The sequence below is a fragment of the Oncorhynchus nerka genome, linkage group LG13, assembly GCF_034236695.1.
Source record: "Oncorhynchus nerka isolate Pitt River linkage group LG13, Oner_Uvic_2.0, whole genome shotgun sequence".
Classification (NCBI taxonomy): domain Eukaryota; kingdom Metazoa; phylum Chordata; class Actinopteri; order Salmoniformes; family Salmonidae; genus Oncorhynchus; species Oncorhynchus nerka.
In genome coordinates, this window is record NC_088408.1 from 39,778,176 (window position 1) to 39,922,354 (window position 144,179).

The 144,179-nt window shown below is 42.4% G+C and overlaps 5 protein-coding genes and 1 long non-coding RNA gene across 8 annotated transcripts in view; 3 read left to right on the forward strand and 3 right to left on the reverse strand.

Moving 5' to 3' along the window:
• Positions 1-246: 246 nt before the first annotated feature.
• Positions 247-106,046, forward strand: LOC115140421 (zinc finger protein 239-like). Of its 3 annotated transcripts, XR_010465571.1 has the most exons (4): positions 247-339; positions 89,878-90,222; positions 96,811-96,914; positions 103,623-106,046. XR_010465571.1 is itself a non-coding variant. In XM_065026427.1 (3 exons), exons 1-3 carry the CDS (start codon positions 268-270, stop codon positions 103,800-103,802), a joined length of 597 nt encoding a protein of 198 aa, XP_064882499.1. In that variant the 5' UTR covers positions 247-267; the 3' UTR covers positions 103,803-106,046. The 3 variants fall into 3 exon arrangements, 2 of the variants coding, with proteins under 2 accessions (XP_064882499.1, XP_064882498.1); XM_065026427.1 differs by lacking the exon at positions 96,811-96,914; XM_065026426.1 differs by lacking the exons at positions 247-339; positions 89,878-90,222; positions 96,811-96,914 and adding an exon at positions 98,828-99,281.
• LOC115139526 (zinc finger protein 883-like) lies at positions 24,150-35,716 on the reverse strand. The gene is made up of 2 exons (XM_029677022.2): positions 35,161-35,716; positions 24,150-27,807 (listed from the first exon to the last, which is right to left on the reverse strand). The coding sequence occupies exons 1-2, from the start codon at positions 35,462-35,464 to the stop codon at positions 26,273-26,275; spliced, it is 1,839 nt and encodes a 612-aa protein (XP_029532882.2). The 5' UTR covers positions 35,465-35,716; the 3' UTR covers positions 24,150-26,272.
• LOC135574695 (zinc finger protein 664-like) lies at positions 40,311-53,086 on the forward strand (the record flags this gene model as incomplete). The annotated part of the gene is made up of 2 exons (XM_065026428.1): positions 40,311-40,647; positions 51,235-53,086. Coding segments are annotated over 2 exons (1,311 nt in total), but the record flags the coding sequence as incomplete, so codon positions are not given.
• On the reverse strand, positions 68,174-72,847 carry LOC115139524 (proline-, glutamic acid- and leucine-rich protein 1-like). Its single transcript, XM_065026076.1, has 2 exons — positions 72,253-72,847; positions 68,174-68,277 (listed from the first exon to the last, which is right to left on the reverse strand). The coding sequence occupies exons 1-2, from the start codon at positions 72,569-72,571 to the stop codon at positions 68,174-68,176; spliced, it is 423 nt and encodes a 140-aa protein (XP_064882148.1). The 5' UTR covers positions 72,572-72,847.
• A 20,706-nt stretch (positions 106,047-126,752) lies between the features above and the next one.
• Positions 126,753-133,605, reverse strand: LOC135574696 (uncharacterized). The gene is made up of 2 exons (XR_010465572.1): positions 133,193-133,605; positions 126,753-131,259 (listed from the first exon to the last, which is right to left on the reverse strand). It is a non-coding gene; the product is annotated as an uncharacterized LOC135574696 (long non-coding RNA).
• A 202-nt stretch (positions 133,606-133,807) lies between these two features.
• Positions 133,808-144,179, forward strand: part of LOC115139528 (zinc finger protein 664-like) — a 13,741-nt gene continuing 3,369 nt past the window's right edge. Inside the window, exons 1-2 of the mRNA XM_029677025.2 lie at positions 133,808-134,216; positions 142,320-144,179. The exon at positions 142,320-144,179 is cut by the window's right edge and continues 3,369 nt beyond it. Of these exons, the coding sequence (XP_029532885.2) occupies positions 133,820-134,216; positions 142,320-143,251 (1,329 nt within the window). The 5' untranslated portion in view covers positions 133,808-133,819 and the 3' untranslated portion in view covers positions 143,252-144,179. The remainder of the gene's footprint in view (positions 134,217-142,319) is intronic.

A 144,179-nucleotide genomic window follows, 5' to 3' on the forward strand; every position in this document is an offset into this window, starting at 1 on the left:
GGGGAGCTTGGCAGGAAGTGAGAGGGAGGGGGTGGGGGGGGCTAAGAGAGTGGCGGGAGGGGAGGGTAATTTGTCCTCCCGGTTTGCCTCAGCCCCTTGCATTTTAGTGGATGACTCCAGTGAGGGGTCGGTGGGCTGTTTGCTAGAGGGATCCCAACTCCTGTTTGAGGAGATGGGGTCCCCTACATGCAGCCCGAGGCAAACAGGGAGGGGGGGATGGTGGGTGGGGAGGGAGGACCCAACACACTGCCTGGGTCATGGGTTGGGATGGAGGACGGGGGGGGCGTCAGGAGTGGAGAGGACGTCCCCGCCGGTGGAGATGGACCAGGGGAGCATTGGGTGAGTCTCCTGTTTTTTCTTTGGTTTTTGGGGTTTTATTTGTTGTTAATAATTAAATGAATAGTTCTGTTTCTTTTTTTAGTCTAAATGTTAGGGGGAATAAGGAATAATGTTAAAAGGAGGGCGTTTTTTTTTGTTATTTAGAGGGTGTGGGGTTTGATTTCTGTTTTTTACAGGAGGTTCACCTGAGGGATGGTGGGGATGTGTGTAGATTTAAGAGGGAGTGGGATAAGGGGGAATCTTTTTGGGGCATAGGAGGGGTGCACTCAACAGGAGTAGGGATTTTGTGTGGGCATAGAGAGGTTAAAATAGAGAACACTTTTGTAATAATGCAGGGTAGAGTTTTGGGGATAGATGTTAAGTTTAGAGAAGCTAGATATAGGTTAATTGGGGTGTATGGGCCACAGGTGGCGGCAGACAGGAGGGAGATGGTGGACTGTCTGGCGCCCCTGTGTGTTACAAACAGGCACTTGGTGATAGGAGGAGACTTTAATATAGATTTATGGGTAGGCGGTGATAGCAGTGCAGGTGCCATCTCTGGGCTAATGGCTTGCCATGGTCTGGTTGATGGTGGCCTGCACACTACTCCGGCAATGGTCGGTCCTACATGGCGCAACTCCAGGGGGGTTGCGCGGAGGCTCGACTACATTTTTGTATCCAGGTCTTTGGGTCAGTTGTCTGGGCGGCTGTTGCCTGTTTTCTTCACGGATCACGACGGGGTGTTCCTGCAGGTGGGGTCGCCAGTCTGCCTCTTCGGTAGGGGGTACTGGAAGTTAGATCGGGATATACTGGAGGAGCAGGCTTTCGTTGACGCATTTTTTTGTTTCTTTCGGAGGCTTGACGGCCTCCGGTCCATGTGCGAGGGGGTGTTAGAGTGGTGGGATTTAGTTAAGGGGAGGATAAGGGCTTTTATAATAGGATATTGTAGAAGGAAAAAAAGGGAGGAAAGGAGGGAGGTGGATCGTATCCAAAGGTTAATTGAACTCGAGTACGAGGCAGGCAACCTCGGCGGGTCGATTGACTGGGAGAGATTCGCAGCCCTAAAGGCGCAGCTCAGGGAGCTGCAGGAGCAGAAGGCTCGAGCTTTCCTGGAGCGTGCGCATAGTGGCTTTCTAGAACATAATGAGACTTGTTCCACTATGTTCTTTAAGTCGGTTAGGGCCAGGCAGAGTAGGAAGGTAATGCATGGAGTTAGGGAAGAAAATGGTAGTATAGTAAGTAAACCAGAGGGCCTGGGATGGATGGGCTGCCGGCTGAGTTTTACCTCAAGTTTTGGGGTATACTTGGACCAGTGGTTCTCGAAGTCTTGAAGGCCATCCTTGAGACGGGGGTCCCGGGGGGATCAATGGCTGTTGGTGTGCTGTCACTTCTTTATAAGAAGGGGGAAGCAACTGACCTTGGCAACTGGCGGCCATTGACCATGCTGTGCGTAGATTACAAGATTCTTGCAAAGGTTTTAGCAGACCGGTTGCAAGACAGCCCTTCCCTACGTCGTCCACGAGGATCAGACGTGCGGGTAGAGGGCCGCTCTATAAGATGGAACCTACAGTTGATCAGGGATTCAATCGCTTGGGTTGAAGATAGAGGGCTGCCTTTAATGGTAGCAGCGCTAGATCAGGCGAAAGCTTTTGATCGCGTGAATAGATCTTTTCTATTCAGGGTGTTCGGTAGATTAGGATTTGGGGAGAAGTTTATAGGATGGATTCGTACATTATATGTCGGAGCGGGGTGTCGAGTTAGTGTAAATAGTCACTTAGGTGACGTTTTTGACCTCTCGTCTGGGGTCAGGCAGGGATGCCCACTCTCGGCTCTCCTCTTCGTTCTGTACATGGAGCCTCTGGGGGCTGCCATTAGGGCAGACACAGGGGTGGAAGGCTTGTTGATCCCTGGAAGTGGTGGGCTGCGTGTTAAGATGACGCAGTACGCCGACGACACTTCCTTGCTGTTGTGCAAGGACTCGTGCCTGACAAGGTCCCTTGCCATCTTTGGGGATTTCACCCGAGCGTCGGGAGCAGTTCTGAACCATGCAAAGTCTTCCGTCAAGTTTTTCGGAAGATGGCGCGGTAGAACGGATGTGCCTGGGGGGTTCTCTCTCTGTGAAGGGGCCCTGAGGATTCTCTGGGTTCATTTTGAGACCTCCGGCTCAGCGACGCTAAACTGGAACATGCGTATCGCAGTGGTACAGAGGAAGCTAGCAATGTGGAAGGCTAGGTATGTCTTTTATGGGCAAAGTCCTGGTCCTAAAGGTGGATGTGTTGCCGTCTCTTTTGTATTTGGCGTACATCTACCCATTGCCGGCTTGTCTGAGGAGGCCTCTAGTGAGGCTTGTGTTTCAGTTTATGTGGAGTGGCAGGTGCGAGTGGGTCGCCAGGGCACGCATGATCTGTCCCATCGGGTAGGGAGGTAGGGGGGGTACCACATTTCCCCCTCAAGCTGGACGCCATTTTTGTTTCTTTCTTGTTGACGGAGCTTGCTTGTCCGGTTATACACCCGTCCGGTTACCTCCTGCGGGTGTTCTTCTCGTATCAGGCGAGAAGCGTAATGGTGTGGTCTAACGCGGGTCCTCGGGCGGAACAGCTGCCGTGGCACTTTGGCCATGCGGCCAAGTGGCTGCGTGCGCACCCCGAGGTTGAAGTTGCCCGAGTAGGTTTAGACCACAGGCACCTGTACGAGGAGGTCAGGCAGGCAGGGAGTCCTGCGCCCGTAGCGGGCATCTCGTCAGTGGTCTGGGAGGGAGTGCAGGCGCGGGGCCTGGACAACAGGCTCAAGGACCTGAATTGGTTGAGCCTTCATAAGCGTTTGCCGGTACTTTCCATCTTGTACCGGTATAGTTTGGTGCGATCCCCCACCTGTCCAAGATCCTCTTGTGGCAGGGAGGAGACTGTGCGCCATGCCTTCTGGGACTGTGCCTTTGCCGGAGTAGTATGGGCTAGGGCACGGGTGATGCTAGGTGTGGTTAGGAGTGATTTTGTTTTGACATGGGCTAGGCTAGAGAGAGGCGTAGGGAGAGCAAAGGGAACGGATAGGGACAGGTTTCTGCTCTGGCTTCTCATGAGTCTCTTTAAAAAGGGACTGTGGGAAGCCAGGCAGAATTTAGTCAAGACAGGGAGAGACTGGGGGTGGAAGGGATAGTGAGAAGGGTGGAAGGTGATTTGAGGGGGAGGATGAAGAGGGAGGAGAGGAAGTGGGGGAAGCATGCGGCACGGGAGAGGTGGAAAGGGGGTTTAGGGCTGGGAGTGTTAGAGTGAGTTTTGGTAAGGGGATAGATTAGGGAAGGGGAGATAGGGAAAGGGTTAGGTATTGGTTAGGTATGACGGGGAGGGACGATGCTCCCCTGAGGTTTGTTTTTGTTTGATGTTTTTGTAAATAGAATTAATTAAGAATGAATGAGAATTATGATTTTGTAATAGTATGAATGGTATTGATTGTAATAAATTATTTTAACCACCTTTTTGGTTTCCCTCCTGTCTTTAAGTTTGGTGTGGGTGTTTCTTTTGTTTGCTTCTTCTTGGGCAGATATAGTGTCAATCATGGTGGGTGTCTTTTATGTCCCAGTTGTTGTTACTAGTCAACTTTCAGTGGATACCCCCATAGTGTCTTTCAGAACCCCTCCTAAAACCCCACCTGTTTAGTTGTGGCTGTTGTCAGTGACTCTTTGTTAATTCCCTCTTCTATTTAAGTGACATTTCTGGTTTTCTTGATGGGGAACGTAACAACAAACAATGGAGTAAAACAAGCTTATATTTTGGGATGGATATTTCATCCAATTCTTAATATTTTAATCAATGGTATTTCTTTAGAATGCTAATTTAGTCTTTCAGTTATTGTTTTTTATCCTCATGTTTGTATAGTAAATATTTGTTTATTTTCATTTTTTTCCCCATTTTTCCTGTGAAACCATTGTTTCATCCATGTCTGAAATGTGCTGTATAAATAAAGCTTGATTTGATCATATTGTAAAACAAATTAACCCAATGACTGACATATCAACAGACTCTTGGTATGAAAAACAGTATCAATCCCACTTTTCAAGCCTGCTGAAGGAGTGGTAAACACCCCTGGCTCTACCAGGGGCTTGCGGTGGTCTCCCACAGCTCTGCTGATGTCATGTTTTGTGGCCATGCTGTTCCATTTTTTGACTGCCCCTGCAACCCAGAAACACAGTTATATTATATAAAACACTCAAAGTAATGGATATGGAGCATCTATGGCCTCAGTTACACCTGGCACCTAAATGTGACTTCTGTCATCCGATCATTCCAAGCTGTATTAGGTTCAGATCTACCAGGATGGGCCTTTGACAGTCTGGACGCAGTCAGGCCTCCGAATGCATAAGCAATGTAAAGAGATCGGGTGAATGAGTGGGGAAAAGTACATTTGACACAAATGACCATAATATCAAATGTATGTGTCTGAGGGGAAAATAACTCATACAGTCAAAAGGGGTGAGAAATTACACCAATATCAGTGGACAACTTGCACTAATGTAAATAAACATAGATGATCAAACATATTCCCTTTTGCTTACATGATGAACCGCTAAGGGAACACATATTTACCATCTAAACCGTGTGACCTCTCACCTCTCTGGCTGTCATGCAGCGAAGGAAGAAGCGTGACCGAGAGCTCCCGATAAATCTTTAACAAACGTATCCTAAAACTTGAACTTCACCCATACTGATTACTACACTGTAGTACACTGCCAAGTGTGGGGATATGTCTACGAGACAACAACAACATACTGATTACTACACTGTAGCCAAGTGTGGTGATATGCCTACCAGACAAAAACAACATACTGATTACTACACTGTAGCCAATTGTGGGGATATGTCTATGAGACAAAAACAACATACTGATTACTACACTGTAACCAAGTGTGGTGATATGCCTACGAGACAAAAACAAGGCAAGGGAGGCCAAGAAACGACGAAGAAAGAACCTCTGACCATGGCCTCCTTGGAAACGCAAGATGGCAACATGACATCTCAGGAAGAAGCTAGGCTAGCTCACATCCTCAAAGTGATCAAAGAAGGAAATTACTCCCTCACAACACAATTTAACTTGAAAACGGCTGAGTTCAGCTGCTCCATCTCAGCACAGTTGGCTGAGTCACAGCGGCTCCATCTCAGCACAGTTTGCTGAGTCACAGCTGCTCCATCTCAGCACAGTTGGCTGAGTCACAGCTGCCCCATCTCAGCACAGTTGGCTGAGTCACAGCTGCTCCATCTCAGCACAGTTGGCTGAGTCACAGCTGCTCCATCTCAGCACAGTTGGCTAAGTTCAGCTGCTCCATCTCAGCACAGTTGGCTGAGTTCAGCTGCTCCATCTCAGCACATTTGGCTTGTAGACATAGCTTACTGACAGATCAATGAGGTCAGATCCCAATACCAATGTAAATATAGCTTACTGACAGATCAATGAGGTAAGTTCCCAATACCCATGTAGACATAGCTTAGTGACAGATCAATGAGGTTAGATCCCAATACCCATGTAAACATAGCTTACTGACAGATCAATGAGGTTAGATCCCATGTAAACATAGCTTACTGACAGATCAATGAGGTCAGATCCCAATACCCATGTAAACATAGCTTACTGACAAATCAATGAGGTCAGATCCCAATACCCATGTAAACATAGCTTACTGACAGATCAATGAGGTCAGATCCCAATACCCATGTAAACATAGCTTACTGACAGATCAATGAGGTCAGATCCCAATACCCATGTAAACATAGCTTACTGACAGATCAATGAGGTCAGATCCCAATACCCATGTAAACATAGCTTACTGACAGATCAATGAGGTCAGATCCCAATACCCATGTAAACATAGCTTACTGACAGATCAATGAGGTCAGATCCCAATACCCATGTAAACATAGCTTACTGACAGATCAATGAGGTCAGATCCCAATACCCATGTAAACATAGCTTACTGACAGATCAATGAGGTCAGATCCCAATACCCATGTAAACATAGCTTACTGACAAATCAATGAGGTCAGATCCCAATACCCATGTAAACATAGCTTACTGACAGATCAATGAGGTCAGATCCCAATACCCATGTAAACATAGCTTACTGACAGATCAATGAGGTCAGATCTCAATACCCATGTAAACATAGCTCGGTCAAGGGTCCTGATATTACTCCTGTGTTCTGCTATCCTTGTTTCTCCGGTCAAGGGTCCTGATATTACTCCTGTGTTCTGCTATCCTTGTTTCTCTGGTCAAGGGTCCTGATATTACTCCTGTGTTCTGCTATCCATGTTTCTCTGGTCAAGGGTCCTGATATTACTCCTGTGATCTGCTATCCTTGTTTCTCTGGTCAAGGGTCCTGCTATTACTCCTGTGTGCTGCTATCCTTGTTTACAGAGCTCATTTTGTTTTTCCTACACAGCAAAGACCACAAATACACTTGATCAGGTGGATCACATTTACTGTGGAACATGTAACGATGCCCTTAATCTTAATGGTCTGGCTTGTAATAGGATGATTTAACTCGGTACATTTGTTTGTAAAGTTACACTGGGTACATTGGCCACGTCCGGCATATTATCTAGGAAGGTACTACGTGGCGCCGGTGGAAGATCAGACCTCACCACCATTTGACTGATGTTGGGGGCGTGTCTGAAGACTACCCTCTGGGGTTCTTTAAACGTCTTCTCCAGTTGTGGATCAGTGATCAAGATGTACCAGTGTTTTTTAAAACTTCTTATGGCTGCAATCCTGTTAACGGGATCGATATGACAACAGCCAGTGAAAGTGCAGGGCGCCAAATTCAAAACAACAGTAATCTCATAATTAAAATTCCTCAAACATACATGTATTTTATACCGTTTTAAACGTAATCTTGTTGTTAATCCCACCACGTGTCTGATTTTGAATAGGCTTTACAGCGAAAGCACCACAAACGATTATGTTAGGTCACCACCAACTCACAGAGAAACACAGCCATTTTTCCAGCCAAAGAGAGGAGTCACAAAAACCATGAATAGAGATAAATTAATCACTAACCTTTGATGATCTTCATCAGATGACACACTTAGGACTTAATGTTACACAATACATATATGTTTTGTTTGATAAAGTTCATATTCACATAAAAACATCTCAGTATACATTGGCGCGTTACGTTCACTAGTTCCAGAAACATCCGGTGATATTGCAGAGACACATCATTTTACAGAAATACTCATTATAAATGTCGATGAAAATACAATTGTTAGACATGGAAATATAGATATACAGTGGGGCAAAAAGTATTTAGTCAGCCACCAATTGTGCAAGTTCTCCCACTTAGAAAGATGAGAGAGGCCTGTAATTTTCATCATAGGTACACTTCAACTATGACAGACAAAATTTGAAAACAAATCCAGAAAGTCACATTGTAGGATTTTTTATGAATTTATTTGCAAATTATGGTGGAAAATAAGTATTTGGTCACCTACAAACAAGCAAGATTTCTGGCTCTCACAGACATGTAACTTCTTCTTAAAGAGGCTCCTCTGTCCTCCACTCGTTACCTGTATTAATGGCACCTGTTTGAACTTGTTATCAGTATAAAATACACCTGTCCCACAACCTCAAACAGTCACACTCCAAACTCCACTATGGCCAAGACCAAAGAGCTGTCAAAGGACACCAGAAACAAAATTGTAGACCTACACCAGGCTGGGAAGACTGAATCTGCAATAGGTAAGCAGCTCGGTTTGAAGAAATCAACTGTGGGAGCAATTATTAGGAAATGGAAGACATACAAGACCACTGATAATCTCCCTCGATCTGGGGCTCCACGCAAGATCTCACCCCGTGGGGTCAAAATGATCACAAGAACGGTGAGCAAAAATCCCAGAACCACACGGGGGGACCTAGTGAATGACCTGCAGAGAGCTGGGAGCAAAGTAACAAAGCCTACCATCAGCAAGGGCATTGAAGATGAAACGTGGCTGGGTCTTTCAGTATGATCGCAAACACACCGCCCGGGCAACGAAGGAGTGGCTTCGTAAGAAGCATTTCAAGGTCCTGGAGTGGCCTAGCCAGTCTCCAGATCTCAACCCCATAGAAATTTTTTGGAGGGAGTTGAAAGTCCGTGTTTCCCAGCAACAGCCCCAAAACATCACTGCTATAGAGGAGATCTGCATGGAGAAATGGGCCAAAATACCAGCAACAGTGTGTGAAAACCTTGTGAAGACTTACAGAAAACATTTGACCTCTGTCATTGCCAACAAAGGGTATATAACAAAGTATTGAGATAAACTTTTGTTATTGACCAAATACTTATTTTCCACCATAATTTGCAAATAAATTCATAAAAAATCACTACAATGTGATTTTCTGGAGAAAAAAATAATAATTTTGTCTGTCATAGTTGAAGTGTACCTATGATGAAAATTACAGGCCTCTCTCATATTTTTAAGTGGGAGAACTTGCACAATTGGTGGCTGACTAAATACTTTTTTGCCCCACTGTACTTCTCCTTAATGCAACCGCTGTGTCAGATTACAAAAAAACTTTACGGAAAAAGCAAACCATTCAATAATCTGAGAACAGCGCTCAGAAAACAAATAAAATTATCCGCCATGTTGGAGTCAACAAAAATCAGAAATAACATTATAAATATTCTCTTACCACTGATGATCTTCATCAGAATCCACTCCCAGGAATCCTAGTTCCACAATAAATGTTTGATTTGTTCGATAATGTCCATTATTTATGTCCAAGTAGCTACTTTTGTTAGGGCGTTAGGTACACAAATCCAAACGCTCGAGCAGGTCCAGCATAACGTCGGACAAAAACTTCAAAAAGTTATATTACAGGTCGTAGAATCAATCTTTAGGATGTTTTTATCATAAATCTTCAATAACGTTCCAACCGGAGAATTCCATTGTCTGTAGAGAAGCAATGGAACGCAGGTCGCTACCATGTGAAATGCGCATGACCAGGACCTGGCTCTCTGCCAGACACCTGACTCATTCAGCTCTCATTCAGCCCCACATCCCAGTTGAAGCCTCATTCAAGTTTCTAAAGACGGTTGACATCTAGTGGAAGCCCTAGGAAGTGCAACTTGATCCATGTCCCACTGTGTATTCAATAGGGGCTGGGTTGAAAATCGATCAACCTCAGATTTTCCACTTCCTGTTTTGATTTCTTCTCAGGTTTTTGCCTGCCATATGAGTTCTGTTATATTCACAGACATCATTCAAACAGTTTTAGAGTGTTTTCTATCCAATACTAATACAAATATGCATATATTAGCAACTGAGACTGAGGTGTAGGCCATTTACTCTGGGCACCTTTCATCCAAGCTACTCAATACTGCCCCTGCAGCCATAAGAAGTTTAATGATGTGGTCTAACTGTTTACCAAGTGGGGAGCACTGAAGGAAGCATTGAACGTGTTGTTCTGGAGGGAGGGGAGGTTTGGGGAGTACTGAAGGAAGCATTGAACGAGTTGGTCTGGAGGGAGGGGAGGTTTGGGGAGTACTGAAGGAAGCATTGAACGTGTTCGTCTGGAGGGAGGGGAGGTTTGGGGAGTACTGAAGGAAGCATTGAACGTGTTGGTCTGGAGGGAAGGGAGGTTTGGGGAGTACTGAAGGAAGCATTGAACGTGTTCGTCTGGAGGGAGGGGAGGTTTGGGGAGTACTGAAGGAAGCATTGAATGAGTTGGTCTGGAGGGAGGGGAGGTTTGGGGAGTACTGAAGGAAGCATTGAACGTGTTGGTCTGGAGGGAAGGGAGGTTTGGGGAGTACTGAAGGAAGCATTGAACGTGTTCGTCTGGAGGGAGGGGAGGTTTGGGGAGTACTGAAGGAAGCATTGAACGTGTTGTTCTGGAGGGAGGGAGGTTTGGGGAGTACTGAAGGAAGCATTGAACGAGTTGGTCTGGAGGGAGGGGAGGTTTGGGGAGTACTGAAGGAAGCATTGAACGTGTTGGTCTGGAGGGAAGGGAGGTTTGGGGAGTACTGAAGGAAGCATTGAACGTGTTCGTCTGGAGGGAGGGGAGGTTTGGGGAGTACTGAAGGAAGCATTGAACGTGTTGGTCTGGAGGGTGGGGAGGTTTGGGGAGTACTGAAGGAAGCATTGAACGTGTTGTTCTGGAGGGAGGGGAGGTTTGGGGAGTACTGAAGGAAGCATTGAACGTGTTCGTCTGGAGGGAGGGGAGGTTTGGGGAGTACTGAAGGAAGCATTGAACGTGTTGGTCTGGAGAGAAGGGAGGTTTGGGGAGTACTGAAGGAAGCATTGAACGTGTTCGTCTGGAGGGAGGGGAGGTTTGGGGAGTACTGAAGGAAGCATTGAACGTGTTGGTCTGGAGGGTGGGGAGGTTTGGGGAGTACTGAAGGAAGCATTGAACGTGTTGGTCTGGAGGGTGGGGAGGTTTGGGGAGTACTGAAGGAAGCATTGAACGTGTTCGTCTGGAGGGAGGGGAGGTTTGGGGAGTACTGAAGGAAGCATTGAACGTGTTGGTCTGGAGGGTGGGGAGGTTTGGGGAGTACTGAAGGAAGCATTGAACGTGTTGGTCTGGAGGGAGGGGAGGTTCAAGCTGTCATCCTGGGTCATATTTTTATAATGATCACTTGCGTCATGCAGCCATTCCTCTGGGTAACCCCGCTGTCTGAAACGCTCATCCAGACAATCAGTGTGTTTGTCATAGTCACTCTGTGTACATGACTGTATTGGCTGATGGAGAGGCTATTTTCTAGGGGTGTAGGGTGGAAGCTGTCTCCACATAACGGAATTCCTGCCCGTCGGCTTCCTGTATAGGTCTGTGCTAAAGCCACTCCCCTCCCTCTTAATCAAAATGTCCAGGTAACTTGTTTCATGCGCATCAAAGGTGAGGGTGAATTTCAGATGTTCACTGCTTGTATTGATGAAGGAGTGGAATCAATGAAGTTCCTCTGCTGTGCCCTGGAATAGAAGGAAAACGTCATCAATGAAGACTTTTTCAGAGCCTGATGAGCTGCTAGAATGGATTGTTAGGGCTGACAATCTCATTCTTCTCAAACAACCCCACACACAGATTGACATTATTAGATGCTATATTTTTAACTACAATGATCATAATGACCTGAGTGCCTACTTGTCTTGTCTGTGTTTCTTTTACACCTGCCACGTAAAAGAGACAGAGGAATGCACAATGGTCAATGCTATCTGGGATCCTTGGGACATCCCTACCCTAAACCCTACCTTAACCATTTTAAATGTAAACTTTAATGGGTTAGGGACGTCCCAAGGATGTATCTACTTGAAAATATATGACCTAAGTGATTGATAGTTGGTATTCAGCAGTCATAAAGCCTAATTTACTTTAATGAACTACTAAAATAGTGATTTGGTCAGACAGCAGCTCTACACTTTATGGACTGACTGATCCATTCAACCTTCCATCCCTCCTCAGCCTTCCTCTCCTCTGAAGACCCAGTGAGGGTGGAGCTCAGTCAGAGAGCGGTTGAGGGACTGGTTAGGAAGTACACTTCTACAGTCAGAGTTGAGGTCACACATGGTTTAGATCGTAAATATTTATGTCCTCTTAGCGGTTCATCACGTCATCATGTAAGCAAAAGGGAATTGTCCACTGATATTTAATTTCTCAACCCTCCTGGCTGTATGAAAGTTAATTTCACCTCAGGCACACACATTTATTCTTTGTTATTACCCGAGCCACTGCCTCTTCACCCGCTATCATTCAGAAGGCGAGGTCAGTACAGGTGCATCAAAGCTGGGACCGAAAGACTGAAAAACTATCTCAAGACCATCAGACTGTTAAATAGCCATCACTAGCACAGAGAGGCTGCAGCCTACAAATAGACTTGAAATCATTGGCCATTTAATAAATGGAACACTAGTCACTTTAATAATGTCCCTTTAATAATGTTTACATATCATTTCTCATCTCATATGTGTAAACTGTCTCAGTCTATGCTGCTCTGACATTGTTTATGCATATATTTATATATTCTTATTCCTTTACTTAGATTTGTGTGTATTAGGTATTTGTTGTGAAATTGTTAGATATTGCTGCACTGTTGGAGCTAGAAACACACGCATTTCTCTACACCTGCAATAACATCTGCTGAACACCTGTATGTGACCAATAACATTTGTGTAAAATGTATTTTTCCCCACTCATTCACCCCATCTCTTTACATTGCTGATGCATATTCGGTGTCCTGACTATGTCAAAGGCCAATCCTGATAGACCTGAGTGAACAGATGACAGAAGTCACATTTAGGTGCCAGGTGTAACTGAGGCCATGGATGCTCCATATCCATAATGTTGAGTGTTTTATATAATATGACTAAATGTGTTTCTTTCTGTGTTGCAGGGGCAGTCAAGAAATGGAACATCAAGGCCACAGAACATGACATAATCAGAGCTGTGGGAGACCACGCTGTGGAGGTGGGTGAGTGCTATGGTCCTATGGTTTCTCTCGACTCACCCGGCTCCAGGATAGATTTTGACTCTTCAAACATACCAGAGTCGCTATATGCGATCCCTGACTCTGCTTCTGGTACGCAAGCTATTTTAATTAGTTCCCCGCATCCAGTGCAGGCGGGAGGGATTGTTAATTGCGCTACCGAACTGCCCCTAATCAAAACGAAACAAAACGGCCTAAACCCAGCCGTCAGAAAACACAGAAAATTTAACTTTTTTCAATGTGTCAATCACTCTCGAGTCATCTGGGACCCACGAGCTAAGCCCAAGGGACTACTAGGGGGGCACTTGAACATTCGTAGTGTCATTCCAAAAAGTGATCAAATTCAACATCTACTCACAGACTCCAACCTTGACTTTCTCTGCCTCTCAGAGACATGGCTCCATAAACACTCTCCATATGCTGCTTTGATTGTGCCTGGCTACAATGTTTTCAGGAGAGACAGGATTGAAGGAAGAGGAGGGGGTGTGATGATTTACATTAAAGAACATATCCGATGTAAACAAATTGAGTGGTCATGTGATAATGAACTAGAATGTATCGGCCTGAACGTTACACTGTCTCCCCAAATGTCTTTGTGTTTTTTGATCAGTTTAATACCATGCTTAGGGAATGTGATTTTGGGAAAGAGGTCATCTTAATGGGAGATTTTAACATTAATTATGAAGACAAGTGTTGTAGGAAAACCCTCAAACGGATCACTAATACCTTTGACCTTACACAGCTAGTTAAAGGGCCAACCAGGGTGATTTGTTGCTCTAAAACACAGATTGATTTGGTGTTCAGTAATAAACCAGAGAGAGTGACTAAATCATTCAATATGGTTACTGGGCTGTCTGATCATAATCTGACACTTATAGCCAGAAAGCTGTCTAAGAGCAGGTTTAACCTCTCTGCTGTTAGAAAGCCGGATCAACTCAGAATACCTAAGAGTGAATTAAACTATTTTGAAAAAGCAATTAACGGAATAAACTGGAATGATCTCTTGTCCTATACAGACGTGGAAGCTGATAGTCAGGTTTTTCTATCCACAATCCAGACTACAATAAATGGCTTCCTAAAGAAAATCAAATCCAAACCTGGCCAAAAGAGCACTCTTCCTTGGCTAAATGGAGAAATCTGGAAATTGATGAAAGAACGAGATTATGCTCTAAAAATAGCCCTAAAATCTAAATTAGAGCATGACAGACGTAGGTTTACCATGTTGAGAAATAAGGTGATAAAAGAAATCAGACAGGCCAAGGCAAACTTTTTTATTAACATAACTGGTGAAGCAAAGGGAAATTCTAAATTGATATGGGAGAATCTAAAAAAGTTAACAGGGAAAGACCATAGTAACACTGCAAAAAGACTAGAAATCATGGTGAATAACAATCTAACACAGGATGCAGTTGAAATAGCAACAGCCTTCAATTCCTACTTTATTGACTCTGTCAGGTTACGGACACAGAACCCCTCCACTGATTTCTTGGGCTCAGTGCTAGTGAATGACACTCAACCGGTCTTCATCATAAGGGAGGTTTCTGAGTCAAAGGTGAACAAGGTGATTAGCTCACTAAAGAACTCTAAAGCCAAAGATGTGTTTGGGATGGACTCTACCTTTCTTAAAAACTACAAAGAGTCACTCATTGGCCCCATTACTAAGGTCACCAACACATCTATTGGCCTCGGTGTGTTTCCAAGGGTATGGAAGTCGGTCATAATAACGGCCATCTTTAAATCAGGCGACCCTGCTGACGTGAGTAACTACAGGCCCATTAGTATACTACCTGTGGTGTCAAAGGTTGTTGAAAAGTGTGTAGCAGAACAACTGATTGCCCACCTCAACAACAGCCCCTTCACATTACACTCCATGCAGTTTGGCTTCAGAGCGAAACACTCCACAGAAACGGCCAACTGCTTTCTTCTGGAAAATGTGAAGTCCAAGATGGACAAAGGGGGTGCTGTTGGGGCTGTGTTTCTGGACCTAAGGAAGGCTTTTGATACTGTTAACCATGAGATTCTCATCACAAAATTGTCCAAGTTCAACTTTTCCCCTGATGCCTTGAGATGGATGAAATCATACCTTGAAGGCAGAACTCAGTGTGTCAGAGTGAGCAATGAGCTGTCGCCCACTCGTAGATATGATGTGGGCGTGCCCCAAGGGTCAATACTGGGGCCCCTCCTGTTCAGCCTGTACATTAATGATCTGCCTTCTGTCTGTACTGGGTCTGAAGTTCAAATGTATGCAGATGATACAGTGATATATGTGCATGCAAAGAGCAAACAACAAGCTGCACAAGAACTCACTACTGTAATGGTCCAGGTTACAAAGTGGCTCAGTGACTCGTGTTTGCATCTCAATGTGAAAAAACTGTTTGCATGTTCTTCACAAAGAGGGCAACAGATGCTACTGAGCCAGATGTCTATGTGTCAGGGGAGAAGCTCCAGGTGGTATCCGATTTTAAGTACCTTGGCATCATACTTGATTCCAACCTCTCTTTTAAAAAGCATGTGAAAAAGGTAATTCAAATAACTAAATTCAATCTAGCTAATTTTCGATTTATACGAAATTGTTTGACTACAGAGGTAGCAAAACTGTACTTCAAATCTATGATACTCCCCCACTTAACATACTGCTTGACTAGTTGGGCCCAAGCTTGCTGTACAACATTAAAACCTATTCAGTCTGTCTACAAACAGGCTCTCAAAGTGCTTGATAGGAAGCCCAATAGCCATCATCATTGTCACATCCTTAGAAAGCATGAGCTCTTGAGTTGGGAAAATCTTGTGCAATACACTGACGCATGTCTTGTATTCAAGATCCTTAATGGCCTGGCTCCCCCTCCACTCAATATTTTTGTTAAACAGAAAACCCAGACATATGGCAGCAGATCCACAAGGTCTGCCATGAGAGGTGACTGTATAGTTCCCCTAAGGAAAAGCACCTTTAGTAAATCTGCATTCTCTGTGAGAGCTTCCCATGTCTGGAATACACTGCCATCAGACACACATAACTGCACCACATATCACACTTTCACAAAATGCTTAAGACCTGGCTAAAGGTCAATCAGATTTGTGAACATGGTCCCTAGCTGTGTGTTGCCGCTTTCCATGTTGTCTGTTGTCTGTAGCTTGTGAGGTGTGGAAACACTTTGTTGCTTTTATGAATTTTGTCTTGCTGCTTTTTGTTCTATGCTGCTCTGTCTGTATGCTATGTCTTGCTTGTCCTATGTTGCTATGTCTTGCTTGTTCTATGGTGCTATTGTCTATATTGTAATTGTTTTTAATAACCTGCCCAGGGACTGCGGTTGAAAATTAGCCGGCTGGCTAAAACCGGCACTTTTACTGAAACGTTGATTAATGTGCACTGTCCCTGTAAAAATAAAATAAACTAAAAACTAAAAAAAAACACCTCAAGCCCCTGGTCGAGCCGGGGTGGTGTTTACCACTCCACCACGCCTTCAGCAGGCTTGAAAAGTGGGATTGATCTGGTTGATCCATTTGTTTGTTTCAGTTTCCAGTAGTTGAATCCTTTGATGTATGGTTGATTTCAACATTTTTCATTTTCAACAAATGAACTGGGTTGGTTGAAAAGTGATACTAAAGGTACATAGCATGCACTATTTTGACATAGTGGGAGATATGTTTTTCATACCAACATATTTGTTCATTGGATGACAAAGGTACCGTTTACAGGGAAATTATTCCCTCACACTGTAATTTTTGGGGAAAGGGGCTGGACGGAATCAAAGCAAAGAAAGCCCCCTCTCCTACCTTACCTGCCTACCCAACTTAGCACTAACCAAAATACAGGGGGTGATCCGACCAAGTCTTACCTAGTGTCGGGTCTTTATCATTAACTGAAGAAATATAGTTTTTATCAAAGATTCTCTGTAATTAGTTATTACGCGATCAACTGATTAATCACGTAACTAATTAACTAGGAAGTCGGGGCACCAAGGAATATAATATTCAGATTACAAAGTTATTTCCTAAAATAACATTTCAGATATTTTCTGATCAAAGTCTTCGAATTAATGAATTATTTACTTTACCTCACGTTAGTCTCATTCCAAACGTCATATATTGTTGGTTATCTGCACAAACCCAGTCTTCACTATGAGTCATCCATACATCAATTGTCTTAAATCATTTATTTATTACTAAGTAATTCACAGAAATGCATAAACAAACAAGGCAAATGTAATGAAAGGAGAATTTGCCCTAGTGGCTAAACCGGCATGGCGGCTTGTTAGACAAAAGGGGAAGTGGGGGTCGACTAAGAAGTCACTACAGTTAATGATTATAACAATTGAAATGCTAATCCTTTACACATGAACACTCATTCGGGAACGATTGCAATCAATATATATATATTTACGCTCAGTGTGTCGTCTTGATCGCTGGTGAAAAGTTTGTGTCTTTTGTAGAATTTCCATCTCTCTCTCTCTCTCGGTTGTGGTTAAAGGGGATAGTTCAAAGTGACATTCATTCATTTGTTATAGAATGGATGTTTAGGTGGTTGTCGTTCCTCGCGTTCAATGATACCGAAATCCTAGCTGCAGACTAGTAATCAATATCAAAGACTTGTTCTTATTCTGTCGGTGTGGATAGTCTAAGAGTTTACAACAAAAACGGAGAAAAAAATACTCAGAACATTAAAGAGGCTCTCTCTCTCTCAGCAACAACTAACACAGTACAAACCAACATATGATATAACCCTCAGCTCTCTACTGAGCAACAGAACACTGGCTTATATAGCTGGAAGGAGTGTAATGAGATACAGCTGTATCCTCACGGGGGGGCGGGGTCAGCTCCAATTAGCAATAAGGGGAATTTCAGGAAGCCATGTTGAAACACACACATACCACAACACAGAAACTATGGAACTTAACAGCACATTTCAGGCATGGATGCAACAATGGCTTCACAGAAGAAGAAAAAAAATAGAAAAATATATATATATATTTACCCCAACATACATAAGAGGATAAAAAACAGAAGATTAACAACTGAAAGACTACTGAACATTCTAAGGAAAATGCCATTGATTAAAATATTAACAATTGGATGCAATATCCAACCTAAAATATAAGCTTGTTTTACTACATTGTTTGTTATTACATTCACCAACAAGAAAACCAGAAATGTCACTTAAATAGAAAAGGGAACTAACAAAGAGTCAGTGACAAAAACCAAAATGAAACTGGTAGGGGTTTAGGAGGGGTTCTGAAAGACACTACGGGGGTATCCACTGAAAGTTGACTAGTAAAAACAACTGGGACCTAAAAGACACCCACCATGAGACCCACTAAATCTGCCGAAGAAGAGTCAAACAAAAGAAAAACCCACACCAAACTTAAAGACAAGAAGCAAACCAAAAAGGTGGTTAAAATAATTTATTTACAATCAATACCATTCACACTTTACAAAATCATATCTCTCATTCATTCTTAATTACTTACTTATATTTACAAAACCAAATCACCAAACACCAAACAAAAACAAACCTCAGGGGAGCATCGTCCCTCCCCGTCATACCTAACCAATACCTAACCCTTTCCCTATCTCCCCTTCCCTAATCTATCCCCTTACCAAACTCACTCTAACACTCCCAGCCCTAAACCCCCTTTCCACCTCTCCCGTGCCGCATGCTTCCCCCACTTCCTCTCCTCCCTCTTCATCCTCCCCTCAAATCACCTTCCACCCTTCTCACTATCCCTTCCACCCCCAATCTCTCCCTGTCTTGACAAAATTCTTCCTGGCTTCCCACAGTCCCTTTTAAAGAGACTCATGAGAAGCCAGAGCAGAAACCTGTCCCTATCCGTTCCCTTTGCTCTCCCTACGCCTCTCTCTAGCCTAGCCCATGTCAAAACAAAATCACTCCTAACCACACCTAGCATCACCCGTGCCCTAGCCCAGATTAGTCCGGCAAAGGCACAGTCCCAAAAGACATGGCGCACAGTCTCCTCCCTGCCACAAGAAGATCTTGGACAGGTGGGGGATTGCACCAAACTATACCGGTACAAGATGGAACGTACCGGCAAGCGCTTATGAAGGCTCAACCAATTCAGGTCCTTGAGCCCGTTGTCCAGGCCCCGCGCCTGCACTCCCTCCCAGACCACTGACGAGATGCCCGCTACAGGCGCAGGACTCCCTGCCTGCCTGACCTCCTCGTACAGGTGCCTGTGGTCTAAACCTACTCGGGCAACTTCAACCTCGGGGTGCGCACGCAGCCACTTGGCCGCATGGCCAAAGTGCCACGGCAGCTGTTCCGCCCGAGGACCCGCGTTAGACCACACCATTACGCTTCTCGCCTGGTACGAGAAGAACACCCGCAGGAGGTAACCGGACGGGTGTATCACTGGCTGAGCAAGCTCCGCTAACAAGAAAGAAACAAAAATTGAGTCCAGCTTGAGGGGGAAATGTGGTACCCCCCTACCTCCCTCCCGATGGGACAGATCATGCGTGCCCTGGCGACCCACTCGCACCTGCCACTCCACATAAACTGAAACACAAGCCTCACTAGAGGCCTCCTCAGACAAGCCGGCAATGGGTAGATGTATGCCAAATACAAAAGAGACGGCAACACATCCACCTTTAGGACCAGGACTTTGCCCATAAAAGACAAATACCTAGCCTTCCACATTGCTAGCTTCCTCTGTACCACTGCGATACGCATGTTCCAGTTTAGCGTCGCTGAGCCGGAGGTCTCAAAATGAACCCGAGAATCCTCTGGGCCCCTACACAGAGAGATAACCCCCCAGGCACATCCGTTCTACCGCGCCATCTTCCGAAAAACTTGACGGAAGACTTTGCATGGTTCAGAACTGCTCCCGACGCTCGGGTAAAATCCCCAAAGATGGCAAGGGACCTTGTCAGGCACGAGTCCTTGCACAACAGCAAGGAAGTGTCGTCGGCGTACTGCGTCATCTTAACACGCAGCCCACCACTTCCAGGGATCAACAAGCCTTCCACCCCTGTGTCTGCCCTAATGGCAGCCCCCAGAGGCTCCATGTACAGTATGAAGAGGAGAGCCGAGAGTGGGCATCCCTGCCTGACCCCAGACGAGAGGTCAAAAACGTCACCTAAGTGACTATTTACACTAACTCGACACCCCGCTCCGACATATAAAGTACGGATCCATCCTATAAACTTCTCCCCAAATCCTAATCTACCTAACACCCTGAATAGAAAAGATCTATTCACGCGATCAAAAGCTTTCGCCTGATCTAGCGCTGCTACCATTAAAGGCAGCCCTCTATCTTCGACCCAAGCGATGGAATCCCTGATCAACTGTAGGTTCCATCTTATAGAGCGGCCCTCTACCCCGCACGTCTGATCCTCGTGGACGACGTAGGGAAGGGCTGTGCGCAACCGGTCTGCTAAAACCTTTGCAAGAATCTTGTAATCTACGCACAGCATGGTCAATGGCCGCCAGTTGCCAAGGTCAGTTGCTTCCCCTTCTTATAAAGAAGTGACAGCACACCAACAGCCATTGATCCCCCGGGACCCCCGTCTCAAGGATGGCCTTCAAGACTTCGAGAACCACTGGTCCAAGTATACCCCAAAACTTGAGGTAAAACTCAGCCGGCAGCCCATCCATCCCAGGCACCTTCCCTTTTCCCATCCTCCTAAGAGCGCTCTCAACCTCTTCTAGTGAGATCTGGGCCTCCATCACGTCTCTAATGTCCTCTGGCAACCGCCGGGACAAGTGTTCTAAAAACACATTTCCCTGCTCTACATCTATTTCCCTTTCCTTAAATAAACCTTGGAAATGATCAGTTGTCACCCTGACCATTTCCTCTGGTTTACTTACTATACTACCATTTTCTTCCCTAACTCCATGCATTACCTTCCTACTCTGCCTGGCCCTAACCGACTTAAAGAACATCGCGGAACAAGTCTCATTATGTTCTAGAAAGCCACTATGCGCACGCTCCAGGAAAGCTCGAGCCTTCTGCTCCTGCAGCTCCCTGAGCTGCGCCTTTAGGGCTGCGAATCTCTCCCAGTCAATCGACCCGCCGAGGTTGCCTGCCTCGTACTCGAGTTCAATTAACCTTTGGATACGATCCACCTCCCTCCTTTCCTCCCTTTTTTTCCTTCTACAATATCCTATTATAAAAGCCCTTATCCTCCCTTAACTAAATCCCACCACTCTAACACCCCCTCGCACATAGACCGGAGGCCGTCAAGCCTCCGAAAGAAACAAAAAATGCGTCAACGAAAGCCTGCTCCTCCAGTATATCCCGATCTAACTTCCAGTACCCCCTACCGAAGAGGCAGACTGGCGACCCCACCTGCAGGAACACCCCGTCGTGATCCGTGAAGAAAACAGGCAACAGCCGCCCAGACAACTGACCCAAAGACCTGGATACAAAAATGTAGTCGAGCCTCCGCGCAACCCCCTGGAGTTGCGCCATGTAGGACCGACCATTGCCGGAGTAGTGTGCAGGCCACCATCAACCAGACCATGGCAAGCCATTAGCCCAGAGATGGCACCTGCACTGCTATCACCGCCTACCCCTAAATCTATATTAAAGTCTCCTCCTATCACCAAGTGCCTGTTTGTAACACACAGGGGCGCCAGACAGTCCACCATCTCCCTCCTGTCTGCCGCCACCTGTGGCCCATACACCCCAATTAACCTATATCTAGCTTCTCTAAACTTAACATCTATCCCCAAAACTCTACCCTGCATTATTACAAAAGTGTTCTCTATTTTAACCTCTCTATGCCCACACAAAATCCCTACTCCTGTTGAGTGCACCCCTCCTATGCCCCAAAAAGATTCCCCCTTATCCCACTCCCTCTTAAATCTACACACATCCCCACCATCCCTCAGGTGAACCTCCTGTAAAAAACAGAAATCAAACCCCACACCCTCTAAATAACAAAAACCGCCCTCCTTTTAACATTATTCCTTATCCCCTAACATTTAGACTAAAAAAAGAAACAGAACTATTCATTTAATTATTAACAACAAATAAAACCCCAAAAACCAAAGAAAAACAGGAGACTCACCCAATGCTCCCCTGGTCCATCTCCACCGGCGGGGACGTCCTCTCCACTCCTGACGCCCCCCGTCCTCCATCCCAACCCATGACCCAGGCAGTGTGTTGGGTCCTCCCTCCCCACCCACCATCCCCCTCCCTGTTTGCCTCGGGCTGCATGTAGGGGACCCCATCTCCTCAAAGAGGAGTTGGGATCCTTCTAGCAAACAGCCCACCGACCCCTCACTGGAGTCATCCACTAAAATGCAAGGGGCTGAGGCAAACAGGGAGGACAAATTACCCTCCCCTCCCCGCCACTCTCTTAGCCCCCCTCCCCCTCCACACCCCCTCCCTCTCACTACCTGCCAAACTTCCCTCTTCTTCCCCTTCTTCTTTGGTGTAGGAGGTAGCGGGGAGACACAACGTCCCATCCCCGCTAACCCCCCATCAATTCCCTTGTCTCGTCCTCGAGGAAGCCTGGCAGGCTGTCCCCCACTCCTTCCCCCATCTCCCCTCCCACCCCCTCCCCTCCCACCTCCACACCTCCCTCCGTCCCCATCACCTCTTCCACTCCTTCTCGCACCACTGTCCCCTTCTCCCTCTTCTCTGCTCCTTCCCGTTCTTCCGCCTTCTTTTTCTTCTCTCCTTCTTTTTCCTTCGGTCCATCTTCTCTCCTCTTTCTTTTCGCCTCTTCATTCTTCCCTTCTTCGTCCTTCTCCGTCCTTTCCCCTGTGCCATCCGTACAATCCGCATGCGTCCTCTCTTTCCTCCCCCCATCCCCCGCTCCCCCCCCAGCTGCAGACGCGTATGACCTGTGACGAGCCGGGCAATCACGCCACAGGTGTGCTCTTGAGCCACACCCGTGGCAAGCCTTGGGCTCGTCACACTCCCTGGCCTCGTGCTCTTCCGACCCACAAAACCGACATTTCTTGTTACTGCACGAGGCCAGGGTATGGCCGTAGGCCATACAACGCCTGCAGAACGGGGGCTGACGTGCATAGTATAGGGTTCCCCTGTCAGCCCCCAGGGAGAACATTGCCGGAGGATGGAGGTAGCCATCCACACTCTTCGGGGACTCCCTGAGTAACGCCTGGAAACCTCTCTTTCCGTTCCAGAAACCCAGGGAGTCCCTGAGGTACCTCGCTGAGGAGACATTGTCCATATATCTCCCCAGAAAGGCCCTCACCTCTTCATCCTTCACATGCGGATTGTACATGGTTACGGTGACCACCCTGAAGTTGTTCTTCGCCAGGCTGGTCACCGCATAATGGCACAGGGGTCCCGTTTTCTCCGCTTCCTTTGCCATCTTCATTACTTCGTCATGTTTTTCTTCTTTGTGAAACGTCACATCGAAAGCCTTCTCATTCGGGTTCCCTTGAAGGCAGAGCACTTCCTTCACCTCTATCCTGAGGCATCCCATCAAAATGGTCCTTCCAAATGTCTCTCTACTCCACGGTTCCATCTCCTTTTCAGTCCAGGCAAATCGTAAGGTATTTGCCATACCAATCCCCGGAACCGATCTTGTTTGCTTGTATTGATTCATTTAAAAAAATAAGCTCTCTTCAGAAAGAAGCTTCAACCTGAAATGAAAACATCTTTGACCAAAAAGGTGGAGCAAACAAAAGGTGTTGACTCTCCACATCTATCAAGACAACTGGAGCACTGGGCCAGACACTCTTAAATAGCATCTGGACCAGCTCAGCTGAAACACCTTCCCACCAACGAGATGGACAAGCCAGCACAGGTGTAACACATACTGACTAACGAGCTATACGTGCTAATGAGCTATACATGCTAAAGTCCAACCTCAAAACATAAATGGAAAAACCAAACACCTTCCCCCTTAAGACAACAAATATATCCTATATTTTCGCCACTAGCTTCTAGAACTCTCATCTTCCTAAAACTCACTACGTTCTAGAACTCTTGTCCCCTTGAAACGAGCCCAAAGAAAACTCCTCTCCAATACAGAAAAACGTGCAATAAATTGTGATCCATGGCACTGGCTAAACGCAAAACTTGTTGACTGCCCAACCTTAAGACAACCAGCGACCAACTCCTGCAATATCCGTAGTAACTTTCCACCTCACAGAGGAGCTTCTCTCTCTTTTCAGGGTTCACTCGATAGGCATGTTGTTGGATCAGGGCCCAGTCCCTAATGTCATGCTCTAGTACATTTGGGTTGGCACATCTGAGAATGAACCCTGATATTCTAAAAGCAGGGCAACCATGTCAATATAATTGTACCCCAAAATTGTCAGTTGGTTGCATAAATAATTATGATTACTAAATGTTACATGAATTGGAAATATCAAAAACAAATGTACAGACCTTTGTTAATATGTATTGGCAATAATTCACTTAATGGTGAGGCATGGAATAATAAAACATGTATCTTTTGTCAGGCTGATTATAGACCAATTTATTATACTGCGTCCATGTGTATAGGCTGCAAATACGTTGAAATTAATGTCACAGTTTAAAGGTGTCCAAATCAATAGTCCAAATGCAGAAACAGTTTGTGATTAATTGAAATCCTAAACATAAAATGTACTATCTACACAAACATCTGCCACAATAATCATATTACTTGTATTTTTTTTAAACAAGCACCTTATAAACTGCACAATAAACTGCACAACACCAAAAATGTTGTTGTTTTGACAAGTAGCAATAAATCACTGATATCGATTAGGGGGGAAATCAGGTTGTATGTGCTGTTGAAACTAACACAACTAAAAAAAACACATGGAAATGGTAGATATCTTTTACCTCACTGGTTAGAGGACAACCTGCAGAAGACAGTCAGCTACATTTTGGAGTGATGCATTTAAATGTAGGGGTCGCTAAACAAAGGAATGCAACACTTATTTGTCATCACTCATCGATATCATGCTGAAATAAATCGTCGAGAGGAGGGAGATATGGTTGCAAGTCCTGGTTGCAAAAACAGCTCAAAAACCACACAGAGTCTGGGAATAATGTGTACATCACTGGTTAGAGGAACATTTGTAGAAAACAGCTAGCTACATTTGAGTGTTGCATTTGATTCAAGTGGGTCACCAACATGGTAAATGTAACAACTTTTTAAAGGGACGTTTTGTTAAATCAAACGTTTAGGGTTCTACATTGTGAAATTAATTAAAATAATTCTACCACAATGTTAAAAACATTCTACATTGTGACATTATTTCATTGATTCCATGAAACAACTCCTTCATGTATGTATTTTCTGATGTTTGATCAGAGATCTTTTATCAGACTATCTCAGCTAGAAGGTTTGTCTCCTGTGTATGTTCTCTGGTGTGTCTTCAGATAGTCAGATGTACCAAAACTCTTCCCACGTAGATCACAGCTAAAAGATTGCTCTCCTGTGTGTGTTCATCTTTTCCTCGATTCCCTTTCCCTCGATCATGTGCCTTTTACTGAGGAGTGGCTTCTGTCTGGCCACTCTACCATAAAGGCCTGATTGGTGGAGTGCTGCAGAGATGGTTGTCCTTCTCCCCCGATTGCTCAGTTTGGCCGGGCGGCCAGCTCTAGGAAGAGTCTTGGTGGTTCCAAACTTCTTCCATTTAAGAATGATGGCAGCTACTGGAGACCTTCAATGCTGCAGACCTTTTTTGGTACCCTTCCCCAGATCTGTGCCTCGACACAATCCTGTCTCTGAGCTCTACGGACAATTTCTTCGACCTCTATTTCTTCGACCTCATGGCTTGGAGTTTGCTCTGACGTGCATTGCCAACTGTCTGACCTTATATAGACGGGTATAATCATAAACAATATGATTTCATGTGGCACAAAACAAAAACACAAATTCTCTGTCAAAAATATAAGTAGGAATACAGCCTTTCTCATGTGATTTCAGGATCGCTGACTGGGAAAATGTCCTTCCACACAGAGAGAGAGCAGTGGTTGGACTTTTATTGTGTGTGTCCTCTTATGCTCCTTCGGGCTCCTTAACCAGGTAAAACTCTTTCCACACTGGGAACATTGGAAAGGCTTTTCTCCTGTGTGTATTCGCACATGAGCTTTTAGGTCCCCTACTCGTGAAATCAGTTTTTAACGCTGGGAGCAGTGGTAAGGCTTTTCTCCTGTGTGTGTCCACTCATGCTCCTTAAGGCTCCCTAACTGAATAAAACTCATTCCACAGTGGGAACAGTGAAAAGTCTGGTCCCTGTCCTACCAAAGACAGGGTATTTAGTTAAATACTAAAAAGAGAACGGAATTAAACCTCCATAAAATAAAACTGTCTTCCTGCGAGGCTAGATTCCTCAAAAACCTGAAGTCAGTTTTCAGAACATACCATAATTTTCATAACTTGGCGGCTGCCCTAATAATAATAATAATAATGTAGAACATTAAATATAACATTGCTTTCATGTTTATAGGCTGAGCAGAGCTCTATAATAGGGAATGGGTGACACCTAGTCAGTTGTACAAATGAATGCATTCAACTGAAACGTGTCTTCCGCATTTAACCCAACCACTCTAAATCAGAGAGGTGCGGGGGGCTGCCTTATTAGACATCCACATCTTCGGTGCCTCGCTTTTCTTCTGTGTGTATTCTCTCATGCCTTTTCAGGGTAGCGAACACGGTAAAACTCTTTCTACACTGGGAACATTGGAAAGGCTTTTCTCCTGTGTGTGTCCTCTCGTGAGCTTTTAGGTCCCCTACTCTGGAAAATGTATTTTTACACTGGGAGCAGCGGTAAGGCTTTTCTCCTGTGTGTATTCTCTCATGCTCTTTTAGGTGCCCTCTCTGAGTAAAACTGTTTCCACAATGTGAACATTGGAATGGCTTTTCTCCTGTGTGTATTCTCTCATGCCTTTTTAGGTTACTTAACACGATAAAACTCTTTCCACACTGGGAACATTGGAAAGGCTTTTCTCCTGTGTGTGTCCACTCATGCTCCTTCAGGCTCCTTGACTGAATAAATCTCATTCCACAGTGGGAACAGTGATGAGGCTTTTCTCCTGTGTGTATTCTCTCATGCCTTTTCAGGTTAGCTAACACGGTAAAACGCTTTCTACACTGGAAACAATGGAAAGGTTCTTGTCCTGTGTGTGTCCATTCATGAGCTTTTAGGTCCCCTGATCGGGAAAATCTCTTTTCACATTGTAAGCAGTGGTAAGGCTTTTCTCCTGTATGTATTCTCTCATGCCTTTTCAGGTTAGCTAACAGGGTAAAAATCTTTCGACACTGGGAACACTGGAAAGGCTTTTCTTCTGAGTGTGTCCACTCATGTGCCTTCAGGCTCGCTAACTGAATAAAACTCATTCCACAGTGGGAACAGTGAAAAGGATTTTCTCCTGTGTGTATTTTCTCATGCCTTTTCAGATTAGCTAACAGGGTAAAACTCTTTCCACACTGGGAACATTGAAAAGGCTTTTCTCCTGTGTGTGTCCTCTCGTGAGCTTTTAGGTCCCCTGATCGGGAAAATCTCTTTTCACATAAGAAGCAGTGGTAAGGCTTTAATCCTGTGTGTGTACTTTCATGAGCTTTTAGGTCCCCTACTCGTGAAAATCTATTTTTACACTGGGAGCAGTGGTAAGGCTTTTCTCCTGTGTGTATTCTCTCATGCTCTTGTAGGTGCCCTCTCTGAGTAAAACGCTTTCCACAATGGGAACATTGAAATGGCTTTTCTCCTTTGTGTATTCTCTCATGCCTTTTCAGGTTATTTAACACAGTAAAACACTTTCCACACTGGGAACAGTGATGACGCTTTTCTCCTGTGTGCATCCCCTCATGCTCCTTCAGGCTTCCTAACTGAATAAAACTCTTTCCAATGTTCCCAGTGTGGAAAGGCTTTTCTCCTGTGTGTGTCCTCTCATGAGCTTTTAAGTCCCCTAATCCGGAAAAACTCTTTTCACATTGTAAGCAGTGGTATGGCTTTTCTCCTGTGTGTGTCCTCTCATGGCGTTTTAGGTTCCCTAAACAGCGAAAACTCTTTTCACAGTGGGAGCAGTTGTGTTGTCTCGCTGGTTTGGGCGTCTCTGGGTCTGGTTCTTCTGAAGGACTCTTCCTGCTGTCATAGTGAGAGTCTGGTATCTCTCCTGCCAAAGACAAACAGTATCTAGTTAAACAGAGACCTGAATGAAACCTACACATGATAAAGCTGTCTTCCTATGAGGTTTAACCTAGAATAGATACCTCAATAAAAGAGCAGAACTGGTCATCACAGAGTGGCTGTAGTGCTTGGTAGGCTGGGTAAATCAATTTGAATTCAAAACATTTTGACAGCGTCCCTTTTGATAAAAAAAAGAAGCTTTCCTTACATTGTTTGACTATGGGAGAAGTGGTAAGAAAGTGGTTTTCGTAACTGAATGTAAAAACATTCATGAGATATACAGTACCAGACAAAAGTTTGGACACACCTACTCATTCAAGGGTTATTCTTATTTTTTATTTCTACATTGTAGAAAATAGTGAAAACACATATGGAATCATGTAGTAACCAAAAAAGTGGTAAACTACTCAAAATACACTGCTCAAAAAAATAAAGGGAACACTAAAAGAACACATCCTAGATCTGAATGAATGAAATATTCTTATTAAATACTTTTTTCTTTACATAGTTGAATGTGCTGACAACAAAATCACACCACAATTATCAATGGAAATCAAATTTATCAACCCATGGAGGTCTGGATTTGAAGTCACACTCAAAATTAAAGTGGAAAACCACACTACAGGCTGATCCAACTTTGATGTAATGTCCTTCAAACAAGTCAAAATGAGGCTCAGTAGTGTGTGTAACCTCCCTACAACGCCTGGGCATGCTCCTGATGAGGTGGCGGATGGTCTCCTGAGGGATCTCCTCCCAGACCTGGACTAAAGCATCCGACAGTCTGTGGTGCAGTGTGGCGTTGGTGGATGGAGCGAGACATGATGTCCCAGATGTGCTCAATTGGATTCAGGTCTGGGGAACGGGCGGGCCAGTCCATAGCATCAATGCCTTCCTCTTGCAGGAACTGCTGACACACTCCAGCCACATGAGGTCTAGCATTGTCTTGCATTAGGAGGAACCCAGGGCCAACCGCACCAGCATATGGTCTCACAAGGGGTCTGAGGATCTCATCTCGGTACCTAATGGCAGTCAGGCTACCTCCGGCGAGCACATGGAGGGCTGTGCGGCCCCCCAAAGAAATGCCACCCCACACCATGACTGACCCACCGCCAAACCGGTCATGCTGGAGGATGTTGCAGGCAGCAGAACGTTCTCCATGGCGTCTCCAGACTGTCACGTCTGTCACATGTACTCAGTGTGAACCTGCTTTCATCTGTGAAGAGCACAGGGCGCAAGTGGCGAATTTGCCAATCTTGGTGTTCTCTGGCAAATGCCAAACGTCCTGCACGGTGTTGGGCTGTAAGCACAACCCCCACCTGTGGACGTCGGGCCCTCATACCACCCTCATGGAGTCTGTTTCTGACTGTTTGAGCAGACACATGCACATTTGTGGCCTGCTGGAGGTCATTTTGCAGGGCTCTGGCAGTGCTCCTCCTGCTCCTCCTTGCACAAAGGCGGAGGTAGCGGTCCTGCTGCTGGGTTGTTGCCCTCCTACGGCCTCCTCCACATCTCCTGATGTAAATCAAATCAAATCAAATTTTATTTGTCACATACACATGGTTAGCAGATGTTAATGCGAGTGTAGCGAAATGCTTGTGCTTCTAGTTCCGACAATGCAGTGATAACCAACAAGTAATCTAACAATTCCAAAACTACTGTCTTATACACAGTGTAAGGGGATAAGGAATATGTACATAAGGATATATGAATGAGTGATGGTACAGAGCAGCATACAGTAGATGGTATCGAGTACAGTATATACATATGAGATGAGTATGTAGACAAAGTAAACAAAGTGGCATAGTTAAAGTGGCTAGTGACATAAGAATGCAGTCGATGATCTAGAGTACAGTATATACATATGCATATGAGATGAATAATGTAGGGTAAGTAACATTATATAAGGTAGCATTGTTTAAAGTGGCTAGTGATATATTTACATCATTTCCCATCAATTCCCATTATTAAAGTGGCTGGAGTTGGGTCAGTGTCAATGACAGTGTGTTGGCAGCAGCCACTCAATGTTAGTGGTGGCTGTTTAACAGTCTGATGGCCTTGAGATAGAAGCTGTTTTTCAGTCTCTCGGTCCCAGCTTTGATGCACCTGTACTGACCTCACCTTCTGGATGATAGCGGGGTGAACAGGCAGTGGTTCGGGTGGTTGATGTCCTTGATGATCTTTATGGCCTTCCTGTAACATCGGGTGGTGTAGGTGTCCTGGAGGGCAGGTAGTTTGCCCCCGGTGATGCGTTGTGCAGACCTCACTACCCTCTGGAGAGCCTTACGGTTGAGGGCGGAGCAGTTGCCGTACCAGGCGGTGATACAGCCCGCCAGGATGCTCTCGATTGTGCATCTGTAGAAGTTTGTGAGTGCTTTTGGTGACAAGCCGAATTTCTTCAGCCTCCTGAGGTTGAAGAGGCGCTGCTGCGCCTTCTTCACGACGCTGTCAGTGTGAGTGGACCAATTCAGTTTGTCTGTGATGTGTATGCCGAGGAACTTAAAACTTGCTACCCTCTCCACTACTGATCCATCGATGTGGATAGGGGGTGTTCCCTCTGCTGTTTCCTGAAGTCCACAATCATCTCCTTAGTTTTGTTGACGTTGAGTGTGAGGTTATTTTCCTGACACCACACTCCGAGGGCCCTCACCTCCTCCCTGTAGGCCGTCTCGTCGTTGTTGGTAATCAAGCCTACCACTGTTGTGTCGTCCGCAAACTTGATGATTGAGTTGGAGGCGTGCATGGCCACGCAGTCGTGGGTGAACAGGGAGTACAGGAGAGGGCTCAGAACGCACCCTTGTGGGGCCCCGTGTTGAGGATCAGCGGGGAGGAGATGTTGTTGCCTACCCTCACCACCTGTGGGCGGCCCGTCAGGAAGTCCAGCACCCAGTTGCACAGGGCGGGGTCGAGACCCAGGGTCTCGAGCTTGATGACGAGCTTGGAGGGTACTATGGTATTGAATGCCGAGCTGTAGTCGATGAACAGCATTCTCACATAGGTATTCCTCTTGTCCAGGTGGGTTAGGGCAGTGTGCAGTGTGGTTGAGATTGCATCGTCTGTGGACCTATTTGGGCGGTAAGCAAATTGGAGTGGGTCTAGGGTGTCAGGTAGGGTGGAGGTGATATGGTCCTTGACTAGTCTCTCAAAGCACTTCATGATGACGGAAGTGAGTGCTACGGGCGGTAGTCGTTTAGCTCAGTTACCTTAGCTTTCTTGGGAACAGGAACAATGGTGGCCCTCTTGAAGCATGTGGGAACAGCAGACTGGTATAGGGATTGATTGAATATGTCCGTAAACACACCGGCCAGCTGGTCTGCGCATGCTCTGAGGGCGCGGCTGGGGATGCCGTCTGGGCCTGCAGCCTTGCGAGGGTTAACACGTTTAAATGTCTTACTCACCTCGGCTGCAGTGAAGGAGAGACCGCATGTTTTCGTTGCAGGCCGTGTCAGTGGCACTGTATTGTCCTCAAAGCGGGCAAAAAAGTTATTTAGTCTGCCTGGGAGCAAGACATCCTGGTCCGTGACTGGGCTGGGTTTCTTCTTGTAGTCCGTGATTGACTGTAGACCCTGCCACATGCCTCTTGTGTCTGAGCCATTGAATTGAGATTCCACTTTGTCTCTGTACTGACGCTTAGCTTGTTTAATAGCCTTGCGGAGGGAATAGCTGCATTGTTTATATTCGGACATATTACCAGACACCTTGCCCTGATTAAAAGCAGTGGTTCGCGCTTTCAGTTTCACGCGAATGCTGCCATCAATCCACGGTTTCTGGTTTGGGAATGTTTTTATCGTTGCTATGGGAACAACATCTTCGACGCACGTTCTAATGAACTCGCACACCGAATCAACGTATTCGTCAATATTTCCATCTGACGCAATACGAAACATGTCCCAGTCCACGTGATGGAAGCAGTCTTGGAGTGTGGAGTCAGCTTGGTCTGACCAGCGTTGGACAGACCTCAGCGTGGGAGCCTCTTGTTTTAGTTTCTGCCTGTATGCAGGGATCAGCAAAATGGAGTCGTGGTCAGCTTTTCCGAAAGGGGGGCGGGGCAGGGCCTTATATGCGCTGCGGAAGTTAGAGTAACAATGATCCAAGGTTTTACCACCCCTGGTTGCGCAATCGATATGCTGGTAAAATTTAGGGAGTCTTGTTTTCAGATTAGCTTTGTTAAAATCCCCAGCTACAATGAATGCAGCCTCCGGATAAATGGTTTCCAGTTTGCAAAGAGTTAAATAAAGTTTGTTCAGAGCCATCGATGTGTCTGCTTGGGGGGGGGTATATACGGCTGTGATTATAATCGAGGAGAATTCTCTTGGAAGATAATGCGGTCTACATTTGATTGTGAGGAATTCTAAATCAGGTGAACAGAAGGATTTGAGTTCCTGTATGTTTCCTTCATCACACCATGTCTCGTTAGTCATGAGGCATACGCCTCATGGTAGTGCCTCCATGCTCTGGATACTACGCTGACAGACACAGCAAACCTTCTTGCCACAGCTCGCATTGATGTGCCATCCTGGATGAGCTGCACTACCTGAGCCACTTGTGTGGGTTGTAGACTCCGTCTCATGCTACCACTAGACTGAAAGCACCGCCAGCATTCACAAGTGACCAAACCATCAGCCAGGAAGCATAGGAACTGAGAAGTGGTCTGTGGTCGCCACCTGCAGAACCACTCCTTTATTGGGGGTGTCTTGCTAATTGCCTATCATTTCCACCTGTTGTCTATTCCATTTGCACAACAGCATGTGAAATTTATTGTCAATCATTGATGCTTCCTAAGTGGACAGTTTGATTTCACAGAAGTGTGATTGACTTGGAGTTACATTGTGTTGTTTAAGTGTTCCCTTTATTTTTTTGAGCAGTGTATATGGAATGCTTTTCCAACAGTCTTAAAGGAGTTCCCACATATGCTGAGCACTCGTTGGCTGCTTTTTCTTCACTCTGCGGTCCAATTCAACCCAAACCATCTCAATTGGGTTGAGGTCGGGTGATTGTGGCGGCCAGGTCATCTGATGCAACACTCCATCACTATCCTTTTTGGTCAAATAGCCCTTACACAGCCTGGAGGTGTGTTGGGTCATTGTCCTGTAGAAAAACACATGATAGTCCCACTAAGCGCAAAGCAGATGGGATGGCATATCGTTGCAGAATGCTGTGGTAGCCAGACAGGTGTGTGCCTTTCCAATAAATTGAATTTACCACAGGTGGACTCCAATCAAGTTGTAGAAACATCTCAACGATGATCAATGGAAACATGCACCTGAGCTCAATTTCGAGTCTCATAGTAAATGGTCTGAATACTTATAATAATAATAAATAAGAATAAAATAAAATAATAATAACATTTTCTTTTAATTAAATGTGTAATTTTTTCTAAAAACCTTTTTTCATTATGGGGCATTGCTTGTAGATTGATGAGGATATTTATTTATTGTAGAATAAGGCTGTAACGTAACAAAATGTGGAAAGACTTCAGTGACATAAATAAGGGATTAAAGACATCCAAAAAAAGTATATATATAGCATTTTATTTATTTATGTATAGACAGGAGTAATGTGTGGGGCAAAAAAAAGTATTTAGTCAAACACCAATTGTGCAAGTTCTCCCACTTAAAAAGATGAGAGAGGCCTGTAATTTTCATCATAGATACACTTCAACTATGACAGACAAAATGAAAAAAAATGTTTTTTTATACAAAGGGTATATAACAAAGTATTGAGATAAACTTTTGTTATTGACCAAATACTTATTTTCCACCATAACTTCCACCATAATTTGCAAATAAATTAATTAAAAATCCTACAATGTGATTTTCTGGAATTCTTTTTCTCATTTTGTCTGTCATAGTTGAAGTGTACCTATGATGAAAATTACAGGCCTCTCTCATCTTTTTAAGTGGGAGAACTTGCACAATTGATGGCTGACTAAATACTTTTTTGCCCCACTGTATATCATTTTTACATCATTGAGCAAATGTATTTACCTCTCTGCCATTTCTCTCATGTTCTATTAGGCCCACCGCTATGCCAATTCTCTCCTGTTCAATTAGACCCACCACTATGTCATTTCTCTCCTGTTCTATTGGACCCACCACTATGTCATTTCTCTCCTGTTCTATTGGACCCACCACTATGTAATTTCTCTCCTGTTCTATTAGACCCACCACTATGTAATTTCTCTCCTGTTCTATTGGACCCACCACTATGTCATTTCTCTCTTGTATTATTGGTTTTCATATCAACTTTATTTCGTTGTCCAGAAACAAAAGGCACAATTCTAGTTGTTGCAGCTTTAGACTCCCCCTCATAAAATAGATTTTCATCTGTCAGACATGAACCTCTACCAGGTGGACTGTATAGAACGGTGTGTTCATCTCTGTCAGATATGAACCTCTATCAGGTGGACTGTATAGAACGGTGTGTTCATCTCTGTCAGATATGAACCTCTATCAGGTGGACTGTATAGAACGGTGTGTTCATCTCTGTCAGATATGAACCTCTACCAGGTGGACTGTATAGAACAGTGTGTTCATCTCTGTCAGATATGAACCTCTACCAGGTGGACTGTATAGAACGGTGTGTTCATCTCTGTCAGATATGAACCTCTACCAGGTGGACTGTATAGAACGGTTTGTTCATCTCTGTCAGATATGAACCTCTATCAGGTGGACTGTATAGAACGGTGTGTTCATCTCTGTCAGATATGAACCTCTACCAGGTGGACTGTATAGAACGGTGTGTTCATCTCTGTCAGATATGAACCTCTATCAGGTGGACTGTATAGAATGGCGTGTTCTAATAAAACACTATAGGATTTGTCTCCAGATGGTTATGCATATTCATGACATGAGGCTAGTAGCTTAGCATCTCTCTCCATTGAATACAGGCAGTTGACTTCAACAACTCTCATAGAATATCGTTTTTTAAATGATTACAATAATTATTAGTATACACCAATCCAAAAAAAGGTGTGAGCTAGAGAACCAGCAGTGCCGCTTTGTGGACAACGACTCCCTTTGTTAGGGCGAAGAGACATCTTGTCAGTATATCCATAATCTTTGGTGTAGCCAACTCAACTCTCGCATGGCACTATTGGGCAGCAACGTGTGTAGTAAAAAAATCACTACATGAAAACCACTTCAAGCCATGCCCCCCAGTCTGCGGTCAGCAGATAGAATATTCTCAAATATATATGTTAAGTCAAACAAGGGGTAGCTTGCTCTCTACATAGTCTGATTCTAGACATAACAGTCATAATTCTAGGGCCCTCCGTTGAAGAGGTATTGACGAGCCAACTCCGAATATCCAAAGTTAAAAACTAATTTAAGGCGATACTTACTGGTGTTACTCAGATCTCTGATTTCCACCTCTTCATCTTTCAATGTGACAGTAATCTCTCCTTCCTTCTTCACTCCAAAAACTGCATCCTCCTCTTCTTTTACTGTAACATCCTCTTCCTCTTTCACTCTGAACGATTCTTCCTCTTCTTTCACGGTAACAGCCTCACCCTCTACTTCTTGTTTTACTGTGACATCCTCCTCTTCCTTCTCTTCTTTCACGACAATGTTCAGCCCCAGAACTTCTTTCTCCGTCCAGCAGACCTCCTCTTCTTTAACAGGAGGGGAGTAGTTTAGGGAGCTCATGTTCGGGGATGTTAGCTAGCTAGCTATCATTAGCGACTAGGCTAGTGCTAACTTAACCAGCCAGCTACTATAGCTGACTAATAAAAACGTAATATTAAATAGGTTAACAAGTAAATAAGTCAGAAGCGTGTCTAAAACACAGAAGCTAATATACACTGAAAGCGTCTAAATAGCTTGAATCTTTCGGCTATGTTGGCTAGCAAGCTACCGAGGTGGTTGACGAGCTGTTTATGAAGAACCGTCCACTAGATTATACGTCACCCTAGCAGCATTACCTGAAAGACGCACATCGCCGTCTGCTGACTGGAGTAGGAAACATATTTTATTGTCAGACAAAGATGTTTTGAAAGGGATTTAATTAAAGAATACTATTATATTAAGACGTCAAAGACAGGAATGTGTTGATTGATTAGTGCAAATATTTTTTTTTTACTACAGCACATTTAAGACAGTTTCATTAAGTTAAACTAAATCTAAATAAGTAGCTAGCTACTTGTAGGTCTATACTGCTCCTACATGGTGTAACAATACATCATGTAGATGTATATAATGGACAGACTAGGTCTATACTGCTCCTACATGGTGTAACAATACATCATGAAGATGTATATAATGGACAGACCAGGTCTATACTGCTCCTACATGGTGTAACAATACATCATGTAGATGTATATAATGAACAGACTAGGTATATACTGCTCCTACATGGTGTAACAATACATCATGTAGATGTACACTACCGTTCAAAAGTTTGGGGTCACTTGGAAATGTCCTTGCTTTTGAAAGAAAATCAAAAATGTTGACCATTAAAATAACATCACATTGATCAGAAATACAGTGTAGACATTGTTAATGGTGTAAATGAATATTGTAGCTGAAAACGACTGATTTTTTATGGAATATCTACATAGGCATACAGAGGCCCATTATCAGCAACCATCACTCCTGTGTTCCAATGGCACATTGTGTTATCTTATCCAAGTTTATCATTTTAAAAGGCTAATTGATCATTAGAAAACAATTTTGCAATTATGGTAGAGCCACTGAAAACTGTTGTGCTGATTTAACAAAGCTTTTGTAAACAGTTTTGTTGCATAACAATCAGGCAGTAGAACAACAATGATCATCACCCTCTTGACCAATCTTCCCTCCCCTTAACATTTGGTTTGATTCTGACCCTGTCAGTGTGCCATGTTGACCTAGGGTTTGATTCAGACACTGACAGTGTACCAGGTGGATATTGGGTTTGATTCAGAGCCTGCCAGTGTAACAAGTGGACATTGGGTTTGATTCAGAGCCTGCCAGTGTACCAGGTGGACATTGGGTTTGATTCAGACCCTTCCAGCATGGGCAGAAATGTATTCCAAGGTAAGTAACTTAGAACCACAGACGTTTCATGCATGACTAAAAACTCCTAAGTATTAGATTTACTGCCATGGTCTAGTATGTCACTGCATCAGACACCATTCACAATGCTGGCTGAGGTACGAGTAAAAATGACATTATTTCCTAATTGTAAAAAATGGCAAGGCCATTGTTGAGGAAGCAGGGGAAGTGTCGTGAGTAACAGAACTGCCTGAGATGTGGGAAGGGAAGCTGCTCACTGATTGGCTGTAGAGAAAAGGGTCCCTCCAAAAATCTGTCACTATTCCAACTGACATGTCAAATTCTCCCCCAAATCTACCACTAATAGGCCAAGCTTCCACAGACCCAGTCTTGTATTGGCAAACAGAACACATAATTTGACATTCAAATATGTCATTTTAAATAGCTCAATTCAATCCAGCTGGGCATTTTTAACACACACATTTGTTCCTGCTGTAGATGTTATGCCTTTGTACAGATCTAGGATCAGTTCTCCTTCACAATGCATACACAGTACTGGTCAATTGTTTGGACACACCTCCAAATTCAATGTTTTTTCTTTATTTTAACTATTGTCTACATTGTAGAATAATAGTGAAGACAACACAACTATTAAATAACACACATGGAATCATGTAGTAACCAAAAAAGTGTTAAACAAATCAAAACATACGTTATATTTGAGATTCTTCAAAGTATTCACCATGTGCCTTGATTACAGCTTTGCACCCTCTTGGCATTGGATGTTGGAGTTATTACATAAAACCAATCAGAATTCAGAATAATGCCAAAGTCAGGTGTGATGTAATATGGAGGACCAGCCTATTCCCTATGATGTAAACCACAACAGAAATAACTTAAAATGTAGAACTTAAAATTAAACCAATCGTTTGCACTCATGACTCGAGTGATTCAAGTAAATCAAAGTTTTGGAAAAACATAACGCCATCTAACCAAATATCAAAGAATGTTAGCAATATGCAGTTATCTTAGCCAGCCAGCTAACATTAGCGATTTTGCCAATGAGCTATGGTCAGTGAGCTGGAAGTACCTTAGACCCGTCTGAACCCAACTAACAAAATCCAACTAAAACATGACTGCAGATCAAAAGAGCAGAGATATACAGAATGATGTCAGGGAAAATCCCTAACTCCCAAAATAGATAGATTCCAGATGTCAGTTAGCAGCAGTAAGCCAAGGTGGAAAAGTTACAAAACGTCAGTAGTCTACTTCACAGAGAACATGCTGAAGAGTAGTTATGGGGAAACAAAGCTTCCTGAAGCATTGGCGCTTTCAGGCTGTTGTGTCAAAAATAGGTTAATTACTCAAGGCTTTGAGCAACACAGAATTTATAACAGCCACATTTTTATGTCCCACACCATAGCGCGTGCGCAGCGTAGCCTTTATGTCATCTACTAAACCACTGACTGTGTCCGAGAGCATCAAATCCATGCTGCATTGTGGGTAAACCGTTACTGGCTGACTGTTTTATAAATAATAATGAGTAGTTATTTATGATGCAAGGTTATTTGTAGATCAGTCAGTCCGCAGTCACCTGCACTGTCGCCTGCAATGTTGAACAAGCCCATTACCAAACCAATCAGGTGGTTGTTTAACGAAATGAATCGGGTTGATTTCCTTTGGCATTTTGAGCCCACGGCAAGAAGGCACCAGCGCCTACCCTGTTAACGGGTTCCCACTAGATAACACAACCACACAGTTCATGAAAAGCATGAGGTGTGGTTAATGTTTGCAAACTTGAGCTAGATATGGACCTAGTGTGACCTTCCTGGTCCAGTCCCTCAAGTCAGTGAGTCAACACAGGAAGGAGCAACGGATGGATAGTTCATTTATTTCCAAAGCTGCAATGATGGGACACACACAGTATGGATGAATGATCAGTAGTGACGGGATATAAATAGCACTCCCACAACAATTCTCCATAAATCTGCCCTATAATATACTAACAAAAAAACTATTGAAATGTCTATCAAAGTCATTGTGATCGTATAGTGGATTTAACAATTCCTAATCATTCTTAATTTACTATAATAAAAATGAATACATTGTTTCCATGTGTTTAATACTCACTGCATCAGAATAAACTATCATCCATTTTAGTATTAAAATATATCAAAATAACCTGAAATATGACTCAATGTCAAAAGAAGAAGAAGTATAATACACCTCAACTAACAAAACCGGGATAATAAACTGGCTGGTGTTCATGAGTTTATAAAACATAGACTTTATACATTTGTCATACATTACCTGTATTGACGGGACACACTGTGTGGATGAATGATCAGCAGTCGACAGGGTAAAAATAGCACTCCTAAAGAAGATGCATTTTCCAGTTAGCTACCAACTTGAAAGAGGTAACTTTAGCATAAAACCCACATGGAAAACGGAGATTTGGCAAATAACATATAAAGAGAGGCTTATTTGATGCCAAACCAACAACAGTAGTAACTAAAACATAAATTGTTAATGTATGATGTAAAAGGTGGATTTTATGATGTAATGTCAACTTTTTACATTTCTATCCCTGGACCATTCAATTTTCAATTTAGCCACAGCAATTCTCCATAAACCTGCTGTGGATTACCCAGAAACCCATACCTTTATCACTGAGGTGGAACGTTTAAATTCCTCGGCGTACACATCACAGACAAACTTAAATGGTCCACCAACACAGACAGCGTGGTGAAAAAGGCGCAACAGCACCTCTTTAACCTCAGGAGGCTGAAGAAATTTGGCTTGTCAAGTAAAACCCTGACAAACTTTTACAGATGCACAGTCGAGAGCATCCTGTCGCGCTGTATTACCACCTAGTATGGAAACTGACCCGCCCTCAACTGCAAGGCTCGCATCACCGGGGGCAAACTGCCTGCCCTCCAAGACACCTACAGCACCTGATGTCACAGAAAGGCCGAAAAGATCATCAAGGACAACCACCCGAGCCACTGCCTGTTCAACGCTGGGACTGAGAGACTGAAAATCAGCTTCTATCTATCTCACTAGCTCAGAGAGGCTGCTGGCTACATTGAGACTCAAATCACTGGCCACTTTAAAAAATTGATCACTAGTCACTTTAAACAATGACACTTTAATCATGTTAAGATATCTTACATTACTCATATCACATGTATATACTGTATTATATACCATCTACGGCACCTTGCCTATGCCTTGCCATCGCTCATCCATATATTTATATGTAATACAGTTGCCTATGCCCTCTTGAAGCATGTGGGAACAACAGACTGGGATAGGGATTGATTGAATATGTCCGTAAACACACCAGCCAGCTGTTCTGCGCATGCTCTGAGGGCGCGGCTCCTCTAAAGAAGAGGAGGTCTGCTGGACGGAGAATGAAGCTCTCGTCAAAGAGGTAGGAGGAGAGGCTGTTACAATACAAAAAGTAGATGCTGAGGCTGTTACAGTGAAATAAGAAGAGAAAGACGTTTCAGTGAAATAAGAGGAAGACGCGTTCAGAGTGAAAGAGGAGAAGGAAGAGGAGGCTGTTACAATACAAAAACAAGTAGACAGTGAGGGTGTTACCGGGAAAGAAGAAAAATACGTTACAGTAAAAGAAGAGGAAGAGGCGTTCAGAGTGAAAGAGAAGGAGGATGTTACAGTAAAAGAAGAGGCAGAGAAAGAGGAAGTTGCAGTTTTTGGAGTGAAAGAGGAGGAGGGGGAGATTACTGTCACATCGAAAAAGGAAGCGGAGGAAACTGGATATCTGGGCCCGGTTTCCCAAACTCATCTTAAGGCATCCAATGGTTCTAACGATGAACGTGCCCTGGTTTACACTCGTAAGTACTGTCTTAACTACAGAGGCACAAGCTCTGCAGTTGTTGAACTGATGTGTGGTGTTAAAGGGGAAATATGCAATTGCTACATCAATATTTAAATGTTTTATTATTTATTTATAGCCATTGATTCTTGAAGAATATAACACATGCCTCATGAGCTTAGTTCAACTGTTGTACCCCATCAGAACCCCAAATAACCTGTTTTACTCCAATGTTTAGAAACAATGTAAACCAACACTGTATAGCCTCAACATGGTTAAAACTATAATGTTGGTATCATGGACGGTCAGTCCTTGTATCCATGTCTATGAATTTGAGACTAGTTACATTTCTCCAGCCCCATCCATCTTATTAGCAAAACAGTGGTGCAATTACAGCTTTGTTATTGCTTGTACTGCATATTGGTTGATTGATTGTTGTGTGGCTTTTTTAAAGGGGCAACTTAGTTTTTAAACATAAACAAAATGGCAGCCCAGAGACCTGAGCTGTGTTAGAATATATATATATATATATATATTTTTTTTTTTAAATTTTATTAACAACAAATCAATACATAAAGCACATGAGGGAACACAAGCATACATAGATTACAAACAATGTTAGAATACTCATACTAACTGTGCTATTTGTGACGTGAATTGAGTATATAGTATGCTTATTGGTCATAGTATGATGAAGTTAGTATGCCAAAAGTTCCCGGATGTCGTACTACATTCGCCAAGAATTGGGTGTGGTTGAACTATTTTCAGATTTGAACAAAATGGCGGAAAATGCGCATCCCAAAGTTCGACGAGAGAATTGAACTGATTTTTAACTAATTATGACAAATATTAAGAAAAGGTTGAGCAATGTAATGACTTTTCAAATAAGTCACCTTACACATTGTTAGTTACGCTATCCTTAAAACCGCATAGCATATCTTCACAGCCGTATGTACCAGTTTGTCAACTAGCTACCTAATGTTAGTTGGCTACTAATACATCAAACTTGCCAGTATATTTACTATATTCTAACTAACTATCCAACATTTATTGACTTGATTATTAACGTCATTCTTAGCCAATGGACATTGTTAATTTGGGTGCGTTCATAAATTCGCTCTGGTTCTCCACTCTAATTTCAGAGCAGTCTTGTCTGAGTACCAGAGCGCAGAATAACTGATGAATTTACTGACGCTCAACACCCGTTGAATATGGCCGGTGTCATTAAACGTCTGCAAAAAAGCTCAAATTAAGTTGTTGCCAGCAGCACAGTTAGTCACCAACGTTCTGGATAACATGAAACCGCCTAACCAGCTCTGCTAGGGAAAGTAAAATGGTCAGAGTAAGGTTTTCTCTCATTTGTGCTAGCAAGCTATCCAACGTTAGCCAGTTAGCTTGGGTGCTTTACTGTCGTTGTGAGGTCAGAATGCTTGGATTGACCCTACTTCTCAGCCATATAGTATTAGTTTACAAACAGTGGCGTTATACGAGCTCATGTTTTGGTTTCTGATGGGGTAATACAGTTGAAACATTTGAGGCATTTATAAGTTATACTTTTCAAGAATCAATGGTTATATTGTAAATGGGTCGTTAACTGCCAGTGAAGATTCCCTCTTAGCAAGGTGTTGCTGAAATAATGTTAGCCGCTAATCGCTAGCTAGCTTGCTAAACATATTAAGAGTCAAACGTAGCTAGCTAATACTGCCTGGTGCCAGTGCTTTTGTAGGCCTAGATAAGCATGTTTGTGCAGCAGTATCTTATCAGAGAGGTATGAATATGTTGGCTAGCTAGCCGGCTACATGAAGTAAGAAAAAATGTAAAGTAACATCTAATTAGTGTCACCTGGAAACACTGACCAACACTTTGGTTCCTACCATGTCTTCTTCTCTGAGGTTTGTCAGACTACACTCATCAGGTGTATTGCTGCCCCTAAAACACCTACTGTACAGGGTTGTAAAATATACCCCCAAAACACCTACTGTACAGGGTTGTAAAATAAACACCTACTGTACGGGGTTGTACAATATACCCCCAAAACACCTACTGTACGGGGTTGTAAAATATACCCCCAAAACACCTACTGTACACAGGTTTGTAAAATATACCACCAAAACACCTACTGTACGGGGTTGTAAAAAATACCCCCAAAACAATCATACTAATTACAAAAAATAAAAATTAACAGTTTGACTAGTGCAATTTCTCACTTGCGCTATAAACACAACAAAGTCCACCTTCACTATTAGTGTGTTGGGATCCTTCTCCTGCATGGCTTCACTGCAGACTGTGGGACATCCACTACCTTCTCCTCTCCTCACCCCTTCAGCTATTTTCACTGCCTCCACATAGGACACCTTCTGTATGGGCCTGATCCTAGCTACTGTGACCTCCTTCATCCATACAGGGCACGCCGGGAACTTGGGAGTGTGATTCCCACAATTACAACATGCTTCATCTGACATTTATTCCTTTGACAAACACTTGCCACATGTCCAAACATTTTTACAATTGTAACACTGCAGCGGCTTCTGTATATCTTACTTACCAATGTTTTACATAAGATGGGAGAACCACTTCACCAAACCACAGTAAAACCTTCTATCATTTGTTTTAATCAACGTGCGTATACCTGAAATGTTACCCCTAAACCACACAAAGCTTTCCCCTTTTGCGCTATTGACACACAATCAGCATCATACCGCTCCTGGTCACTCGAAACGATTCCACTTTACCCAATTCATCCTTCACCATCTTTGAGACCGCGAACGGGTCACCCAAAAAACATCCTTGCTGATGATTCCCACTTCAACCATAAACTGCAGTTCATGACCAACTTTAACCCTTTTCACTCCACTGTTCTTCACCATCGTCCACTCATTCTCAACTGTACAGAGTCAATGTGTGGGGGTACCGGTTAGTTGAGGTAATATGTACATATAGGTAGAGATAAAGTGACTGCATAGATAATAACAACAGAGCATAGCAGCGGTGTAAAAAGGTGGGGAGGGGCAGTGCAAATAGTCTGGGTAGCCATTTGATTAGATGTTCAGGAGTCTTATGGCTTGGGGAAAGAAGCTGTTTAGAAGCCGCTTGCCGTGCTGTAGCAGGGAGAACAGTCTATGACTAGGGTGGCTGGAGTCTTTGACAATTTTTAGGGCCTTCCTCTGACACAGCCTGGTATAGAGGTCATGGATGGCAGGAAGCTTGGCCCCAGTGATGTACTGGGCCATTCGCACTACCCTCTGTAGTGCCTTGTGGTCAGAGGCCGAGCAGTTGCCATACAAGGCAGTGATGCAACCAGTCGGGATGCTATCGATGGTGCAGCTGTAGAACCTTTTGAGTATCTGAGGACCCATGCCACATCTTTTCAGTCTCCTGAGGGGAAATACGTTTAATCGTGCCCTTTTCACAACTGTCTTGGTATGCTTAGACCATGTTAGTTTGTTGGTGATGTGCTGACCTGCTCAACTACAGCCCCGTTGATGAGAATGGGGGCGTGCTCGGTCCTCTTTTTCCTGTAGTCCACAATCATCTCCTTAGTCTTGATCACGTTTCCTTGCACCACACGGCCAGGTCTCTGACCTCCCTATAGGCTGTCTCGTCGTTGATCAGGCCTACCACTGTTGTCATCGGCAAACTTAATGATGATGTTGGAGTTGTGCCTGGTTGTGCAGTCATGAGTGAACACGGAGTACTGGACGGGACTGAGCACGCATCCTTTAGGGGCCCCTGTGTTGCGGATCAGCATGGCGGATGTGTTGTTACATACACTTACAACATGGGGGCGGCCCATCAGGAAGTACAGGATCCAGTTGCAGAGGGAGGTGTTTAGTCCCAGGTTCCTTAGTTTATTGATGAGCTTTGAGGGCACGATGGTGTTGAATGCTTAGCTGTAGTCAATGTATAGCATTCTGACATAGGTGTTCCTTTTGTCCAGGTGGGAAAGGGCAGTGTGGAGTGCAATAGAGATTGCATCATCTGTGGATCTGTTAGGGCGGTATGCAAATTGAAGTGGGTCTAGGGTTTCTGGGATAATGTTGTTGATGTGATCCGTGGCCAGCCTTTCAAAGCACTTCATGGCTACAAACGTGAGTGCTACAGGTCGGTAGTCATTTAGGCAGGTTACCTTAGTGTTCTTGGGCACAGGGACTATGGTGGTCTGCTTAAAACATGTTGGTATTACAGACTCGGACAGGGAGAGGTTGAAAATATCTATAGACTCTTGCCGGTTGGTCAGCACATGCTCACAGTAAACATCCTGGTAATCCGTCTGGCACTGCGGCCCTGTGAATGTTGACCTGTTTAAAGGTCTTACTCACATCGGCTGCGTAGAGCGTGATCACACAGTCTTCCGGAACAGCTGGTGCTCTCATGCACGTGTCAGTGTTATTTGCCGTAGTTTAGCTCGTCTGCTAGGCTTGTGTCACTGGACATCTATCGGCTGTGCTTCCCTTTGTAGTCTGTAATGGTTTGCAAGCCCTGCCACATCCGACGAGCGTCAGAGCCTTTGTAGTACTATTCAATCTTATTGACACTTTGCCTGTTAGATGGTTCGTCGGAGGGCATAGCGGGATTTCTTATAAGCTTCCGGGTTAGAGTCCCGCTCCTTTAAAGCAGCAGCTCTAGCCTTTAGCTCAGTGCGGATGTTGCCTGTAATCCATGGCTTCTGGTTGGGGTATGTACGTACGGTCACTGTGGGGACAACGTCATCGATGCACTGATTGATGAAGCCAATGACCTTTGTGGTGTACTCCTGAATGCTATCGGAGGAATCCTGGAACATATTCCAGGCTGTGCTAGCAAAACAGTTCTGTAGCTTAGCATCTGCTTCATCTGACCACTTTCTTATTGATCGAGTCACTGGTGCTTCTTGCTTTAATTTGAGCTTGGAATCAGGAGGATGGATAGATTTGCCAAATGGGGTGCGGGGTAGAGCTTTGTATGTGTCTCTGTGTGTGGAGTAAAGGTGGTCCAGAGTTGTTTTCCCTCTGGTTGCTCATTTAACATGCTGATAGAAATTTGGTAAGACGGATTTAAGTTTCCCTGCATTAAAGTCCCCGGCTACTAGGAATACTGCCTCTGGGGGAGCTTTTCCTGTTTGTTTATGGCGGAATACAGCTCAGCGGTCTTAGTGCCAGCCTCAGTCTGTGGTGGTATGTAAAACAGCTACGAAAAATACAAATAAACTCTCTAGGTAGATAGTGTGGTCTACAGCTTATCATGAGGTACTCTACCTCAGGCGAGCAATACCTCGAGACTTCCTTAGATATCGTGCACTAGCTGTTATTTACAAAAATATATAGTCCACCTCCCCTTGTCTTACTAGACGCCGCTGTTCTATCCTGCTGGTACAGCGTATAATATACAGCGTGACATCGGTCACCAAGATGGCATAGCAGTCAGACGTCCGGCGCGGCTCGGACCGGAACATACCGGACCTGTACATACTGTACTACCAACATTATCTGCCCGAGGAAGTTATCCAGCTGGCTCCTCCGTCGCGATGTTACCTGAAAGCCCATCTGTGGCCCGCTAATCGTTAGCTGTCTTATCGGCTGCTATCTGAATAGATCTATCGGACAATTATTTTATTTTTTTCTTGGGCCTCTATAACTATATCTATTTTTTTGCGAATTGGATTGATCCCCTCTACCACACGGAACCCCACTAATCCTACCGACGGAAACGCACGAGGTGGCTAAAAACAGACCTCCATCCTATGCTAGCTTGCTACCGTTGACCCGGCTAGCTGTCTGAATCGCTGTGACCGCAACCAACCTCACTACTCACTGGACCCTTTTGATCACTCGACTAAGCATGCCTCTCCTTAATGTCAATATGCCTTGTCCATTGCTGTTCTGGTTAGTGTTTATTGGCTTATTTCACTGTAGAGCCTCTGGTAGCCTTGGTTTCATGCATGTTAACATTAGAAGCCTCCTCCCTAAGTTTGTTTTATTCACTGCTTTAGCACACTCTGCCAACCCGGATGTTTTAGCTGTGTCTGAATCCTGGCTTAGGAAGACCACCAAAAATTCTGAAATGTTCATCCCTAACTACAACATTTTCAGACAAGATAGAACTGCCAAAGGGGGAGGTGTTGCAATCTACTGCAAAGATAGACTGCAGAGTTCTGTCTGACTATCCAGGTCTGTACCCAAAAAATTTGAACTTCTACTATTAAAAATCCACCTCACTAAAAACAAGTCTCTCACCGTTGCCGCCTGCTATAGACCACCCTCTGCCCCCAGCTGTGCTCTGGACACCATATGTGAACTGATTGCCCCCCATCTATCTTCAGAGCTCGTGCTGCTAGGCGACCTAAACTGGAACATGCTTAAACATTAACACTCCAGCCATCCTACAATCTAAGCTTGATGCCCTCAATCTCACACAAATTATCAATGAACCTACCAGGTACCTACCTAAAGCCATAAACACGGGCACCCTCATAGATATCATCCTAACCAACTTGCCCTCTAAATACACTTCTGCTGTCTTCAACCAAGATCTTAGCGATCACTGCCTCATTGCCTGCATCCGTAATGGGTCAGCGGTCAAACGATCTCCACTCATCACTGTCAAACGCTCCCTGAAACACTTCAGCGAGCAGTTCTTTCTAATCGACCTGGCCGGGGTATCCTGGAAGGATATTGATCTCATCCCGTCAGTAGAGGATGCCTGGTTATTTTTTAAATGCCTTCCTAACCATCTTAAATAAGCATGCCCCATTCAAGAAATTTAGAACCAGGAACAGATATAGCCCTTGGTTCACCCCAGACCTGACTGCCCTTAACCAACAAAAAAACATCCTATGGCGTTCTGCATTAGCATCAAACAGCCCCCGTGATAAGCAGCTATTCAGGGAAGCTAGAAACCAATATACACAGGCAGTTAGAAAAGCCAAGGCTAGCTTTTTCAAGCAGAAATTTGCTTCCTGCAACACTAACTCAAAAAAGTTCTGGGTCACTGTAAAGTCCATGGAGAATAAGAACACCTCCTCCCAGCTGCCCATTGCACTGAAGATAGGAAACACTGTCACCACTGATAAATCCACTATAATTGAGAACTTCAATAAGCATTTTTCTACGGCTGGCCATGCTTTCCACCTGGCTACCCCTACCCTGGTCAACAGTAATGCACCCCCACAGCAACTCGCCCAATCCTTCCCCATTTCTCCTTCTCCCAAATCCAGTCAGCTGATGTTCTGAAAGAGCTGCAAAATCTGGACCCCGACAAATCAGCCGAGCTAGACAATCTGGACCCTTTCTTTCTAAAAAATTATCTGCCGAAATTGTTGCCACCCCTATTACTAGCCTGTTCAACCTCTCTTTCGTGTCGTCTGAGATTCCCAGAGATTGGAAAGCAGCTGCGGTCATCCCCTCTCTTCAAAGGGGGGGGGGTGGGGGGGGGGACACTCTTGACCCAAACTGCTACAGAGCTACATCTATCCTACCCTGCTTTTCTAAGGACTTCGAAAGCCAAGTCAACAAACAGATTACCGACCATTTCGAATATCACCATACCCTCTCTGCTATGCAATCTGGTTTCAGAGCTGGTCATGGGTGCACCTCAGCCACGCTCAAGGTCCTAAACGATATCTTAACCGCCATCGATAAGAAACATTACTGTGCAGCCGTATTCATTGATCTGGCCAAGGCTTTCGACTCTGTCAATCACCACATCCTCATTGGCAGACTTGACAGCCTTGGTTTCTCAAATGATTGCCTCGCCTGGTTCACCAACTCCTTCTCTGATAGAGTTCAGTGTGTCAAATCGGAGGTTCTGTTGTCTGGACCTCTGGCAGTCTCTATGGGGGTTCCACAGGGTTCAATTCTTGGACCGACTCTCTTCTCTGTAAACATCAATGATGTCGCTCTTGCTATTGGTGAGTCTCTGATCCACCTCTACGCAGACGACACCATTCGGTATACTTCTGGCCCTTCTTTGGACACTGTGTTAACAACCCTCCAGGCAAGCTTCAATGCCATACAACTCTCCTTCCGTGGCCTCCAATTGCTCTTAAGTACAAGTAAAACTAAATGCATGCTCTTCAACCGATCGCTGTCTGCACTTGCCCGCCTGTCCAACATCACTACTCTGGGCGGCTCTGACTTAGAATACGTGGACAACTACAAATACCTAGGTGTCTGGTTAGACTGTAAACTCTTCTTCCAGACCCACATCAAACATCTCCAATCCAAAGTTAAATCTAGAATTGGCTTCCTATTTCACAACAAAGCATCCTTCACTCATGCTGCCAAACATACCCTTATAAAACTGACCATCCTACCAATTCTCGACTTTGGCGATGTCATTTACAAAATAGCCTCCAATACCTACTCAACAAATTGGATGCAGTCTATCACAGTTCCATCCGTTTTGTCACCAAAGCCCCTTATACTACCCACCATTGCGACCTGTATGCTCTCGTTGGCTGGCCCTCGCTTCATACTCGTCGCCAAACCCACTGACTCCATGTCACCTACAAGACCCTGCTAGGTAAAGTCCCCCCTTATCTCAGCTCGCTGGTCACCATAGCATCACCCACCTGTAGCACGCACTCCAGCAGGTATATCTCTCTGGTCACCCCCAAAACCAATTCTTTCTTTGGCCGCCTCTCCTTCCAGTTATCTGCTTCCAATGACTGGAACGAACAACAAAAATCTCTGAAACTGGAAAAACTTATCTCCCTCACTAGCTTTAAGCACCAGCTGTCAGAGCAGCTCACATATTGCTGCACCTGTACATAGCCCATCTATAATTTAGCCCAAGCAACTACCTCTTTCCCTACTGTATTTATTTTATTTATTTATTTATTTTGCTCCTTTGCACCCCATTATTTTTATTTCTACCTTGCACATTCTTCCACTGCAAATCTACCATTCCAGTGTTTTACTCGCTATATTGTATTTACTTTGCCACCATGGCCTTTTTCTGCCTTTACCTCCCTTATCTCACCTCATTTGCTCACATCGTATGTAGACTTGTTTCTACTGTATTATTACTCCATGTGTAACTCTGTGTTGTTGTATGGGTCAAACTGCTTTGCTTTATCTTGGCCAGGTCGCAATTGTAAATGAGAACTTGTTCTCAACTTGCCTACCTGGTTAAATAAAGGTGAAATAAAATAAATAAATAAAAAATAACCAGTCAGCTGTATGTTGATAATGTTGTTGTTTAGCCACGACTCCGTGAATCATAAGATATTACAGTTTTGAATGTTCCTTTGGTAGTTTAGTCTTCCGCGTAGGTCATCAATTTTACTTTCCAAAGATTGCACGTTTGCTAGCAGAATGGAAGGAAGTGGGGGTTTATCGATCACCTACAAATTCTCAGAACGCAGCCTGCCCTTTGGCCCCTGTTTCTCCCACTTCTCTTCACGCAATTAACGGGGATCTGGGCCTGTCCCCGGGAAAGCAGTATATCGTTCACGTCGGGCTCGTCGGACTTATTAAAGGAAAAAAATGATTCTGCCAGTCCGTGGTGAGTAATCGCAGTTTTAATGTCCTGAAGAGACGCTACCGTCATAAGAGACGGTAGCGACAACATTATGTACAAAATAAGTTTAAAAAATAAGTTCCAAACAACGCAAAGAAACTATCAAAAAACCACAATGGGTTGGGAATACGTAAAACGTCAGCCTTGCTCTCCGTCTTAAAGATAGTTATACCATGCTCCACATTGGATCCAACCTCAACAAATTGATGTTTATAATGTTTGTTGTCTACTTGATTTCCAGTAAGGTCTCGTTAGTCTGTTAGGACACAGAGATTCTTAGCTCATAATGTGTAGAGAACTGTTCCTTGATGTATAAGCTATTGTACAACACACAGAGCTAATTTCCTTTATTCAGGACATTTAGAATGACAACACATTACAGAGTAGCCTAGTGGGATTATTCACAAAATTATCTGGTGATCAGGTTATGAAATGTCATGACAAAGACATTTTAGTTTCCACGTTTCACCAAAAATATTACATGATTTATAGTCCTAGGTCTATGTTGTTAGGTGAAGTTATGGGCCAATTTGGCATACACAACGTGTACAAACACTCATTGTCAGGCTAATGGTAAAGCTATCCAAAGAGCATTTTACTTGTTGAAGTATAAAGCAGTTGATTTGCGGCAATAACACAAACATTATGTTAAGCAGGAGATTCAAACGAGCCTTACAATTATAATCCAAAGTTGTAATATTCAGAACACATAGTGGAAAAACTAAAACCTTCGTACAAAACTGGCGGTTTCCACATTAGCAGGGAGGAGTTTCTACAACCAAATTGCCTGCGCATTGTCCTCCTGACACAATTTTTGCAAACACAGAAAGGGGCCCATATTGGGGGCCAATAGTTGTCTGGCACACTGCTTAGGATTTCACAACTTTATTATAACTGAACAGTCATCGATGTTACTATTAATGTGAAAACAAGACAAAATATGACTTGTTGCTAACTTGACTGTCTTAATTGTCAAATAATTTAATAGACGTCAATTATTGTACAACTTCATGGGTACGCTCTGGGCATCACCTTTCATCTCAAATAAACAATGGATTTCTGCTGTTGTGGGCCTTTAACCATCTGTCTGACTTTGTTGTTCACTCAGGAGAGAGACAGGACTATCGTGGATCATCTGGGGAGCCTCAACAACCTCATGATGCTGAAGAGGCAGAGAAGAGTCTCTCCAGATCAGAACACCTCAAGAAACACCAGCAGAGACCCACAGGAAAGAAATCTAATTACTGCTCTGACTGTGGGAAATGTTGCAAATATTCATCAGACCTTAAAATACACCAACGAGTACACACAGGAGAGAAATCTCACCACTGTTCAGATTGTGGGAAAAGCTTTTCAACATCACAGATTTTGAAGCTGCACCAGAGAACACACACAGGAGAGAAATCTCATATCTGTGATCAATGTGGGAAGAGTTTTACTCAGTCAGGCTCCCTGAAATCACACCGGAAACTACACACAGGAGAGAAACCTTATAGCTGTATTCAATGTGGGAAGAGTTTTACTACATCTAGCAATCTGACTATACACCAGAGAACACACACAAGAGAGAAATCTTATAGCTGTAATCAATGTGGGAAGAGTTTTAATACATCTAGCCATCTGACTACACACCAGCGAGTACACACAGGAGAGAAGCTTCACCACTGCTCAAATTGTGGGAAAAGCTTTTCAACATCACAGTCTTTGAAGCTACACCAGAGAACACACACAGGAGAGAAATCTCGTAGCTGTGATCAATGTGGAAAGAGTTTTACTCAGTCAGTCTCCCTGAAATCACACCAGAAACTACACACCGGAGAGAACCCTTATAGCTGTATTCAATGTGGGAAGAGTTTTACTACATCTAGCAATCTGACTATATGCCAGAGAACACATACAGGAGAGAGATCCTTTAGTTGTAATCAATGTGGGAAGAGTTTTGTTCAGTCTAGCGATCTGACAGTACACCAGAGAACACACACAGGAGAGACATATTTTAGCTGTGATCAGTGTGACAAGAGATACTCTGATAAAAGATCTCTGATCAAACATCAGAAAATACATGAAGGAGTTGTTTCATGATATCAATTAAATAATTTCACAATGTAGAATGTTTTTAACATTGTAGTAGGTGTATTTTAAGGAATCTCACAATGTAGAACCCTAAATGTTTGCCCCATTCAATTGATTTCAGCATGATTTTGATATTAGCCTCTGGAAAAATCCAAGGTCTGAATTGAATGAGTACTATTTATGTGATTTATCAAAAAGTGACTAACACAAAAAGAGCTGTGTTTCAATTACGGTACCATGTTGGTGACCCACTTGAATCAAAATGTAACTAGCTGTTTACCACGTTGGTGACCCACTGGAATCAAAATGCACACTTCAAAATGTAGCTAGCTGTTTTCTACAAATTGTCCTCTAACCAGTGATGTACACATTATTCCCAGATTATGTGTGGTTTTTGAGCTGTTAGTTTTTACATCTCCCTCCTCTCGCACAATTGATTTCAACATGATATCGATGAGTGATGAATAAGTGTTGTGTTCCTTTGGTTCGCGACCCCTAAATTTAAATGCATCACTCCAAAATGTAGCTGACTGTCTTGTTTTATGATTCCATGCATCACCATTAAGTGAATTGTTGCCAAAGAGGTGTACATTTGGTTTTGATATTTCATATTTACAATTCATGTAACATTTAGTAATCATAAATATTTATGCAACCAACTGATCATTTTCGGGTATAATTATATTGACATTGTTGCCCTGCTTTTATAGTATCAGGGTTAATTCCGAGTGAACCATTATGACACACCCCTCACTACTGTCATTGGTTACACTAATTGCACTGTTTGTCTACATAACCTGGTTCAAGTATTCATGACATTACCCTGAGGAAGGCACAGTGATGCCCGAAACGTTGGTAAATACCCATTAAATTGCTGGGAGTTTATATATGGAGTGTGCGACTTTCTTTATTTTGATAGTTTATTCACTGTTAGTCAGCACCTCCACACAAACTATTTTTCTGGGTGTGAGCCAGCTCATGTTTTTAAAGGCTAGGTAACAACACATCTGCCACGCTGATCCTCAACTCAGGGGTGCTCAGCCCCCTCCTGTACTCCCTGTTCACTCATGACTGCACGGCCAGGCACAACTCCAACACCATCATTAAGTTTTCCGATGCCATAACAGTGATAGGCCTGATCACTAACAACGACGAGACAGCTTATAGGGAGGAGGTCAGAGACCTGTCCGTGTGGTGCCAGGAAAACAACCACTCCCTCAAAGTGATCAAGACAAAGGAGATGATTGTGGACTACAGGAAAAGGAAGACCGAGCACGCCCCCATTCTCATCAACGGGTAGAGAGCGTCAAGTTCCTTGGTGTCCACTTTACTAACAAACTATCACACCAAGACAGTCGTGAAGAGGAGACAACGCCTATTCCCCCTCAGGAGACAGAAAAGATTTAGTATGGGTCCTCAGATCCTCAAAAGGTTCTATAGCTGCACCATTGAGAGCATCCTGACTGGTTGCATCCCTGCCTGGTATGGAACTGCTCTGCCTCCGACCGCAAGGCACTACAGAGGGGAGTGCGTACAGCCCAGTACATCACTGGGGCCAAGCTTCCTGCCATCCAGGACCTCTATACCAGGCACTGTCAGAGGAAGTCCCCTTTGTTACCGGTACCGGTACCCCCTGTATATAGTCTAGCTATTGTTATTTAACTTCTACTCTTTAATTACTTGTTCCTTTTATTTCTTATTTTAATTTGTACCAGCATTGCTGGTTAGGGGCTTGTAAGTCAGCATTTCACTGTAAGGTCTACACCTGTTGTATTCGGTGCATGTGACAAATAACATTTGTTAGACCAGACTCATAGTTCAGAATGAATGACTGACTGCCCAGTTCACCGTCTCACCTCATACTGTATTGGAGCAGCAGCAGCTGCTGACTGCCAGGTTCAACTTCAGTTCACTAGGTTTGGATTATTTCCTCAACTATATTCTTTACCATATATTGTATATCGTTTCGAAAAAGCCAACATGGCTTTACACTCTGTTAGCAATTGGATATGTAGATGGGTGAGCCGGTCAAGGATCGATTCAGACTAAGTGGTAAATTTTATGACAAGTAAACAGTTTATTCAGAGTGAAAATATGTATTACAACGTAATTACGGCTCTTCCGTTAGTTCGTGTGGAACGGCAGGCAGAGAGAGCGTAAACAGTCAGCACAGCTCTTATATACGTCACAGAAAGTAGGTTGACCCTAGGAAGATCGGATCTCCGGATTGGTTCAGCTGGTTGTAGTCTGTAGTCTTCCGCCATTGGCTCAGTTGTCTGTCCGTCATCGTAGGATCTTCTTCGGGCACACAGTGTTCGGTTAAAAATAAAAGGAGATTATGTGTGTAATGTGGGAGCTATCCTGTAGGGGACCCCACAGGCTTTACTGTGAGTTGTAGCCATGTAATTAGCAGTAAGTTAGTCACCTGCATACGAAATAGCAATTCCTTACAAAACCCTCTCTTCACGTCTCACCAGAGACGTGACACAACCTAACTGGATCCAGACACAAAGAGAAACTTTTCCCATAAGGACTATGAAATAAGGCACGGTATTAAACAGAAATAGATATTTATGTATTACCATCATGTTCTCCATTCAATCCCACTATGTACTAAGTTGGCTACCAGCCACCTAGGAACTTACAACCCTCATTTAACAGAGCGGAGAACAGCTCAAAATAAAAGTAAAAATTATTGTCCACATTAGCCAACTTTTTCCAGCAGGAAAAAGTTTCTGATACCCTCTCTTCACATCTCCTAAGAGATGTGATATAGTCCAGATACATTACTCCAAGCAAAAACGAAGACATAATCCAAAAAGGAAAAATATCCTAAACTAGGTATGTCTATCCGGAAATGGCCCACAAAGAAAAATAATTTCCCCCTCTTCCCATCCCAGATGGGACACGACATACAATGGAGAAGCTTAATCAATAAAAGCAACTGGATCCCCCTTTTTACTCCTGCTAGGGTGTCACTCAATTATCCTTTATTTCAGCAGTCATAGCATTTCATGAAAATAATAAACAGTTTATTACTAATTACAAGTGATATATGCCTTTGTTTCCCCCTTGTCACCCACTAGGGTGTCACTTATCAAAAACAGGATAAAACTTTATTGTTATTGACATGTAAGATGTAGGATAAAACTTTGGTCATGGAAAACAGAGTAAAGAATTATTAGAAACCATCTGGTCCTCTCAGCTACTTCTATCCTGTACCAGGTGGGCTCCATGCCACCCAGGGACTCCAAACCATGTGTCATCATCAGTCAGTCCCATCCTCCCCTGAAAGCATGCGTCCGTATCAGCATCGCCAACTGGAGCATCAAGCAAAGGCATATGCCTGAAGCCCTCACCACATCTGTAACAGACTTGTCAAAACACAGCATGATGCAAGCAGCACATCACATCAATAACAAATAATACAAGAATTAGGGTCAGAAATCCAGTAACCATCCTACCAGTGCACTTACCAAACCAGGCCAAGAGAACAGACTCCTCCACCCCCCCCCGTGGACCTCATCTTAGCAGATAGTGCATCAACCCCGCCTTAGATTGTGAAGTTTAAAAACTATCATCTGGACTGGTATTAGGAATATACGTGCAACATTGTTTACCGAACATCTTGCAGACGTCCCCCTGACTGGCAAGAAGCATATCCAAGGCAAGTCTATTCTGTCTGGAAACCCCAAATGTGGCCTCAAGCTGTTCAGACATACTAGTGAGTGCATCACGGGAGTAATTCACAAAACGCTGTTGATCATAGTAGATATAATTAATCCATGCAGTCTGTCCAGCATCCACCATGGCTGGACCCATAGTAGGTAGTAAGTGCCAGAGTCCATCATTCCTACCCAAGGCCTGAAACTCATGAGGAATCCCCACTGGCACTCCCAACAGGTTAGTGTATGTCAACTACATCCTCTGTCCATGGAGCACTACTACATTTGTCTCCCATGGGATGGAATGTTTTCAGGTCCCCTGGTTACAGAACTCAGCAGCTGTTCAGCAACAACATCAACAATGGTCAGTGGAATTATCAAACTGGTCAGACCACACGTACCTTGCCATTCTCCTCTAAGAATGGGTCTCAGCCCTCTTTTGGCTTCACTCATCCACCATACATCAGCCAGACCACTAGTTTGGTTTAGGCCTGTAACTGGCCAAGTGGAATTAATGGTTTATGTTACTCCTGCAATCAGCTTCAGGCAATCTCCCATAATCAATGCCATTACCTGTACCCGTGATGCACTCGTAATTGCCCCCATATGCCTCAACACCCCAAGAGGCCCGATGAGGAGGTACTGCAGGAAACACAAGGCTCAAAGAGGAACAGAGGGTTGAATTGGGCTTAACCTGGTAAAAACTTCTCAAAATACACAACCACCCCTCTCCTTCTCCTACAGCAAATGGGTGTAGCCAGAACAGGTCTAGCATAACTTCAAATAATACAGTCCTTTCCTCTCAGGGTTTTAGCTGTGTACCTCATATAAGACAGCCACAAATTGTCCCTACTATCAAAACCAGTCTCAGTTTCTAATTGATCAATAGCCGAATAGTCTCTAACATTAATTACCTGAATGGTATTTTTTAACACAGTGGTGGTAGAGGAGTGTGTCCGGTTACCTCTGGTCTTGGCAGTACCTTGATAGAAAACACACCCATCATGTCTGTCCTCGTCCTTTGTAGTCCGAGGGTGTGAGTTCCTGCATCAGAGAGCTTAATAGTTTTGATGGTTAGTAGGATTTCATCACCTTTACAAAGTTCAACATTGCTCCCAGATTTCCCCATATCATGGAAAACCTATCCACCCTTGTGGGATCCTCCATGCTATAAGGATACCCTCTTCTCCAATCCCAGAACTGTCCGAAGTCGGTTACCGTGTAATCTCTATTCTAACTTCTTATCTACCCAGATCTAGGGATCTCTTATGCTTATTTTGGAACAAAATACACATCACTTAGCCAGAGCCAGACACATCTTCACCTCTATGAACAAAAACAGGGGTGATAGGACAGGTAGGGTTACTTCATTCGAGAGTTGGCCCCCGGAATTCTGTTAATTCCAGTTCTTCTCCCGAACTCTGTTTATTGTCCGACAGTGAAAAAATGTCTTACCCTTCCGCCGTGCGATATGAATCTGGGTAGCTCTTTCAGCTAGCTGTCACCAGGGGTCTTCTATGGTCCCCAAGCCTCTGGGACTGGATTGAGTGACTTCACCTGTAGTTCACCTGTAATGCATACAATCCTGGACATACAGGCTTGGTTAACAAACAATTTCTCATATGTTTTATCTGATTATATCTTTAACTTCTATTCCCAATTGTTAGCTTACATTTTTTTTATTTTTTAGTTTCCTATCCAATAAGCCCCATCCTATCCTAGACCACAATTTACCCATCCCCCTTTTGATACCTGACTCTGCCCAGGTATCAACCTTACCTACTCTAAATACTGACTTAGGTAAGATTAGTATATTATCCTTATGTCTGACATCATGAAGGAGCCCCTTTTAGTTTTCCACATGTCCAATTCTCCCTTGGGCGTCAATCCAGTACCAATTCCCTGTCAAGTTTCTTATCTACTTAAGAACTATCTGCGCTACTTATATATTTTCTTAAATATATATTTACCAATTTAAACCTTTTCTCTCATATTTCTCAAATACCACTAAGCTTCTAACTGTTTGACTTTATCCAAAATCATGTCTATGAGTGTCAATCTCTAAAGTCCTTACATTTCCTTAATTAACCTAACAATAATCCTAAATCATCACAGATGTCCTATATACCTGTTAAATTTAATACTATTTTTTTTTTTAAACCCCTAATGGTAAAAAAAAAATTCAAAACAAATTGCTTATCATATCAAAATCCTTCCTTCAAGGACTCTCAGTATTCTATCTGACAATAACATGAATTTAATATATGTTGCAGAGTGCAGAATTCCTTGTCTACAGTGATTTATCACCCCTAAGAACTGAAACTTATTTTTCTATGTAATTCCCTGCCCTATTGGCTTAATATATATCCTATCCTAACCTCCTAACCTAAACTCCTTTATAATGAATTTACCTTAAAACTAGTACTCAATATGACCACATTCATTATACCAATGACTCTCCCCCAAGGCTGATCAGACCTTAGAAGACAGTGATGATAAGGTCCATGAGTCAACCCACCCTTTTATAGTCAAGTTCTATACTACACTAGACATATTAAAGAACCCTTTATCCTTAAAATCCAAATTCACTTGTGTAATTTAAAACTCATAAAATAAAAACTCATAATGTTCCATATTTGAGCGTGTCTCTTTAAAATACCTTTGCACCAAAACAAATAGTCCTAACAAATGTTTTATGTGTATATATTTGCAAACCTTAATGATTAATCAAAACTTCCAGGCCTTTCCAATTTGGTCGTTTATGGCCTCATTCTCCCCAATATTATAATCCCTGATATTTAATAAAAATAACGTATTTTCCCTTGGCTCCTTCAACTCACATTTACATCTCAATAAAACAAAACACCATCTGCGTGTTCCTCAAGGAAAAACAACTTGCCCCTGTTACGTATCAAGGGAAATGTTCAAATAACCAAATTCAACCTCGCTAGTTTACCGAAACATGTACAATTATGTTTTACCATAGAGGTTGCTTTTCACCATTAATACCCTGACACCGTTCCACATAATGGAAACAGTGCTCAAATTCACTGGTGCTATTCAAACGATCAAACCAAAAATCAACAACCATCAGAATCCACCATCACGATGTTTTATGACTCAGACATCCAATCCCTCTCTCTCACGGCCCAATTACAGTCCAAATAAACGCCACAAATCAATGATACCCACCCAGCGAATCAGCTGCTAGTTTTTAGCATCTTTCCTGACGATTTACATACTCCTTTTAAAGGACACTAACCATTTTCTCTGTCACCCCCAGTCAAGACATCATTTCCGTGGCGACGGAAACCTCGCTAGTGATGTCATCAACAAGCGCTCAATCTTGACTCATTTCGCAACGATTTTCAACTCATTGTAAATAATGGTTGGCTGTCTGCAACAACAGTATTTCGGGTTCGATAAACCAAACCTAATTTATCACATCTGTTGAATCCTGATTTAGAGTTTACAACATCAATCAACATCTCTCAATTCGCTAATCTTATAAAAACATTTCGATGGACACAAATCTATCGTAATTGTTCCCTCGTTATTATTCAGAATTAATTTGATTTAAGTTACTGTCTCGTCTTTGAATTAGCATTTTAATTACGACTCTTTTCCCAATGTATTATTCCCAACAAATCATTTAGTGAACAGACATCGCCTTGCATCAAAATCTCCGTTCTTATATTAAGTTGAATGAATTAGTCTTTCAATTTGAACCAAACAAACTATTTAAAACGTTCAGTTTATATCTTATACCAATACTAGTGACTATAACTTTCTCTGCAAAACAATTAGTTTAATTAAAACCAAAAACTCAGACATATATAACTGCTCTTTACACCTCAACTGGGAACCGAACCCCGGCCTCCCACGTGGCAGGCGAGAACTCCACCACTGAGATTCTCCGCAAATAGACCCAATTTTCAGTTATCTGCATTTGTTACTCCGGCATCTGAACAACAGAAAATAGCACTAATTTAAACGCCCAAAGTTTTCCCTCAATTAGGATTCTCATTAATCTCGCTCCCTTCGTATCTGACCCTTCTTTCTTAAATACGTGAATTTTGTTCTTTTCTGCCTCTTTCTCTCTTAACCCACATTCCATTGTTTTCAGCTGAACTGCGGATGGCGGTTCCCCTCCTAAATGACCTTCCTGTGTCCATTTTAGCTTTAATCCCTCCCAAACTTTCTTCATGTGCTTCCATTGTTTCTTTCCCCTGATCTATATTCTATTTTTTGTTCTAGGAACTCATTAAACCTCAGCTTTGGAGTATTGAGGGTCGCCATTGTGAATTTTTAATCGTGATTTTATTTAATTCAATCGGAATTTAATCGTAGTTTTAATCGAATTCTCTCCTTCTATCTGAATATAGTTAGCATATACTTCGCCCGACGTTGATTAATACCCACGATGTACTCGAAGAGACACTGCTGCACGTGCTCTGTCTTATCTCTGAGCTTCTCCTTTGTATGTTTTAGTTCGAGAAAAACGCATGGGTCGGTATGGGATTTGTGGAGCGCACAACCAAGGGATCTATTCAACTATTTAGTCTCAATATTTAAATATTATATTCAGATATTATTTCAATTACACATCAGTCATTTTGTTCCTGATTATACATTTAAATTTGAGCGATTCTATAGCAATCTCTTTAGGCAATATCAACAGGAATGAAAAAAGCGAAAATCAGTGTTTTAGCCCGGCGGCTGTCAATCAAGTTTGCACGGTCATTCGACTACTGAGATGGCCTTGTCTATCAGCACGTGTGCATAATAGCCCAGTTACGTATCCCAACCTAGCGGTTTACTCCGCAACAAACGTTTCTCTCAATTTAATTTCCCCGGTCTCAAAATCTCTAGTCAACTCTGGTTATATTATGTTATTGTTTGATGTGCAATGGTCACATCATTCCCGATCTCTGTCTAGTGGAACGCCAAACTCACACATCCTACATCCACTCGACTACACCTCTCACATAACCTGTTAAATAGTAGACAGCTTTTCAACAGGGCATTTTTCATGCAGATTCATTCAATCCAACCACACCTCAACAAGACCTATTCGTTATCAATAGGACATTTTACTTGCAGATTCGGTTCATCTATCATTTAACTATAACCACACCTCCACAAGACCTATTCGATAGTACACAACGTATCAATAGGACATTTTACATGCAGATTCGGTTCATCTATCACCACATTCATTCGTATGAAATTCTCATTGAATTTCCAACATTCATAATCGTGTCCGTTACATGTTAAAACACAGCCTCTGCTTTCCCTCACCTCTATACACAACCCAATATATATATAATTAGGACAGTTTTCTATGCAGATTTCAGAACAAACAGGGTCCCGAAGGAATTTAACATATTGGTCAATCACAATTCACTCATTCCTATTAAAATAACTCAGTACAGGCCAATTAATAAAATTCTATAACAACTGTCAGAACACAGAAGTCATAGGTACATATTAACAGTTACAAATAGACAAAACATACAATTACTGGTTATATCTCTGACCTCTTATTAAATCGACCCCTATCAGACCGAGCTAAGCGGATTTACTGGATAGAATTCAACTCTAGAATCCAATTCTATCCCCTACTGATCCCTATCGAATTTAACCCCTATCAGAATTAATTAATACACGTTATCTCTCTGACCCCTGAAAGCCGACCCCTATCGGCGAATCTCTTATCAGTCTAGCCTCGACCGGTTCCCGGGACAAAATTTCCATTTCTCCCCCTCGGCGTTAGGTTTCTGACTGATCTCTATTCCCGATCCCTATCGCACTAACCCCTATCAGCATTGATGCGCATGTCCAACCCCTATCGGAACTGAATTTATATATGTCCGATCCCTATTGGAACTTTTTAGGCCTTTAATTGATCTCTCATCATTGAAAGCTATCAGACTGTGACTGATATCTCATCAGTGATTCAGATCACACCAGCCGTCGCTGGCTTGTTACTACATATCTTCACTACACTGTTCTTTTCGACTCGTCAGCAAATTATAAATTTACACAAGAATTCATACTTACTCGGAAATACTGATCAAAATTTAGGCAGACTATACGACAATATGCAAAGTTTGATTTAACAGGTTTTGCTTACCTTATTTATGGTGCACCTTTAGATCAGTTTCCCGAGTTGAGTAGAATTGTTGTCCACCCCCCGAGAATCAAATCACCCGTCCTTCTCGGATCTTCCTCTCCACGCGCTCACCCCTCTCTCACATCCAATCTGCTCGCTTCGACTGGACCGTTAGTTAACCATCCTCTGCTACCATTTCTGTTAGCAATTGGATATGTAGATGGGTGAGCCGGTCAAGGATCGATTCAGACTAAGTGGTAAATTTTATGACGAGTAAACAGTTTATTCAGAGTGAAAATATGTATTACAACGTAATTACGGCTCTTCCGTTAGTTCGTGTGGAACGGCAGGCAGAGAGAGCGTAAACAGTCAGCACAGCTCTTATATACGTCACAGAAAGTAGGTTGACCCTAGGAAGATCGGATCTCCGGATTGGTTCAGCTGGTTGTAGTCTGTAGTCTTCCGCCATTGGCTCAGTTGTCTGTCCGTCATCGTAGGATCTTCTTCGGGCACACAGTGTTCGGTTAAAAATAAAAGGAGATTATGTGTGTAATGTGGGAGCTATCCTGTAGGGGACCCCACAGGCTTTACTGTGAGTTGTAGCCATGTAATTAGCAGTAAGTTAGTCACCTGCATACGAAATAGCAATTCCTTACAACTCTCATTAACGTAAATTTCCAATCTAGAGAAGTTCTCACTTTTGTGATAATGAACTAGCTGACGTTAGCTTCGTTGACGTTAACTAACTAACTAAGGACGGTGACCTGTCCAGACGAGATGTTACAACGAACTGAATCGTCAAAGGAGGTCTTCCTCTTTATATAGCCTGCTACAGCATGCAATACTATTAACTCACAAGGGGGCATAACGTTACATGTACAATACTATCCCATTTTGGAAATGTTACATGTATGCCCCCTTGTGGAGGGAAATTAACCTAAAGTGGACACACTCCAATCAGTTTCTGAGACAATTGCCCGTAATCGATTATACACACATACAATTCATCATATTTTCATATATTCACAGAATCCATATAAAATGTAAGAAATTCTTAGGTACTCACAACAACCATGCAACCCCCCGGTCAATATCATCCCGCTCTCAATACCACCCCGTGATATCCTATGATGGGCAGTGAAGGAACCCCAAGATAAAGTTATATCAAAGGTTATTATCCAAATGTCAATCATCTGATTAAGCATAGATCTCTGTGAGGAACTATAGATCTCTAGGAGGAACACAACTCTCATATCACAGTCACACAATGCTATTCCCAAACATACCTAGTCAATTAGTTTTTTTTCAACAATATTTTAACCTGCAGGAATATTTCCACATTTCTTTGTGGTCTCCCTGAGATCCCAATTTAGAGGGATCTCTCGTGCACCATTTACCCAGGTTGTCAGGAGCGGTCACCAAGTGAAGATTCACATTCCTGTCGCCAAATGTGGTGGTTAATTTCTTAAATATCAAATGAGGAGAGACAAACTTACCACACAAGTCAGAGTTATTCTTAAACTAAATCTTTAATCACTTAATAATGGAGCAGGTCAAGACAACACACAAATATAAAGTGAATCAATTGAGTCCTCTACGATAATATGATAGCTGGTCGACGAATCACCCCTAGATGATTCGTTGAGTGCCACGATACAAAGGTCTTTTATAGCCAAGATACACCCCTTTCAACCTACATGACGAACAACAGATGTATAGAACGGGTCACAAGATTAAGATTTGTATGAAAGATACTTATTATTCTCAGAAGACAATATCTGCTGTAAAAACAGTATTCTTTGTGTAGAGACCAGGGTCTGGCTCTGAGGTTGTCTCTCCCTGGTACCATATAGAACAGAAACATTAACTCATGCCCTGGAATGCGGTCTCTTTAGGTTTTATCACCCAAAATATATTGTAAATCTCCGGTCAGTGTTTTCTCCCAGAGGCCCATCATTAGTAGAACACACAGACACAATAGTTATAAGAACCCTCTATTCTGTTGCATAAAACAACCATTTGAGGCAATAAAAGTATTATAACATAATCTTGCAGTTTTGCACTCAGTGTCCACGGAAAGTTGACTAGTAACAACAACTGGGACCTAAAAGACACCCACCATGAGACCCACTAAATCTGCCCAAGAGGAAAACAAAAGAAAAACCTACAAACTAAAAAACAAGAAACAAACCAAAACGGTAGTGCAACTAAAGTTGTTGACTCGCCACATCTATCAAGACAACTGGAGCACAGGGCCAGACACTCTTATTAAATAGAACCTGGAACAGCTCAGGTGAAACACCTTCCCACTAATGAGATGGACAAGCCAGCACAGGTGTAACACATACTGATTAACGAGGTGACACCAATCAGTGCGTCCTACGAGCTAATGAGATATACGTGCTAAAATCCAAACCTCAAAACCAAAGACTGTAACACCATAAGAGAATGCTTACAACCAACAGAAAACAACTTCCATTTCACATTATAATCAACTACAATGCTTCAACTTCACCAATATAAACATGGTGTCACCTGACTGTCAATAATTAAAAACAAGAAAAAAAATGTTTTCCCCTCTAGCTTCTAGAACTCTCGTCTTCCTAAAACTCACTAGCTTCTAGAACTCTCGTCCCCTTGGAACGAGCCCAAACATAACTCATCTCCAATACGGAAAATCTAAATAAATTGTGATCCATGGCAACTCACTGGCTAAATGCAGAACACAAAACATTTTGACTGCCCACCCTTGAGACAATCAGCAACCAAGTTGTCCTTACCACGGACATGTCTGATTTCAAGGGGAAACTCCTGCAATATCTGTAGTTACTTTCCACCTCACTGCGGAGCTTCTCTCTCTTTTCAGGGTTCACTCGAAAGGCATGTTGTTGGATCGGGGCCCAGTCCCCAATGGCATGCTCTTTTACATTTGGGTTGGCACATCTGAGAATGAACCCTGATATTCTAAAAGCAGGGCAACAATGTCAATATAATTTGTCCCCAAAAATTGTCAGTTGGTTGCATAAATAATCATGATTACTAAATATTACATGAATTGTAAATATAAAATATCAACACCAAATGTACACCCCTTTGTTCATATGTATTGGCAATAATTCACTTAGGATATGCCCCCCCCCCTTTTTTCACCTAAAATGACATACCAAAATGTAATTGTCTGAAGCTCATGCCCTAAAGGAAGGATATGCATATTCGTGGTACTATTTGAAAGGAAATACTTTGAAAGTTGTGGAAATGTGAAAGGAATGTAGGAGAATATAACAGAAAAGATCTGGTTAAAGATAATACAAAGAATCAAACAACCGTTTTTTGTAAAGAATTTTGTACCATCATCTTTGAAATGCAAGAGAAAGGCCATAATGTATTATTCCAGCCCAGGTGCCGTTTAGATTTTGTCCACTAGATGGCAGCAGTGTATGTGCAACGTTTTAGACTGATCCAATGAACCATTGCATCTCTGTAAAAATGTATCAAGACTGCTAAAATGTGCCTAATATGTTTTTTAATATGTTTTCATGTTCAAAATTATACACTCTCCTCAAACAATAGCATGGTATTCTTTCACAGTAATCGCTACTGTAAATTGGACATTGCTGTTAGATTAACAATAATTTAAGCTTTCTGCCAATATCAGATATATCCATGTCCTGGGAAATGTTCATGTAACTTACAACCGTATGCTAATTGCATTAGCCTACGTTAGCTCAACCGTCCCATGGTTTGGTGCAGCATGGAATAATAAAAACCTGTATCTTTTGTCAGGCTGGATGTTTGAAATATGAGTAGGTGATTTGAGACATGCTTCTTCAGTAGTGGCAGGTAGCCTAGTGGTTAGAGCGTTGGGCCAGTAACCGAAAGGTTGCTGGATCTGAATCCCGGAGCTGACAATGTAAAAATCTGTCGTTCTGAGCAAGGCAGGTAACTTGCCGTGGACGTTGATTAAGGCAACCCCCCGCACCTTTCTGATTCAGAGGGGTTGGGTTAAATGCGGAAGATACATTCAGTTGAACAACTAACTTCCTTGAAGACAATTAGCGTCACATTTTGTCAAGAAATACTGGAGTGATGTAAGATTGTTAATAAAATGGACTATTGGCCAATTTATTATTCTGCGTCCATGTGTATAGGCTGCAAGTACGTTGAAATTAAGTTGTTTTAAAGTCATTGACAAAATCACATAATTTCAACTAAAACCTAACGTATATTGGTCAAGATTTTGCTATTTTGGTGGTATAGCCCCAATGTCAAAACACAGTTTTAACGTGTCCAAATCAATAACAAATATGCAGAAACAGGTTGTGATATATTGAAAACCTAAACATAACATGTACAATATCAACAAACATCTGCAACAATAATCATATTACTTGTATTTTTTAAACAAGCACCTTATAAACTGCACAAACACCAGAAACACTGTTGTTTTGACGAGTAGCAATAAATCCCTGATTTCGATTAGGGGGGAAATCAGGTTGTATGTGCTGTTGAAACTAACACAGCTAAAAAAAACAAATGAAAATGGGAGATATCTGTTACCTCACTGGTTAGAGGACAACCTGCAGAAGACAGTCAGCTACATTTCGGAGAAATGGAACACTTATTTGTCATCACTCATCAAACTAACAGCTCAAAAACCACACGGAATCTGGGAATAATGTGTCCATCACTGGTTAGAAGACAACTTGTAGAAAACAGCTAGCTTACATATTGATTCAAGTAGGTCGCCAACGCGGTAAGTGCAACACAACTCTTTTTTTGTTAGTCACTTTTTGTTAGACCACATAAATAGTACTCTTCCATTTCAGAGCCTGGATTTTTCCAGAGGCTAATATCCATATCACACTGAAATCAATTGAACAGGGGGCAAACATTTAGGGTTCTACATTGTGACATTAAAATACTCCTACTACAATGTTAAAACATTCTACATTTTGAGATTTTATTTAATTGATATCTTGAAACAACTCCTTCATGTATGTTTTTTCTGATGTTTGATCAGAGATCTTTTGCTAGAGTATCTCTTGTCGCATTGATCACAGCTATAAGGTTTCTCTCCTGTGTGTGTTCTCTGGTGTATAGTCAGACTGCTAGAAGTAACAAAACTCTTCCCACATTGATCACATCTATAAGGTTTCTCTCCTGTGTGTGTTCTCTGGTGTGATTCTAAACATCCTGAAGAAACAAAACGCTTTCCACAGTCAGAGCAGCTAAATAGATTCTCTCCTGTGTGTGTTCTCTGGTGTTTAGTTAGACTGCTACATGTAAGATATCTCTTCCCACATTGAGCACAGCTATAAGGTTTCTCTCCTGTGTGGATTCTTTGATGAATTGTAATGCCTGCTGAGGAGGTGAATCTCTTCCCACAGTCAGAGCAGCAGTGAGATTTTTTCCCTGTGGGTCTCTGCTGGTGCTTCTTGAGGAGTTCAGATCTGGAGAGACCTTTCTCTGCCTCATCAGCATCATGAAGTTGTTGAGGCTCCCCAGAGGATCCAAGATAGTCACGTCTCTTTCCTGTGTGAACAGAGTCAGGCAGATGGTTAAAGGCCCACAACAGTGGAAATCCATAGTAAAAGGTGATGCCAACAGCGTAGCCATGTTATACAACAATTGACATCTGTAATGAATGTTAAAATTATTTGACAATTGCCTTAAGACAGTCAAGTGAGAAAGTTCTAGTTTGTCTTGTTTTCACATTAGTAGTAACATCGATGATTGTAGGCTAGAAATAAGTTATTCAAGTTGTTGAAATCCTAAGCACTGTGCCAGACGACTTTTGGTCTCCAATATCGGCCCCTTTCTGTGTTTGCTAAAATTGCAGCACGAGGGCGATGCGCACACAATTTGATTGCAGAAACACCTCCCTCCTGATGAGGAAACTGCTAGTTATGGATGTAGTATATCTGCCTGGAGCAAAAATGGTGAGCGAAGATTTTAAATTTTCACAATGTATTCTGAATATTACAGCGCACTATCAGCGCAAGATCAGGAGTGCTACTCAAGGAAACTCACATTAAGCTCTGTGTCTATTCACTAATTCACTCATAAGCCTTTAAGTCCCCTGATCTGGAAAATCTCTTTTCACATTGGAAGCCATACCACATTGGTGGTATGGCTTTTCTCCTGTGTGTGTCCTCTCATGGCGTTTTAGGTTCCCTAACCAGCGAAAACTCTTTTCACAATGGGAGCAGTGGTGTTGTCTCACTTGTTTTGGGTGTCTCTGGGTCTGGTTTCCCTGAGGGACTCTTCCTGCTGTCATAGTGAGAGTCTGGTCTCTCTCCTGCCAAAGACAAACAGTATCTAGTTAAACAGAGACCTGAATTAAACCTCCACATGATAAAACTCTCTTCCTATGAGGTGTAATCTAGACTATATCCCTCAATAAAAGAGCAGAACTGGTCATCACAGAAAAAAATAAAATAATAATAATGTAAAAAAAAAAAAAAAAAAGTTTGGACATGTAAGAGTATAGCTTCCGTCCCCTCGCCCGACCAGGGCTCGAACCAGGGACCCTCTGCACACATCAGCAACATTTACCCATGAAGCATCGTTACCCATCGCTCCACAAAAGCCGCTGCCCTTTCAGAGCAAGGGGAACCACTACTTCAAGGTCTCAGAGGAAGTGACGTCACCGATTGAAACCCTTTTAGCACGCACCACCGCAAACTAGCTAGCCATATCACATCGATTACACTCACCCCCCTTTTGACCTCCCCCTTTTCCGTAGCAACCAGTGATCCGGGTCAACAGCATCAATGTAACAGTATAGCGAGTGAAGTCACCGATTGAAACGCTATTAGCGCGCACCACCGCTAACTAGCTAGCCATTTCACATCAGTTACAGACATACCTGCTCATTCAAGGGTTTTTATTTATTTTTACTATTTTCTACATTGTAGAATAATAGTGAAGACATGACAACTATGAAATAACACATATGGAATCATGTAGTAACCAAAAAAGTGGTAAACAAATCTAAATATATTTGTAGCCACCGTGTAGCCACCCTTTGTCTTGATGACAGCTTTGCACACTCTTGGTATTCTCTCAACCAGCTTCACCTGGAATTACATTTACATTTACATTACATTTAAGTCATTTAGCAGACGCTCTTATCCAGAGCGACTTACAAATTGGTGCATTCACCTTATGACTTCCAGTGGAGCAGCCACTTTACAATAGTGCATCTAAATCTTTTAAGGGGGGTGAGAGTGATTACTTTATCCTGGAATGCTTTTCAAACCGTCTTGACGGAGTTCCCACATATGCTGAGCGTTGGCTGCTTTTCCTTCACTCTGCGGTCCAATTCATCCCAAACAATCACACAGTTGATTTCTTCAAACCAAGCTGCTTACCTATTGCAGATTCAGAATTCCCAGCCTGGTGCAGGTCTACAATTTTGTTTATGGTGTCCTTTGACTGCTCTTTGGTCTTGGCCATAGTGGAGTTTGGAGTGTGACTGTTTGAGGTTGTGGACAGGTGTCTTTTATACTGATAACAAGTTCAAACAGGTGCCATTAATACAGGTAACGAGTGGAGGACAGAGGAGCCTCTTAAAAAATAAATTACAGGTCTGTGAGAGCCAGAAATCTTGCTTGTTTGTAGGTGACCAAATACTTATTTTCCACCGTAATATGCAAATAAATTCATTAAAATTCCTAAATGTGATTTTCTGGATTTTTTTTCTCATTTTGTCTGTCATAGTTGAAGTGTACCTATGATGGAAATTAGAGGCCTCTCTCATCTTTTTAAGTGGGAGAACTTGCACAATTGGTGGCTGACTAAATACTTTTTTGCCCCACTGTACACATGGTTAGCAGATGTTAATGCGAGTGTAGCGAAATGCTTCAGAATGCTGTGGTAGCCAGACAGGTGTGTGCTTTTCCAAATCATGTCCAATCAACTGAATTTACCACAGGTGGACTCCAATCAAGTTGTAGAAACATCTCAAGGATGATTAATGGAAACAGGATGCACCTGGACTCAATTTCGAGTCTCATAGCAAAGGGTCTGAATACTTAGGTAAATAATGTATTTGATTTTTCTTTAAACCTAACCTTTTTCTAAAAACCTATTTTTGCTTCGTTATTATGGGGTATTGTGATGTCATTATGGGGTATTATGTGTAGATTGATGAGGATTTGTATTTATTTAATCCATTGTAGAATAAGGCTGTAACGTAACAAAATGTGGAAAGACTTTAGTGACATAAATAAGGGGTTAAAAACATTTTTTTTTCTCTCTCAGATAGAGGACAGACACTTCAGAACAAACTTCCTTTAGATTTTTTGGGGGAAACAATGTTACTATGGTTACTGTTGTTCCATGTGAATGTTATCCAATGTGTTACTATAGTTACTGTTGTTGCATGTTGTGAGTGTTATCCAATGTGTTACTATGGTTACTGTTGTTCCATGTTGTGAATGTTATCTAATGTGTTACTATAGTTACTGTCGTTGCATGTTGTGAGTGTTATCCAATGTGTTACTATGGTTACTGTTGTTCCATGTTATGAATGTTATCTAATGTGTTACTATGGGTTACAGCAGTATGGACTAATAATTGTGTCTTACAATTCAAAATCAGAAAGACAAATTATCCTTGGAGGGTGTTTCTACAGGACTATACTGGGGAAGCCCTTCATGTTGGAGGGTGTTTCTACAGTACAATACTGGGGAAGCCCTTCATGTTGGAGGGTGTTTCTACAGTACAATACTGGGGAAGCCCTTCACGTTGGAGGGTGTTTCTAAAGTACTATACTGGGGAAGCCCTTCCTGTTGGAGGGTGTTTCTACAGTACAATACTGGGGAAGCCCTTCATGTTGGAGGGTGTTTCTACAGTACTATACTGGGGAAGTCCTTCATGTTGGAGGGTGTTTCTACAGTACTACACTTTTTCTAAAGAGACTCACTTATATCTTCACCACACAACCCTCCCCTTCTTCTTGTCTCAACATTTTAAATTATACTCAAGAGACATTATCTTCACACCAATTTGAGATGCTTGTCACGGACAGCCGCAACTCAGTAATCAACGAGGCCTATATTGCCACACACACTACCCAAATAGGCATAAGCCTACAAGCTTGTGATTTGAAACCATACACAGCTATTTTTTTAAAGAAGCTAATGATCCCTGATTCCTCTGTGGCAACGTCACACTTTCTGGTAAAGGATTTTCTTTCTTTCTGTATAGACAGGAGTTATTATATAATTTGGGCAAATTTATCTCAATTTATTTACCTGTTGGACCCACCCACTATGCCATTTCTCTCCTGTTCTATTGGACCCATCACTCTGTCATTTCTCTACTGTTCTATTGGAGACCCACCACTATGTCATTTCTCTCCTGTTCTATTGGACCCACCACTATGTCATTTCTCTCCTGTTCTATTGGACCCACCACTGTGTCATTTCTCTCCTGTTCTATTGGACCCATCACTGTGCCATTTCTCTCCTGTTCTATTGGACCCACCACTATGCCATTTCTCTCCTGTTCTATTGGACCCATCACTGTGCCATTTCTCTCCTGTTCTATTGGACCCACCACTGTGTCATTTCTCTCCTGTTCTATTGGACCCACCACTATGCCATTTCTCTCCTGTTCTATTGGTTTTCATATCAACTTTATTTCGTTGTCCAGAAGCCAAAGGCACAATCCTAGTTGGTGCAGCTTTAGACTCCCCCTCTTTCTAAGTTCCTAAAAGAGATTTTCATCTGTCAGATATGAACCTCTATCAGGTGGACTGTATAGAACGGTGTGTTCATCTCTGTCAGATATGAACCTCTATCAGGTGGACTGTATAGAACGGTGTGTTCATGTCTGTGGATTACAATGGATGACAATAATAAGAAGTATACCCAAAGAAAGGGGAGGCGGGAGCTAGAGAATCCGCAGCGCCGCTTTGTGGACAACGACTCCCCTTGTTTGGGCGGAGAGACATCTTGTTATTATATCCATAATCTTTGGTGTAGCCAACCCAACTCTCACATGGCACTATTGGGGAGCACGGTGTGCCGTAAAACCTCAGTACATGCTGTGCCCCCCAGTCTGCGGTCAGCAGATAGACCCTTCTTAAATATATATGTTAAGTCACTTTTTGGAAACAGAACGGAAAAAACAAGGTAGTAGCTTGCTCTCTGCGTCGTCTGATTCTAGACATATCGGTCCTCATCCTAGGGCCCTTCATTGAAGAGGTATTGACGAGCCAACTCCGAATATCCAAAGTTAAATACCGATTTAAGGCCGTACTTACTGGTGTTAATCAGATATCCTATCTCCTCCTCTTCATCTTCATCTTTCAATGTGATAGTAATCTCCCCTTCCTTCTTCACTCCAAAAACTGTATCCTCCTCTTTCTCTTCCTCCTCTTCTTTGACTATAACATCCTCCTCTTTCACTCTGAACGAGTCTTTCGCTTCTTCTTTCACTGTAACAGCCTCACCCTCTACTTGTTTTTGTATTTTGACATCCTCTTCCTCCTCTTTCACCACAACGTTCAGCCACAGACCCTCTTCCTCCGTCCAGCAGACTTCCTCTTCTTTAACAGGAGGGGAGAAGTTTAGGGAGCTCATGTTCGGAGATGTTAGCTAGCTAGCTATCATTAGTGACCATGCTAGTGCTAACTTACACAGCCAGCTACTATAGCTGACTAATAAAAAATTACGTAATATTAAATTAAATAGGTTAACAAGTAGATACGACAGAAGTGTGTCTAAAACATATTAGCTAATATACGCCGAAGGCGTATAAACAGCTGGAATCTTTCGGCTAGCAATCTGTTGGCTAGCAAGCTACCGAGGTGGTTGAAGAGCTGTTTATGAAGAACCGTCCCCTAGATTAAACGTCACGCTAGCAGCATCACATATCGCCGTCTGCTGACTGGAGTGGGAAACGCAGTTGAGGATCATATTTTATTTTCAGACAAAGATGATTTTAAATTAGTTTAATTAAAAATACCATTATATTGAGACATGCAAAGACAGGAATGTGTTGATTGATTAGTGCGAATAAAACATGTTTACCACAGCATATTTAAGGCAGTTTCATTAAGTCAAATTAGCAGCTAGCTACTGTAGATCTATTCTAATCCTACAAGGTGTAACAATAACTCATGTAGATGTATATAATGAACAGACTAGGTCTATACTGCTCCTACATGGTGTAACAATACATCATGTAGATGTATATAATGAACAGACTAGGTATATACTGCTCCTACATGGTGTAACAATACATCATGTAGATGTATATAATTAACATACTAGGTCTGGTGTGGGGCTTTAAGGCGATGCTGTTAGTGTGACGTATAATCTAGTGGACGGAACGCTTCTTTCAACAACTGCAACAGTTAGTCATTCACCTCAGTAGCTTACTAGACAAAATAGCCGAACCAATTAATCTCTTTAGACGCTTTAGTGTATATTAGCCACTGTGTTTTAAACCCACTTCTGTCGTCTAGTTAGTTATCCGTTTTAATGCAATATTTACGGTGTTGTTCTTAGTCATCTAGCGGGCTTGTTAAGTTAGCATTAGCCTAGCTAGCTAACATCTCCGACCATGACCTCACTAAGTTACTCTCCTCCTGCTAAAGAAGATGAGGTCTGTTGGACGGAGAAAGAGGGAATGTGGCTGAACGTTCTCGTGAAAGAGGAAGAGGTGGATGTCACAATACAAAAACAAGTAGAGGGTGAGGCTGTTATAGTGAACGAAGAAGAGAAAGACGTTTCAGTTAAACAAGAGGAAGACGCGTTCAGAGTGAAAGAGGAGGATGTTACTGTTAAAGAAGAGGAAGAGAAAGAGGAGGAGGGGAAGATGAGTCACATTGGAAGAAGACGAGGATGAAACTGGATATCTGGGCTCGGTTTCCTAATGGCATGTTAAGGCATCCAATGGTTCTAACGATAAACGGGCCCTGATTAACACTAGTAAGTACTGTCTTAAAAACAGAGGCACGAACTCTGCCGTTTTTGAACTGATGTGTGGTGTTACAGGGGAAATATGCAATAGCTACATCCATATTTAGACTTTTTAAAAATGATTTATAGCCATTAATTCTTGAAGAATATAACACATGCCTCATGAGCATAGTTCAACTCTTTACCCCATCAGAACCCCAAATAGGCTTTTTTTTACCCCAATGTTTAGAAACAATTTAAATGATAAACAAACACTGTAAACACTCAACATGGTTAAAACTATGTTGATATCATGGATGGTCAGTCCTTGCATCCATAGGTACGTCTATGAATTTGAGAGTAGTTACATTTCTCCAGCCCCATCATCTTATTACCAAAACAGTGGTGGAATGACAGCTTTGTTATTGTATGAACTGCAGATTGGTTGATAGATGTGCGGCTATTTTATAGGGGTAAACTAGGATTTAAATAGCAAAAAATTGTCAGCCCTGAGACTTGGTTGAGGAATGGGGACTGGAGAAATGTAACCACTCTCAAATTCATAGAGAAAGCTATTGTAGCAACCGTAACTCAAAACCTAGCGACCTCGTTAAGAAGTTCAGACATCTTGGCGTAACAGTTATAAGGTGTTGGCTTGACAGTTGCTGGACCCAGGTTTCAGTCCAGCTCAGGGCTACCCCTTGAATTGCCTTCACTATAAATACAAGGGCTGGCCATCCATAAGGTCAAAATGATCATTTTAACCAGGTTTTGAGGCTATACAGTGATTTTTTACAAACAGTGGTGTTATACATGCATATGTTTTGGTTTCTGGTGGGGTAATACATTTGAAACATTTCAGGCATATAAAAGTTATATTCTTCAAGAATCAATGGGTATGTAGTAATTGGGTCTTTCTATAACTGCCAGTGTAGATTTCCTGTGGGGGTAAAATTGTTAGAGCTGTTTATAAGTCATTAGCAGTGTTAGAATACTCATACTAACCGTACTATTTGTGACGGGAATTGAGTATATAGTATGCTTATTGGTCATAGCATGATGTAGGTCGTGTGCCATAAGTTCCCGGATGTCGTACTAAATTCGCCACAATATGACGTATTTTAGGGCCCACAATGCAATTCTTCCATAAATGGGTGTTGCTTCACATAGTTTTCAGATTTCAAGAAAATGACGGAAAATATGAGGTCCAACGAGAGCCTATACAAATTCATCGCTTTAACTAATTATGACAAATGTTAAGAAAAGGTCGCAGTTGCAAATGAGAACTTGTTCTCAACTAGCCTACCTGGTTAAATAAAGGTGAAATAAAACAATAAAAAGGTTGAGCAATGTAATAAAGTAATAACTTTTCGAATAAGTTACCTTACACGCTATTTTGTCTGACAATTTGTTAGCATGTTATTACAGCATTATGTACCGGTATGTTAACTAGCTACCTAACGTTAGTTGGCTACTTAAACATCAAACTTGCCAGTATATTAACTATATTCTATCTAACTAACTACCCAACGTTTATTGACTTGATTATTCCCGTCATTCTTCGCTAAATGGTATAGTCGTTGTGCGTTCTCAATGGACATTCGGGTGCTTTCATAAATTCGCTCTGGCTAACCACTCCGATTTCAGAGTACTCGTCTGAGTACCAGAGAGCAGAATAATGAATTTACTAGCTCAACACCCGTTGAATATGTCCAGGTGTCAGTAAACGTAGGCAAAAAGGAGCAAAGAAATGTTTTCCGGCAGTACAGTTACAGTTACCAACGCTCTGGCTAACATGAAAACTGCCTAACCAGCTCTGCTAGGGCGAGTAAAATGGTCAGTCTCGATTGTGTCTGGAAGTAGTAGCAAGCTAAGGTCAGAACGGTCAAATCAACCTAACTCCTCGGCCGAAGCGGTCAGTGGCTCCGAGAGAGAAACGGGATGAATTTACAAACAGACAATCTGACAACGGTCTGAATTTATGAAGCACTCTGGTATTCAAGATTGAATTTAAAAACACACCCGAAGTCGTAAAATGTTCAACTAGTAATGTGTTATGCTAACTAACTCACAAGAGGTTGCATAGTAACAGCATAAACTTCAGGCAGACCGGAGAAGAGCGCTTAACTGAAAGGATACGGTTCGGTTACAGTATACTACAATTAACTAATAGTATGTAGTATATACTCATTAAGTATATAGTTACAGTATACTAGGCCAATGAAATCCGTGCCTGGTTGGAAGTCCCGCATTCCACAGGTGATGAGCGTCAGGCTCAGAATCATTCCTTCAATTATCCCGCTCTTCACCTCGGTGTGAACAGGAACAATTCATACTACTAAAACAAACAATTGGAACATGGGACTGTCTTAAGTTGCTCCAACTAAATTGACCCTTGGTGGTAGAGCGTGATCACCCCCTGGACTTTGTGTGGTTCTCATAGTTTCCTAATCACAAACAATATCCTGGCTTTAACAATGATGGCTAAAAATGAGACCTAGACAATGAAAGTTAAGACCTAGGTAAAGTTGGATTTATATTCACACATTCAGACAATGGCCAATATAATTAAATTTGTAAAAATCAATAACTAATTCATTGATTGTCTCATAAATATTAAACTAGGTATGATTTATTATATAAATGTCTAGCATACTTTTACAACCTATGTTTTGAATAAAAAATCCAGTTTTTATTTTATACAATCTATAAAATGCCATTTAAAAGCGGTATAAATAACTAATTCACCATTTGTTACAGAAAATTAATAATTTAAAGTTAATTTGTGGAATTTCTTTCCTTAATGCGTTTAAGCCAATCAGTTGTCTTGTGACAAGGTAGGGTTTTCTCACTTTCTAGTAGGCTTATATTGAAGATATGGCAAATAGGAGTGGCAATGTCGTCTGCTATTATCCTCAGTAATTTTCCATCCAAGTTGTCAGACCGCGGTGGCCTGAAAAAGAAATGGAGAACCTCACACTCTAGGAGCTCAGATGCAATAATTTAAATACCTGATACCAATGTTTTCACAGACAAGCTGTCTTCATCAAGGTATAAAGACAAACACTGCGTGTAACTGGTTTGTGTCAAAGGACACACACAGGTGTCTGTAATCATGTCCGAGTGTGGCCTGATATCATTGGTTAATTTACAGATATAAGTAGAACGTGTAAAAACAAATGGATAGCATACGGTCATAGATACAATTTGGCTACATAGACCTACAAACATTTACAATGAATAGCAATATTACAATAATGTCTATGTTGAGACCGACGAGAGCAAGGCTCTTTAAATTAAAGATCCAGACAACCTCTCGTTTTAACAATAATTTGTCGAGGTCACCCCCTCTCCTAGGGAGGGTGATGTGTTCGATGCCGATATAAATGTAGGGACGACATCAAGGGGTTCACTTCCAAAAAGTTATAAGATAAATAACTGCCTTAGTGGTGCATGTGATAACACCTTTGATTGGGATCTGTTTCCCTGTTTGGGGGTGTTTTTGGAGGATCTATATTTGTAAGTGCCATTGCATTGAGCACAGCCATTACACTTGTAGTTTCCATCCGGGAGAGGAGTGCAGGAGTATTTTGGGGTGGTATATGAGAGTTTACCAATCGATCTCTGAGATTTCTGCCCCATGAGAATACGACCAAGGGAGGGTCTGGAAACACATTACCGTTACTGTCATCGTATCTTATGTACCAATGTTTGTGAACGATTCCCTTCATTTGTTCACAGCACTTTGAATAGCGGGTAGTTTTTGCAAAACTGTGCTTGAAAGAGAATTTATTGATTTTTGTACCCCCTCTCCTCTGTCGAAATTGTTTGCAAATTCTTTTGATTCAAGTGTGAGACTCTCCTTTGGTGTTTGTTATTAGGTCTATGTTATTGTTAGTATCTTCCAGTAGTTATCGATGTTACTACTGTGAAAACAAGACAAAATATTACTTGTTGCTCAATTGAAAATTATAAAATAATTTAACAGGCATCAATTGGTGTACAACTTCATGGGTATGCTCTGGGCATCACGTTTTACCTCAAATAAACAGTGGATTTCTGCTGTTGTGGGACTTTAACCGTCTGACTTTGTCGTTCACACAGGAGAGAGATGTGACTATCTTGGGTCCTCAGGGGAGTCTCAACAACATCATGATGCTGAAGAGGCAGAGAAGAGTTTCTCCAGATCAGAACACCCCAAGAAACACCAGCAGAGACCCACATGGAAGAATCCTTACTGCTGCTCTGACTGTGAGAAGAACTGCAAATCTAAATCAGAACTTAAAATCCACCAGAGAATCCACACAGGAGAAAAACCGTAACACTGCTCTCATTGTCGAATGAGTTTCTCTAGATCATATTCATTGAAAACACACCTGCTAATTCACACAGGAGAGAAATCTTATAGCTGTACTCAATGTGGGAAGAGTTTTACTACATCTTCCAATCTGACTAAACATCAGAAAACACACACAACAGAGAAACCTTATAACTGTGATCAATGTAGGAAGAGTTGATACATTTGGCTATCTGACTGTACACCAGAGAACACACACAGGAGAGAAATAATTTAACTGTACTCAATGTGGGAAGAGTTACTACATCTAGCTCTCTGAAGGTACACACGAGAACACACACAGGAGAGAAATCGTATAGTTGTACTCAATGTGGGAAGAGTTTTATTTAGGCAAGCTGCCTGAAAGTACACCTAAGAACGCACACAGGAGAGAAATCTTACCACTGCTCAAAAAGAGTTTTGTTGGCTTAAGTGATTTAAAGATCACCAGAGAACACACACAGTAGAGTTCCCATATAGCTGTGATCAATGTGACAAGAGATACTTTGAAAGATCTCTGATGAAACATCAGAAAATACATAGATAAAGGATTTGTTTTAATAATGTCAAATCAAATGTATTTATATAGCCCTTCGTACATCAGTTGATATCTCAGTGCTGTACAGAAACCCAGCCTAAAACCCCAAACAGCAAGCAATGCAGGTGTAGAAGCACGGTGGCTAGGAAAAACTCCCTAGAAAAGCCAAAACCTAGGAAGAAACCTAGAGAGGAACCAGGCTATGTGGGGTGGCCAGTCCTCTTCTGGCTGTGCCGGGTGGAGATTATAACAGAACATGGCCAAGATGTTCAAATGTTCATAAATGACCAGCATGGTCAAATAATAATAATCACAGGCAGAACAGTTGAAACTGGAGCAGCAGCACAGCCAGGTGGACTGGGGACAGCAAGGAGTCATGTCAGGTTGTCCTGAGGCATGGTCCTAGGGCTCAGGTCCTCCGAGAGTGAAAGAAAGAGAGAATTAGAGAGGGCACTCTTAAATTCACACAGGACACCGGATAGGACAGGAGAAGTACTCCAGATATAACAAACTGACCCTAGCCCCCTGACACACAAACTACTGCAGCATAAATACTGGAGGCTGAGACAGGAGGGGTCAGTAGACACTGTGGCCCCATTCGAGGACACCCCCGGACAGGGCCAAACAGGAAGGTTATAATCCCACTCACTTTGCCAAAGCACAGCCCCCACACCACTAGAGGGATATCTTCAACCACCAACTTACCATCCTGAGACAAGGCCGAGTATAGCCCACAAAGATCTCCGCCACGGCACAACCCAAGGGGGGGGCGCCAACCCAGACAGGATCACCATATAGGTTAATAATGTCACAATGTCTGTAGTGGCTTCCTTTCGTCCTTACCATAGCCACTGCCCAAGCCTGAAGCGGGGTTATTTGGTACGCATACAGTCCACACTCAATGTTTCTAAACGGCCAAACATTCAATGACATCCAGGGATATGGTGCAACAAAAATGTTTAATCTTCTTATATCTAACAAATAAATGATTCTCCAATCAACTTAAAGCATAGAATACTTGATATGGAAAACACATATTATGACCTGTCTGTATGGTCAAAAAACTATACCGCTCCCGCATCTAGCAAGGACTCCCTCCCCCAAACTAACAAATTAATATATCTCAAATCAGGTAAATATAAATCATAAAGGTACGTACCTAATATTTCATCATGTACATTCATATTTAATATATTTACACAAATATACATGGAGCTCCGTATGTTCGGTCTTTTATACAAATATGTCCAAATTGTCTCTAACATACCGGCCCCTAATTGTTGACTGCACTGAATGCACAACAATTACTTAATATTCAAACGTAGAGCCAAAACACAAAACATTCTATACCAGAGCACTATTACAGTTCATAGCTATATACAAATATACAAGGTGCCATATAGGAAAATAGTCCATAGATCTCAGTCTGAGTTGAAGTGTAAAGGTGTTCAACTTCCAAAAATGTCAAGAGTTTGACGTCCAAAAATGTATGCCTGTGACATCAAAGAATGTAAGAGTACGACATCAACGAATCAGAGGTGCACGTGATTCTAAGATGGAGCACTGTGTGTGTGTGTGTGTGTTTCACTCCGTCGCCTCAAGGAGCAGACAGAGTTTATTGATAGGTCTCTGTAAAATATTGGTCTTAGTCTTAACCATGACGCTCCGGACAAGACCTTTGGCCCCTGGCAAAGCCTCCACCACACGCCCCATTAGTCAAGAGTTCCTTGGGGCGGTGTCATCGACGATGACCATGAGGTCACCAGGACTGAAGTTTCTCTTAGTTTTGTTCCACTTGTTCCGCTCCTGCATAAGTGGAAGATACTCCCTGATCCATCTCTTCCAGAAGAGGACAGTGATATTGTACTTGCTTCCATCTCCTTTGTGAGTATAGGTCGCTTCTCTGGAATAGTCCTGGTGGCAGGACTGGCTTAGCTTTCAGATGAAGCAGATGGTTCGGAGTCAGGGGTTCTAGATCATTCGGGTCAATTGTTACAGTAGTGATTGGTCTGTCATTCATAATCGCCTCAACTTCACACAAGGCTGTCTGCAAAGCCTCATCATCCAGTACTTGCTCTTTAAGGACTGAATAGAGGATCTTTTTCACCAGTCGGATCAACCTCTCCCATACCCCCCCCCATGGTGGGCTCCAGAGGGAGGGTTGAATGACCATGTCACTCCTTCCTTCAGTAATTCATTTTGAATCTTGTTGTGATCCAACTCTTTCATAGCTTCTCCTAGCTCTCTGTGTGTTCCAACAAAGTTAGTGCCATTGTCTGTTCTGATACTTGTTACTGGGCCCCTTCGACAGATGAACCTGCGCAAGGCATTGATGCAGGAATCAGTATCCAGATAACTAGCAAATTCTAGATGGACAGCTCGACTCACAAGGCAAGTAAAGATCACACCATACCGCTTCACATGAACGCTGCCTCGCTTCACCTCTATGGGGCCGAAGTAATCTATGCCCACATGGGTGAAAGGCAACAAATCAGGTGACACCCGATCTTGTGGAAGGTCGGCCATCTTCTGTTCTCCAGCTCTAGCTTGCATCCGCCTGCAGAAGACACAGCTCTTAAGGATCTTCCTTGCTAAGGAGTTGGCACAGGGTATCCAATATTGCTGGCGAAGTCTAGAAAGCATGTGACCTCTCCCAGAGTGGCCAACCTGCTCATGGATGTGGAGTAAGATCAGTCTAGAGATGTAGGAGTCTTTGGGCAGGATCATAGGATTCTTTAGTTCCGTAGGCATAGCAGCTTTGCTTAACCTTCCTCCTACTCTCAGAATGCCATTGTCAACAATTGGATCAAGCTTACAGATTGAGCCGCTTCTCTTGGCACATTGCACTAGTTGTGAAAGGAAAACAATTTATTGTTTAAAGTGCTGTCGTTGCTCAAATCGGATGACCTTTTCTGCTTCATCTAGGTCATCCACAGACAGACTTTCTTTTCCTAACGTCAGTTTGAACATGTCAATGTGTTCCTTCAGTGAGTTTGTCAGACTCTGATCTGATCTTGGATCAGTTTGAGAGAGAATTTTTCTTTCCTGGCTTAACTGTAGAAGACATTTCAGCATCCAGGCAACTGCTTTCTTCAAGCTGTTCCATGTTGAATAGTACTCAATCAGTTTGCTGGTTGGACTCTTTTCTTCCACACTCCGTACTGTTTACGATTACGTCTTTTCTCACCTCTGGATCATCCGGAGGGATGGAGCTAAGCTAAGCTCCTTGGTGACTTTCGGCCATTGAGTTTCTGGTTTCTCCAGGAATTCTGGTCCTTTGCGCCATCTCTTTGAGTTCAGGAACATTTCAACATGTAATCCTCTTGAGGCATCATCGGCTGGGTTGTGTTTGGAGATCAAATACCTCCACTGTTTTGCTTTCGATAGGTCACGGATCATAGCAACCCTATTAGCCACAAAGGTTTGGAATCTCTTGGTATCATTGCGGATGTATTTTAGCACAGACTGGCTGTCCGTCAAAAGTTGACTCCTCAAGTTCAATCTCAAGCTCCAACCTTAACATCCTGTCCACTCGCACTGCCAATGTTGCTGTAGCAAGTTCCAGTCTGGGGATTGTCATCTGCTTGAGTGGAGTCACCCTTGATTTCCCCAGTATGAATGCAATGTGAACCTTTTCCATACCGTTTGTGAACCTAAGGTAGCTTGCCGTGCCATAACCTTGTTCACTTGCATCACCGAAGTGATGCAGCTGTGCCGTCTTGACCAAAGTTCTCAGGCATCATACACCTGTCTATCTGGAATCTGGAGAGCTGGTCCAGCTCTGAGAGCCATCTCTGCCATGAAAGAGTGTTCTTCAGGGATGACTTTCGGCCCATCCACACTTTAGCTTGCAGAACACTTGAATAATTTGCTTTGCCTTTAATACAAATGGGGCGAGGAAACCTAATGGATCATAAATAGAGCTGACAGTTGAGAGAATACCTCTTCTTGAAGGGGTCTGTTCTTGACAGTGACTCGGAAGGTAAATGCATCACTTTCAATGTTCCATCGGATTCCAAGTGCTCTTTCAACAGGCAGCTTTTCTCTGTCCAGGTCCAGTTATTTTATCTGCTTGGCTTTGTGTTCATCAGGGATAGAAACCAGCACAGTGTGGCTGTTGCTGACCCACTTGGTCAATTTGAACCCACCCTGAGAGCACACATCCCTGAGATTTTTTGTGAGAGCTATGACTTGTTCTTCTGTGGCCACGGACTTGAGGCAGTCATCAACATAGAAGTTGGACTTGACGGTTTGAATCACCTCTTCATCGTACCTCTCACAGTTGTCTTCTGCAGTCTTTCGCAGTGCAAAGTTTGCACAACTTGGAGAGGATATAGCACCGAAAAGATGAACCGTTATTCTGTACTCACCGTCTCACCGTTATTTAGTATCACCGTCTGGCCACCATAGGAATCGCAGGAAGTCTTAAGTAATCTTCATGGACACGTACTTGATGGAACATTCCTTCAATGTCTGCCATCATGGCAATGTGCTCTTGCCGAAATCTTAGCAAGACTCCTATAAGCGTGTTTGCCAGGTCAGGGCCTTGAAGGAGTTCACGGTTAAGAGATGTACCTTTATGATGATGAACAGTCAAACACTACTCGTATCGTTCCTTTGCGCTTACGGTGAACGCCATGGTGTGGTATGTACCATACCTTGCCTTTCTTTCTGAGGAGATGTTCTTGTGGTACCTTCTCTGCGTAACCTTTTGTTATCATCTCTTCCATGAAGCCTTTGTACTCTGCAGCGTAACCTTTGTCTTTCTTGAACTTCCTGATAATATTTAGAGCCCGCTGCTTTGCCATGTCACGATTGTTTGGCAGGACTACATATTTTTTTGCGAAAGGGCAACGGTAAGTAGTAGTGATGGTTATGGAGCTTGATACGATCTCCATAAACCTACGATCCTCAGCTGACATCTCACTTTTCTCTTCATACCCTCTCTCGGAGAAGTCATGGTTGTACTGATTTACAAGAAGAACCCCCATGTCGGCCATTGAGATACGATTGGCCATCACCGTAGGATGCCCAGATTCTTCTGCCATGGTACAATTGTTAAGAGGACCGTTCATCACCCATCCAAAGAGGGTTTTCACTGCATACGGTCCATTGCCTTGACTATTTATGATTTTCTAGGGTTCCATTGCCTTTGGAGCATTTACGCCAATCAGGAGTTCGACGTCAATTTCCTTCAACTGAACCGCTTTCAGGTATGGCCAACCTTTTGAGATCTTTCTGAGTGGGAATATTCTCTCTTGTCACTGGGATCTTATTTTGGGTGTAGACCTTTGGTAATGCAAGAAATGTGTCACCTTCCACATTGCCAATCTCTAATCCAGATATCTCAAAGCTCTTGGTAGGACTCTCCTGCCCCATTGTGCGTAGCAGAATTTCAGTCTCACTGCCTTTTAGCTTGCAACTGCCTCATGAGTCTCTCCGTACAAAATGTTGCTGAGCTACCAGAATCGAAATGCATAGGTTAACGTAGACTTGCTTCCATTTGCCATCTTTACTTGAACTGGCACAATCGCAACTGCACAATCTGTACCGGCCCCGGTATCTTCACCAGCTTCCAGTGAAACAAGAGCACTGCTGACAGTCTCCTCCCGCTTTACTGCTACACCCCTCGTATCTGCCTTCAGAGATCTAAATCTCGCTCTTCCTTCAATGTGCAGGATAGTCGGGTGCTTTCTTTGACATTTCTGACAGGTCATCCTTCTTTTACATTCTTTGCTTAAGTGTCCTCTCATCAAACAGCCAAAACAAAGGCCCTTTGATCTCAGAAACTCAACCTTGGCTTCATGTGGCTGTTCCTTCACCTGTTGGCAGTCTACCAAGAAATGCTCACCAGTGCAAAATACACATGAGATACTGGGAGCATCAGAAGGGTAGGTGCCTGGTTTCTTGACTTTGAATGTTTGTTCTTTTAGAGGTTTTTCAGGGTCACAATCTGCCACTACAGCTACTGCAGTGTTAAAGCTGCTTCCCCTACTCTTGGACTTGAACTGCTGCTTAAAGTCAGCTTCTGTTTTGGTTTTTAAAAACTTTGTTGGTCAGGGGATCTTGGATATCTCCGTACAACGGATCCTGCAGTATTTCGGCCTGTTTTTCCATGAACGTCACAAGGTCACTGAACTGGGCCCTCGGGTGGCTTCTCTAAAATATCACATGCCGTAGACCTCCATTTTTCCCTTAGTTTGTAGTGAAGTTTTGACATGATCAACTTTATGTTGGAGGGAAGATTAGGCTCTTCCATGTTCTGTAGGTCTTGCATAGCCACCCAGTCCCTTTCCATCATCCGGTTTGATGTTTATCCAGTTCCAAGCTTTTTCCATGTAAGCAGTGGTGACTTTGATTTCATTGCCAAAGTGTTCCTTTAACAACCTCTTAGCCTCTGCATAGCCTCTTCTGGCTTCCATATGCAGAAAACTACGGACCAGATCCTTGGGCTGACCAGAGGTGTACTGTTCCAGGTAATAGAGCCTATCCTGGTGACTGATTGTCTTATCTTCTATTCCATGCTCAAATGCATGAATAAATGGCCTAAAGTTTAGAGGATCACCGTCAAACATAGGTATCTCCCTAACAGGGAGTGTGGCCTGTTTGTGCTGTAGTACAAGGAGGTCAGCAATTTCATTCTGCCTTTGCATGACAGTAGAGAGGTTATCATGGCTGGTATTATGGCTGATACCCGCAGTTTTGACTCTGTGTTGATTGCTAGACCTTGATGTTGGCTGCTGAAGGGTGTGGTTTATGACTGGTTTCTGAATAGGTTTTGATGGCTTCGTGGTCAGTTGTAAAACTCTTTGTAGTGGTTGGAACTGCACCTAATGCAGCAAACTCAACAGGTGATGGTTCAGGTTCCTTATAGACCTCGGGTTCCTGGTTCTCAAAATAAGAGTTCATTCCATCTTCTTGGCTTAGAAAATGGGCTGCCACAGCATGGGATTGAGAAGTTGACTCAAAACTCTCCAGAACCTTCAGTTTGGCATTATATGCTGCTATGTCCGTTTCCAGTGCCATTTTTTCCATCCTAACATTCAGTTGAGCTTTCTCCAGTTCCAATGCATGCTTGTCCTGTAATGATGCTAGGCTTGCAGAGGACACTGAGGAAACGGTCTTAGAATATTTTGTTTTACTTTGTTTTTGACACATTGGAAATGCTGTCGTGTGGTTCAATGAGCGTTTGTGGATCGATTTCAGCTTTTTTCCATATTTCGACCTCTTTCAGGAAATGTTCATAAGTTCTCATTCTTGGTTGATAATTAATGCTCTCCTGTTCGTGTTCCTCCTCTGTGACCAGCTCTACCACAGAATCATGAGCATTCTTAAAGTCATTGAGAACAGCATGAAATGCTTCAAGACTCTCATCCACAGTTTCAATGTTTCCTCCATCAACAAGAAGGGCTTTTATTTCATTCATTTTGCATGTACACACTCCAAGTTTGCCTCTCCGGGCTGCATAAAGTGAATTTAGATGCTCCTCTGCCCTCTCCAGGGGAGTCTTATTTGGGATTTCATCCTCCATCATTCACTTTTAGTTCACTGACTTTACAATGACACAGTTGTTGGTTTTTGATTGTTAAACGTAATGCCCCTTTAGACCTCCTTTAATGCTTTAAAACACAGTCCTCCATTTCAGCATATTGAATTGCACATATGCAAGTTCGGCATTTTAGATGAGTTTTAAACATTTCATCCCATTATAAGTTGTCCCTTTTAATGAAGTTTAAACACGCAGTATCTTTAGATCCTTAGATTGCATTCGTTGAGTTGATGCATTGCATTTCCACGTTAGGCCAAATATTAGACGTAAGATTAGGCTACATTGTGCGTAGGATCTCAGTGTTTCCCAAACTTCAACTTCTTAATTGTTTTCACAGCGCTGTCTTTTGAATTCCACTCCCAAGTTTATCAAACATTCCAATTAAAAGCACATTTGCGCTTCCATAATATGCATGATCAAATGATCGCATTGAACAGGGCAGCTCATTCGTTCGCAGTGGTTACTTACGGCTGGCGAAATCTAGGAGTTCAACTCCTTCCAAGCGAGCTGTCCTTATTGTCCGAATGGAATTACAAATAGAACCATATCCAGCGTGTGTCCGAACCGGAGATTCCCTTCCGATAGTAATCCTTCACGGAGTTTTTTGACTTGAATGTAGTGGCTTCCTTTCGTCCTTACCATAGCCACTGCCCAAGCCTGAAGCGGGGTTGTTTGGTACGCATACAGTCCACACTCAATGTTTCTAAACGGCCAAACATTCAATGACATCCAGGGATATGGTGCAACAAAAGTGTATTCTTCTTATATCTAACAAATAAATGATTCTCCAATCAACTTAAAGCATAGAATACTTGATATGGAAAACACATATTATGACCTGTCTGTATGGTCAAAAAACTATACCGCTCCCGCATCTAGCAAGGACTCCCTCCCCCGAAGGCCCAACTTCCTGCCTTTATCCTAACACACTTACCACAATACAATGAATAGGCAAGAGGGGGGGCCAAAAACGGAGTTAACAAATTAATATATCTCAAATCAGGTAAATATAAATCATAAAAGGTACGTACCTAATATTTCATCATGTACATTCATATTTAATATATTTACACAAATATACATGGAGCTCCGTATGTTCAGTCTTTTATACAAATATGTCCAAATCGGCTCTAACCATGTCGAATGTTTTAACATTGTAATAGGAGTATTTTTATGAATATCACAATGTAGAACCCTAAACGTTTGCCCCCTGTTCTATTGATTTCAACATGATATGGATATTAGCCTCAGGGAAAAAAATCCAGGCTCTGAATTGAAAGAGTACTATTTATGTGATTTAACAAAAAGTTACAAAAAAGAAAAGAGTTGTGTTACACTTACCACGTTGGCAACCTACTTGAATCAAAATGCATCACTTCAAAATGTAGCGATCTGTTTTCTACAAAGGTTCCTTTAACCAGTGATGTTTACATAGTGATGTTTACATTATTCCCAGATTTCGTGTGGTTTTTGAGCTGTTAGTTTAACAGTACCTACAACCTCATCTCCCCCTTTTCGCTCAATTGATTTCAACGTGAAATCGATGAGTGATGACACATAAGTGTTGCGTTCCTTTGTTTAGCCAACCCTACATTTAAATGCATCACTCCAAATGCGTGCTAACATTTCATTTACATTTAAGTCATTTAGCAGACGCTCTTATCCAGAGCGACTTACAAATTGGTGCGTTCACCTTAAGACATCCAGTGGAACAGCCACTTTACAATAGTGCATCTAAATCTTTTAAGGGGGGGGGGGGTGAGAAGGATTACTTTATCCTATCCTAGGTATTCCTGAAAGAGGTGGGGTTTCAGGTGTCTCCGGAAGGTGGTGATTGACTCCACTGTCCTGGCGTCGTGAGGGAGTTTGTTCCACCATTGGGGGGCCAGAGCAGCGAACAGTTTTGACTGGGCTGCGCGGGAACTAACGACTGTCTTCTGCAGGTTGTCCTCTAATCAGTCGAGGTAAAAGATATCTCCCATTTCCATGTGTTTTTTTAGTTGTGTTAGTTTCAACAGCACGTACAACCTGATTTCCCCCCTAATCGATATCAGTGATTTATTTCTACTTGTCAAAACAACAGCATTTTTGGTGCTTGTGCATTTTATAAGGAGCTTGTTTAAATAAATACAAGTAATATGATAAATAGTACATTTCATGTTTAGGTTTTCAATTCATCACAAACTGTTTCTGCATGTTGGTTATTGATTTGGACACGTTAAATCTGTGTTTTGACATTTTGCTATTCCCACCTAGCACAATGTAATTCAAAAGATGTTGAAAATAAGACTATGCCTGACGTCCAATATACGTTGTAGGTGAAAGTTTAAAAGATGCCTTTTCGGGTCGTTTTTTCAATGACTTGAAAACAATTTAATTTTAACATACTAGCAGCCTATACACATGGACGCAGTATAATAAATTGGCCTATAATCAATTTTATTAACAATCCTACATCACTCCAGTATTTTAACATTCAAGTGCTAATTGTCTTTATTCCACTACTGAAGAAGCATCTCTCAAATCACCTCATATTTCAAACATCCAGCCTGACAAAAGATACATTTTATTATTCCATGCCTCACCATTAAGTTAATTATTGCCAATACATATTAACAAAGGGGTGTACATTTGGCTTTGATATTTCATATTTACAATTCATGTAACATTTAGTAATCATAATTATTCATGACACCAACTGACCATTTTTAGGTACAATTATATTGACATTGTTATCCTGCTTTTAGAATATATGGGTTCATTCTCAGATGTGCCAACCCAAATGTACTAGAGCATGACATTGGGGACTGGGACCAGATCCAACAACATGCCTGTCGAGTGAACCCTGAAAAGAGAGAGAAGCTCCACAGTGAGGTGGAAAGTTACTACGACTATTGCAGGTTCCTCTTAAAATCAGTACGTGGTAAAGACAACTTGGTTGCTGAAATTCTCAATAGTGGGCAGTGAAAAATGTTTTGCATTTAGCCAGTGCGTTGCCATGGATCCCAATTTCTTTTGACTGCACGTTTTTCCATATTGGAGAGAGTTTTGTTTGGGTTCGTTCCAAGGGGACGAGAGTTCTAGAAGAATAACATTGTAGAAAAAAATATATATTTAGAAATGTGTTCTTGTTTTTAATTGTTGACAGCCAGTAGACACCATGTTTATATTGGTGAAGCATTGAAGTTGATTATAATGTGAAATGGAAGTTGTTTTCTTTTGGTGGTGAGCAAACTTGTCCAACAAAAATATAGGATATATTTGTTGTCTTAAGGGGGAAAGTAGTTACAGGTTTAGTTTTTTCCATTTATGTTTTGAAGTTGGACTTTTAGCACGTATAGCTCGTTAGCATGTAGGACGCACTGAATGGTGTCACCTCGTTAGTCAGTATGTGTTACACCTGTGCTGGCTTGTCCATCTCGTTATGGGAAGGTGTTTCACCTGAGCTGGTCCAGGTTCTATTTATGAGTGTTTGGCTCAGTGCTCCAGTTGTCTTGATAGATGTGGAGAGTCAACAACTTTAGTTGCTCCACCTTTCTGGTTTGTTTCCTGTTTATAAGTTTGAAAAGAAGGCAAGAGAAGAGGATGGAAAGAAGGAAGAAATGAGAAGAAAGAGGCGGGAAGAAGGAAAGAGTGGAAAAGAAGAGGAGAAGGAAAAGAAGGCAGAAGAACGTAAAGGAGCGGTGAAGGGGACAGTGGTGCGAGAAGGAGTGGAAGAGGGAACGGGGACAGTGACGGAGAAGGAGGGAGGAGTGGAGGTGGGAGGGGGGGAGAGATGGGGGACAGCCTGCCAGGCTTCCTCAAGGTCGAACACTGCCTGGGTCATGGGTTGGGATGGAGGACGGAGGGGCGTCAGGAGAGGAGAGGACGTCCCCGCCGGTGGAGATGGACCAGGGGAGCATCGGGTGAGTCTCCTGTTTTTTCTTTGTTTTTTTTTATTTTTATTTGTTGTTAATAATTAAATGAATAGTTTTGTTTCTTTTTTAGTCTAAATGTTAGGGGGTTAACCTCTTAAGTCGACCCTCTACTTTTTTGAACATTCTGTTAAAAATCGCGCAACATATCAGCGCCCTGCTACTCATGCCAGGAATATAGTATATGCATTTGCTTAGTCTGTGTGGATAGAAAACACTCAGACGTTTATAAAACTGGTTAAATCACTGCTGTGGCTTTACCAGAACGGCATTTACATCGAAAAGCACAGGAAAAACTGATCACTGAAAATGGGAAAATATATCCATGCGCTACTTGAACCCATTGATAAAGGTGAACCACAATTAATTGACTGAGGTTGCAGTACCTACAGCTTCCACACGGTGTCTAGAGTCTTGTCATTTCCCTTCGAGTTTTTTCTTGGTCAAACACATGCAGGGCACCGGATATTTTCGTTGAGTTTCTAGCCGGACATTTTTCCAGACGGACAGCTAATGATCTTTACATCGCCTCCTGATGAATTTTATCGCTTATTAACGTTTACTAATACCTAAAGTTGCATTACAAACGTATTTCGAAGTGTTTTGTGAAAGTTTATCGTCGACTTTTTGAATTTAAAAAAATGACGTTACGTTTTGAAACAATGTTTTTTTCGTTTATCACACAGTCTACATATAACGATATCTAGGCTTTATATGGACCGATTTAATCGAAATAAAGACCCAAATAGTGTTTATGGGACATCTAGGAGTGCCAACAAAGAAGATGGTGAAAGGTAATGAATGTTTTCTATTTTATTGTGCGGTTTGTGTAACGCCGAAATGCTAATTATTTTGTTTACGTCCCCTCTGGGTCTTTTGGGGTGTTACATGCTATCAGATAATAGCTTCTCGTGCTTTCGCCGAAAAGCATTTTAAAAATCTGACTTGTTGCCTGGATTCACAACGAGTGTAGCTTTAATTCGATACCCTGCATGTGTATTTTAATGAACTTTTGAGTTTTAACTAATACTATTAGCATTTAGCGTAGCGCATTTGCATTTCCAGAGCTCTAGTTGGGACGCAAGCGTCCCGAGTAGAAGCAAGAGGTTAAGGAATAATGTTAAAAGGAGGGCGGTTTTTTGTTATTTAGAGGGTGTGGGGTTTGATTTCTGTTTTTTACAGGAGGTTCACCTGAGGGATGGTGGGGATGTGTGTAGATTTAAGAGGGAGTGGGATAAGGGGGAATCTTTTTGGGGCATAGGAGGGGTGCACTCAACAGGAGTAGGGATTATGTGTGGGCATAGAGAGGTTAAAATAGAGAACACTTTTGTAATAATGCAGGGTAGAGTTTTGGGGATAGATGTTAAGTTTAGAGAAGCTAGATATAGGTTAATTGGGGTGTATGGGCCACAGGTGGCGGCAGACAGGAGGGAGATGGTGGACTGTCTGGCGCCCCTGTGTGTTACAAACAGGCACTTGGTGATAGGAGGAGACTTTAATATAGATTTAGGGGTAGGCGGTGATAGCAGTGCAGGTGCCATCTCTGGGCTAATGGCTTGCCATGGTCTGGTTGATGGTGGCCTGCACACTACTCCGGCAATGGTCGGTCCTACATGGCGCAACTCCAGGGGGGTTGCGCGGAGGCTCGACTACATTTTTGCATCCAGGTCTTTGGGTCAGTTGTCTGGGCGGCTGTTGCCTGTTTTCTTCACGGATCACGACGGGGTGTTCCTGCAGGTGGGGTCGCCAGTCTGCCTCTTCGGTAGGGGGTACTGGAAGTCAGATCGGGATATACTGGAGGAGCAGGCTTTCGTTGACGCATTTTTTTGTTTCTTTCGGAGGCTTGACGGCCTCCGGTCCATGTGCGAGGGGGTGTTAGAGTGGTGGGATTTAGTTAAGGGGAGGATTAGGGCTTTTATAATAGGATATTGTAGAAGGAAAAAAAGGGAGGAAAGGAGGGAGGTGGATCGTATCTAAAGGTTAATTGAACTCGAGTACGAGGCAGGCAACCTCGGCGGGTCGATTGACTGGGAGAGATTCGCAGCCCTAAAGGCGCAGCTCAGGGAGCTGCAGGAGCAGAAGGCTCGAGCTTTCCTGGAGCGTGCACATAGTAGCTTTCTAGAACATAATGAGACTTGTTCCGCTATGTTCTTTAAGTCGGTTAGGGCCAGGCAGAGTAGGAAGGTAATGCATGGAGTTAGGGAAGAAAATGGTAGTATAGTAAGTAAACCAGAGGAAATGGTCAGGATGACAACTGATCATTTCCAAGGTTTATTTAAGGAAAGGGAAATAGATGTAGAGCAGGGAAACGTGTTTTTAGAACACTTGTCCCGGCGGTTGCCAGAGGACATTAGAGACGTGATGGAGGCCCAGATCTCACTAGAAGAGGTTGAGAGCGCTCTTAGGAGGATGGGAAAAGGGAAGGTGCCTGGGATGGATGGGCTGCCGGCTGAGTTTTACCTCAAGTTTTGGGGTATACTTGGACCAGTGGTTCTCGAAGTCTTGAAGGCCATCCTTGAGACGGGGTCCGGGGGGGATCAATGGCTGTTGGTGTGCTGTCACTTCTTTATAAGAAGGGGGAAGCAACTGACCTTGGCAACTGGCGGCCATTGACCATGCTGTGCGTAGATTACAAGATTCTTGCAAAGGTTTTAGCAGACCGGTTGCGCACAGCCCTTCCCTACGTCGTCCACGAGGATCAGACGTGCGGGGTAGAGGGCCGCTCTATAAGATGGAACCTACAGTTGATCAGGGATTCCATCGCTTGGGTTGAAGATAGAGGGCTGCCTTTAATGGTAGCAGCGCTAGATCAGGCGAAAGCTTTTGATCGCGTGAATAGATCTTTTCTATTCAGGGTGTTAGGTAGATTAGGATTTGGGGAGAAGTTTATAGGATGGATCCGTACTTTATATGTTGGAGCGGGGTGTCGAGTTAGTGTAAATAGTCACTTAGGTGACGTTTTTGACCTCTCGTCTGGGGTCAGGCAGGGATGCCCACTCTCGGCTCTCCTCTTCGTTCTGTACATGGAGCCTCTGGGGGCTGCCATTAGGTCAGACACAGGGGTGGAAGGCTTGTTGATCCCTGGAAGTGGTGGGCTGCGTGTTAAGATGACGCAGTACGCCGACGACACTTCCTTGCTGTTGTGCAAGGACTCGTGCCTGACAAGGACTCGTGCCTCCCTTGCCATCTTTGGGGATTTCACCCGAGCGTCGGGAGCAGTTCTGAACCATGCAAAGTCTTCCGTCAAGTTTTTCGGAAGATGGCGCGGTAGAACGGATGTGCCTGGGGGGTTATCTCTCTGTGAAGGGGCCCTGAGGATTCTCGGGGTTCATTTTGAGACCTCCGGCTCAGCGACGCTAAACTGGAACATGCGTATCGCAGTGGTACAGAGGAAGCTAGCAATGTGGAAGGCTAGGTATTTGTCTTTTATGGGCAAAGTCCTGGTCCTAAAGGTGGATGTGTTGCCGTCTCTTTTGTATTTGGCATACATCTACCCATTGCCGGCTTGTCTGAGGAGGCCTCTAGTGAGGCTTGTGTTTCAGTTTATGTGGAGTGGCAGGTGCGAGTGGGTCGCCAGGGCACGCATGATCTGTCCCATCGGGGAGGGAGGTAGGGGGGTACCACATTTCCCCCTCAAGCTGGACGCCATTTTTGTTTCTTTCTTGTTGACGGAGCTTGCTCGTCCGGTTATACACCCGTCCGGTTACCTCCTGCGGGTGTTCTTCTCGTATCAGGCGAGAAGCGTAATGGTGTGGTCTAACGCGGGTCCTCGGGCGGAACAGCTGCCGTGGCACTTTGGCCATGCGGCCAAGTGGCTGCGTGCGCACCCCGAGGTTGAAGTTGCCCGAGTAGGTTTAGACCACAGGCACCTGTACGAAGAGGTCAGGCAGGCAGGGAGTCCTGCGCCTGTAGCGGGCATCTCGTCAGTGGTCTGGGAGGGAGTGCAGGTGCGGGGCCTGGACAACAGGCTCAAGGACCTGAATTGGTTGAGCCTTCATAAGCGTTTGCCGGTACTTTCCATCTTGTACCGGTATGGTTTGGTGCGATCCCCCACCTGTCCAAGATCCTCTTGTGGCAGGGAGGAGACTGTGCGCCATGCCTTCTGGGACTGTGCCTTTGCCGGAGTAGTATGGGCTAGGGCACGGGTGATGCTAGGTGTGGTTAGGAGTGATTTTGTTTTGACATGGGCTAGGCTAGAGAGAGGCGTAGGGAGAGCAAAGGGAACGGATAGGGACAGGTTTCTGCTCTGGCTTCTCATGAGTCTCTTTAAAAGGGACTGTGGGAAGCCAGGCAGAATTTAGTCAAGACAGGGAGAGACTGGGGGTGGAAGGGATAGTGAGAAGGGTGGAAGGTGATTTGAGGGGGAGGATGAAGAGGGAGGAGAGGAAGTGGGGGAAGCATGCGGCACGGGAGAGGTGGAAAGGGGGTTTAGGGCTGGGAGTGTTAGAGTGAGTTTTGTAAGGGGATAGATTAGGGAAGGGGAGATAGGGAAAGGGTTAGGTATTGGTTAGGTATGACGGGGAGGGACGATGCTCCCCTGAGGTTTGTTTTTGTTTGGTGTTTGGTGATTTGGTTTTGTAAATATAAGTATTTAAGAATGAATGAGAGATATGATTTTGTAAAGTGTGAATGGTATTGATTGTAAATAAATTATTTTAACCACCTTTTTGGGGGGGGTTGCCTCCTGTTTTTAAGTTTGGTGTGGGTTTTTATTTTGTCTGCTTCTTGGGCAGATTTAGTGGGTCTCATGGGGGGTGTCTTTTATGTCCCAGTTGTTGTTACTAGTCAACGTTCAGTGGACACCCCCATAGTGTCTATCAGAACCCCACCTGTTTAGTTGTGGTTGTTGTCAGTGAGTCTTTATTAGTTCCCTCTTCTATTTAAGGGACATTTCTGGTTTTCTTTCTAGGGAACGTAACAACAAACAATGTAGTAAAACAAGCTTATATTTTGGTTTGGATATTGCATCCAATTGTTAATATTTTAATCAATGGCATTTCTTGAGGATGCTCATTAGTCTTTCAGTTGTTAGTCTTCTGTTTCTAATCCTCATGTTTGTGTGCTCAATATTTCTGTTTATTTTCATATTTTTTTCCTGCGAAGCCATTGTGTTACATCCATGTCTGAAATGTGCGGTATAAATAAAGCTTGTTTGATTTGAACATATTGCAAAATAAATAACCCAATGACCGACCAATCAACAGACTCTTGCTAAACCAATTTACAAATATGTGCAAAAGCAACACATATCTTTGTCCATCTTATTATGAGAAACAGTATAAATTCAGTATTTCTCCCACTGTCAAAATAGTGCATGGTTCGTAAGTTTAGTGTCAATTTTCAACCAACCCAGTGCATTTTTAAAAATCAACAATACGTCAAACGATTCAACTACTGAAAACTAAAACAATCAAATTGATCAAACAGATCAATCCCACTTTTCAAGCCTGCTGGAGTGGTAAACCACCCCCTGCTCTACCAGGGACTTGAGGTGGTCTCCCACAGCTCTGCTTATGTCATGTTCTGTGGCCATGCTGTTCCATTTCTTGACTGCCCCTGCAACCCAGAAACACATTTAGTTATATTATATAAAACCCTCAAAGTAATGGATATGGAGCATCTATGGCCTCAGTTACACCTGGCACCTAAATGTGACTTCTGTCATCCGATCACTCCAAGCTGCATTAGGTTCAGATCTACCAGGATGGGCCTTTGATGCAGTCAGGCTACTGAATATGCATAAGCAATATAAATAAATGGTGTGAATGAGTGGGGAAAAGTAATCATCCATGAGTCATTTAGGCTCATAAATCATGAAAGAATACAAACAGGGAATGGTTATACAATCTATAATCCCCATTATCAAAGTCAATCAGTTAGCAACCAATGACGTTTCTCATTTCACTCTTTCAATTGTCTTCATGTGTACATATAATTAATTTCAATACACATGAACCATATCGATTGCATAATTGGCCTATGAGGATCCGTAGGGCCGTGATCATTGACAATTCAAATTACACAATATGTTTGAAGCTGCGCTCCAAGCCGCGCTCCGCGGTAATAACTATTAACAATAACTGAATGGCCCACTCTCCCGATCGCCACAGATAATTCAGATGAAAGGAAACATAGTCGGTGGATTCATGGACGCACAGAACTTCTGGATCAGATGGAGTTAAGGAATAGAAAGCAGCGAGATCAGGCGATGGCAATTTCCTCCTTTTATGGAGTTGAGATCTGTCGGACATTTCCACCTGACCTAATTAAAGCGCCCCTGGCCCAGCTGAGTAAATGGCAATGAATTAAAGGATTATTCCACCAACTCCATGGGCCTTTTCTACAGACACAAATGACCTTCATAATATCAAAGAACAAATGTGTGTGCCTGAGGGGAAATGAACTTTCATACAGCCAAAAGGGTTGAGAAATTGCACCAATATCAGTGGACAATTTGCACAAATGTAAATCAACATGGATGATGGAACATATTCCTTTTTGCTTCTGTGATAAACCACTAAGGGGGCATAAATATTTACCATCTAAACCATATGTGACCTCTCCCCTCTCTGGCTGTAGAAGTGTTCTTCCTAACCAGTCCCTCAACAGCTCTCTGACTGAGCTCCACCCTCACTGGGTCTTCAGAGGAGAGGAAGACTGAGGATCAGTGGTGAATTTAGCATGTAAGTCTTGGTGGGGGAAAAAAAACAAACATGTGGGATGCATGTCAGCAAAGCCACTACACAAAACAACACTGAACAATACATTAATTGCACTATAGCGGTGACAAACGGTGCCCACAAACTGTTAGGGCCTACATAAAACTGTCCAAACAGCAGTCCCAACATTTTACCACCGCTACACCTGATTATAAGTAGAGCCTTGTCTGGCAGCAAAACATTGCATTCAGCCTCAATTACTGCTTTTAAAATAATATAGCTGATTTGGCTAACTTGCTTAAACACGTGGTTTCTAATGACAATTGAGATGTACAAACTATGGCATAAGGGGACGACGAGGGGATAAGAGGCAATCCGTAATTTTGATTTTGATATTCATGGGCGAGCTAGGACGGACGTAGTCAATATAACTATTTGTTTAGCACTTTTGAAATGTACAGTGACAGAATTCAGAACATGGGCCGTTCTTAGTGTCCTTCCTGTACACCAAGTCAGAACCGTATGATAAATAAAAGGGGCATATAAGCAGACAATGAAAGCTCTTACAATATTCAATGATTACATTTCTCTAAAACAGGTTATAGGCTACATGTGCACCACCAAATCAGAACAGTAGGCGAAATTAAGAGGGGAAAATAGACAGAATTATTATGGTAAGAAACATGGGCTACTAATAGCTTACTACAAAAGATTCACTTTGTATTACTTTCTTAGCTACAGTATACATATCTCCCTGGCATAATACATAACTTATGCAGCAGCATGCAAGATAGTTTTGGATTCACTGTGTTGTTCTGTGCTCACTTGAACAGGAAGTTGTCCTTCGTGGGCAAATGTTGTCATCAACGTCTGTCATTTTCTGGATTTATGGTGATTTCAAGACAACTGGGAACTCGGGGTTAAAAAACAAGGTTGGATCCTGATGATGTCAGTGATCTTCAGTTTGTAGCTCTAGAAAGAGGCCCGAGTTCCGGATGTACAATTCCGAGTTGGATGACTGTTCAAAACTTATTTTCCCAGTCAGAGCTTGTTTTTTCCCCGAGTTCCCAGTTGTCTTGAACTCACTGAAGTCAGGTTTTCATAGTTCCGAGTTAACGGTTGTTTTGAGTGTGGCACAAATAATGCTTCATTGACAATTCATTCAAATTGGGTTTGATTCACACCCTGCCAGTGTGCCTGGAGGACATTGGGTTTGATTCAGACCCTACCAGTGTACCAGGTGGACATGGGGTTTTATTCACACCCTGCCAGTGTACCAAGTGGACATTGGGTTTGATTCAGACCCTGCCAGCATGGGCAGAAATGTATTCCAAGGTCAGTAACTTATAACCCCAGAACCACCCCCAGACCTTTCATGCATGACTAAAATACCTAAGTATTAGATTTACTGCCATGGTCTAGTATATCACCGTGTATGTCACCGTCTCAGAGACCACTCACAATGCTGGATGAGGTACGAGTAAAACATGACATATTATTTCCTAACCATTCACAATGCTGGCTTAGGTACGAGTAAAACATGACATATTATTTCTTAATCATTCACAATGCTGGCTGAGGTACGAGTAAAATATAACATATTATTTCCTAACCATTCACAATGCTGGTTGAGGTACAAGTAAAACATGACATATTATAGACCTACAAGGTGTTTGCCTACGGAGCAGAAAGGTGAACTGCCCCTCTCTACCTTCAGGCTCAAATCCAACGCCCCGACCGAGTAGTTTATAGTTTGGGTTCTGTCGAGGTACGACAGTTGAACTAAACTCATGAGACAAGTTATATTCTTCAATAATCAATGGGTACATATAATGAATTTATGAGTGGAAAAAAATGACTGTGGATCACCAATTCATTTAAAAAAAACATATGAAAAAGTTGTTTTTGTTTTTTTAGGCGGTGCAGCCAGCGTGTGACGTATAATCTAGTGGACGGGACACTTCATCAATAACAGCTCGTCCGACACCTCAGCAGCTAGTGAACCAATATAGCCGAACGATTCAAGCTCTTTAGACTGTTTCGGTTGATATTAGTCACCGTGTTTTAAGCCCACTTCTTTCGTATCTACCAGTTGCCCCATTTGATTTAATATTTACGTTGTTGTTGGTAGTCAGCTACATCAGCTGTCTCGTTAATTTAGCACTAGCCGCTAATTCTGGCTAGCTAGCATCCCGACCATGAGCTCCCTAAACTACTCACTCGTTAAAGAAGAGGAGGTCTGCTGGACGGAGAAAGAAGCTCTGGGGCTGAACATTGTCGTGAAAGAGGAGAAAGAAGAGGAGGATATCACAGTAAAAATAGAAGTAGAGAGTGAGGAGGAGGGAGCGATAACTGTCATATTGAAAGAGGAGGAAGAAGAGGAGGAGAGAGGTCAGATAAACACCATTACGTACTAATCTCAATAACGGGGCACAAACTCTGCAGTTGTTGAATTGATGTGTGGTTTTAAAACGGCATTATGCACTTCCTACATTCATTTATATATACCAATGCCATGTATTGTTGAACAAAGTAACTTATAAATGCTAAATTCAACTGTCGCACCCCCATCAAATCCAAAATAGGGTGTTTTACTCCTATGTTTGTAAACAACGTGGAAACAAACACTGTAGCCTATATCCTAAAAACAGAGTAAAACTATAATGTTGGATGGATGGTCGGTCCTTGGATCCACAGTGGTTTCGTTTCTCCAGCCACATCCTTCATCCTATTACCGAAACAGTTGTGGGTTGCCCACTTCGGTCAACATTGATTCTGATTTAAATGTAAAAAGCATGGCTGTCCTGTCGTGGAATCGCCCCATGACTAAGAAAAAACATGAATGATGAGTGAGAAAGCTGGGGGTGTTTGATCTTTGTGCATCTAACTTTGTCACTCATCATGAATTCATTCATGATTATCCATAAGCATCATGGTAGTGTTCAGAAACATCTTCTATTCTGACTGAAAATAAAAGTAACTTCAAAATGACCGTTCATTCAGTTCCTATGGGCAAAACACAACCTGCAAGTGCATGCAACATGTTTGTATTCACAAGCTTAAGGTTTGACTATTTTTCCAAAGACGTATGACTTCTCCAAATGGGGGGACTAGCTACATAAAGTGCTATCATTGTTGTTTTTCAATGTTGGAGTTTGCTCTCGCTGTCTGCTGCTGGTGAAGAGACGTCAGATTCTCGTCTTTCAATCACAGACGGGTAATTTGATTTCCGCTCGTATTCTGGACAAGACACGCCCCCACTGAAGATGAAGTTCTGTGATTGGCTGCTGGTCGTTAGCCCTGCCAGACTGCCTTCGAGCGCTTTGCCTGCTGCCCCTGAAATCAGAGCGTGAAACTGACCAGACTGACTTCAGATGGTTCCCCATCAGCTGGTGAAGATGGAGGACTCAGATAGGACACAGACAATGTCATAATGTTGATATATCCTCTGAGTCCTATTTTCTGTTTTGGTAAACTAGTTACCAGCTGTTATTCAACACTAGGTTACAGAGTGAATGATTCACCAGCTAGCTAGCTAGTAATTAGTTATTCAACGCTAGGTTGCAGAGTGAATGAGTCACTAGTTAGCTAGCTAGCTATTTGTTATTCAACGCTAGGTTACAGAGTGAATGAGTCACTAGTTAGCTATTTGTTATTCAACGATAGGTTACAGAGTGAAGGAGTCACTAGCTGGCTAGCAATTTGTTATTCAATGCTAGGTTACAGAGTGAATGAGTCACTAGCTAGCTAGGTATTTGTTAGTCAACGCTAGGCACTAGCTAGGTATTTTTTATTCAACGCTAGGTTACAGAGTGAATGAGTCGCTAGCTAGCTAGGTATTTGTTATTCAACGCTAGGTTACAGAGTCAATGAGTCGCTAGCTATTCAATGCTTCACGGATGGATGACTTGTGTTTTGAAGTGAAGACCTCACCTGATCTACATAGTAGACATGTACCTGGAGAGCTGATCCTAACCTGATCTACATAGTAGACATGTACCTGGAGAACTGGTCCTCACCTGATCTACATAGTAGACATGAACCTGGAGGACTGGTCCTCACCTGATCTACATAGTAGACATGAACCTGGAGGACTGGTCCTCACCTGATCTACATAGTAGACATGAACCTGGAGGACTGGTCCTCACCTGATCTACATAGTAGACATGAACCTGGAGGACTGGTCCTCACCTGATCTACATAGTAGACATGAACCTGGAGGACTGGTCCTCACCTGATCTACATAGTAGACATGTACATAGAGAACTGGTCCTCACCTGATCTACATAGTAGACATGTACCTAGAGAACTGGTCCTCACCTGATCTACATAGCAAACATGAACCTGGAGGATATACATCGTAGACAGCAGAAGAAAGTCGGACTAAAGCCCTTGACAACCTGGCACACTGTGGTAGTGAGTAAAGCCCTTGACAACCTGGCACACTGTGGTAGTGAGTAAAGCCCATGACAACCTGGCACACTGTGGTAGTGAGTAAAGCCCTTGACAGCCTGGCACACTGTGGTAGTGACTAAAGTCTCCCAAAATCCTAAATAAAGGCCCTAGAGCATCATGGTAGTTGTAGGCTAAACGTGTTTGACATGAATATATGAGGCTATTTATTCAGATCCATGTCATGTTGACGTCACCATATTATTTTTCTTCCATTTAAAAGTTGTTCAAAAGTGGTCTGTTTTGTCTAACTTGTTTTCCCAAGATGAAAGACGAAACCCCCGACCCCATAGAAAAGACCCACTCCCAACGGACCAATGCTGCACTTCTACCAGAAGCTCCCAGAGCAGTTTATTTAGGGTCAGAGTTGAGATAGCCAGGGATTCCAGAACCCTGTGGGAGCAGAGTCTGTGTAAATACCTCTAAGTATTTATTTCGGCACTAATGGAACATTGTACAGTTGATTGATCCACATAATGAATGTACATTATGTATTTCATGATTCATGTGACATTGCAAAATAAATTGTGTCAATGCTTTGTTAGTTTGATATAATTTATATATATATATATAATTTACATGTTAAATTAAAAATGTGTTTGTTGTATGAGTGGCATTGCTGTCTCAGATCAGTCAATGAATGGCTGTGGTATTGGTGGACAGAATGTAACAGGGCCTACTGCATTTGCTACTATATTCTGCCACTGTTGTGTGCAACTTCAAGGTAGACATTTTTCCTTAGAAAGATGGGATGTTTGGCTTCCATAAGTGTTGGAAGGAACTGCATTTTAGGACTCGTATAAACCATCTGAGCCAGCGGAGGTGTTGATCTGTGTGTTTATTGTTAAGGGGGAAGAAAGCTATAAAACGCATTGCTCTCCAAAGTAAGTATTTCATAGGCAGAATGCTTATTATAATAGACATGTTGTGTCTGTCGGCAAGGAGAAAATAAATCAGTCTGCCTGACCCCTCTGAGTTTATTAGTGGTCTCTAGTAGGAAGGCTGCAACCATAGAGATGGATAGAGGACTCATCTTTATATCTGTGCCATTATAGAGTCTGTGACCGCATGGACAATATCCATTTTAAATTAGTCCATTTTCTTCATCATGATTGGCTGATCCCTCCTGATGGTAGGACATGACTCCAACAGGGTCTACCAGGAGGGATCAGCCATTGAAGTTGGAAGTCCCACCCAGTTGCCTACATTAAAATGGTGGAAGCCCTCAATGGCTCTGCCCATGCTAATACGCTCTTTTGGCCACTAGAGGCCTTTATCATTCTCTATGGCATTAACGCACCTAGCAAGCAAGCTATATCATGGAGCCTGGTGCTCTCTTCAGCTAGCCAATCAGGAGTATTATCGAGACTAGCGGTGAGTAACCAATCGCAGCACCTCAGCTTCAGTGGGCGTGTTTTGCCCAGAAGACAAGTGGGAAATCAAAATAACACATCACAGACACCCAGCGCCCTGTTACCACGGTAACGGCCCTAATGGCTCCAATACTTTCATTGAACATGGAACACTCACAAAACCTTCTAAAATACTCCAATACTTGTGCTCCTAAATGTATTTGTGCGTTCTTAGCTTAGGAGCACATTTACTCCTTGTAATGAATATATTAATGTGCTCCTGAATATAAACTTAGGAGCACATGTACTCCTTGTAATAAATGTCAGCGTAGAGCCATAAACTCAGCAGTTTATCTGTCAGGACAGTGTGGTGGGTAGTGATCAGCAGTTTATTTGTCAGGACAGTGTGGTGGGTAGTGATCAGCAGTTTATCTGTCAGGACAGTGTGGTGGGTAGTGATCAGCAGTTTATCTGTCAGGACAGTGTGGTGGGTAGTGATCAGCAGTTTATTTGTCAGGACAGTGTGGTGGGTAGTGAGACAGTGTGGTGGGTAGTGATCAGCAGTTTATCTGTCAGGACAGTGTGGTGTGTAGTGATCTGTTATGGAGGCACTTTGGTGATTCTTGATGTTCAGTTGTACCACTGTTCATCATTACTATTGTATCTAAATTAATTATTTTAACACATTGGTTAAAAGAGACGGGTCAAAAAAAACATTATATGGAGCAAATATCCCACATTACTTCTTACTACTAATACATTTCTGGGTTTAGAAACATTACAAAGTTTATTAGTCTTTTGTGGCAGGTTTTCATCTACCTGCCGCATTGGCTGGTTTTCCAAAAACAGACTTAGAAGACAATTGTCAAAGTGTGTAAAAACATTTAACATTCACTCTATTGACTATCTGACGTTGATGTTCACACAGGAGAGAGACTTGACTATCGTGGATCTTCTGGGGAGCCTCAACAACATCATGATGCTGACGACGCAGAGAAGAGTCTCTCCAGATCAGAACACCTCAAGGAACACCAGCGGAAACCCACGGGGAAGAAACCTCACTGCTGCTCTGACTGTGGGAAGAGTTACTCAAGATCTGATTCACTAAAAGTACACCAGAGAATTCACACAGGAGAGAAATCTTACAACTGTGATCAATGTGGAAAGAGATGCTCTTCTTCATCAGAACTTACAATACACCAGAGAATCCATACAGGAGAGAAACCTTATAGCTGCTCTCAGTGTGGAATGAGTTTTTCTCGATCATATTCATTGAAATCACACCTAAGAATTCACACAGGAGAGAAACCATATGGCTGTGATCAATGTGGGAAAAGTTTTGCTACCTCAGCTAACCTGACTGCACACAAGAGAATACACACAGGAGAGAAGCCTTACCACTGCTCTGACTGCGGAATGAGCTTTATCACTTCAAGGGAACTACTCCTACACCAGAGAACACACACAGGAGAGCAACCTTATAGCTGTGATCAATGTGGGAAGAGTTTTACTCAGTCAAACAACCTGATATCACACCAGAGAACACACACAGGACAGAAGCCTTATAGCTGTGATCTGTGTGGGAAAAGCTTTACTCAGTCAGGTCACCTGAAATCACACCAGAGAACCCACACAGGAGAGAAGCCTTATAGCTGTGATCAGTGTGGGAAGAGATATTCTGATTTAAGAGATCTGAATAAACATAATAACATACATCCAGATTGTGGAATGACTGCCAACACCAGTCCTGGGTAGTAGAACATAGATTGTGGAATGACTGCCAACACCAGTCCTGGGTAGTAGAACACAGATTGTGGAATGATCTCCAACACCAGACCTGGGTAGTAGAACACTGCATCGTGAGGTTTTTATATAGTACTTGCGCAGAGCATTCTATATTGGACATTTAGAAAAAAGTGTGTTTGTGTTGGAGGGGTTGTTATTCACACTCATTATCTTTCCTGATTGAAGTCAACTTTATTTTAATCTTTAGTTTTTCCTCACCACATGGAATGAATGTCAGAATCCTCTCAAATTACACTCCCTAGTGTCTTTTGGTCACTTCAGGGATTTGGTGAGATACCTGGTCACATAGGAATGGACGTGTTTCTCAGAACTTCTGATGACAAATATGACTGTCTTGATGAGTTGGTGAATTCTGATATTCTGGTTGATTGTGGCTAGTTTCCTGTTTGTCTCTTTGTATTTATCATGCCCCCCCTTCAGTTAATTTAACCTAGTTTATGATCAAATGATTGAAGCTACATGACAGACCCATTACAGTACATCCCATCCATCCTCCCCAGACTAAGATATTTTACCAGACGTTATAGTATGCCTGCCAACGGGTCCTGGTCGGAGGACGCTACGTGTTGGTGGTATGTCCTGGTCGGACGACGCTACATGTCGATGGTATGCCCTGGTTGGAGGACACTGTATGTTGGTGGTATGCACTGGTCGGAGGACACTACATGTTGGTGGTATGCCCTGGTCGGAGGACACTACGTGTTGGTGGTATGCCCTGGTCGGAGGACACTACATGTTGGTGGTATGCCCTGGTCGGAGGACGCTATATGTTGGTGGTATGCCCTGGTCAGAGTACGCTATGTGTTGGTGGTATGCCCTGGTCGGAGGACACTACGTGTTGGTGGTATGCCCTGGTCGGAGGACGCTACATGTTGGGGGTATGCCCTGGTCGGAGGACGCTACATGTTGGGGGTATGCCCTGGTCAAGGATACCGTTCATACATAAATAAATACATTTCATAAATACAGTTAAAAAATAAACAGTTAATAAACAGTTGATACAGTGCCTTTGGAAAGTATTCAGACCCCTTGAATTTTTTTACATTTTGTTACTTACAGCCTCATTCTAAAATGGATTAAATGATGTTGCTTTAGTCAAATCCTTCTACTCAGCACACATAGTGGACTGGTGTGTGTATGTGCTTGTAATTGGTTTGTAAACTTTAAATGTTTCAAATTATCACTTTGAATTTGCTTTAATCAATGTATGTTTCCCTCTATGTACGTTTCATATAATGTTATATAATATTCATTAAATGAAAACAATGGTTGAAAGTGAAACTTTTTTCCCTGAACAGCATTACCCACTCCAGTCAGCAGATGGCGATGTGCATTTTTCAGGCGATGCTGCCTGAGTGTGACGTATGATCTAGTGGACGGGACGCTTCTTCAACAGTAACAGCTAATCGGCCACCTCAGTAGAACCGAGGTAAAGACAGTTTCAGGTTGGATATTTGACGGATATTCGCCTTTAGTTTTCCTGACTTCCACCAACTGCAGTTAGGGACTGTCAACATAGTGACAAATAAAAATGTTCAAATTTCAATAGCTTTCTAACCATTATTCCAAACACTTTCAAAACTGGTTGTAGCTAACCGGATGGCACACCCTTTAGTTGGTCCATTTTTATCTCACATGGTTTTACATTAATATTTCAAAATGTAGAATTTCAATAAAGAATTTCCTTGGTCATGTGACTTACTGACCTCAAACAAGGTTCAGAATGTCCACTGACTATACCTTCATAACGCACACTCTGATTCATATCATGCTATTAGACTTAAATCTGTAAGCTTTGCAGGCCTTCATTTTACATGGGTGTTAAATTATAATTTTTTAAGCAAACAAATGTTCCATCCTCGCAATAACTATCTTTTACATGGACACTGAAAAGATCCGCAAATGGCTGTATGTGGTATGTATCAAGGACAGGAGAGGTGTTCGAACAGAGGTGCTTAAAGGAAGGCGAACAGGTAGGCCTCATGAAAAACAATGTTTCATATGCTCTTTTTAATCATAGTAATAGGCAGTGATTTGTCAGTCACAGTGAGCTTGATATCATGATAGAATCCTTTTCATAGCATCACTTTCATATACTGTACATTAAGACAAATCCTTCTACGTTGAGTATTAGAACTCAGTTTACATAACCTGATAATGACTTGATATTTGAGTGCATTCACAACAAGCCACCTGCAGACAACTTACAAAATGCAATATTGCATTTGAGGGTTCGTTTTTCTGATGAAAATATTTATTTGATGCATGGCCTACTATTTCTAACTGGGAAAATAAATTCCTACGTCTTTTGTGAGTAAAATCCTTTTTCCAAAATTGATTTAGGTACATTTTTGTGAAGAGGTATGAGGGTTGTGATATGGGTAATTTAATAGTAAAATCATTTTAAGGGATCCATACATTTCTATATTGCTTCCCCAGTATCTGCATGAACCATCAGGCCAAGTGTTTTTTGTTGACCCTGCTGGGCAGAAAGAGAAGGAGGAATCGGAACACGCTGCATTCAAATTCAGATCTTAGTTATTCCATTGTACTGGATCTAATACATATTAGCATTTTACATACATTCATAAGTGTAATACTTTTTTATGACATACTGTGAAAAACTCTCTTGGCTGCTGCCTCTGTCACTTTCAGACATGCGCAGAGCAGACTTGAACCACAGGGGTTCTCTGTAAAGAGAGAGTAATCCAAAAGGCACAGACACACCCCTTGACTTTCAATTCGCACCGTTGACCTGTATGTATTCTCTCCTGATTGGCTCTGTGGTGAACAGTCTGACTAAAGTGCCAGAGGTATGAGGAGACATCCTCCTTTGTATATATGGAAACAGATATTTCCTAACACTTCGGATCCTATTCTTCGATTAGTTAGAAGACACAATGCATCAATGCAAAAAAATAATGTATTACTAATTACTGTCCATGAGTAACCTCAACCTTGTGGGTCTATAGGTGTTTGGGCCAATAAAGTGGCAACTCAATTCTACCACTGACTAGTCTCTCATTCCCCTATGAACGGGGACACAGGGCAATAGTTTTTAATCTAAACCAGCCCTTTTTTACTGGAGTAAGCTAACCCCTAATTGGGGCAATTTTCTTGACACATAGTAGCAGTTTACCAGATAACAAGTCAAGAAGAACAAAATGTAGATTGTTGTAATTGTGTATTACATCCTGTGCTGGCCCCATTGTCACATCCATTCTGGATTCTGAGTGCTAAAATCATAGCTGAAAAGTGCCTTTATGTATGTGTTTCCATCCCTAACTATAACATTTTCCGCCAAGACAGAACTGCCAAAGGGGGTGGAGTTGCAGTCTACTGCAGAGACAGCCTGCAGAGTTCTGTCTTGCTGTCCAGGTCTGTGCCCAAACAGTTCGAGCTTCTACTTTAAAAAATTCACCTTTCCAGAAATAAGCCTCTCACTGTTGCCGCTTGGTACAGAACCCCCTCAGACCCCAGCTGCGCCCTGAACACCATATGTGAATTAATTGCCCCCCATTTATCTTCAGAGTTTGTAATGTTAGGTGACCTAAACTGGGATATGCTTAACACCCCGGCCGTCCTACAATCTAAGATAGATGCCCTCAATCTCACCCAAATTATCATGGAACCTACCAGGTACAACCCCGAATCCGTAAACTCGGGCACCCTCATAGATATCATCCTGACCAAGCTGTCCTCTAAATACACCTCTGCTGTCTTCAACCAGGATCTCAGCGATCACTGCCTCATTGCCTGCATCAGTGATGGGTCCGCGGTCAAACGACCACCCCTCATCACAGTCAAACGCTCCCTAAAACACTTCAGCGAGCAGGCCTTTCTAATCGACCTGGCCTGGGTATCCTGGAAAGATATTGACCTCATTCCGTCAGTAGAGGATGCCTGGTTATTCTTTAAAAGTGTTTTCCTCACCATCTTAAATAAGCATGCCCCATTCAAAAAATCATTGGTTCACTCCAGACCTGACTGCCCTTGAAAAGCACAAAAACATCCTGTGGCGTACTGCATTAGCATCGAATAGCCCCCGCAATATGCAACTTTTCAGGGAAGTTAGGAACAAATATACACTGGCAGTTAGGAAAGAAAAGTCTAGCTTTTTCAAACTGAAATTTACATCCTGTAGGACAAACTCCAAAAGGTTCTGGGACACTGTAAAGTCCATGGAGAATAAGAGCACCTCCTCCCAGCTGCCCACTGCACTGAGGCTAGGAAACACTGTCACCACCGATAAATCTACAATTATCGAGAATTTCAATAAGCATTTTTCTAAGGCTGAGCTTGCTTTCCACCTGGCTACCCCTACCCCGGTCAACAGCTCTGCACCCCCTGCAGCAACTTTCCCAAGTCCCCCCCCCCCCCTCCGGCTTCCCCTTCATCCAATTCCAGATAGCTGATATTCTGAAAGAGCTGCAAAATCTGGATCCTACAAATCAGCTGGGCTAGACAATCATAACCCTCTCTTTCTAAAATGATCCGCCGCAATTGTTGCAACCCCTATTACTAGCCTATTACTAGCCTGTTCAACCTCTTTCGTATCGTCTGAGATCCCCAAAGATTGGAAAGCTGTTGCGGCCATCCCCCTCTTCAAAGGGGGTGACACTCTAGACCCAAACTGTTGCAGACCTATATCCATCCTGCCCTGCCTTTCTAAAATCTTCGTAAGCCAAGTGAACAAACCGATCACCGACCATTTTGAATCCCACTGTACCTTCTTCGCTATGCAATCTGGTTTCCAAACTGGTCATGGGTGCACCTCAGCCACGCTCAAGGTCCTAAACGATTTCATAACCGTCATCGATAAAAGACAGTACTGTGCAGCCGTCTTCATCGACCTGGCCAAGGCTTTCGACCGAGTACCAAACTGCCGCTTGAATTGGATTTGATATATGATTTGGATATTGCTAAATGAATTTGATTGGATACAGTTGCAGATAAACATATTGGCACCGTTTCACTTTTCTTAAATAATGACCTATTTCTTCTAAAATAAGTTGAAATTGATGGTCTCCATACCTTATAGGATTTTCAACATTGCAGAACCAATACATTTTGTTGTTAGCTTAAGTTTACATTCGGCTATTTCAGCCACACCCATTGCTGACAGGTGTATAAAATCGAGCACACAGCCATGCAATCTCCAGAGACTAACATTGGCAGTAGAATGGCCGACGGACTGACCCACCCACCCGCCCACCCACCCACCCACCATAATAGGTAGTGTTAGTAGGTATCAACAGCCTCCCGAGTGGTGCTAGCAATTATAATAGGTAGTGCTAGGTATCAACAGCCTCTCATGTGATGCTAGCAAGCATAATAGGTAGTGCTAGGTATCAACAGCTTCTCATGTGGTCTAACAAACATAATAGGTAGTGTAGGTATCAACAGCCTCTCGAGAGGTGCTAGCAAGCATAATAGGTAGTGCTATGTATCAACAGCCTCCCGAGTGGCGCTAGCAAGCATAATAGGTAGTGTTAGCTATCAACAGTCTCCCGAGTGGCGCTAGCAAGCATAATAGGTAGTGCTATGTATCAACAGCCTCTTGTGTGGCGCTAGCAAGCATAATAGGTAGTGCTAGGTATCAACAGTCTCCCGAGTGGCGCTAGCAAGCATATTAGGTAGTGCTATGTATCAACAACCTCTCGTGTGGCGCTAGCAAGCATAATAGGTAGTGCTAGGTATCAACAGGCTCCCGAGTGGCGCTAGCAAGCATAATAGGTAGTGCTAGGTATCAACAGTGTCCTGAGTGGCGCAGCTCTGCATCGCACTACAGATCCAGGTTTGATCCCGGACTGTATCGCAGCAGGCCGCAACCGGGAGACTCATGAGGCGGCATACAATTTGCCCAGCATCGTCCAGGATAGGGGAGGGTTTGGCCGGGTTGGATGTCCTTGTCCCACCGATCATAAGATCAAAAGATAGTTTTACAGTCTAAGCCCTGTCTGAGGGGGAGGTTCTTCTAAGCTATATGGAACTGTTTTAAGAAGGTTATACCAAGGATAATTTTCAACTGTAAGACACATGGAAGTATCAATAAAGAAATATTCCAGTTATTTTATTTAAAACATTATTTGGCCATACTGCTATAACCCATACTAACACATTGCATAACATTCACAACATGGAACAACAGTCCCCCCAAACACCTAACGGAAGTTTGTTCTGAAGTGTCTGTCAAATATCTGCGAGATACATGTCTTTAACCCCTTATTTTGCCACTTAAGTCTTTCCACATTTTGTTATGTTACAGCCTTATTCTATAATGGATTAAATAAATAGAAATCCTCATCAGTCTACACACAATACCCCATAATGACAAAGAGAAAATAGGTTTGGAGAAAAAATGTCACATTTATTAAATATAAAAAACAGAAATACCTTATTTATGGAAGTGTTTATTTCTATATTTCAATGTTGCAACGTGTTTAATTCTGAATTTCATGGTTGCAAATTGCTGAAAATTGTCCACCATGTTCCTTTCATCTAGTTTAAACAGTTCTGCAAAAAAATACATCCGGAGTGCATCATACATGATTTAGACCTTGTTTATGGAAAAGTGTTTATTTCTGTATTTCATTTTTACAGCTTGCTAAAAATTGTCCACAGTGTTCCTATCATCTGGTTTAAACAGTACTGCAAATAAATTACCTACAGAGTGCATCAAACATGATTTTGACCTTGAAATTTCTGTATTTCATGATTGCAACTTGCTGAAAATTGTTCACAGTGTTCCTTTCATCTAGATTAAACAGTACTTCAAAATGTTTTACTTACAGAATGAATCAAACATGATTTAGACCTTGTTCATGGAAAAGTGTTTATTTCTATATTTCCTGGTTGCAACTTGCTGAAATTTGTCCACAGTGTTCCTATCATCTAGTTTAGCCTCTCTAGGGTAGGTGAGACGCTAAAGTCCCACCAGGCCAACATCCGGTGAAACTGCAGAGCGCTAAGATTCTAAATACACAATTTGTTATAGTAAACATTCTTGTAAATACATGTACCTTACGTCATTAAAAAATGAACGTCTTATTAATCCAGCCGCTGTGTCAGATTTCAAAAAGCCTTTACTGTGAAAGCAAACCATGCAATTTTCTGAGGACAGCTCCCCACACACACAAGTATCACTAGCATTTTCCAACCAAGCATTAGCGTCACTAAAGTCAGAAATAACAATAAAATAAATAAGATATTGGCAATGCCAAGTGTCCTAACTACACAGTGAATGTTCGTTTTGTTTGATAATATCCATTTTTATAGCCTAACACAAAACATTTGTAAACCGCTTGCTTCGTGACGAAGCGTTCGTGGTAATTACACACACTAAACAAACATTTATCCAGTCATGGTTGGTTTCATTGCAATCCTCTGGTTGTTACTAACACAACCATACTTGATTGTTTTCCCGGGACGTATTGACCGAAACAAACCGATTTGAAGACACAAATCAATGACCTCATTGCGCACCAATGGTAGGACTGGTTTATCGTTGATTGACTGTATTTTGGCCCAATGACCACTGATCATCTTGAAATCTAGCTTGGAAGATAGCGAATGAGCTGAGGTACACGGCAATATGTAATGCTTATACATTCAAAGATTAGCCTTTGTCGTAAACTCTGACTAAAAGAGGTTCATCCGCCATTGCAAATCCTACTTGACGGAGCCACGAGTGTTACGCATAGCAGTACATAGTCAATAGCATTTCCAGCAAGTTTATATATTTAAATTATGGCGAATAAATTAGGGAAAGCTAAAACAAAGTCTAGGAATACAGATTTAACCCAAATTATAGAGGAAATTGATAGAGAACCGAGACCGAGTTGCTTCAGGAAGATGAATCTTTCAGCGAAGCTAGTTTTGATGCCCAGGCGGAAGACATGTTTCTGCACGGCGAGGATGCCATGCTGGACTGGTAAGTTCTAATGCTAATGTCGTTGTTTGAAATTAATAATATCAAATATTATTCATTTGAGATATTTTTTCAGATTTTCTTATTTTATTTGCAACATATAAAAATATCATCAGTAATGAAATGTGTAAAGTACACATTGGCTATACTGTGTGTGTGTGTGTAATATTTTTTACATGTATTTTTCATAAACATGGAATGGAACAGCACTTCACCATAGTGATTATGTTCCCTGTACTCTATATATATATCTGTTTATTTTACATTTTGATACAGGGCTCATACGTGAAAGTATTGTTACTGATTTTTTTAAATCTTTCACATTGGCAGTGATTCTGATTATGAGCCGCCAATGTCTAGGTGTCCATCTCCCTGTGAAGCTGGTTCATCCAGCTGGACCCCTGCTGTCTCCAGCTCCACACCTACCTGACCATCTAGAGATGTGAAGTCAGTGGCAGAGAAGAGGAGGTGGGGAAGAAAGAAACCTGCAGACAGAGGGCCAGAGGGTCATTGGCACTCTGTGTTAGAAGATGATGTGGAACCAAATCCACCAGTTTTTAGACCCAAAAGGCAGCCAGGACCTCCACTAGACATGACTGCAAAGTACAGCCCCCTTCAACTTTTTCAACTGTTTTTCACCTCATCAGTTGTTTACTCCCTGGTGTCGAACACCAATAAGTACGGGGCTAAGAAGCAGGCAGGAAAAAAAGAGGCATGGAAGACCATTTCCATGTCAGACCTTTTCTGCTACCTTTCAATGGTCATTTACATGGGGCTGCTGAAGTTGAAAACTCTAAGGGACTACTGGAAAACGTCAGCTCTCCATCAACTGCCTTTCTCCATGACTGTCATGTCTTGTAAAAGGTTTCTGACTATCTCATGGGCGCTTCACATCAGTGACCCAGACGTTGATGGGGAGAATGTCAAGAAGAGAGGCACACCAAGGTTTGATAGGCTCTGCAAAATCAAACCTCTCTACCCCAACATCGTTGAGGCCTGCAATACCTATTTTCAGCCTGCCCAGAACTTGTCCATCGATGAGAGGATGTTAGCCTCAAACAATACATGCGTAACAAACCAACCAAATGGGGTTACAAACTGCTTGTTTTGGCTGATTCTGTGTGTGCCTACACTTGCAATTATTTTGTTTATGAGGGGAAAAACAGTTTTGCTACCGGTAATGGACTGAGTCATGATTCCGTTATGGAGTTATTGGATTTTCAACTACTGGTGAAGGGCTACAAACGGTTTGTGGACAACATCTACACAAGCCCTACCCTGTTTATAGAGGTGAGGAAGCGGGATGTGTGGGCTTGTGGCACCATTCGGATCAACAGAGTGGGCTTTCCAAAAACAAAGGTGAACGACATGCCTAAGCGGGCCGAGCGGGGTTCCATGCGATGGATTCGTGAAGATGGCCTGCTCTTTGTAAAGTGGATGGATACCAGAGAGGTGGTCATGTGCACAACCATCCACAGAATATGTCCCCATTCCAGCTGCTGTGAAGGACTACAACAAGGGCATGGGAGGTGTGGACCTCTCAGATGCACTGATAGGATACTACAATGTTGTCCACAAGACCATGAAATGGTACAAGACATGTTTCTATCATTTCATTGACATTGCTGTGGTGAATGCCTTCATTCTCCAGAAGGAAATGGCCAAGAGCTGTGGACAGCCCCCCATCTCACAGCTAGCCTTCAGGGAGCTGCTCATCCAGGAGCTTGCTAGCTACAGCAAGTCCACTGTAGCATCTTCTGTCCCCTCTACCTCTGTCCCTTCTGCTCCAACCAGTGGTGTTCACCTGCCCAGATTCATCTCTGCAGGCATAAATGTGCCTCAGGGCAAAAAGGGCACAGTAGGGAGACGTCGTTGTGCCCTTTGTCACAGGAAATTCCCCATCACCTGCACACCTGTTCAGTAAGCCTCTGCTTTACAGCAGAAAGAGACTGCTGTGGGCCATGGCACCAGCAGCACAATATTGTGTAGAAGACTGAGGGTCTTCACAATATTGTAAATAGAACATGTGTAAATAGTTACCCTTGTTATTTGTTTTATTATTATTATTATTATTTAAAAAATATTTTTTACATATATTTTATGGGGGGGGGTGTATTTTGTATATAGTTATTTCCTTCAAAATGTATCACTGCACCAATTCAGCCACTTGGGTACATTTAGGTACATTTGTGTGGGACACCTGGGTGACTTCATGCTCAATGTCATGTAGCTTGCTCATTTTTGAAGTTATCTGTCTAAAACCTTGCTCAGCTATTGTTGCCATCTTATGTTCTTCATTCAAATCATCCCCAGCATCCTATCTGTATGTTTGGATGTTCTTCTTTATTTGAAAGATGATGCAGCAACAATAAAAAACAGAAAATGAATGTTTGTTTCCTTGTATTTTCTTCTACCAGATCTATTGTGTTATAGTATCCTACATTCAATTCACATTTCCACAACATTCAGAGTGTTTCCTTTCAAATGATACCAAGAATATGCATATCCTTGCTTCTAGGCCTGAGCTACAGGCAGTTAGATTAGGGTATGTCTTTAGACGGAAATTGAGAAGAAGGGGGGGTACCCCAAAGAAGTTAAGTGAGAAAGAATCCTAAAGATGGTCCAATGGGCATGGTCTGAAGCCTCTCGTCATCTCAGTATGTTGAACCACCTGATTTCTTGCAGGCTTGAGATTCAGATCCTGCTGAACGATGTCAAGCATTCGATTAACCACATGCAGGGGACGCTGAACACCATGCAGGGGCAGTGTATTGAGTTGCAGACTGCCATGTCTAAGGTAGTGTCAGGTGAGTATCAGATACAGAAGAATAAGTCTATGACGGTATGGTGATAATGATTGAGATGGTGATTATAATAAGGATGACTAGCGGTACCCCACCCTACGGGCGGTAAATCATTGGATCTGATCAATTCAATTCAATGCAATTCAATCTTTGAGGACTGCAACCATAGAAATACAATTTATTTACACTAATAATAAGCTTTTGTCAACTTCCCGTCTATGCTTATCTTGCCCATTGCTCACTGTCAATTGCTGACTGTTACTCTATGTGTGCAACTTTTATTGATTTCTCACAGAAAAATAATTTGGTTGCAAATGTACCTGGGGCCATGTAAATAATTGTTAGTCTACTCATTTTAAATCCACCGGTGGCAACTTGTGTGACCATAAAAGTCTGTGCGACTGGGCACAGTAAAATAATTTGGTTACTGACCTGCCCTACATCATAGAAGGCCCTTCAAGTCGAAACGCTAACTCGTTATGTAATGGTGATTTTAAGTTTCCCACTTGGGAAGTATCAGAATCAACCAGTAGGAAGCTCTACACTAATAACTAACATTCATTTTCACTCTGAGGTTCCAAGTTTCCGATGGCATGTGAATGCTTCAATAATTGCCATGGTAATTTTGAATGTTCAGTCAGTGAGCATTATGGGTAATTATCCTACATACTTACATCAAATACTTTATGATAGCATCATCTCCTATAGTAACAGTGCCATTCCAAACACAATACATGTGAAAATTAGCAAACATACAAAATATTGCTAAAGTTGTCACACCCTGACCTTAGAGATCCTTTATTCTCTATTTTGGTTAGGTCGGGATGTGACTAGGGTGGGCATTCTAGTTTTGTTATTTCTATGTTGGCCTGGTATGGTTCCCAATCAGAGGCAGCTGTCTATCGTTGTCTCTGATTGGGGATCACACTTAGGCAGCCTTTTCCTACCTGTTTGTTGTGGAATCTTGTTTTCGTGTTGATGCCTGTGAACTCTACAGAACGTCACGTATCGTTTATTCTTCTTTGTTGTTTTTATGAATTTCATTTGATTAAACATGTGGAACTCTACGTACACTGTGCCTTGGTCCGATTCTTACAACAACTTTCGTTACAAAAGTGAAGAAAATCAGCTCAAAATTGTAGGAGGAAATGCCGCTGCAGCAGGGAGGCTTACGGTATTATAATATATTGTAGATAACATTAATATAATTTGTGTATTTACAGTATCACTACACATACAAATGAAAGTGTATGCTAGGGATTGATCTACACTGAGTGAACAAAACATTAAGAACACCTTACTATTGAGTTATTATTGATACTCAGGGAAAACTGTTGAGCTGAAAAACCCAACAGCATGGCAGTTCTTGACACAAACCGGTGCACCTGGCACCTACTACCATACTCTGTTCAAAGGGACTTAAAACTTTGGTCTTGCCCATTTACCCTCTGAATGACACACATACACAATCCATGTCTCAATTGTCTAAAAATCCATCTTTAACCTGTCTCCTCCCCTACATATACACTGAGAAGAAGATGTAACAATTAACATCAATAAGGGAATATAGCTTTCAGCGGATTAGTCTATGTCACGGAAAGAGAAGGTGTTCTTAATGTTTAATACACTCAGTGTATGTGTCAAGGATGTTATATAATCCAGTGGTTGATTTGTTTAGGGAATGACTAGGGGAGTTGCTGTGCAGAGGGAGGAGATCCTCCGAGCATCAGGCCTCATCCCGTCACAGAGGGAGGGTATCCTCCAAACAGCCAGTGTCCCTGCACAGAGGGAGGGAATTCTCCAAACAGCCAGTGTCCCTGCACAGAGGGAGGGGATTCTCCAAACAGCCAGTGTCCCTGCACAGAGGGAGGGGATTCTCCTCACAGCCAGTGTCCCTGCACAGAGGGAGGGGATTCTCCAAACAGCCAGTGTCCCTGCACAGAGGGAGGGGATCCTCCAAACAGCCAGTGTCCCTGTACAGAGGGAGGGGATTCTCCCAGCTGCTAGCATCACTGCGCAGAGGGAGGAGATCCTCCGAGCATCAGGCCTCATCCCTAAAGAGATCCCTGATCCTCCTCACAGCCCGTGTCCCTGCACAGAGGGAGGGGATTCTTCCAGCAGCTACTGTCACTGTACAAAAATAGAAGATCCTCCGAGCATCAGGCCTCATTCCTGCACAGAGGGAGTTGATCCTCCTGATGGACAGTGTCACTGCGCAGAGGGAGGGAATCATCCCAACGGCCAGCGTCCCTGCACACAGTGAGGAGATCCTCCTCACAGCCAGTGTCCCTGTGAAGAATGGAAACAATCGTCCACAACAACTGCTGGCTAATCTTCTTCCTTGGCTTAACCCAACGAGAGGTCAGTGTGTTTCTCTAAAAGCTGTGTGGGTTTAAATGTATTTTATTGAACAGAACGTGAATAACTTAATCAATTGATGGTGACAGAATTCGATTATTTCCTAAGCAAATTAAACAACGATATCCCCATATGCATCAGAGTCACGTCTTTCCCGGGTAGCCCTATTTCACAGCTTGTTTCTGGCATTAAGTATTGCGGACCAAAGCTCTGTTATAGATAACTGTATATAAACACATGCGTTTAATTTTCTTCAAAATATTAAACTAACAGTGTACTTTTTGCCCTTTTCTTTAAGAAAATGTAGGCCTATGGCATACCGTCTCATACAAACTAACTTCAAGTCTTATAACAGACAGAGAGGTGGGCTATTTTAAAGAGTGCATGGCGGGTGGAGGAATTGACTAACATATCTATGGATATAGCAGCCTATAGCCTAATTTCATCTGTCAAACAGGTAGGCCTACCTCTTATATCTTAAATAGGAGGAAATAGGCTCCAACACATATCCCTAATTAAAATGAATACGTTTAAAATTAATAATGTTTAGTCAAATTTGCATTCTTTCAGCACCATGAGCTGTCCATTTCAGATTGATTGTGCCGTGGCAGCTGCTTCAAGTTTCAGCACCACAATGTAAGTTACTCGAATCTGACTTCTTGTCAAGAGGTCAATAACTCTGATAAACCTTTTTTGATATACTCAGAGGACCATTGTTAGCATGTTTTACCCACTCCTTCATTATTACTGAAACAGGATTCAAAGTGGTAAATATAAAGATCCAGTCCATAAAAAATTGGAGGCCCCTTACATTCAGTGTTGTGATGCAAAATGTTTAAGCGAATAGAATTAAAAAGGTATTGTCGAACATGATTAATTCTAATCAGACAGTTTTTTTTACATGGACTGTAAGGCATGCGTACTGGCGGTAGAGAAGTCAGGCGCAGGAGAGCAAAGACTGTTTTCCAACGGTGCAGTTTAATGATAAAAATCACTGTGAACAAAACACAATAATCATAATGGGACAAAACCCCAGACATAATGTGCCAAGCACTTACAATAAACAATACCGGACAAGGACATGTGGGGAACAGAGGGTTAAGTACACAACATGTAATTTATGTAATTGAAACCAGGTGTGTGGGAAGACAAGACAAAACAAATGGAAAATGAAAGGTGGATGGGCGATGGCTAGAAGATCGGTGACATCGACCGACGAACGTCGCCCGAACAAGGAGAGGGACCGACTTCGAAGGAAGTCGTGACATGGACAATATATTGGAGATAATATTCGAGGCCCATGTTGACAAGATGTTGGGGAATCACTGGAGGGGAATATTGACCAACTGAGCATCTCAGTGTACATCTCAATAAACACAATAGGTGTTTTGTTACATTTCATTCTTCTGTGAAATATTTAAAGTGTCATATTGGGGTGCAAACTCAACAATGAATTTAAATTACATTTAAATTATATCTGGCATGTTACTGTTGTCTTCTTTTTAAAGCCACTGACGATGTGTGTGAGGTGTATACAGGATGTACATAAATGGGCATAAACACGTGACACAGAAAATAAAAATTCAAAATGCATCTAAATATATTTCATTCTGTCTATGGAATACATAAAATTATTATTATTATTTTTAAATATACGTATAAAATATACTTGTCTGTACAGTAAGTAGGACATCCAAAATGCAAAAACATATGTTTTTGTAATGTCTAAAATAAAATATAGGTGTATAATATATACTTGTCTGTAACGTAAAGCAATGCAGAGGCATTGTAGCATCATTGTAAATGATGATAGAACACATCAAATTAATGTGAACATGAGGACAGAAAGGAGAGATTTAATTAAAAGATCATCTTTTAATACATTTTTAATGCTGAAAAAATCTATGTATGGCAAATCCACTCTGGGCAAATGGCCTGTTGGACAAAAATAAAACATAGTTAACATCCTTGCTACTTCAGCCATTTGCTATGTTAAAGTAAAATCTCAGTTAACCTTCCTCTGAAAAGGCAGCGCGCGAAATTCCAAAATATTTTTTACAAATATGTAACTTTCACACATTAAGCCATGTTTCAGTCAGGCCAATCACATCAAGATTATGATCAGTGATTAGTTCATTGACTATAATTGCCTTTGAAGTGAGGTATCTAACATTAAGTAGCCATATTTTGAGATGTGAGGTATCACGATCTCTTTCAATAATGGCAGGAATGGAGGAGGTCTTTATTCTAGTGAGATTGCTAAGGTGAACACCGCCATGTTTAGTTTTGCCCAACCTAGGTCGAGGCAGAGACACAGTCTCAATGGGGATAGCTGAGCTGACTGTGCTAGTGGCAGACTCCACTAAGCTGCTGCCTGGCCTGCACCCTATTTCATTGTGGAGCTAGAGGAGTTAGAGCCCTGTCTATGTTGGTAGATAAGATGAGAGCACCCCTCCAGCTAGGATGGAGTCCGTCACTCCTCAGCAGGCCAGGCTTGGTCCTGTTTGTGGGTGAGTCCCAGAAAGAGGGCCAATTATCTACAAATTCTATATTCTGGGAGGGGCAGAACACAGTTTTTAACCAGCGATTGAGTTGTGAGACTCTGCTGTAGAGCTCATCACTCCCTCTAACTGGGAGGGGGCCAGAGACTATTACTCGTTGCCAGCACATCTTTCTAGCTGATTTACATGCTGAAGCTATGTTGCGCTTGGTGACCTCTGACTGTTTCATCTTAACATCGTTGGTGCCGACGTGGATAACAATATCTCTATACGATCTACACTCGCCAGTTTTAGCTTTAGCCAGCACCATCTTCAGATTCGCCTGAACGTCGGTAGCCCTGCCCCCTGGTAAACAGTGTATGATCGCTGGATGATTCGTTTTAAGTCTAATACTGCGAGTAATGGTGTCGCGAATGACTAGACAATTTTTCAGAGCTAATGGTGGGAGCTTTCGGTTTCTCAGACCCCGTAACGGGAGGAGTAGAGACCAGAGAAGGCTCAACTCGCTGCAGAACAAACCCGTTAGCGGGATTAAATTCGACAGCATACGGTGATCGCTACATAAATAGTTATATTGAACATTCATGAAAATACAAGTGTCTCACATGATTCGAAAGCCTAGAATCTTGCTAATCCAACTGCGTTGTCAGATTTTAAAAAATTATTTACTGCGAAAGAATACGATGCGATTATCTGAGGACAGAGCCCCATAAAAAAACTATTTCAACCAGCACAGGCGTAACAAAATCACAAATTGCAATAAAATAAATTGTTTACCTTTGACGATCTTCCTCTGTTTGCAATCCCAATGCTCATTGTTACACAATGAATGGTCTTTTGTTTGATAAAATCCATTTTTATAGCCTAACATGAAACCTCTTGTGTCGTGAATTCCGTCTCATTCAATTTTCGACGACACATTCGATGTAAATACACACACTAAACGTGACTTTATCCAGTCATGTTTGGTTTCATTGCAATCAACTAGTTGTTTGTAACACAACCAAACCTGATGGGTTATTTCGCGGGGCGTATTGACTGAAAGAAACCGATTTGAAGACAACAAGTAATGACATCATTGTGCACCAATGATATGACCGCTGTTTCGTTGATTGACTGTATTTTAACCCAATGTCCACTGATCGCCTTGAAATCTAGCTTGGTCGATAGCCAATGAGCTGAGGTAAATGTCAATATGTAATGGTTATGTGTTGGAAAACCAACCCATGTAGTAAACTCCGGCGTAAAGAGGGTCATTCGCCATTGAAGATTCATACTGGAAGGAGCCATGCATATTACGCACAGCACTATTTTGGTAAAGCGCATCTTCAGCTGTTTATATATCAATCTGTATGGCGACTAAGTCAGGGAAAGCTAAATCTAAGTCTAGATATACAGATGTACACACAATTTTAGAATAAATTGATCGGGAAAGTGAGACAGAGATTGTTGGAGGACGATTCATTTAGCTAGCATAGCTTTGATTCCCAAATGGAGGAATATTTTTTCAACGGAGAGGACATCGTTTTTGACTGGTAAGTTCTTCTCATGCTGATGCCGTTGTTTGAAATTAATAATATAAAATATTCTTTGTGATTTAAAAAATGTAATGAAATGTGTAAAGTACACGTTGGCTATACATTGTGGGTGGGGGTATGTTTGTATGTATGTGTATGACCCATAGCCTATGTTTGTATGTATGTGTATGACCCATAGCCTATGTTTGTGTGTGTATATATACAGTACATATTGTGGATTAGAGGAGCATGGCCGAGATGCGTGTCTGCCGCTCCACCCCACCTCACCCCCACATGAAATAGCCTATTTGAGGTTGTTGAGGGGAGGGCAGGCCCAGAACAATGGCCAAAGTGAAATGGAGACAGTAGATACAGCTGGTCTGTTGTAATATAATAAAGACAGTAGATCTAGCTGGTCTGTCATAATATAATAGAGACAGTAGATCTAGCTGAAATGTCATAATATAAAATAGACTAGATCTAGCTGGTCTGTCATAATATAAATGAGACAGTAGATCTAGCAGGTCTATAATAATATATTCAACCTTATGTTCCCTGTACTCTATATATATATATATATATATATATATATAATGTTTATTATACCTGTTGATACAGGGCTCATATGTAAAACTATTCTAACTGAACATTTTCTTTCACATTGACACTGACTCCGAATGGAAGCCCCCAGTGCCAAGGTGTCCATTCCCCACTGAAGCTGGTTCATCCAGCCGGACACCTGTTGTCTCAGCGCTACTGGGGCATGGACCGCAAAACATGTCTCCATTCCAACTGCAATAAAGGACTACAACAAGAGGATGAGAGATGTGGACCTGTCAGATGCGCTGATAGGCTATTACAATGTTCTCCATAAGACGATGAAATGGTACAAGACCTTCTTCTATCATTTCATCGACATTGCTGTGGTGAATGCATTCATCCTACACAAGGAAATGGCCAAGAGCTGTGGAAAGCCCCCATCTCACAGCCAGCCTTCAGAGAGCTGCTCAACAAGGAGCTTGCTGGCTACAGCGCCACAGCACCACTGCACCACGTTCTGGCTCCTCTACCTCTGTCCCTTCTGCTCCTGCCACAAGTGGTGTTCATCTGCCCAAATTTATTTCTGCAGGCATGGATGTGCCTCAGGGCCAAATGGGCACAGCATGGAGGCGTCGCTGTGTTCTTTGCAAAATGAAGTCCCCCATCACCTGCACCACATGCTTGGTGATCCTCTGCTTTACAGCAGAAAGAGACTGCTATGGTACCTGGCATCAGCAGCACAATATTGTGTAGAGGACTGAGGTTCTTCCAAATATTGAAAGTGTTATTTTGTAAATGTGTATATATATATTTTTCATGTTTTTTCTCCATTTTTGGGGGGTGTGTGTTAGAATACAATTTTGGTATTTTGTATATAGATATTCCATTCAAAATGTATAACTTCATCAATTTGGCCACTTGGGTACATTTAGGCTAATTGTGTGGGACACCTGGGTGACTTCATGATAAATGTCATGTAGCACACTCATTTAGGAAGTTATCATTCTGAAACTTTGCACAAGTACTGTTGCCCTCTTATGTTTTTCACTGAAATTGTCCCCATCATCCTATCTGAATGTTTGTTTTGTCTTGTTCATTTTAAAGATGATGATACAACAATAAAAAGTATACTGTATAACTGTATAAACCAGATTTATTGTGTTATATTCTCCTACATTCAATTCACATTTACACAAACTTCAGAGTGTTTTCTTTCTTTCAAATGAAACCAAGAATATGCACATCCTTGGTTCTGGGCCTGAGCTACAGGCAGTTAGATTTGGGTATGTCTTCAGGAGGAAATTGAAAAACGTAGGGGGGTAGCTGTAAGAGGGGGGAAAACCTTTTGAAAGTTTCTGTCGGCTGAATGAGCGACACCGGTTTAGCATTCCTACAGCATTTCCCCCCAGAAGCTATGAGAAAGTTGTCCGGCTGCTGGGACCGTGCGTTATACTAACGTTACTATCTGTACTTACTGGTGGCAGACGCTGTTTCATCCTTTCCGACACTGAAATTACCCTTGCCTAACGATTGCGTCTGAAGCTGGGCTTGCAGCACAGCTATCCTTGTCATAAGGCGATCGTTCTCCTGTATATTATGAGCACAGCGACTGCAATTAGAAGGCATCATGTTAATGTTACTACTTAGCTTCGGCTGTTGGAGGTCCTGACGAACCATGTCCAGATAAAGCGTCCTGAGTGAAAAAGTTGACTGAAAAAAAAAGTTGAGTGAGGGAAAAACTAAAAATATAAACGTAATTAAAAAGTAAATACTGTAAAGTTGTCAGGTAGCAAAGTAAGGTTGGCAACAAAACGCACAGCAACACGTAAACAAGTCTGCAAGTTGTGACCGGAAATAAGGAGAGGATCACTGTATGTCACTGCATCAGATACCATTCACAATGCTGGCTGAGGTACGAGTAAAACATTACATATTATTTCCTAACCATTCACAATGCTGGCTGAGGTACGAGTAAAACATGATATTATTTCCTAACCATTCACAATGCTGGCTGAGGTACGAGTAAAACATGACATATTACTTCCTACCCATTCACAATGCTGGCTGAGGTACGAGTAAAACATGACATTATTTCCTAACCATTCACAATGCTGGCTGAGGTACGAGTAAAACATGACATATTACTTCCTACCCATTCACAATGCTGGCTGAGGTACGAGTAAAACATTACATATTATTTCCTAACCATTCACAATGCTGCCTGAGGTACGAGTAAAACATGACATATTATTTCCTACTTAAAAAAAAATCTCCTCTCCATAAATCTGCGTATTCCTCCAAAGCTGTTGTCCTGAGTCTGCACAACAATGCCAGGACCTAGGATCAAGAGAGACACTCAAGTGTTTTAGTACTATATCTCTTGACACAATGATGAAAATAATCATGGCCTCTAAACCTGTGAAGGACCTTGGCGTTACTCTGGACCTTGATCTCACTTTTGACGAACATATCAAGACTGTTTCATAGACAGCTTTTTTCCATCTAAGTAACATTGCAAAAATCAGAAACTTTCTGTCCAAAAATGATGCAGAAAAATTAATCCATGCTTTTATTACTTCTAGGTTAGAGTACTGCAATGCTCTACTTTCGGGCTACCTGGATAAAGCACTAAATAAACTTCAGTTAGTGCTAAATACGGCTGCTGGAATCCTGACTAGAACCCAAAAAATGTATCATATTACTCCAGTGCTAGCCTCCCTACACTGGCTTCCTGTTAAGGCAAGGGTTGATTTCAAGGTTTTACTGCTAACCTACAAAGCATTACATGGGCTTGCTCCTACCTATCTTTCCGATTTGGTCCTGCAATACATACCTACACATACGCTACGATCACAAGACGCAGGCCTCCTAATTGTCCTTAGAATTTCTAAGCAAACAGCTGGAAGCAGGGCTTTCTCCTATAGAGCTCCATTTATATGGAATGGTCTGCCTACCCATGTGAGAGACACAGACTCGGTCTCAACCTTTAAGTCTTTACTGAAGACTCATCTCTTCAGTAGGTCATATGATTGAGTGTAGTCTGGCCCAGGAGTGTGAAGGTGAATGAAAAGGCTCTGGAGCAACGAACCGCCCTTGCTGTCTCTGCCTGGCTGGTTCCCCTCTCTCCACTGGGATTCTCTGCCTCTAACCCTATTACAGGGGCTGACTCACTGGCTTACTGGTGCTCTTCCATGCCGTCCCTAGGAGGGGTGCGTCACTTGAGTGGGTTGAGTCACTGACGTGGTTTTCTTGTCTGGGTTGGCGCCCCCCCTTGTGTGGTGCCGTGGCGGAGATCTTTGTGGGCTATACTCGGCCTTGTCTCAGGATGGTAAGTTGGTGGTTGAAGATATCCCTCTAGTGGTGTGGGCGCTGTGCTTTGGCAAAGTGGGTGGGGTTATATTCTGCCTGTTTGGCCCTGTCCGGAGGTATCATTGGATGGGGCCACAGTGTCTCTTGACCCCTCCTGTCTCAGCCTCCAGTATTTATGCTGCAATAGTTTATGTGTCGGGGGGCTAGGGTCAGTCTTTTATATCTGGAGTACTTCTCCTGTCTTATACCTGGTGTCCTGTGTGAATTTAAGTATGCTCTCTCTAATTCTCTCTTTCTTTCTTTCTCTCTCTCGGAGGTCCTTAGCCCTAGGACCATGCCTCAGGACTACCTGGCATGATGACTCCTTGCTGTCCCCAGTCCACCTGGCCATGCTGCTGCTCCAGTTTCAACTGTTCTGCCTGCGGCTATGGAACCCTGACCTGTTCACCGGACGTGCTACCTGTCCCAAACCTGCTGTTTTCAACTCAGGAGTGGTAGAGATACTCTTAATGATCGGCTATGAAAAGCCAACTGACATTTACTCCTGAGGTGCTGACTTGTTGCACCCTCAACAACTACTGTGATTACTATTATTTGACCATGCTGGTCATTTATGAACATTTGAACATCTTGGCCATGTTCTGTTATAATCTCCACCCGGCACAGCCAGAAGAGGACTGGCCACCCCTCATAGCCTGGTTCCTCTCTAGGTTTCTTCCTAGGTTTTGGCCTTTCTAGGGAGTTTTTCCTAGCCACCGTGCTTCTACACCTGCATTGCTTGCTGTTTGGGGTTTTAGACTGGGTTTCTGTACAGCACTTTGAGATATCAGCTGATGAAAGAAGGGCTATATAAATAAATTTGATTTGATACTAGACCATGGCAGTAAATCTAATACTTAGGTGTTTTTAGTCATGCATGAAAGGTCTGTGTTGGTTCCGTGGTTATAAGTTACATCTCTGGCCATGCTGGCACGGTCTGAATCAAACCGAATGTCCAGTGGGATTGACCTGTTTGATCCAATTGTTTGTTTCAGTTTTCAGTAGTTGATTCCTTTGACGTATTGTTGATTTCAACATTTTTCATTTTAAACAAATGCACTGGGTTGGTTGAAAAGTGATACTAAACTTACATACCATACCATGCACTATTTTGACATAGTGGAGGATATACTGAATTTATACTGTTTTTCATACAAAGATGGACAAAGATACATGTTGCTTTTGCACATATTTGTTCATTGGTTTAGCAAGAGTCTGTTGATTGGTCAGTCATTGAGTTAATTTGTTTTGCAATATGTTCAAATCAAGTTTTATTTATATAGCACATGTCAGACATGGATGCAACACAATGGCTTCACAGGAAAAAAACAAATAATAAACAATGAAAATTAAAAAATAAAATATTAACAATTGGATGCAATATTCAACGAGATGGACAAGGGAGCACAGGTGTAACACATTCTGACTAACGAGGTGACACCAATGAGTGCAGCCTACTTGCTAACGAGCTATACGTGCTAAAGTCCAACCTCAAAACATAAATGAAAAAAACCAAAGCCTGAAACACCTTCCCCCTTAAGACAACAAATATATCCTATATTTTTGTTGGACAAGTTTGCTCACCGCCAACAGAAAACAACTTCCATTTCACATTATAATTGACTACAATGCTTCACTTTCTACAATATAAACATGGTGTCTACTGGCTGTCAACAATTAAAAACAAAAACACGTATTTCTAAATAATAATATACAATAGTTTAATTTTTTTCTCCTTTTTCTTTCTATAGAATCCTAAAAATAGTTCTGATAAACTTCTTCCTAAAAGTAACTAGCTTCTAGACCTCTCCTCCCCTTGGAATGAGCCAAACAAAACTCATCACCAAAACAGAAAAACTTGCAGTCAAAATAAATTGTGATCCATGGCAATGCACTGGCTAAATACAAAACACAAAACTTGTTGACTGCCCACCCTTGAGACAATCAGCACCCAAATACTCATTCTACAATGTTAAAACATTCTACATTGTGACATTATTTAATTGATATAATGAAACAACTCTTTCATGCATGTATTTTCTGATGTTTATTAATCAGATATATTTTATCAGAGATCTTGTCACATTGATCACAGCTATAAGATTTCTCTCCTGTGTGTGTTCTCTGGTGTGATATCAGGGTGTGTGTGGCTGAGTAAAACTCATCCCATATTGATTACAGCTATAAGATTTCTCTCCTGTGTGTGTTCTCTGGTGTGATATCAGGATGGGTGGCTGAGCAAAACTCTTCCCACATTGATCACAGCAATACGTTTTCACTCCTGTGTGTGTTCTCTGGTGAGATTTTAATTGTCCTGAGAAAAGAAAACTCTTCCCACAGTCAGAGCAGCTAAAAGGTTTCTCTCCTGTATGGATTCTCTGATGAATTTTAATGCCTGATGAGGAGGTGAATCTCTTCCCACAGTCAGAGCAGCAGTGAGTTCTCTTCCCTGTGGGTCTCCGCTAGTGTTTCCTGAGGTGTTCTAATCTGGAGACTCTTCTCTGCCTCTTCAGCATCATGAGGTTGTTGAGGCTCCCCAGAGGATCCACAATAGTCATGTCTATCTCCTGTGTCAACAACAAAGTCATACAGATGGTTAAAGGCCCACAACAGCAGAAATACACTGTAAAAGTTGATACCAAAAGCGTAGCCATGATGTTGTACAACAATTGACATCTGTAATGAATGTTAAAATGAGAAAGAATAGTCTAAATTTGTCTTCACATTAGTAGTAACATCAATGATTGTAGGCTAGAAATATGTTATTCAAGTTGTTGAAATCCTAAGCACTGTACCAGACGACTTTTGGTCTCCAATATAGGCCCCTTCTGTGTTTAGTAAAATTGCGCCACGAGGGCAATGCACACACAATTTGATTGCAGAAACTCCTCCCTGCTAATGAGGAAACGACTAGTTATCAAATCAAATTGATTTATATAGCCCTTCGTACATCAGCTGATATCTCAAAGTGCTGTACAGAAACCCAGCCTAAAACGCCAAACAGCAAGCAATGCAGGTGTAGAAGCACGGTGGCTAGGAAAAACTCCCTAGAAAGGCCAAAACCTAGGAAGAAACCTAGAGAGGAACCAGGCTATGTGGGGTGGCCAGTCCTCTTCTGGCTGTGCCGGGTGGAGATTATAACAGAACATGGCCAAGATGTTCAAATGTTCATAAATGACCAGCATGGTCCAATAATAATAAGGCAGATCAGTTGAAACTGGAGCAGCAGCACAGCCAGGTGGACTACGGACAGCAAGGAGTCATCATGTCAGGTAGTCCTGAGGCATGGTCCTAGGGCTCAGGTCCTCCGAGAGAGAAAGAGAGAATTAGAGAGAGTACACTTAAATTCACACAGGACACCAAATAGGACAGGAGAAGTACTCCAGATATAACAAACTGACCCTAGCCCCCCCGACACATAAACTACTGCAGCATAAATACTGGAGGCTGAGACAGGAGGGGTCAGGAGACACTGTGGCCCTATCCGAGGACACCCCCGGACAGGGCCAAACAGGAAGGATATAACCCCACCCATTTTGCCAAAGCACAGCCCCCACACCACTAGAGGGATATCTTCAACCACCACCTACCATCATGAGACAAGGCCGAGTATAGCCCACAAAGATCTCCGCCATGGCACAACCCAAGGGGGGGGCGCCAACCCAGACAGGAAGATCACATCAGTGACTCAACCCACTCAAGTGACGCACCCCTCCTCAGGGACGGTATGAAAGAGCCCCAGTAAGCCAGTGACTCAGCCCCTGTAATAGGGTTAGAGGCAGAGAATCCCAGTGGAAAGAGGGGAATGGACCAGGCAGAGACAGCAAGGGCGGTTCGTTGCTCCAGAGCCTTTCCGTTCACCCTCCCACTCCTGGGCCAGACTACACTCAATCATATGACCCACTGAAGAGATGAGTCTTCAGTAAAGACTTAAAGGTTGAGACCGAGTTTGCTTCTCTGACATGGGTAGGCAGACCGTTCCATAAAAATGGAGCTCTATAGGAGAAAGCCCTGCCTCCAGCTGTTTGCTTAGAAATTCTAGGGACAATTAGGAGGCCTGCGTCTTGTGAACGTAGCATACATGTAGGTATGTACGGCAGGACCAAATCAGAGAGATAGGTAGGAGCAAGCCCATGTAATGCTTTGTAGGTTAGCAGTAAAACCTTGAAATCAGCCCTTGCCTTGACAGGAAGCCAGTGTAGGGAGGCTAGCACTGGAGTAATATGATCAAATCGTTTGGTTCTAGTCAGGATTCTAGCAGCCGTATTTAGCACTAACTGAAGTTTATTTAGTGCTTTATCCGGGTAGCCGGAAAGTAGAGCATTGCAGTAGTCTAACCTAGAAGTGACAAAAGCATGGATTAATTTTTCTGCATCATTTTTGGACAGAAAGTTTCTGATTTTTGCAATGTTACGTAGATGGAAAAAAGCTGTCCTTGAAATGGTCTTGATATGTTCTTCAAAAGAGAGATCAGGGTCCAGAGTAACGCCGAGGTCCTTCACAGTTCACAGTATCAATCCCATGTAAAAGCGTTCAACTACTGAAAACGGAAACAAACAAATGGCTCAAACAGTATCAATCCCACGTTTCAAGCCTGCTGAAGGAGTGGTAAACACCACCCCCGGCTCTACCAGGGGCTTGAGGTGGTCTCCCACAGCTCTGATTATGTCATGTTCTGTGGCCTTGCCGTTCCATTTCTTGACTGCCCCTGCAACACAGAAACACATTTAGTCATATTATATAAAACACAAAGTAATGGATATGGAGCATCTACAGCCTCAGTTACACCTGGCACCTAAATATCAAATCAAATTTATTCGTCACATACACATGGTTAGCAGATGTTAATGCGAGTGTAGCGAAATGCTTGTGCTTCTAGTTCCGACTAGTCACCATCTGGGGGCGACCCGTCAGGAAGTCCAGTACCCAGTTGCACAGGGTGGGGTCGAGACCCAGGGTCCCAGCTTGATGACAAGTTTGGAGGGTACTATGGTGTTAAATTCTGAGTTGTAGTCGATGAACAGCATTCTCACATAGGTATTCCTCTTGTCCAGGTGGGTTAGGGCAGTGTGCAGTGTGGTTGAGATTGCATCGTCTGTGGACCTATTTGGGCGGTAAGCAAATTGGAGTGGGTCTAGGGTGTCAGGTAGGGTGGAGGTGATATGGTCCTTGACTAGTCTCTCAAAGCACTTCGTGATGACGGAAGTGAGTGCTACGGGGCGGTAGTCGTTTAGCTCAGTTACCTTAGATTTCTTGGGAACAGGAACAATGGTGGCCCTCTTGAAGCATGTGGGAACAGCAGACTGGGATAAGCAAAAATGTGACTTCTGTCATCTGATCACTCCAAGCTGCATTAGGTTAATATCTGTCAGGATGGGCATTGCGTTCGGAATTTGAGTCTGGCCACCGAATATGCATAAGCAATGTAAAGAGATGTGGGGAAAATTACATTTGACACAAATGACCTTCATAATATCAAAGAACAAATGTGTGTGCCTGAAGAGAAATTAACTTTCATACAGCCAAGAGGGGTGAGAAATTACACCCATATCGGTGGACAATTTGCACTAATGTAAATAAACATAGCTGATGGAACATATTCCCTTTTGCTTAGGTAATGAACTGCTAAGGGAACATAAATATTTACCATCTAAACCATGTGTGACCTCTCACCTCTCTGGCTGTAGAAGTGTTCTTCCTAACCAGTCCCTCAACAGCTCTCTGAGCTTCACCCTCACTGGGTCATCAGAGGAGAGGAAGGCTGAGGAGGGATGGAAGGATGAATGGATCAGTCAGTCAATAAAGTGTAGAGCTGCTGTCTATGCTGTCTGACAAAATCACTATTTTAGTAGTTCATTAAAGTAAATTAAGCTTTATGACTGCTGAATACCAACTATCAATCACTTAGATCATGTATTTTCAGGTATAGATACATCCTTGGGATGTTCCTAGCCCATTGAAGTTGACATTTAAAATGGTTAAGGTAGGGGTCAAGGTCAGGGTTTAGGGTAGGGATGTCCCAAGGATCCCAGATTGCATTGACCATTGGGCATTTTTCTGTCTCTTTTACATAGCAGGTGTAAAAGAAACACAGACAAGACAAGTAGACGGGTTGTTTGAGAAGAAAGTCTTTGTCAGCCCTAACAATCCATTCTAGCACCCAAACCTCCCCTCCCTCCAGACCAACACGTTCAATGCTTCATTCAGTACTCCCCAAACCACCCTCCAGACCAACACGTTCAATGCTCCCTTCAGTACTACCCAATCCTCCCCTCCCTCCAGACCAACACGTTCAATGCTTCCTTCAGTACTCCCCACTTGGTAAACAGTTTGACCACATAATTAAAAACACTGGTACATCTTGATCACTGATCCACAACTGGAGAAGACGTTTAAAGAACCCCAGAGGGTAGTCTTCAGACACGCCCCCAACATCAGTCAAATGGTGGTAAGGTCTGAACTTCCACCAGTCCCACGTAGTACCTTCCTAGACAATGTGCCGGATGATAATTATAGATGTGGCCCATGTACCCAGTGTAACTTTACCAACTAATGTACAGAGTTAAATCATCATATTACAGGCCAGACCATTGAGATTAAGGGCATCATTACATGTTCCACAAAAAATGTGATCCACCTGATCAAGTGTATTTGTGGTCTATGCTGTTTAGGAAAAACTAAACGAGCTCTGAAAACAAGGATATCAGAACACAGGAGTAATATCAGGACCCTTGACCAGAGAAACAAAGATAGCAGAACACAGGAGTAATATCAGGACCCTTGACCAGGGAAACAAGGATAGCAGAACACAGGAGTAATATTAGGACCCTTGACCAGAGAAACAAGGATAGCAGATCACAGCAGTAATATCAGGACCCTTGACCAGAGAAACAAGGATAGCAGAACACAGGAGTAATATCAGGATCTTGACCAGAGAAACAAGGATAGCAGAACACAGGAAATATATCAGGACCCTTGACCAGAGAAAGCCTGTGGCTGCGCATTTCATGGAGGCTCGTCACAACATCAGCTCCCTGAGATACATTGGTATCGAACATGTTAAGACTCCAAGGAGGGGGGTGGGGGGAGAGATACGGATAATCTATAATTGAGAAGATAATTTGATATCAGACCATTTGTGGACCATGTCTCCTAGAGGTCTGAACCAAGAGTTTGATATCAGACCATTTGTGGACCATGTCTCCTAGAGGTCTGAACCAACAGTTTGATATCAGACCATTTGTGGACCATGTCTCCTAGAGGTCTGAACCAACAGTTTGATATCAGACCATTTCTAACATGAATATGTCACGTTGATGTGTCTTTCCTTGCAGGTCTCCACTTGGTCATTTTATACATATAGAGTATATTATTGTCTGGAACTACTACATGTGCCCATCTCATTGATATCACATTACTAGATTGTTTTAGCCCCCACCATGCGTCATGTGAGCACTCAGTCTGTTTCACCTGACGGAGATCCATTTTGGATTGAAAAGTTGTCAATTAAAGCAGTGAATAACAGTTATTGTTATTTAACAAAGCTTTTGCGTAACAATCATGCAGTAGAACAACAATAATCATCACCCTCTTGACCAATCTTCCCTCCCCTTCACATTTGGTTTGATACAGTCCCTACAGAATGACACGCTAGCAGTAAGCCAAGGTTATAAAACAAGCAGGTATGATTCTACCTTTTATTTTGAGCCCATGGCAAGAAGGCACCAGAGCCTACAGTGCTAACGAGTTCCCACTAGATAACACAACCACACAGTTCATGAAAAGCACGAGTTGTGGCTACGTTTGCAAGCTTGAGCTTGATACTAAACCAGCATACAAACTCCGCAGCACAGAGTAGATCATCCATATTACGTTGTGGAAAAGGTGCATTGTGGGTAGTTTAGAAGATATTCAGAAATAAATTAAGAAATATGTAATAATTCAAAAACATAACTGCTTGTAGGTAACCAGATTGTGACTACAACTAAGTTACAAGTTACAACTAAGTCCTAAACCACTCTGTGTTGTTACACTGGTGATAGTGTTACAATGCTGATAGTGTGACGTATAATCTATTGGACGGAACTCTTCTTTCAACAGCAGCAACAGTCAGTCAGCCACCTCCGTAGCTTGCTAGACAAAATAGCAGAACCAATAAATCTATGTAGACGCTTTAGTGTATATTAGCCACTGTGTTTTAAACCCACTTCCTTCGTCTAGTTAGTTATCCGATTTAATTTCATATTTACGGTGTTGTTGTTATTAGTCAGTTAGAGGGCTGGTTAAGTTAGCATTAGCCTCGCTAGCTAACATTCCCGACCATGAGCTCACTAAGGTTCTCCCCTCCTGCTGAAAAAGAGGAGGTCTGCTGGACGGAAAAAGAGGGACTGTGGCTGAACGTTGTTGTGAAAGAGGAGGCAGAGGAGGATGTCACAATACAAAAACAAGTGGAGGGTGAGGCTGTTACAGTGAAAGAAGAAGAGAAAGACGTTTCAGTTAAAGAAGAAGAAGACGCGTTCAGAGTGAAAGAGGAAGAGGATGTTACAGTAAAAGAAGAGGAGGAAGAGGATGATGCATGTTTTCGAGTGAAAGAGGAGGAGGAGGAGATGACTGTGACATTGAAAAAAGAGGAGGAAACTGGATATCTGGGCTCGGTTTCCCAAAGACATGTTAAGGCATCCAATGGTTCTAAAGTTGAACGGGCCCTGATTAATACTAGTAAGTACTGTCTTAAAAACAGAGGCACAAACTCTGCAGTTGTTGAGCTGATGTGCGGTGTTAAAGGGGAAATATGCAATAGCTACATCCATATTTAGACTTTAATGTGTTTATTTATAGCTATTGATTCTTGAAGAATATAACACGCCTCATGAACTTAGTTCAACTGCCCTACCACACCAGAACCGAAAATAAGCTTCTTTTTTTATTACTCTAATAAGCGTTTTTTACTCCAATGTTTAGAAACAATGTAAATCAACACTGTAAAGCTTCAAAACATGGTTAAAACTATAATGTTGATATCATAGATGGTCAGTCCTTGCATCCGTATGTCTGTTTATGAATTTGAGACTAGTTACATTTCTCCAGTCCCATCCATCATCTTATTACCAAAACAGTGGTGGAATTACAGCTCTGTTATTGTTTCAACTGCAGATTGGTTGTGGCCTTTTTTAAAGGGACAACCTAGGATGTTAACAGCAACAAAATGGCTGCCCAGAGACATGGTTTGGTAAACAGCTGAAGGATTGGGGCAGGAGAAATGTAACCACTCTCAAATTCATAGAGAAAGCTGTTGTGGCAACGTTAACCCAGAACCTAGCGACCTCGTCAAGAAGTTCAGACATCTTGGCGTAACAGTTATAAGGTGTTGGCTTGACAGTCGCTGGACCCAGGTTTCAGTCCAGCTCAGGGCTACCCCCTGAATACACTACACTATGAATACAAGGACTGGCCATCCACGAGGTCAAAATGATCGTTTTAACAAGATTTCAAGGCTATACAGTGCTTGTTCACAAACAGTGGTGTTATAAGAGCTTATGTTTGATGCATTTATAAGTTATATTCTTCAAGAATCAATGATTATATAGTAAATGGGTGTTTCTATAACTGCCAGGGTAGATTTCCTGTGTGGGTCAAATTGTTAGAGCTGTTGATAAGTCATTAGCTGTGTTAGAATACTCATAATAACTGAACTGGGCGGCAGGGTAGCCTAGTGGTTAGAGCATTGGACTAGTAACCGAAAGGTTGCAAGTTCAAATCCCAGAGCTGACAAGGTACAAAATCTGTCGTTCTGCCCCTGAACAGGCAGTTAACCCACTGTTCCTAGGCCGTCATTGAAAATAAGAATTTGTTCTTAACTGACTTGCCTAGTAAAATAAAGGTAAAAAAAAAATGTTAATTGAGTATATAGTAGGCTTATTGGTCATAGTATGATGTAGTTAGTATGCCAAAAGTTCCCGGATGTGTCTGGAAGTAGCTAGCTAGCTAAGGTCAGAACGGTCAAATCAACCCAACTCCTCGGCCGGAGCGTCCAGTGGCTCCGAGAGCGAAGCGGGCTGAATTTACAAACAGACAATCTGGCAACGCTCTGAATTTATGAAGCACTCTGGCATTCAAGATTGAATTTAAAAACACACCCGAAGTCATAAAATGTCTAACTAATAATGTGTTATGCTAACTAGCTAGCAAGAGGTTGCATAGCAACAGCATAAACTTCAGGTAGACAGGAGAAGAGCGCTCAACTGAAAGGATACTGTTAATTTACAAAATACTACAATTAACTAATAATAGGTAGTGTATATTCATTAAGTATGTAGTTACAGTATACTACAATTAACTAATAATAGGTAGTATATACTCATTAAGTATGTAGTTACAGTATGTTAGCATGGGTATTCAATCACAGCTATTTGCCTTTTTTCAATGCCATTACATTAAAGGCGAAAAATACCTACATTCAATAACATTTATGAATTGTTTGAAACCTTTGTTTTCAACCCTTCTCAATGTTGGTGCCTTGCCGGATTTGTATATATATTTTTTTATATAACACTACTTGACTTTCCTTGTATTTATGGCAGTGTAGTTACCTTATTAAGGGTCAGTCAACTTTGGTACAACATACTATGGGGAGTCGTGACTTCGGTTGAAGGATCTAAAATCACACCTGAAAAGGCCAATGAAATCCACGCCTGGCTGGAAGTCCCGCATTCCACAGGTGATGAGCGTCAGGCTCAGATTCATTCCTTAAATTATTCCGCTCTTCACCTCGGTGTGAACAGGAACAATTCATACTACTAAAACAAACAATTGGAACATGAGACGGTCTTAAGTTGCTCCAACTAAACTGACCCTTAGTGGTAGAGCATGATCACCCCCTGGACTTTGTGTGGTTTTCATAGTTTCCTAATCAAAAACAATGTCCTGGCTATAGCAATGAGTAAGATGGCTAAAAATGAGACCTAGACAATGAAAGTTAAGACCTAGGTAAAGTTGGATTTATAGTCACACATTCAGACGTTCAACAGACATTGGCCAAAAGCCATTTAAAATGGTATAAATCAATAACTAATTCACTGATTGTCACAGAAACATCAAACTGGGTATCATTAATTCTATAAATGTCTAGCATACTTTTACAACTTTTGTTTTGAATAAAAATTCCAGTTTTGATGTTATAGAAATACATAAAATCTATAAAGTGCCATTTAAAAGCGGTATAAATCAATAACTAATTCACCATTTGTCACAGAAAATTCATAATTCAAAGTTAATTTGTGGAATTTCTTTCCTTAATGCGTTTGAGCCAATCAGTTGTGTTTTGACAAGGTAGGGTTTTCTCACTTTCCAGTAGGCTTATATTGAAGATATGGCAAATAGGAGTGGCAATGTCGTCCGCTATTATCCTCAGTCATTTTCCATCCAAGTTGTCAGATCATGGTGGCCTGAAAAAGAAAAGGAGAACCTCACACTCTAGGAGCTCAGATGCAATAATTTAATAACCTAATAACCAACGTTTTCACAGACAAGCTGTCTTCATCAGGGTATAATGACCAACACTGCAGGTAACTGGTTTATATTGTGTCAAAGGACACACACAGGTGTCTGTAATCATGTCCGAATGTGGCCTGATATCATTGGTTAATTTGCAGATATAAGTAGAACGTGTAAAAACATAAATGGATAGCATAGATACAATTTGGCTACATAGACCTACAAACATTTACAATGAATAGCAATATTACAATAATGGCAATGTTGAGACCGACGGGAGCAAGGCTCTTTAAATTAAAGATCCAGGCAACCTCTCATTTTAACAATAATTTGTCGAGGTCACCCCCTCTCCTAGGGAGGGTGATGTGTTCAATGCCGATATAATGTAGGGACGAAATCAAGGGGTTCGCTTCCAAAATGTTATAAGATAAATAACTGCCTTAGTGGTGCATGTAATAACACCTTTGATTGGGATCTGTTTCCCTGTTTGGGGGTGTTTTTGGAGGATCTATATTTGTAAGTGCCATTGCATTCAGCGCAGCCATTACACTTGTAATACGAAATACGACGAAGGGAGGGTCTGAAAACACATTACCGATACTGTCATCGTATCTTATGTGCCAATGTTTGTGAACGATTCCCTGAATTTGTTCACAGCACTTTGAATTAGAGGTCGACCGATTAATCGGAATGGCCGATTTAACTAGGGGCAGAACGACAGATTTTTACCTTGTCAGCTCGGGATTCAATCTTGCAACCTTATGGTTAACTAGTCCAACGCTCTAACCACCTGCCTTACATTGCACTCCACGAGGAGTCTGCCTGTTATGCGAATGCAGTAAGAAGCCAAGGTAAGTTGCTAGCTAGCATTAAACTTATCTTGTAAAAATCAATCAATCATAATCACTAGTTAACTACACATGGTTGATGATATTACTAGTTTATCTAGCGTGTCCTGCGTTGCATATAATCGATGCGGTGCACATTCGCGAAAAAGGACTGTCGTTGCTCCAACGTGTACCTAACCATAAACATCAATGCCTTTCTTAAAATCAATACACAAGTATATATTTTTAAACCTGCCTATTTAGTTAACCTGTTGCGACGAGCAAACCCGGATCCGGGATCCTTTTTTTTTAACCTTTATTTAACCAGGCAAGTCAGTTAAGAACAAATTCTTATTTTCAATGACGGCTTGGGAACAATGGGTTAACTGCCTGTTCAGGGGCAGAACGACAGATTTGTACCTTGTCAGCTCGGGGGTTTGAACTTGCAACCTTGCGGTTACTAGTCCAACGCTCTAACCACTAGGCTACCCTATAGCCTCAAGCTCATTACCATAACGCAACGTTAACTATTCATGAAAATCGCAAATGAAATGAAATAAATATATTAGCTCTCAAGCTTAGCCTTTTGTTAACAACACTGTCATCTCAGATTTTCAAAATATGCTTTTGAACCATAGCTAAACAAGCATTTGTGTAAGGGTATTGATAGCTAGCATACCATTAAGCCTGGCATTCAGCATGCAACATTTTCACAAAAACAAGAAAAGCATTCAAATAAAATCATTTACCTTTGAAGAACTTCAGATGTTTTCAATGAGGAGACTCTCAGTTAGATAGCAAATGTTCAGTTTTTCCAAAAAGATAATTTGTGTAGGAGAAATCGCTCCGTTTTGTTCTTCACGTTTGGCTGAGAAAACCCCCCGAAAATTCAGTCATAACAACGCAAACTTTTTTCCAAATTAACTCCATAATATCGACAGAAACATGGCAAACGTTGTTTAGAATCAATACTCAAGGTGTTTTTCACATATCTATTCGATGAGAAGTCACTCCTGGCAGTTTGGTTTCTCCTCTGTTCAAAATGGAAAAAAATGCGCGCACCTGGAGATTGCGCAATAGTTTCGACGGAGGACACCCAGCGGACACCTGGTAAATGTAGTCTCTTATGGTCAATTGTCCAATGATATGCCTACAAATACGTCACAATGCTGCAAACACGTTGGGGAAACGACAGAAAGTGTAGGCTCTCTCCTTGCGCATTCACAGCCATATAAGGAGACATTGGTACACAGCGCCTCAAAAATCTGGCTCACTTCCTGTATGAAATTTCATCTTGGTTTCGCCTGTAGCATTAGTTCTGGGGCACTCACAAACAATATCAATAGTTTTGGAAACGTCAGAGTGTTTTCTTTCCAAAGCTGTCAATTATATGCATAGTCAAGCATCTTTTCGTGACAAAATATCTTGTTTAAAACGGGAACGTTTTTCATCCAAAAATGAAATACTGCCCCCAGAGTTTCATGAGGTTAATATTGCCTGCTAACATGAATTTCTTTAAACTAGGGAAAATGTGTCACTTCTCTTGCAACAGAGTCAGGGTATATGCAGCAGTTTGGGCCGCCTGCCTCGTTGCGAACTGTGTGAAGACTATTTCCTCCTAACAAAGACAGCCAACTTTGCCAAAGGGGGATGATTTAACAAAAGCGCATTTGCGAAAAAAGCACAATCGTTGCACGACTGTACCTAACCATAAACATCAATGCCTTTCTTAAAATCAATACACAGAAGTATATATTTTTAAACCTGCATATTTAGCTAAAATAAATCCAGGTTAGCAGGCAATATTAACCAGGTGAAAGTGTGTCACTTCTCTTGCGTTCATTGCACACAGAGTCAGTGTATATACAACAGTTTGGACCGCCTGGCTCGTTGCGAACTAATTTGCCAGAATTTTACGTAATTATGACATAACATTGAAGGTTGTGCAATGTAACAGGAATATTTAGACTTATGGATGACTTACGGAGCGGTTCCGTATTTCACTGAAAGAATAAACATTTTGTTTTCGAGATGATAGTTTCCGGATTTGACCATATCAATGACCTAAGGCTCGTATTTCTGTGTGTTATTATGTTATAATTAAGACTATGATTTGATAGAGCAGTCTGACTGAGCGATGGTAGGCACCAGCAGGCTTGTAAGCATTCATTCAAACAGTACGTTTGTGTGTTTTCCTGAAATTAGGCTGGTGTAACCGATGTGAAATGGCTAGCTAGTTAGCGGGGTGCGTGCTAATAGAGTTTCAAACGTCACTCGCTCTGAGACGTGGAGTAGTTGTTCCCCTTGCTCTGCATGGGTAACGCTGCTTCGAGGGTGGCTGTTGTCGATGTGTTCCTGGTTGGAGCCCAGGTATGAGCGAGGAGAGGGACGGAAGCTATACTGTTACACTGGCAATACTAAAGTGCCTATAAGAACATCCAATAGTCAAAGGTATACGAAATGCAAATCGTATAGAGAGAAATAGTCCTATAATTCCTATAATAACTACAACCTAACACTTCTTACCTGGGAATATTGAAGACTCATGTTAAAAGGAACCACCAGCTTTCATATGTTCTCATGTTCTGAGCAAGGAACTTAAACGTTAGCTTTCTTACATGGCACATATTGCACTTTTACTTTCTTCTCCAACACTTTGTTTTTGCATTATTTATTTGAGGCTAAATTGATTTTATTTATGTATTATATTAAGTTAAAATAAGTGTTCATTCAGTATTGTTGTAATTGTCATTATTACAAATACATTTAAAAAATCGGCCGATTAATCGGTATCGGATTTTTTTATAGGTCCTTCAATAATCGGTATTGGTGTTGAAAAATCATAATCGGTCGACCTCTAACCGTAACCCAACACCTGGCGACCTCGTCAAGAAGTTTAGACATCTTGGCGTAACAGTTATAAGGTGTTGGCTTGACAGTCGCTGGACCCAGGATTGAGTCGGTGTCGGCTTTTTTGGTCCTCCAATAATCGGTATCGGCGTTGAAAAATCATAATCGGTCGACCTCTACTTTGAATAGCAGGTAGTAAGAACGCAAGAACGCTTGGTTTTTGCGCGACTGTCCTTGAAAGAGAGAATTTCTTGATTTTTGTACCCCCTCACCTCTGTCAAATTGTTTTTTGCAAATTCTTTTGATTCAAGAGTGAGACTCTCCTTTAGAGTCTATGTTGTTCTTAGGTGAAGTTATGGCTCCTACAGTAGGTCTGTGTTACTGTTAGGATCTTCCAGTAGTTATCAATGTTACTATAATGTGAAAACAAGACAAAATATGACTTGTTGCTCACATGACTGTCTTAAGACAATTGTCAAATAATTTAACAGACGTCAATTGTTGTACAACTTCATGGGTATGCTCTGGGCATCACCTTTTACCTCAAATAAACAGTGGATTTCTGCTGTTGTGGGACTTTAACTTCTTGGCGCACACATCCCGTTAGCGGGATCATTTTCGTCAACATCCGCTGAATTGCAAAGTGCAAAATTCAAAGTAAATTACTCAAATTTTTTAATTTGAATGAAATCACAAGTGCAATATAGCAAAACACAGCTTAGCTTGTTGTTAATCCACCTGGTGTGTCAGATTTCAAAAAAGCTTTACAGCAAAAGCTATCCAAGCGTTTATGTTAGGACATCTCTCTCAGCAGACAAAACATAGACAACAGCAAAGTAGATTGGTCACGAAAGTCAGAAAAGCAATAAAATGAATTGCTTACCTTTGATGATCTTTGGATGTTTGCACTCACGAGACTCCCAGTTACACAATAAATGTTCCTTTTGTTCAATAAAGATTATTTTTATATCCAAAAACCTCCATTTGGTTAGCGCATTTTGTTCAGAAATCCACAGGCTCGTGCTGATCATGACGGGCAGACAAAAATTCCAAATAGTATCCGTAAATTTTGTAGAAACATGTCAAATTTTTTATAATCAATCCTCAGGTTGTTTTTACAATAAATAATTGATCATATTTCAACCGGACCGTAGCCTTTTCAATAGGAGAGAGAGAAAATGTCTGCTCCAAGCTGTTGCGCATGCAAAACTCTGCTGGCACCCAGCCATCCACTGACGCGATGTGATCGTTCTCGCTCACTTTTCAGGAAAAAAGACTGAAACTATGTCTAAAGACTGTTCACACCATGTGGAAGCCATAGGGAAAGGAATATGGTTGATATCCCTTTAAATGGAGGGGAGGCATGCAATGGAACAGGGAGATTCGTTTCTCTTAGGCATTTCTTGGATTTGGGATTTTCCTCTGGTTTTCGCCTGCAATATCAGTTCTGTTATACTCACAGACAATATTTTGGACAGTTTTGGAAACTTTAGAGTGTTTTCTATCCTAATCTGACAATTATATGCATATCCTAGATTCTGGGCCTGAGAAATAGGCAGTTTCATTTGGGTACGTTTTTCATCCAAACATCAAAATACTGCCCCCTACACTCAACAGGTTAACCATCTGTCTGACTTTGTCGTTCACACAGGAGAGAGACAGGACTATCGTGGATCCTCTGGGGAGTCGACAGGAGAGAGATGTGAGTATCCTGGGTCCTCTGGGGAGTCCCAACAACAACATGATGCTGAAGAGGCAGAGAAGAGTCTCTTCAGATCAGAACACCTCAAGAAACACCAGCAGAGACCCACATTGACGAATCCTTACTGCTGCTCTGACTGTGAGAAGAATTGCAAATCTTCATCAGAACTTAAAATACACCAGAGAATCCACACAGGAGAAAAGCCGTACCACTGCTCTCATTGTGGAATGAGTTTCTCTAGATCATATTCATTGAAAACACACCTGCTAATTCACACAGGAGAGAAATCTTATAGCTGTACTCAATGTGGAAAGAGTTTTACTACATCTTCCAATCTGACTAAACACCAGAAAACACACACAACAGAGAAACCTTATAGCTGTGATCAATGTGGGAAGAGTTATGGTACAGCTAGCTATCTGACTTTACACCAGAGAACACACACAGGAGAGAAATCTTACAGCTGTGATAAATGTGATAAGAGTTATGTTACATCTAGCTCTCTGACAGTACACCAGAGAACACACACAGGAGAGAAACCATTTAGCTGTAATCAATGTGGGAAGAGTTTTACTACATCTAGCTCTCTGAAGGTACACAAGAGAACACATACAGGAGAGAAACCCTGTAGCTGTACCCAATGTGGAAAGAGTTTTACTAGGTCAAGCTCTCTGCAAATGCACCAGAGAATACACACAGGTGAGAAACCATATAGCTGTAATCAATGTGGGAAGAGTTTTACTCAGCCAAATGGACTGATATTACACCAGCGCACACACACAGGAGAGAAACCATATAGTTGTACTCAATGTGGGAAGAGTTTTATACAGCCAAGCTGCCTGAAAGTACACCTGAGAACGCACACAGGAGAGAAATCTTAACACTGCTCTGACTGCGACAAGAGTTTTGTTAGCTTAAGTGATTTAAAATCGCACTAGAGAACACATACACAGGAGAGAACCCTTATAGCTGTGATCAATGTGACAAACGATACTTTGATAAAAGATCTCTGATCAGACATCAGAAAATACATAAATGAAAGTTGTTTTAATAATGTCACAATGTAGAACCTAAACGTTTGTCCCCTGTTCTATTGATTTCAACATGATATGGATATTAGCCTCACAGAAAAATCCAGGCTCTGAATTGAAAGAGTACTATTTATATGATTTAACAAAAAGTGACGTTACACTTACCACGTTGGTGACCCACTTGAATCAAAATGCAACACTTCAAAATGTACAGTTGAAGTCGGAAGTTTACATACACCTTAGCCAAATACATTTAAACTCCGTTTTTCACAGTTCCTGACATTTAATCCTAATTAAAATTCCCTGTTTTAGGTCAGTTAGGATCACCACTTTATTTTCAGAATGTGAAATGTCAGAAAAATAGTAGAGAGAATGATTTATTTCAGCTTTTAATTATTTCATCACATTCCCAGTGGGTCAGAAGTTTACATACACTCAATTAGTATTTGGTAGCATTGCCCTTAAATGTTTTAACTTGGGTCAAATGTTTTGGGTAGTCTTTCACAAGCTGCCCACAATAAGTTGGGTGAATTTTGGCCCATTCCACGTCAAAGAGCTGGTGTAACTGAGTCAGGTTTCTAGGCCTCCTTGCGCGTACACACTTTTTCAGTTCTGCCCAAAGAATTTCTATAGGATTGAGGTCAGGGCTTTGTGATGGCCACTCCAATACCTTGACTTTGTTGTCCTTAAGCCATTTTGCCACAACTTTGGAAGTATGCTTGGGGTCATTGTCCATTTGGAAGACCCATTTGCGACCAAGCTTGAGCTCTGTCCTGGG

Coding starts and splice junctions, on each gene's coding strand:
- LOC115139526 (XM_029677022.2), bottom strand. CDS start 35,464: ATGAGCTCCCTAAACTACTCCCCTCCTGTTAAAGAAGAGGAGGTCTGC. Junction 27,808..35,160: donor CAGAGATCTGAGTAACACCA/GTAAGTATCGCC, acceptor TGTCTTTGGCAG/GAGAGATACCAGACTCTCAC.
- LOC115139524 (XM_065026076.1), bottom strand. CDS start 72,571: ATGAGCTCCCTAAACTTCTCCCCTCCTGTTAAAGAAGAGGAAGTCTGC. Junction 68,278..72,252: donor AGGATATCTGATTAACACCA/GTAAGTACGGCC, acceptor TGTCTTTGGCAG/GAGAGAGACCAGACTCTCAC.
- LOC115140421 (XM_065026426.1), top strand. CDS start 99,089: ATGAGCTCCCTAAACTACTCACTCGTTAAAGAAGAGGAGGTCTGCTGG. Junction 99,282..103,622: donor GGAAGAAGAGGAGGAGAGAG/GTCAGATAAACA, acceptor ATGTTCACACAG/GAGAGAGACTTGACTATCGT.